This window comes from Lactuca sativa, chromosome 8 (genome assembly GCF_002870075.4).
Source record: "Lactuca sativa cultivar Salinas chromosome 8, Lsat_Salinas_v11, whole genome shotgun sequence".
Lineage (NCBI taxonomy): Eukaryota > Viridiplantae > Streptophyta > Magnoliopsida > Asterales > Asteraceae > Lactuca > Lactuca sativa.
The window spans coordinates 183,021,513-183,165,691 of NC_056630.2; the positions used below are offsets into that span (position 1 = coordinate 183,021,513).

The 144,179-nt window shown below is 37.1% G+C and overlaps 9 protein-coding genes across 10 annotated transcripts; 3 read left to right on the plus strand and 6 right to left on the minus strand.

Annotated features, from left to right (window-relative positions):
- Window positions 1-9,898: 9,898 nt before the first annotated feature.
- On the minus strand, window positions 9,899-15,330 carry LOC111881786 (disease resistance protein RPV1). 2 transcript variants are annotated; one of them, XM_052767105.1, is made up of 7 exons: window positions 14,493-15,330; window positions 13,163-14,294; window positions 12,577-12,978; window positions 11,750-12,502; window positions 11,050-11,659; window positions 10,908-10,962; window positions 9,899-10,211 (listed from the first exon to the last, which is right to left on the minus strand). In XM_052767105.1, exons 1-6 carry the CDS (start codon window positions 15,038-15,040, stop codon window positions 10,946-10,948), a joined length of 3,462 nt encoding a protein of 1,153 aa, XP_052623065.1. In that variant the 5' UTR covers window positions 15,041-15,330; the 3' UTR covers window positions 9,899-10,211; window positions 10,908-10,945. The 2 variants fall into 2 exon arrangements, with proteins under 2 accessions (XP_052623065.1, XP_023733947.3); XM_023878179.3 differs by lacking the exon at window positions 9,899-10,211 and having other exon boundaries at window positions 10,619-10,962.
- Window positions 15,331-38,917: 23,587 nt separating this feature from the next.
- On the minus strand, window positions 38,918-40,123 carry LOC111881774 (uncharacterized). The gene is made up of 4 exons (XM_023878168.3): window positions 39,887-40,123; window positions 39,552-39,743; window positions 39,309-39,410; window positions 38,918-39,130 (listed from the first exon to the last, which is right to left on the minus strand). Exons 1-4 carry the CDS (start codon window positions 40,118-40,120, stop codon window positions 39,056-39,058), a joined length of 603 nt encoding a protein of 200 aa, XP_023733936.2. The 5' UTR covers window positions 40,121-40,123; the 3' UTR covers window positions 38,918-39,055.
- Window positions 40,124-52,668: 12,545 nt separating this feature from the next.
- Window positions 52,669-53,151, minus strand: LOC111881763 (uncharacterized). Its single transcript, XM_023878156.1, has one exon. It carries the CDS (start codon window positions 53,149-53,151, stop codon window positions 52,669-52,671), a length of 483 nt encoding a protein of 160 aa, XP_023733924.1.
- Window positions 53,152-54,431: 1,280 nt separating this feature from the next.
- Window positions 54,432-56,152, minus strand: LOC111881764 (disease resistance protein RPV1). Its single transcript, XM_023878158.1, has 4 exons — window positions 56,051-56,152; window positions 55,539-55,955; window positions 54,632-55,450; window positions 54,432-54,533 (listed from the first exon to the last, which is right to left on the minus strand). The coding sequence occupies exons 1-4, from the start codon at window positions 56,150-56,152 to the stop codon at window positions 54,432-54,434; spliced, it is 1,440 nt and encodes a 479-aa protein (XP_023733926.1).
- LOC111881783 (disease resistance protein Roq1-like) lies at window positions 55,613-58,346 on the minus strand. The gene is made up of 4 exons (XM_023878175.3): window positions 57,702-58,346; window positions 56,051-57,188; window positions 55,840-55,955; window positions 55,613-55,747 (listed from the first exon to the last, which is right to left on the minus strand). The coding sequence occupies exons 1-2, from the start codon at window positions 58,217-58,219 to the stop codon at window positions 56,252-56,254; spliced, it is 1,455 nt and encodes a 484-aa protein (XP_023733943.1). The 5' UTR covers window positions 58,220-58,346; the 3' UTR covers window positions 55,613-55,747; window positions 55,840-55,955; window positions 56,051-56,251.
- Window positions 58,347-64,577: 6,231 nt separating this feature from the next.
- LOC111881775 (uncharacterized) lies at window positions 64,578-69,393 on the minus strand. The gene is made up of 16 exons (XM_023878169.3): window positions 69,073-69,393; window positions 68,857-68,940; window positions 68,455-68,595; window positions 68,121-68,191; window positions 67,901-67,994; window positions 67,387-67,464; window positions 67,039-67,105; window positions 66,537-66,622; window positions 66,396-66,446; window positions 66,181-66,228; window positions 65,858-65,978; window positions 65,605-65,785; window positions 65,369-65,506; window positions 65,160-65,272; window positions 64,979-65,050; window positions 64,578-64,826 (listed from the first exon to the last, which is right to left on the minus strand). The coding sequence occupies exons 1-16, from the start codon at window positions 69,286-69,288 to the stop codon at window positions 64,723-64,725; spliced, it is 1,665 nt and encodes a 554-aa protein (XP_023733937.1). The 5' UTR covers window positions 69,289-69,393; the 3' UTR covers window positions 64,578-64,722.
- Window positions 69,394-83,288: 13,895 nt separating this feature from the next.
- Window positions 83,289-87,840, plus strand: LOC111881752 (transmembrane 9 superfamily member 3). The gene is made up of 7 exons (XM_023878143.3): window positions 83,289-83,712; window positions 84,409-84,449; window positions 84,558-85,134; window positions 85,538-85,675; window positions 85,894-86,050; window positions 86,257-86,741; window positions 87,500-87,840. Exons 1-7 carry the CDS (start codon window positions 83,552-83,554, stop codon window positions 87,717-87,719), a joined length of 1,779 nt encoding a protein of 592 aa, XP_023733911.1. The 5' UTR covers window positions 83,289-83,551; the 3' UTR covers window positions 87,720-87,840.
- Window positions 87,841-91,324: 3,484 nt separating this feature from the next.
- LOC111881769 (disease resistance protein RPV1) lies at window positions 91,325-95,519 on the plus strand. The gene is made up of 5 exons (XM_023878162.3): window positions 91,325-91,997; window positions 92,217-93,351; window positions 93,447-93,863; window positions 93,952-94,770; window positions 94,861-95,519. The coding sequence occupies exons 1-5, from the start codon at window positions 91,480-91,482 to the stop codon at window positions 95,485-95,487; spliced, it is 3,516 nt and encodes a 1,171-aa protein (XP_023733930.1). The 5' UTR covers window positions 91,325-91,479; the 3' UTR covers window positions 95,488-95,519.
- Window positions 95,520-100,414: 4,895 nt separating this feature from the next.
- Window positions 100,415-103,262, plus strand: LOC111881789 (uncharacterized). The gene is made up of 7 exons (XM_023878183.3): window positions 100,415-100,607; window positions 101,222-101,354; window positions 101,650-101,729; window positions 101,848-101,926; window positions 102,342-102,451; window positions 102,743-102,807; window positions 103,050-103,262. Exons 1-7 carry the CDS (start codon window positions 100,494-100,496, stop codon window positions 103,141-103,143), a joined length of 675 nt encoding a protein of 224 aa, XP_023733951.1. The 5' UTR covers window positions 100,415-100,493; the 3' UTR covers window positions 103,144-103,262.
- The last annotated feature ends 40,917 nt before the right edge of the window (window positions 103,263-144,179 follow it).

Here is a 144,179-nt window from a genome sequence, read left to right on the forward strand (position 1 = left end):
AAAGAGCTAGGCAACCCAAGTACTAACACAATTGGGTAGCACAGTTGGCGAGAGCTAAGCAGCGCGATTGCTGGGAGTCAGACAAAGTAGCTGCTGGTGGTTGGGCTTTGCAGCTGTTGAGCTAGGTCATGTCGCTAATGAAGGTCAAGCTGTGCGACTACTAAGAGCTGGGCGGCAAGACTAGCGGGGGTCGGTCAACATGAATGGTTGGAGTTGGTCAGCATAATTGCTAATACTCGGGCAACGCGGTTGCCGAGGGTTATTTCGAAATGTTTCGCGAGTAGTAGGCTACTACTCTTCTCCCTCCCCCTCTTTTATTATTATTATTATTATTATTTTTAGGTCATCGGGTCGATCCGAGCTGTGACGTATCTTATAAAGTCAGTTTCTGTTGGACGAGATCTCAACAAACGGGTACTGCAGTTGTTGACCATTAATATTTGCCTTGTGAGAAATATCCATTTTAGTTGTTGGGCTAGCTCAAGAAACTGATTTGAGTGAGAAACCCAATAAAATTGTTGAGCCCAAAATAAAATCTCAAATCATTCATTCATTTGTGGGCCCACCCTAGTTTATTTTCTCATTTTTGGAAGAAGAAATCCCTAGGTGTCTCATTGTGACGTTCCAGAATGAGAAACGCGACTGGAGATGGTGCCCCCTGCCTAATGATGCTACTTAAGTCCTGACTTTTGAAGACGAGGTCGGATTTGTGAATTTCCCAACTGCGTGGTCCGATGGTGATGATTATAATTGGTGAAAGACGGTTGATTGGGATGGTCGGCGATGCTACATCTTCGGTAAGCGGCTATAGATCCAGAAATGGGGCCCTTCAATTGATACCAATTGTGGTCCGATAGCCGGGGCTGCTGTCACTGGGCGCCGTCGAGCGATCGGCGGCAACCCGACTCCGACTTCCTGCAGCAAATCGGGAAACATAAGGGCCAATGGTGCTTCGTCGGGTGTAGCTGCACGTCATCGGAGTTGGCAGCGACTGGTGGCGCCAATGTTGGTGATGAGGCTTACTCTCCAAAGATCGTCACTTGCGGGGATTCAAGTGGAGTTCCTTAGCAAAGGCAGTTGGTATATAAGCCTTTGTTGGAGATCAGGAAAAGATTATGGGTCACAGCTATCATCACCCGTGTCATGGGTTGGAGGTTGCTGGATGGCTGATGGTGATGAGGCTGCTATGGTCGATTGGCTAAGCGCGGCCAGCGATGGTGTTAGGCAGCGTTTCCGGCGAGGGCTAGTCCGACCAGAGGAAGGAGATGGTACATGGTACAGTGGTGGTTGGCAGTCACGATGGAAATGGAGTAGCAGACGGAAAACTAGCCATCGATGCTGGCGAATTGGCACTGTTAACTGCTCTTAAAACTTTTGTGTACACTGTAGATGGCGGGGCCAACTACCATTCTCCCCCCACCCCCTTTTTTTATGTGAAGGTGAGAGCAACAGTTGGTGGTGCCCAGGTTCCGGCGAGAGAAGCTGGGGTTTCAGGAAGGTCTTTGGCTGCCCAGGAAAATGTGTCGATCGGGTGGGACCCGACACTTTTGTCTTTTCTGTTGACTTTTGATTTTTGTTGACAGCCTGTCATTTGTTCGTACACTATGCACCTTTATCCCCTCTTTTTTTTGTCAGCTATGAAACGACAACAACAACTGTATGTTGTCTTTAGTTTTCTCTTTGTGTTATATCTGCATTTGATATACTTTTCTTCGTTTTTTATTAGTTACCTTCTTGCGTCCATTCATCTCTACATCCCATTTTTTTATTCTTCTTTTTTTGTACCGACTAACCAGTAAATTTAGAAAATAATAGGGTAAAACCTTGAGGTAAAAAGTATGGTTTAAAATATAGTTTAACTGGTTTTGAAACATATAAAAATCACAGCAACATAACTTAAATAAACTTGTAATATAAATCATAAACTAAAAAATGTTTTTTAGAAATGTGTAAAGTATAGGTGGGTTAGAACCTTATCCAAACTTCTCCTCCCTTCTCTTTTTTTTTTTCTCTGAAGGTTTTGTAAAATGTACAAGCCAAATGGTTGTATGTACAAATAATTTTTACAGTGGGTAAGAATGTACAGAGAAATGCACAGCTAGAGGAGGATCTTCAGATAATGCATGAACAAGAGATGTGATAAAACTCATAAAACACTTCTTTTCTTCTCAATTTACTGGGGAAAAACCCCAAAATATAAATAAAAAACGGATTTGACAAAGTTTCTTCTTATAAAAGTTTCTTTTCCTTTCATCTTGCTCAAAGAGCCATTGAAATATGAAAAAGAAACAGATCTCATAAATTTCCGTTTTTCTTTTTTGAAGCCTCCAAAGGAAACACCAACTTAAATGAAGGTAAATGATCACAAAAAATTTCTCTTCTTCTCAAGTTGTTTGATAAAACACCAAAATAAAAAACGAAAATGGGTTAAAAACTCATAAGAGTTTCGTTCTTCATGACTTGTTGAAGAACACATCAAAACATATAGGAAAATAAGATCTGATAAAGTCTTTAAAGACTTGAGAGTTGTTTAGATGAACTAAAACAAAACATATATAGACATCTGAGCAAAAAACAAGGCAGATCTAAAATGTATTTGCAAACTTTGTGAATGCTCATATGAGCTAAAAACTGAACAAATCTTGAGGTCTAAACTTAAAAACGAAATCAGATCTAAAGATCTTGAACTGAAAATGAAGTAGACCTTAAGATCTGAGCAAGAGAAACTCAACAGATCAAAAGATCTGAACGAAAAAGTAAGCAAATCTAAAGATCTGAATGATGGTTAAACAGATCTGAGAAGATCTTGTCAAGAACCAAAGTCGATCCGAACAGATCTTGGCAAAAGCCAAACGGATCTGAAGCAAATGGTGCTAGAAATGAACAGATCTGAGAAAAACCTGATGTGAAGAACCACAGATCTTATCAGATCTAGACAAAAACTAGCTTGAGGCCAACTGAGGCTTTTGCTACTTGCTCGAATCCGGGATGGCGCCAAATGATGGAACATCAGCCTCCGGCAAGTCTTCTGGTCTTCCGCTGCGGCGGAGATCTGACGTCACAATCAGAGAGACGCGTTAGAGCCGTCCCAGGGACTGTGCCCTGGGAGCGGGCTCCGACGGTCAAGTTAGATCAGCTAGAAGATCTGAGATGGTCCTCCATAGCTGGAGAGAACCATCTTGGTGCTAGTGGTGGTGTATGGCGGCGGCGGGTGGCGGCTGAGCCACCCGGCCAGAGTATAGTGGCGGCTGAGCCATGGGGGAAGAGTCTAGGGGAAGCTCCCCCTCCATGGAGGAGGTATTGTTCATTATATAGGGGACAATTAGGTCAGGCCTAGGGCCAAGCCCCATTCAGGCCCAACTAGCAAGGAGTTAGGCAAGGCCGCCTGGAGGCGCCGGCCAGGGCTGGCGGGCGCGCACCAGGAGAGGATGGCAAGGGAGTGCCAGGAGAGGGAGCGCCTGGCCGAGCAGGCAGGAGAGTCCCCAACAAGGTTGGCAAGGGAGTCCCTAGCAAGGCTGGCAAGGGAGCGCCAGGCAAGGCTGGCAAGGGAGCGCCAGGCAAGGTTGGCAGGAGCGCGCCAGGCCAGGCTGGCGCGCTAGAGCGGTCTAGGCCACGCTAGTGGACCATATCTCATCACATCGATATCCGAATTAGGAGCGGTGCTTATGCAGAGGGGGCATGTGATTGCATATGCATCGAGGCAGCTTAAGCCTCATGAGTCGAGATACCCCACTCATGATTTGGAGTTAGGAGCGGTAGTGTTCGCTCTCAAGATCTGGCGGCATTATCTGTATGGGGTTCAGTGTACGATATACACGGACCACAAGAGCTTGAAGTATTTGATGGACCAGCCCAACCTGAATATGCGCCAGAGAAGGTGGTTGGACGTGGTCAAGGATTATGATTGTGAGATCCTGTACCACCCGGGCAAGGCTAATGTTGTAGCCGATGCATTGAGCCGTAGGGCGGAGGGCGCCCCATTTCGAGATGTCTATTTGAGATTGACAGTGATGACCCCGGTGCTGGATGCTATTCTTGGGGCCCAGGTTGAGGCTGTGATACGAGAAAGCCAGAAGAGAGAGCGAGTTGTCAGGTTAGTATCGGAATTGGTTACCGATAGCCGGGGGCTTATGACATTTCAGGGTCGGATTTGGGTAACGTCCATGGGCGACACGCATACCATTTTGATGGAAGAGGCTCATCGATCGAAATTCTCGATCCATCCCGGGGCCACTAAGATGTATTTGGACCTGAAAAAGGATTATTGGTGGCCCTATATGAAGAGGGGTGTCGCATGGTTTGTAGAGAGGTGCTTGACCTGTCGCAGGGGGAAGGCCGAGCACCAGCGTCCACATGGTAAGCTGCAGCCATTAAAGATTCCCGAATGGAAATAGGAACAGATTACCATGGATTTCATCACCAAATTTCCAAGGACCGCGAGGGTGTCGATGCAATTTGGGTGATTGTGGACAGATTGACGAAGAGTGCTCACTTCCTGGCCATCAATGAGAGCTCTTCCGCGGAGAATTTGGCAGAGACGTATGTGAGAGAGGTGGTATCGCGGCATGGAGTGCCGATCTCGATCGTCTCAAATCGAGATATACGTTTCACTTCCAGATTCTGGAAGAAATTTCATGAGGAATTGGGTACGAAACTGCATTTCAGTACCGCATATCACCCACAGACTGATGGGCAGAGTGAGCGGACGATCCAGACGCTCGAGGACATGCTTTGGGCATGTGTGTTGGATTTCGGCGGGAGTTGGGACACGTATTTGCCATTGGCGGAGTTTTCTTATAACAACAGCCATCATTCGAGCATTAGCATGCCGCCCTTTGAGCTATTGTATGGGAGGAGGTGTCGAACCCCTATTTGCTGGGGAGAAGTAGGGCAGCGTGTGATGGGCAGCACTGAGATTGTGCTTCAGACGACAGAGCAGATCCAGCAGGTCAGGCAGAGGTTGTTGACCACTCAGAGTCGTTAGAAGAGTTATGCGGACAGACGTCGGTCCGAGCTTGAGTTTCAGGTCAGCGACTTCGTGCTCCTAAAGGTCTCTCCTTGGAAATGAGTGATCCGATTCAGGAAGAGGGGCAAGTTGGGGCCCCGATATATTGGTCCTTTCAGGACGATCGCGAGGGTAGGTAGGGTAGCCTATCGTTTGGAGTTGCCAGCAGAGTTGGGTCAGATTCATGACACTTTCCACGTGTCGCAGTTGCGAAAGTGTATAGCCGACGAGTCGGCAGTGGTGCCATTAGAAGATATTCAGGTGGATGCGAGCCTGAATTATGCTGAGAGACCGGTGGCGATCAGGGATCGGAAGATCAAGGTTTTGAGGAACAAGGAAGTGCCACTGGTGCAGGTCCAGTGGCAACATCGAAAAGGGTCAGAGTTGACTTGGGAACCGGAGCGTGAGATGCGAGAGCAGCATCCGGAGCTGTTTGCAGAGTGAGACTTCGAGGGCGAAGTCTGATTCTAGTGGGGGAGAATTGTAACACCCGGATTCCCAGGTATGATGTTTTATTCTTTTATTTTTGGGTGTTGGGGGGAGACTCGGCGAGTTGGCGTCTATACTCGCCGAGTATGGTCGCGAATTTGTACGTGAGTTCATAGCTGGACTCGGCGAGTTCATGAGTGGACTCGGCGAGTCCACGCTGTTTAATGAAACCCTAATTTCCAGGGTTTGAGACCTATTTAAAGGGTCTTAGGGCCGTTATTTGCGGCCACTAACCCCCAGAGAGAAACCCTAAAGATATCTAGAGCGTTTGTGAGAAAGGAGAGGCCAATCTTGAACTTTTGTGGGTATTTTTGCAAGAAGGAAGTGTTCAAGGCAAGAGAAGGCTGAAGGAGGTGCGATTTTGGTGGTTTTTGAGCTCATAGAGATTGTATTGAGGTATTATTCTCGGACCTTCTTCAGTTTTTGTTGTTGATTCTTAGTGTTAGGGTTTTCTAACCCTTTTAGAGGTTGATTAAGTGGTGTATTTGGTCCCTTCTCGAGTTGTGTTCTGGATCTGGACCCAATGAGGTCCAGAAACCTTAACCCTTGGAGCTTTATGAGTCATTTTGGGAGTCATGAGCTTGGAATGTCATTTTTGGGGCTAAATCACCATTTTGGACCATTTAGATGGTATATGTGTGTCAAGGTCCGAACTTTACGTGATTATCAGGCTTGGGGAGGCCAGATCTATGATTGTATGGAACAGATCTGACCTCAGAAGTTGTTTTGAGTTTGTGCATGGCATGAACTCGCCGAGTCCAAAGAACAGACTCGGCGAGTAGTATGATGGTTGCCCATTAATCACTCAGTGAGTGGACTTGTCGAGTTGGGGGAATAACTTGGTGAGTCAGGGAGAGTCAGGGGTCTGAGTTCAAGTTGGAACTCGCTGAGTTGTTCTTGAGACTCGGCGAGTTGAGTCGGAGTCAACTGGAGTACTCGACGTGCCAAGAGAGGATCTAAGAGAGTCAGTGGACACGTGCAGACTCGCCGAGTCGCCCTAGTGCACTCGATGAGTCGGGTCAAGTTTGACGGTTGAATTTGTTGACTTTTAGGGTTGAGTATAGTTGTATTTATGAGAGTATTACTTTATGTGATTAGGCGGAGGCTAGATCACACTTCTTCCGATTCAGATATTTACCGAGATGAGGTGAGTCTTCTCACTATACGTTACCTAGAGTGGTACTATGCGATGACTAGAGGGTCTTATGTGTTATGTATGAGATTATGTGCTATGTGATATTTGTATGTTGTATGATGATATAGACCGGACTGGAGGGTCCAACAAGCTATGACCGGACCAGAGGGTCCAACGAGCTACGGGACTGGAGGGTCCCGCTGAGACACATCGACCGGAGGGTCGTATTATAGCCTCAAGTGGCGTATGTGCTGTATGTGGTATTTTGGGGAACTCACTAAGCATTTATGCTTACAGTTGTTGTGTTATGTGTTTCAGGTACTAGTGATGAGCGCGGGAAGGCGCCGACATGATTCGTACACATGCGCACTGGAGTTTTTGTAGAGATTCTGGGGAGATGTTTTGTGACAATAACATTTGATGCAATGTGTTTGACATTATTTTATGAATGAATGAATGTTTTAAAAATGAAAAAAAAAATATTTTGAAAATTTACGTTGTTACACTAGGAACTACACGCGACCCCTGCATGAGTGCAAGCCGCGAACATCCACATTACTATGATCATGTATATCCAATATAACTATCACAAATGTAGAAGTGATTCATTGGTATAGTTAGATCCTGAAAACGTTCCATGCTATAGCACCTTATTATGTTATGTTCCGTCATTGTGTGTTGATATCGTATTTATGTAAATGCATTCCATGTAAGCGTATCCATGTAAAAGTATTTATGTAAATGTATTTCATGTAAGCGTATTGTATTTGTATAGACTTGTGAACTGAACTGACTCTTTGTGTGCTTCATTGTACTAGAAGTAATGAATGGCATTCTCCTAAACTATACCTATAATAGTTTACTAATGTTCTAACTGTACTGTTACTAAAAAGACTCATTTATCTACCAAGTTATGCTTATACTTTAATAATGGAGTTTTGTACAACTATAAAGTAACACAACCTTTAAAAGAGTTTTGAAATGTATTGACAACTTATAAATGACATAAGTAACATTTTGAAAGATGTTTATAACAAACATTTACACAATTATCATTGTGTTCAACTTGTATCCCCCCCCCCCCCCCTTAAAACAGTTAAAATAGTTTAAAAGATTCATTACAGGGTATGAACTCACCGGATGTGGGTGATTCAAACGGGTATGTGCGTACGGATGAGAAGTTCCACGAATGAAGTCCCGAGACACAATAAGTCCTAAATGATATATAAGGACACATATTGACATGAATATAGTGTTTATAAACAACTATATGAAAGATAACACCTTCTGGGACTAGGAAACACCTTGGCTAGGTGTTGGAATCACATGTGATTCAACAAAGGGAAGTGAAATGGCACTAATTGATGTTTACGGTTTTGTAACCAACTCCTCTTGAGTTTACAGTTGTAAACCCATGAGTTTACGGTCGTAAACTCATGGTACTTTGACCATTTGGTGGTTTGAAGTCCTATAAGTCCTTTTGAAGCATCCTAACTTCAAGTCTTAGCCTTAGGAAGTGATTAGGGCAACATATCACCCCTTTATAGGTTTTACGGTTTTTGGACCATTTGTCTTTGGGTTTATGGTCAAATGTTGTTTTCAAGTCCTAAACACTTCTATGTAGAGGTCTAGGCTAGTTTCTAAGCTTAAGGAATGAGTTTGGGGCATCAAAACATGCCTAAGAGGTGTATACAGTTTGGGGAGCTCCCCAAACCGTAAACACATATATATGGGACATATTTGTGGTTTTCATGTGCTAAACACATCAAAGGAAGGTTCTATGTTTGCTTCTAAGGTTTGGCAAGAGTTTAGGGGCACTTTGGCAACCTTTAGCACCCTTTTTAGGGTTTACGGTCCAAGGAGATTCTTGGACTGTAAACACTTGTTCCTTGTGATATTTGGGTGTTTTCTTGATGCTCTTAAGGTTTAAACATGTTAAGGGTTGTTTCTATGCTTGTTTCAAAGGTCTAGAGGGACAAAGGGCACATTTTAGCCACACTTTTAGTGTTCACGGTCCAAGAAGATCTTGGGCCGTGAACACCTTGTTCTTGGGGTATTTTGATGATTTCTTGATGTTTAACACTTGATCTAAACATATTAGAGCTAGAAACACTTACAAGTTGAAGATCTTGAAGAAAAACGGGATGATACTTGAGAGAGAAATAGCTTTAGACTTTGGAAATGTGAAAAAGTGAATAAAATATCTAAGTCTCACTTATATAGCCTTTAGGGTTTACGGTCCCAATTCCCTTTTGGACCGTAAACTCCAAACTCTTGAAGTTTTGGGCACTTATTGCTACATAATAAACCCTAGAGTATCCACTCTCCTGATATCTTCTGAAGCACTAACTTTAAAACACTCAAACTTATTCCAAAAAAGTTTGAAAGTTAGTAGAACTAGTTTTTGACTCATATTGAAGTGGATGGTTGCACAGAATAGAAATTTTTGGGTTGTCACACACACACACACAACAGAAAAGCTGAAGTACGAACAAACACACACAACACCGCCACACTAGTGGTGGTAGGCGGTATTAGGAGAGGATATTGCCAAAACATGGCAGCCGTCGGAGCGGCGGTGGCAACGGACATGAGGAATGACAGAAGAACGAGGGGGTGGAAGGGTTCAGCATTACCGGAGAAGATAGAGTCAATAGTGGCCCCGACGTCGCCATTAAATCACGTCTTCGTCGACAGTAAAACAGCAGCAACAGTGTTCAGCTCGCTTGGTGGCTCACAACGACGGTAAGGACTCGGTGGTTTACGATCTCGACGGTAGAGGGAGCGGCAGCTGGAGATGAGGGGGTATAAGGGTGGCGGCGATCTCACTGCTAGGGTTAGGGTTTAGGGGAGCAGCATGGAAGAAACACGGGAGGAGGGAAAGGCACGGGTTTAAGGCCTGTAACTTTCAAACAACGTTCCATATTGACGCTTTTAGTCCCTCCCCTAGATTTATTTCAGCTTAGGTCCATATTTTACTCTTTAGCCCCTGTTTCCAAAAATTTACTCAATTTAAATCCAACAATTACCAAAAAGCCCGTGCTTCACTAAATTCTTTACATTTCAAGTCCTACTGTTACAATATAAACCCCAAACTCTGGAATTTATATCATTTAACTCCTTATTGCTAACACTGATAAATTACTACCGATTTAGGGTTAAATAAAATAAAATATAAAATACATTTCGGGGTTTTAGGGCTCATTAATTATTTATTTATTTATTATTATTCTCCTTATTTATTTCATTTTTAAACGGAATGTTATATATGAATTAACGTATATGTTTGATATTTATTGTATTTTGTTGTAGTTAAAATAAAGAAAATATTACAAAAAAAGAGCATTCAAACAAAAATTATTAATGTTTATGTTTAAAGAGGTTACAAAAAAAGAGGTATTCAAATAAGAAAAAAAAATTAGGCTAGAAAGATGTTAGAAGAATCTTGTCTACAACTGCACTGGGAGAGGACACACGGACCTTTTCAAATTTGTGGTCTTCTAAAAAACGAATAGTCTGCGAAGGCTAACGTCTACACACGCATGGTCTGTATGGCGCGCAGACAAAAGAGGTCAAGAAGATCTACAGACAAAAAACAAACACCGTCTAACTTAGTAGACCAATAGACGCCAATACACAACACAACATTAGATTGAAAGAAAGTATTGTGCTCACCATTGATGACTATTATTGCTTTTATTGGAAAAAATGTAAGTAGGATGCTATAGCAAACAACTCAAGAAGGTACATTGCTATTTATTGCATTTAGCGATTGTTTCATATCTACGTATTATAGAATTTCTGCTACACCATTGTACTTTGATAATTTACCTAATTATAGCATTGTTCTTCATATTATATTTGGAAAATTCTACCCAATTATAGCAATGAAAATTACATTGTATTTGGATGATATTACTATAATTGGACAGATTTTTCAAAGTACAATATTGAAGCAAGAAAAAAGTAGGATGCTATCAACAAATAAATCAACAAAAGTAGATCGCTATTTGTGCCAAAATGCTTTAAAGCTATTTTTATGCTAGCCATAAGATTGCAAAAGAGCAACAACAATAACAACACACACACACCAAAAAAAAAAAAAAAAAAAACTTCATATCAAGCGTAATGACAATTGACATCCACAACAAATATATACAATCACAACAGCCACAATCTCAATAATAAGGACAAGAACAACAAGAAGAAGCCTATGTCACTTTGCATACTTGAGGAAGAACCAAGATATCATTTAAAGGGGTTCGGAGGAAGACTTGCCTCAGTTGTTGATGTGATGTTTGCCATTGGAGAAATCATTAGTACAAACCCTCATCTGTATCTCATGTTAATTAGCAATGAACTCGTTAGTTTACCTATATCAAATAAGAACTAGAAAAACATATAAGAATTAATGGCATACCTATATATTGGGGAATATAGCCAACGAAATTCTGGATTCTTTTATGTTCAAAGAAATCTTTAAAGCTATGCGGAGGGTAAAAAAACCGATTACGATATAAGAAGTAGTCTCCTGAAGTTAATTGAAAAGCAGACAGATCTCCACCAATGATATGTTTCCACGACTTGTAATAACTCAAAGGATCTTCTTCATTGTCTCCATCATTGTACACTGGACTGACTGCACACTCTCTTACCATTACACCACTATCTTCCTCTTCGTCTAATATGGTAACACTAACTTCATCACCATTTTCAAGCTCATTGTTCCCAAACATCCAATGGCTTAACCATACTATATCTTCATCACCTTCTTGGACAACAACTATATGACCAAAATATACCCACATACGATTTTTTGTCATGTTCTGTACTTTTATTCCTAATGAACTAGCCTTCCCTGTGCCCAGAAATGCATGCACAAAGCATATATTGAGTCCTTGTATTCTTTTATTCATGGAGGACAATGGCATGATGAATGATATTGATGAACCATTGCTTTTATGAGGTAACCAATCTGGCACCACTTTCCCTGAAAAACATGTGCTAAATATTCCAAATTCGTAATACATCTGCAAATGAAACATAAGATTGTATGAATTTTAGGCATATTAGTCGGTGATTGTGAAAGTGATACAAACAGAACTGAAGAAAGAGAATACATGGACTGGAAGTTTCTTTGCAGAGAACCATAGGTCTATATCAAAGATCTGCATCTTCTCATCTTTCAGATGTTGTAAATTTGTCCACCCCAAGCTACAGAATATCGGGTCATCAATTTGTGCCATAGCTTCAATTTTTATTATGCCTTGAACTTCAGTCAATGACTCCGAATACCAGTAACACACAGCTGGTAATGCTGACATTTCTTGAGGAAATGTTATTTCAATAAGTGAGAGACACAGTTGAGCAAACAAAATTTTGATTGTATGTGGGCACAAAACGGACTTCAACAGCTGACATCCTACCATACTGAGTACCTCAAGCCTGCTAAGGCTTCTCACACAAACCGGGAGAGAATCAATTGGATTCTCATCTAGTTCTAATTCCCTCAATGCTGACATGCAGCTGAAATCCATTGGAAAGGATTCGGTAATTAAATTACTGTTTCTAAGTGACAAGGTTACTAGTAAAAAGGCATGTATATTTATGCGAATACTAGCTCTGCAACGGTTTAATGATATAATTCTAACACTTGTTAACTTGCTAATGCTGTTTGGAAGGTTTTTAAGTTTCTCACAGTAGCTCATATCAAGAAGAACAAGGCTCTCACATCCACCAATTGATTCACACACTTGAGTCAAACGTGCACATCCTGCTAATATCAACCTCTCAAGTGCAGGTAGCCCAGAGAAGCCACCAACTCTAACAACCTTGCAATAGCTTACATTAAGAATCTTCAATGACCTAAGAAGCTGTTGCATTCAAGATTATTAGCAAGATATCAATCGATCGGTTAACAAATGAAGAAAAGCTCTGAATCCCATACCTGTGGCCGCTTCCAAAGCTGTGTCAAATTGCTGTACGACAAGTCAAGAGCAACCAAATTTTGCATTGGCAAGTTGGAAGGTATATGATTTAATTGGAATCCATGCATACACAACCCCCTTAAACCTTTAGGAAAATATTTGTAGGATCCTTTGAGTCTTACATGATTGAGTAGGAGTAGATGTAGTTTATCCATCTTACTAAATGCATTTGTTCTTATTTCGATTTTCTTGCAATGAGAAGATGAGATCTTTAGAACAGTGTGGGTTGATGAACCTGTTCCGAATATCGCGTTTGTATCATTCTCTTCAAATTCATGCTCCATGACACTACTCAATCCATGTAACGTATCTTTCTCCAACATTTTCATGTCAAGGACAAGACCTTGAATTTTTGTTGTACCCTAGTCATGACGATAATATATAACAACGATATATTTACAATTAATTTTTAATAGATGAAACAAAATAATGAAAGCATATGTAGAGTACATATATATATATATATATATATATATATATATATATATATATATATATATATATATATATATATATATATATATATATATATATATGGTATGTTACCTTTTCTTGTAACAGCAAGTTGAGGGACTCCTCATGATTCCACACTCGACTGCGTTTCCATGGCTTGTGAGGTGATTCCTTAAAAACTAAATCTCTCCCCATCTCTTGAACGAGTTGATGCATCTTCAACTCATTTCTTTCTCCAATTGTGAGAAGACCTCTATTGATGAGCTTTGTTATCCCATAAGATGTGCGGATACCACATCCCTTTAATATTCTTTCGGTCACTTCTCTATCTCTTCCAACAAAAAAACATGCAATATGCTTAAACAATTCTTTGCAATTTTCAGATGGCAAAGAATCAAAGCTAATCTTCAGGACCTTGTGTACCTCTGTATGAAGTTCTCTAGTCTCTAGCGGTTCAAAGATATCATTCCATATGGCTACATCTTCATTAATTAATGAACTACCCAAAACTTTAAGAGCCAATGGATTTCCTCCACAATACTTTGAAGCTCTTATTGCCTCTTCTTTATAACCTTCCTTGGGTTCATAGCCTCGAAATGCATGCCAACATAAAAGTCTTAAAGATCCGCTATCACTTAAACCATGAAGTGCATGTTTTCTATGTTTTGGAGGAAATCTCATGCAAAATAATGCACATTTTTCTGTTAGGGACACATCTCTAGTTGTAATGATAATCTTGCTTCCAGGATGAAAACCTTTTGCTCCAATCAACTCATCCACTTGCTCAGAGTTATCAACACCATCAAGAACCAAAAACGTTTTTTTATTAAGCAATGCTTTCTCAATCTTAGATGTGTGAGCATCTACATTATGTTCTTCATTCATTCTTTTCTTAAGAATGTCTCCAAGAAGCTGTCTTCGTAAATCAAGCAGTGCACGTTTTTGTCCTGCACATCTTCTTTCAATGTCTTCAAGAAAGCTACTTCTTTCAAATTCATGGCGATGCAACCTATAGATATATTCTGCTAGAGTTGTCTTTCCGATCCCAGCCATTCCCCAAATTGTGAGAATTTCCACAGTTTCTGATGATCCTCCTTTCAACCAGGAACTGATGAAATGAACAGAAATGTCCATCCCAATTAGGTGTGGGATTTTACTCCGCATGTGTAGTTCCAGTTTACTACTAATTTCCTTAACAAGTTCTTCAATGACCACTGTCTCTCGTCTGAAAATTGAATATAATTTGATGAACAAGTCACACAACCCAAGTATATCCAAATAAATGAACGTAATCAAGAATTTTACTTTTCTTTGTTTATTATAATTAACACTCTGGCCTAGGCTCTACTATGATCTGTTTTGTCTATAGTCGATGATACAAAACTGACAAGAATTTTGTGGAAATATAGTATAAAAGTATTACCTGCCAGTTGCATTTTTTCCTTTCAAATCAGCAATTTCTGTAAGTCCTTTCGTCCACATCACCAACTTACAAGCGCCTTGAATTTTCTTCTTCGCATCCTTTTCGGACTCAATCCTCTGTTTGTGTTCAAATAACGCTTCCCCAAAAGTGCTTTCTTGCTTTCTGATATGTGTCGGCTCGACATTGTAAAAAACAGGGAGAACAATATGATCAGAGACCCTTCGTTGCTCAAGGATCATCACCAGCTCATCCAGACACCATGTTGAAGACGCGTAGTTCTTAGACAAAACAATTATCGAAGCACGAGAGCTTTTTATAGCTCTTGCAAGCTCGGGTTTAAGTTCTTCCCCAGTTTCAACCTCTTCCTCATCAAGAAAGGTAGAGATGTTTTCATTCACCAAAGCTTGGTAGAGGTGATCCGTAAAACCTAGACGAGTGTCTTTACCTCTGAAACTCAGGAAAACATCATATGTTGTTGTTGCTTCTTCTTCTTCTTCTTCAGCTTCTTCTTCTTCTTCTTCTTGTATATGATCAGTTATGATGGCCATGCTTGGAAATTGAAAATTTCACGAGTATGTATGAGCTGGGAATATAACTTTCCTTGCTTTTTAAACGATAAAGAGAAATCACAGAAGTGCTTCAATAAAGTAAATATCGTTCTTCGGTGTGAAGAAGATATTAAAGCACAATTTGTGAACAAGTACCGTTACACAAGAAACTGACCTACTAAAGCATCTATGAATTTAACAAAAATCTCTCAAACACTCGAGAACGATTTCAGAGCTCTGTTTAGGGTTTCTAGTAAAACGACGACTAAAATGAAAATTCTGCTATGGCAATAGTTTTATATGTGGAACATACCCCGCGTCTTCTAAATCTTTTGCATGTGACACTTTGGGTTCTTCGAGTTCCGTTTAACACAAAATCAGCAACACTTTAAAATAAATCTGCACAAGACCCTTCTGGTTCCAAAATTTACAGTAAAGACCCTCCTAATAGCAAAATTGACAATGAAGACCCTCCTGATTGTACACTCTTGGAAATAACAAAGCTTCTCATCCGAGAGATGAAACTTGTAGCAGATCTCAGTGCAACATTGAAAAAATGTTCTTGGGAAGAATTATCTGTGTGCCCATTCTGACTCGATTTTTGGTGCTATTGCTGAATTTGTTGACAATTCAAGAGATGCCAAACAATATAAGCCTTTCCTCACCCATTTGGCTATCACATTGTAAAATTGTTTATCTTTATTTTTCTTTTTGATAATTATTGTGTGTGCCCACACAGCTCTTATTTTATAATATGGCTTACTGCATAAAATAGCAATGTACTTCCATTTTTTATAGCATCTATTTTCCATTTCTTTCTATTACAACATTGTACTTAAAAAAAATCTTTTTAAATCATTCTAGTTTGAAATTTCTGCAAAACTATAGTATTGTACTTTTTTTAATGTAGAAATTGTTTGTAGCAGCAACATCTACTCAATTATAGTGGTGAAATTGCTTTGTATTATGTAATAGGAAAAATAAAAAGGGATGTTATAACAAATAAATAAAATGAAAGTATGTTGCTATTTCTGATATAATAAAACTCAATTGCATGTGTTTGTAATTATCAGGTTGGATATTTCAATTGACATGATATATTCAAGCATTGTTGGCAAATAAATTCCAATGCTAGCAGTTATAGATAATGGTAATGGGATGAGTCATGAGGAGATTTGAAAATGGTGTCATTTGGTCAGAAGCAACCTGATACATATGATCCAAATTATATAGGAAGATATGGTGTTGGATTTAAGGTACTTCTTCCTTAATTTAGGAAAACAGTCTAATTTTATTGAGAATGAAAGTGTGTGTGCTGTTTTTTGCATTTTAACCCTTTCACTTATATTATTTTCTTTCAAACTGGAATAATGAGACTTAGAAAGGATGCATTTATTCTTACACAGACGACAAACTCCAGGTCAATTGCTTTTCTTTCACAATCACTAAATGATGGATGTCTTATTTGAGTCTGTGTTGTTACACGGGATTGGACAAGGTTTGAAGGATTGTTTTTCAATGAGCATGAGAAGAGCATTCATGTCTTTTGTATTGTGTAATTTTCAAATATATCCTTATGCACAAGTCGGTGTATAAAGGGAAATAAAACCTAGTTCGAGTAGGATACTAGTGATGGGTTTTATAGGTTATAAAACTATGTGCTTGCGGAATTTCACTTAATACTTAAGGGGACATGCAACCTAACGTATCTATGTCGTAACACTTTGAATGTAACATACAATGAACAAAAAAATTAACATGGAACCCAATGAAACCCTAGTATAATTAAAATACAAGAATTAGGTTAACATATCTTTGATTTGTTATAGTAAACAAATCACTTCAATCCCTTGTGTTTGTTGGTCTTGAAAATCTAGGACCAAAAGGATGATGTCTTTAATGGCTCACATCCAAAACCAGAAACCCTAGAATAAGGATGAGAGAGGATATATGAGGGAAATTTTGTTCATATGCTTATAGGTAATGTCATGAACAAAATTTGCAAGCCAATGGGTCCTATTTATGGTTTAGGTAACTTACAGGCAAAGCAAGATTTGAATGATTTAATAATAGATTTAATCATAATTTAAATTCTTTCCTTTTATGCAACCAGGAGGCTTCCATAAACCCTAGAAGAGCTCCTGAAAACGTTCATGTTTGGATGGTTCTAGAATTGCATCTTTTATTTAACTATCGAACAATTATAATTCACTCATTGCACCTTTAATAAATTTCAATTAATCACGAATTAATTTCAGATTAATTCTGATTAATAATTAATCAATTCTAATTGATTTAACATTAATTTATTAATCATATAAATTAACAAATCAATTATTTAACAATTGATCTCATATTAATTTATTAATCACATAATAAATTAACAAACCAACTATCTATTTCCAATTAATATATTAATCTTATAATATATTAACAAATCATTTTCTTGCAATTTCAGTTAGTTTATTAATCATATAATAATATAATAAATTATCATCTCTATACAAATGTCATTCTAACTAAGTTCTAGTTATTTCTAGTCATGAGGACAACCCAAAAAAGAATTAGATTCTAATTAAAAGAGTATATCAATTTAGTTATGAGGTTAGACACCTTAATCCAACAACTAGGAGTTTAAGTAAGAGTCAAGTTTCCTTGGAGAGCAAGGATTAGGATCTCTGTAAAAGCTATGTATATGTTACGATTAGTCTGATTAAGAAAATTGATAGGCATTGTTTGTAACCCAATTTTTGAGTAATTTTCTTAAGTTATAAGAAGTTGTAGTTTCGGTTTTGTCAATTGTGTTCAACAATTGGTATCAGAGTAGCAACGATAGATGGCTAGAGAAGACGGTAAATTGGGTGGAGATGGCAACAAAGGAAAATGTGAGGTGAGTACCAAGGAAGGTCTGTCTATATCAGTCTAAGTTCCCATGCTCAACTCGACAAACTACATAGTATGGACGATACGCATGAGAGTGATCCTAAATACGCACCAAGTCTGAGATGTCCTTGATCCAGGTACGACGGAGCCTAAAAAGAACAACATCGCGATACTGGTATTCTTTCCAGCAATCCCTAAAGATCGCATATTGCAAGTTGGTTCAATGAAGACGGCAATGGAAATATGGGAAGCGACTAAAACACGACATGTTGGAGCAGACAGGGTAAAAGAAGCTCGACTTCAAACCCTAATGAATAATTTTGAGAATCTGAAGATGAAAGAAACAAGTACCATAGATGACTTTGCAATTCAGTTGTCAAGTATATCATCGAAATCAACATATCTTGGAGAAACGATAAGTGAGACTAAGCTTGTCAAGAAGTTTCTCACAAGTCTACCAAGGAGATTCATACATATCATAGCCTCGATTGAACAGGTCCTTGATCTCAAGACTATTGGATTTGAGGACGTGGTAGGACGTTTATAGGCATATGAAGAATGAATTGGGTAAAATGAGTCAATCATTAAACAAATTATACTCATGTTTAACAAGGATGAACATGTTGGATTGGGTGTCTAAGCATATAACTATAATTGGTATAAACTTGAATTGATAGTAGCACAGTCACTTTGGGTTGCCCTCAAACCTAGCAATTGGATAGGATGACTTTTAGATCGAGAGAGAGAAAGAGAGAGAGAGGGAGAGAGAGAGATATATATATTAATTTATTATTTGTATAATAAATTAAATAAATGGTTTATTAATGCATTACAAAAATAATATATTAATTAATAATTAATCAAAAATTAATTGGAATTAATTTTGGGATTAAATGGATTAATTAAAAGTGCAGGGACTATTTGGTTATTTATTGAAAGTTGAAGAAGGAAAGCCCAAGGACCTCATTGGATAAGGTAGACGAAAATCACTTGGGCAAGCCCAAGAGTTTTCGTCCAAGCCCCTTGAACGAGGGGAGTGGGCTGCTTGGTCGCCAAGCTAAGGAAATTAGGGCTTCCTCCTTAAACCCTAGCTTTGGCACCAAGCTACCTTAGCTATATAAAGGTCATATCCCTTCAGAATTTCGTGTACTCCTTCCCTAAAGAAGCCTTGGACGAATTTGACTATCTCTTCTACTCTTTCTATATTTATCATCTTGCTAACTTGGGTATGATTCCATTAGAGGCGCGACAATTGTGGTGTTTGCTTCCAAGAGATCAAAAAGAAGGTGTTCATTGTTATTTGCTACAATGACAATATAGGTGTGTAATCCGTAACCCTAATTTATTATTTTCGAAAATAGCCTATTGTTCTAAGGGTTTCTTTTTGATGTTCTTAGTTATAGGTTCAATAGAGAAAACATAGTTCCTTATTAGGGTTGCATGAACACTTAAGATTTTAAGTTTATTTGTTTTGCATAAAACCCATCAATGGTATCAGAGATTGGCTTGTTTTCTATTGAATTTGCTATAATGGTTGAATTGATCAAATTAGGGTTTATGGAAATTAAACCCAAAGAGGCCAAAAAATTCGATTTTAGGGTTAGGTTTTTGAAACCCTAATCTTGCCACCTATGTTTCGAAATTAGGGTTAGGGTTTTAAAACCCTAACCCTCCTCCTCAAGATTTCGACTTTTAGGGTAAGGGTTTGAAACCCTTACCTTCCTCCCCAAGCTATTTTCGAAAATTGGTAGGTAATAGGGATAATTTAATTTTGGTAATTATCTTGGATAAATCCTTTACATGATTTTCGAAAATCTAGGGGTATAAGGATTAGGATTAAATTAATTGTTTAATATAATTAGTTTATCCTTATTTGATTTAATATAATTACTCAAATGTTAATTAATAGATAATCATTAAATCATTTGGTTTATTTTTTAAATTTAAATTAATTATTTAATTTTCTAAATTTAAATATAAACATGGTATTTTGAAAAGTTTTAAAATACACCTTATATTATATGTAAAATTAAAAGTTTAATTATTACTATATGTATAAGATTAAGTCAGTCAAACCGCTAGTACGCCTCATTCACGAAGTCATACTATAAAGGGAGTTTAAGGAAGCGACTTATAAAATGACCGACATTGGGTATCTATTCTTACCCACCACTCTCTTGTATGGTGGAGGATCGTTAGCCGAACGGGTTTGATAGGACAATTAATTCTCATTAAAACTATAATGATATTAAAAAAGTACTAGAACCTTCTTTTATTAAAATCCCAAATGTAGTTACTTTAGGAAAAATGTGAAAAGTATGCTAATCCATGAAAACACACATCATGCTTTATATGTCGTTAGTAGAGCGTGTGTGGTTAACCAATACAATAACAGGGACTATAAATAAATATGATGGGCATCTCGAGAATTATCATTATTGATGGAGCGTGTGTGGTTAACTGACACATCAATGTAAGATGATGAATGACATCAAGGTTGCCAAATGAGTTTCATGGTTATTCACATCTCGTTTGTGATCCTCGGCATCCCAGTCACAAAAGTGAGAGCATAATCTGAGATTAAACATGTCATTGAATAGATTCAATGAATCTCAAAAGATCTAGGAGTTTCATAAGATTGAAATTGGTAAGATCCTTACCTACCTAAAATAGATTCGAATTTGATTACGACATCTCTCTTCAAAGTTCGAATAAAAAATATGGATCCTAGCCTTAATTTAAAATTTATGGGTTAATAATTAATGATTAAAATCAACTAAATTGAATTCTCCTTTCTCCTATTATAGATGTCGAGTCAAGACGATAATGGTCTTCCTCGTTCCTATGGAAATGGTTTTCCTCTTCCTTCTCAAGATGATCCTCCACACTTTGATCAAGGTGAAAGTATGTTCCCTTCTTCGAGAAATGGTGGAACCATACATCATGCTTCTTCAACTCTTCCACCTCCTCTAGTGACTCTCCCTACATCATGTTTTCCTCGAGTTGAAAGATACAAAACTACTCAAGCCTTATTGGCATGCAGACATCAAGATGGAAATTCTATGTATGTGCAAGTTCTGGAAATGAAATCGTACATCAACAAATTGGATAGAATGGGTGTCGTTTTCCCAAGGGTGCAAGCCACTGGTTTGGTTTTTCTTTCACTTCCTAAGTCATATGTTTAGTTCATTAAGAACTTTTATATGAGGAACCTCGACGTGACCCTAATTGATCTAACCCAGATGTTGATTGTTTCTGAAGCAGAAATGATTAAGAGCATAAATGATTAAGAGCACAAATGAAGAAAAGGTGATTGAAGGGTCTAATTCCAAAGTTTCCATGGATATTGACAATGGTGACAATGATGGTCCACAAAAGATTTCTTTTCTAAATGGAAAGAGGTCAGCCAAGATCATACCGTTTGATCGTACGCTAAAGAGAAAGGCTAGTTTTGAGATAGTTCCATGTGCTAACCCTAAGGAGTCCATATGTTTATATTTCCACTTGAAGGAACATTGGTTGCGAAGCTGCCCAAACTACCTGAAAGATCTCACAGATAGTGAATTCAAGTTAAATGACTCTACTTCAGGTACATCCATTATTTAACTCCATTATCTTAACAATTTCCTATTCATAGACTCTTAATACATGAATGTGATGATCACATTTTGTAGTTATTGTAGTATCTAAGAGAAAGAATGAAGTTTAAGAATAGTGAACTAAATCTTATCGTGATTGATGGTCTTCGGTTACATGGTTCAATGATCAGAATTTGGAGCTACTGATTGGGAGTTAAGATAATTTAATAGATTGCTTAGGAGATGTCTAGAAACATAGTTTTCATTTTTATGCATTGTAAGGACAAGTTCCAATTTTTCGTTTATTTTCAATAAAAGTAAATTTTGGTTAATCTAGTTGGCTTATTTATATATTTCCATACAATGCAATTTGTGAAAGTGTTGGTTACATTTCTATTATTGGCAATGCTAATTAGATTCTTGTTATATATCGCTTGTGGAAATGTCATAATTGATTTAGTGATAAAGAATTCTCATCACCCAAGTTTCAATTGGATAGAAACTTGGAGTCATGCAATTTGAATTACATGATGTATGGGAATCTTGATCATTGGAAGATTATGACTAATTCATTGATCACATGTTTGTGTGAGTCAAGTGAAGGACCGATGGATCTAATACATGTTAATGTGGACTATTCAGAATGATAACTCTATTCGTCATGATTTCTTGATGTTTCAGTAAATATGGTTGTGCTTATAAGATTACGCATAATTTTGATACTTTGAAAAGATTGAAAGAATAGTAGAATGAATAAGAAGAATCTATTAGGCAGAAAGATAAGAGTTTCTCAAATCTGAAAGGAAATGATAGTACTTTAACATCATGTTTTATGATCATCTTAATGATTGTGGAACTAAATCACTATTGATCCTCGAAGAACGTATTAGTGCAATTGTATGACTAAGAAGATGAATTGGATATGGTTGAGATGGTTCAATTGAGAGATGAGTCATACTTCGTTTCCAATCAAGTTTTAGAGCCATGCTCTAGTTACTACAGATCATATCTTTAAAAATTATTTCATACTAAGTAGGTTTATAACACCTCATAAAATGTGGAGTAACAATTTTTTTCTTACTCTAGTACATTTGGAATTGGAATTTGTGATGTTTTGGTTAAAACAAAGGATAAACTAAGACCAATTCCATGAAGTGTTTCTTGTCGGGAATCTACACTAACTTTTGAATATTTGTTTTAGCTCGCCAATGAATGTTCCTTAAGAGGTAAACTTATATGTCAAGAAGTCAATGGGAGTCTTATTGATCTTGAGAGTTTCAAGAGTCAATCGACAATGAACCTTTTTAGTTATCACTAGCACACAATCTAATGAACCTTTTTAGTTATCACTAGCACACAATCTAAGATTAATAACTTGTCATGTTTAGATTCTTGTTTCTATGCACCTTCTAGTTAAGTTGGCAATGCTTATGAGGATCTATGTTTTTTTATTTGACTACAAAAAGCAAAGCACGTTGGTCAGTGAATGTAAATTGATCAATATGGGTGAGCTACTTAACAACACGGAAGCACTGGTAGGCCCTTGTGCTACCAGAGGATAAGAAATTTAGAATAACAAAGTTCAATCCATGAAGGAAAGCTAAATTTGAATTTGGTTTTATCCCTAACCTTATCTTATGATTGTAGGTCAGAAATGATAGATTCACATGGATGGGAACGTATACACCATAAAATCTAGGTGGTAAAAGGTTTCGCTCTAATTTATGAGAATGATTATGAGGAAACACTTTTCCTAGTAGATTTTGAAAGATCTGATAAATACCATTATAGTGAGTAGTTGTGTTAATTGCATTCTCAAATTCATAATATGATTACGTAATGCATCTTCATATTTCGAATTGTGCGAAATGGCAAGGAGTTTTTTAAACTTTCAGGACATATAGTTCTAAGTTATGAAATGGTTTAAACACATGCATATTCTATCTAGTGAAGGTGTATAATCTTAAGAAGTCTATTTGGAGATTTATCGAAACATCATGTATCAGAAATCTGCACTTTAGTAAGAAAGTCAAGAGTATTGATTTCTAGAAGTCCAGTTGATTTCTGGGTACATGTCAAAGCAAGTTGGAGCATAATTATTATGTTAGTGGGGGCATAATTGTTATGCTGGTATTGCAAGTTGGCAATACTATTCGTAGGGAACAAAGTTTTCAATTTGCAAATTTCAAAGTTTGGGAATTGTTTCTCTATGATAAACGTAAGGGAGAGGGCACTCATACTTCTTTTCGAATCTAAAAGTTTAGATTGCATAGTTTAATATAACTTAGTCATAAACATATATTAATATCATTTTAAGATAATTCAACATAGGAAATTCAATATATAGAAATATTATAGCAAGAGACAGAACAAATATCGGGTCCTTATGTAAGACATAATGAATCAAGTCACATATGATTTGGATATAGGATCGATTACATATGCTATAATATTCACTTGTTCTAATTTTTCCAAATGCCTTGGGCATTGAGAGGGAAAAGGACTAGACCTTTGTGTGACTAAAGTTTTTAGGCAACTGTCAAGAATATTCTAAGGTTATACCAGAAGATTGGTTGTTAGTAGACATTTGGAAATATGGTATTGTTTAGAAGGACTATAGTGACATGTTTTAGATTGGGATGATTCTTGGCCAAAATTGATGGTCATATGAGAATATGGAAATGTTTCCATAGTGGGAGTTGATTATTAAAATCTACATGTGAGTTGGGAACTTTAATCCAAGAAAGGTGTTCAAGGAGTGTACCTTGAAATTTGAGACTTCATTTCCATGGAGTTGTATTTTAAGAGACAAAGTTCCAATGGAACATTTTGTACTATCCTTGGCTAAGTCTCTACGACTTTTAAGCCTCGACATCTCAGAAGGACAATGCATATAAGGTTGTAATTCTAACACATTTTAAGTAGTGACAAAAATTTGGAATTGTGAAATGAGCATCATTGGAATAGTGTCCAGTCGATCTGTTCACAAAAGAATGAGCATATAGAAACATAGTATGCATGTTTATAACATGACATAACTGATGTTTAATTTAAGTGGCTAGTTGATTACTCAAAACATTATACAATGAATAAAGTCTTAATTAATATGGTGATTAAATAATAACAGTTTTATTTATATTTAATAGTGTTGAGACCACAGTTAATTAGGTTATTAGTGTGTTTCACTTTGCATGTTTTACATTCTGAATAATTTGATTATTCGAAATTCCATTCGCTCATACTTTTGGAAGTAAGTAGTGAATTAAGGTTGTCATGAATTGAATTGTAGAATGTCTATGGAGATTAGACATTTCAATGGTTGCTACAATGTTCATGAGTACTTAGAAAATAAGGATTTTGAGTATTGAATAAACTCACGTTGAAAGAATTACTTCAAGGATTTTATCATGAGTAATTATGAGACGATAATATATTATATTCTTAAAACGGATATATATGAGTTGTTGTTTACATGTTAGTTGTTCATTGATAATACGTAAACGTATCAGTAACTTGATGTTATAAAACGTATTGTTGTGCATGATTTGATGAGTAAATGGTGCAAGCATATAAGTTAAAGTTTATTCATTCCTTTTTCCCTAACGGGAAAAGAGATATCTTTGGGCCCCTCAGTGATTTGGTGTTGACTTATAAGTGTTAGGCCTAGCCAAGACTAAATTGATGTGCTTAATTAGAAGTATTATGTCGTTATCACAAATCAGAAATCAGGAAACAAAAATTGGACAATGAGATTGATTATAATCCATGTCTCATGTCCGTATGATAACTTGTAGAACAGAGAAATATTTGATCACTTATCTTAGGACACGTAACTGACTGGGTTAGAGTTCAGCAGTGGCTTTTGGAAGCTACAATTTGCTGATCAGTTTGGAAGTTATACTGGAAATTATAGTTACATATTTATCCAAGTGGGAGACTATTGGAGTGGGTGTCTAAGCCCCTAACTATAATTGGTATAAACTTGAATTGATAGTAGAACAGTCCTTTTGGGTTGCCCTCAAACCTAGTAGTTGGACAGGATGACTTTTAGAGAGAGAGAGAGAGAGAGAGAGAGAGAGATTAATTTATTATGTGAATAATAAATTAAATAAATGGTTTGTTAATGTGTTATGAAAATAGTATATTAATTAGAAATCATGTTATTTAATTAATAATAAATCAGAAATTAATTGGAATTAATTTTGGATTAATTGGATTAATTAGAAGTGCAGGGATTGTTTGGTTATTTATCAAAAGTTGAAAAAGGAAGGCCAAAGGACCTCATTGGATGAGGTGGATGAAAACCACTTAGACAAGCCCAAAAGGCCAAGAGGTTTAGTCCAAGCCCCTTGAATGAGGGGAATGGGCTGCTTGGTCACCAAGCTAAGGAAATTAGGGTTTCCTCCTTAAACCCTACCTTTGGCACCAAGCTACCTTAGCTATATAAAGGTCATAGTGTGACATCCCCAAATTCACGGCCAGAAAAGACTGGTTTCATTTATGCTTTTAAAAATAATTTCAGAGTAAATCCATTGATTTAAAAGAGTTGCGGAATTTGTCCCCAAAACGATACATGATAAAATAAGGTTTATCAAAGCATTTCTTAAAGAAATGTATTTTCATTATATATATCAAAACACGGGACGTCATATTCCGATACAAACACAAAAGCATAAACAATAAAACATAGACCTTACACAGTTACATACAACTACTGGTCTATAAACAAAATATCTTCACAAGTTCAACAACTTATGCTCTCGCGCCACTACTTGTAATACAAAGAAACTGAGTGGGTCAGGCTTGGGATCCTAGTGAGCATATAGGGTTTTCAACCCACAATAAATAATTATATTAAGTTTCACCAACCAACAATAACCCGATTACCCATTCCCGTTATCCTCACTTTTCGTCCCTAAAACAACAACTATCACGAGGGACCTAGTCTAGGAATTTTCATCGAGACGGACACTACTGCAAAGGGGATTCCTCAGCAATGAATGTCCTAAGGCAACCATGAGGGGGATAGAATACAGCAAATGGACATCCAAGTTCACTACACCTACAGGTTATGAGCCTACCAGTGTTCCACTAAACTATCTAGAAAAGTTTGTGGTCGTCATCCAGATTCTGCTGGACAACTAGATCACAATCTATGACAACCCAAGTTTGTTCCATTACATTTCCCCGTTACCGTTAATAGAATATCCCCTTTTGTAAAAAGTTCCGTTAGTTAGAGGTCGCGAATTAAATAAATATTTCATTTATTTATATCTTTATGTCGTTAAGTCGTGATAAGAGAAATAAAAACTCATAATACACATTTCCATTAAATTGGAAAAAGTTAGTTTTTATTTTCACGACCACTAAATCGGGTGCGACCAAAAGCCCCGTTTAACAACAGTATCAGGTAGAATATCACTGAGCTCCAACTTCCACCCATATATAAGGGGGAGTAAACCCCATTTGAGCCTTTTCCACCCTCTCTCTCTATACCCTCTCTCTAGACTCGTTTTCGACCCGAATCCGCAACCAAACGCTTCCAAATCGTAAGTCCACTTATCCTAACTAGTTCTAAACATTATGATTCATTTTTATAGCTTAAAATTCGACCATTTAAGCTGTTGAAAAGGAGTTCACGGCCTAAGATCCTCCTTAGGCCGTAAACACCTTAATTGAGGCCAAAAGGACCCAAACTTGTCCCTAAAAGCTTGGAAATAAATTGAGGATTTAGCCTAGGAGTGTTTGCTCATTTAAAACAATCAATTTAGGGCATAAAATAGAGTTTACAGCCCAAGCACATGCTTAGGCCGTAAACACCTCTAAATCTTGTCAAAATTCCCCAAAAACACTCCCAAAACACCCTTAGGCTTAATACATAACTTAGGGACTTGCTACTTCGGGTTTAGATCATTCAAACACAAAGAATTGAGGGACTAAAAGGAGTTTACGGCCCAGACATATGTCAAGGCCGTAAACACCCCCAAACATGCCAAAATGTTGGTTTTTGTTCCTCAAATGGCCTTAGACTATTATTATAAAATGCTAGGAGGGTATTAGGGACTTGAAACTTCAATGAACTCATGATATAAGAGTTCACGGCCGTGAACTCCCTTAGGGGTGGTTCATGGGCCGTAAACTCCATAATGGTGCCCTTAAAGACCCCAAACTCATTCATACCATTTAGATTTGGACCTAGAAAAATCCCACGAACAAGATTGAACCCTTAAAACACACTAGAACCCCTCACCATGATTTTACGGCCGTAAACTCATGGGGAGTTGTCCCTGGGCCATAAACTAAGTGTAGAGAGTTTACTCTCGGAGAGTAAACTCCATTCCTAAGCCATACACACCCTTAGATGTTACCCGGGACACCCCAAACGCTTAACCAAAGTGTTTTCCGCTCCTTAGAGAGCGTATACTTGTTTAATTAGTATTAAATATACTAATTGTATGTGAACATATGTTATCATATGTTAAATAGGTCATTGAGTGTGTTCGAGTCTTTACTTGACAACCGAACACCCAACCGGCACCTTCTTCGGATCTACTTACACAAGGTGAGTTCATACCCCTGAATGAACCTTTTAAATGTTTTTACATGTTTTGTAGGGGGGGAATACAAGTTAAACATGACAGTTATCATATCAATCACATGTGATTGATAACCCGCATGCACAAGGTTTTACCACACTGTACACTATTTTACCAACTAGGATACTATAAAGGGGTTTTCAAAAAGGTTTTCACTTATTCAATACTCTTACTTATACTGTTTTATCTAAATACATTTTAAACTGGTTTATAAATGTTCCAAATATTTTTAAAGGTTTTCAAACTTATCTTACCAAAGGATACCAAAAGGTGATTTTCCCTGAGTATAAAGGTTTTTCCAAGGTTTTCATCAAAGTTCCCTTCACGTCTTACACTTTTACTTGTTAGTTACCACTGCTTCGCTTTCACTTATTTTAAACTCCTACTTGATAACGCTTTCACTTATTGATACGCTTATACCTGTTATCGCCTCTATTTTTCTTATACTTGTAGTCGCTTATACCTGTTGTTGTCTCTATTTCGCTTATGTTGGTAGTCACTTATACCTGATAGACGCTTTCACTTCACCAGTTGTCGCTTCCACTTCGTGATATACTTATACTTGGTACACTTATACTTCACGATTCGGTTATTCCACACTGTACGATTACACACCACGATGATACGTTTCCACTTGTTACACACTCAGTCGTAGTTAGGTGTATGTCTGTGCTTGTATGGATATATATAAATAATGATTGAAGGACTTAGGAAGGTTCATCCGCCCTATTTCCTTTTCTTCGTTGAGATGTGGTCTGGTGGGATCGGATAGCCGTCCGAAGGTCGTTTGGTTCATTTGTTATATATTATGTATACGAGTATAGATGTATAGGTATGCTCTAGTCAGTTCAGTCATGAGTCTCTACCTCTAGTTCAGCACTTACATTAGAAACCCACTACCCACTGTTTGGAAGTCATTACCCACTATTTGGGATGCATCTTCGGGACACGGCCTTCTTCGTCGTCTAGTTGGTAACTAGAGTCTCCTGTAGGGAGAGCGGATATTGTGTGTATAGATCTATACGGGATTGACACCCCCGCACCCTGACTGCTAGCTACAATCCACGGCCCACCAAGCCAAGGGGTGACAAATGTCATATTTTATAGACGCTTGTAGGGTGTCTGGTACTCTAGTGTCGGTTAGTATGGTTACGAGTATCCCGGGTTACCTTATAATTCATGACCTTAAGGTAACGGTATTTCACCAGCAATTTACATTGTATGCTGGTAACTCATTTTCAGAGTCACACTGTTTTTGACCTTGCAAGTTGTATCTTTCATTTGATACTGTCTGCGGTCTATATTCTCTATTTTTGACCTTGCAAGATGTATCTTTCATTTGATACTATATGTGGTCTGTATTCACTGTTTTAGACCTTACCAGGTGTACCTTTCATTTGGTACCTTCTGGGGTCTGTATCTCCATTTGTTAGACTGAACCAGGCGTGTCGTTCGTTCGATGCTCTCCTGGAGTCTAGGATTCCTTTGCCTTAGTCAGCAGTCCTCACTGCTGAGGCATATGTTATTTCCCTGATTCTTCTTGCTTTCTTTAATAATCAAATTCAGTATTTTGACAATGATAGCGATTAAGGGAAAACTACTTTTACCACACTAACTCCGTCCAGTCTTAGTAGAAGACTGCTTTTATTAAAGAAAATATAGGATTTTCTGGAAAGAACTCTAATACACTGTAAATTCTTAAACTACTACATTATAAATTTATTCGAATAAAATGTCACTAAATACTTATGAACTCACCAGCATTTGTAAAAATGCTGATACTCGCTTTTCAAATAACTTGTATTCTCAGGTCAGCATTAGACAGGTACATCCCCGAAGCTGTTGATGAAGATGGCTTAGTACCATACTGTATTTATTATATTTGCTTGTATTACTTTGATACCCTGTAATGTAAACCATGTAAAATTATTACTATTAATGCAATGTTTTGTTATACTTTGATTACTATAATACATGTGTTGTGATACTTGACATGACGTCATCCACCCCAGAATGTTTCCGCCGTTCCGGTTTTGGGGTGTGACACAATCACATCGAGGCCTCTCATCATTTTTATTTCATCACATATCACTATCTTGTGGGCAGAGCTTTGGCTCGGAAACTCTTTTCTTTTCGGGATCTTCAGCGCATCGGGACTTGCTTCGGGTGTCGGGGTGATACCGGGGCTTCGGGGGTATTTCTTGCACATAAAACGAGGGAATAAGGGTGAGAGAGAAGAATTTTGGCAACCAAACTCGGTTGTCCTTGTGATCTATTTATAGGGTGCTGAACCCCTGATTACGCTGGGCGTAACCCCAGAGTACGTCGGGCGTACTCCCCTATCGACATGTACGCTGGGCGTACGCCTCGTACGCTGCGTGTACTGGGTGGATAAGACCGAAGGCTTTCAAGGCTGCGACGTGGCTCATCCGTGACCAAGAACACGAGTATGCTTGGCATACTCCCTTACACTGGGCGTACTCCGCATTTCCGAACTTCTAAAATTCGTATCTTTCGCATACGAGCTCCGTTTTCAACGTTCTTTATATCCACGCATAGTTGAGACCAAGCTCTACAACTTTCATTTAGACTCCGTCGGCTAATTTTGACTTTATTTTTATTATATTATTTTTAGTAGGTCGGGACAGGAAAACTCCGTTAGAAATTCATAACTTCTTGATCTGACGTCCGTTTTCATCTGTCTTTCTTCCGTTGCACTACTATCGACGAGATCTTCGATTCTCGTTTAGATTGTTTCGGTTAGAAATCACTCGATCTCAAATCCGAACTTCGGGCTGCGTACTGCTAAGCTGAAACTAGAGAAAAATCATAACTTCCTCATACGAAGTCAGATTTGGACCTTCTTTTTATGCACGCTCTCGGTTTAACAAACTCTACGAATTTCATTTACATAACTAAGGCTAAATATCGCTCTATCGTAAATTCACATTTTATGTCATGCAGTGTCGTATTGGTTCTGTCGCGAAACTTCGACAGGTCATAACTTCTTCGTTATAACTCGAATTTCGGTATTCTTTATATATTCGGAAACCTCGTATTGACCACCACAACTTCATGTATTGATATTGGTTTTATCTAACATTTTATTTTTACGCTCATTTTTATTCTTAATTCAATTAAGCCACACAATTAAGCATAAAACACATAATACTCAAATAATACATAGATCCTTATTAGGGTTGCATGCACACTTAAGAGTGTAACTTTATTTGTTTTGCATAAAACCCTTCAGAACCATCCAGTCGTAACATAGATTCAAATATGGGATGAAGAGGAGGTCGCGGAGGTGGACATGGAGGATGTGGGGGACGTCACAATACCTCATACCAGCAGCAGCAAAGGACCACTTCTTCGAGCAATGGGGATTCATCTGATAAATGGAAGGGTAAGTCCAAAGATAGATCCAAAGTTCAGTGTTATATATGTGAAAAATTTGGACACTTTGCTTCTTAATGCCCTAAATGAAAAAACAAGCAAATGGAAGCTAACCTAGCCGAGACAGAAGATCATGACCTACACTTGTTCATGGCCAAAACCCTATATGAAATGGTGTTTTTAATGAAAAGGGTATGATTCCAAGTCACTGCGAATCAAGAGACGATGATAAGAACATATGGTATTTAGATAATGGTGCAAGAAATCACATGACATGTAATCTCTCCCTCTATACTTAGATAAACAAGCGAATAAGAGGTTAAGTAAGATCTGGATATAATTCATGTGTTGAGATTATGGGTAAAGGTTCCATACTCTTTGAGGAAGAAAGTGGTAAACAAAAGCTACTAACATATGTGTTTTACATCCCAAACGTTAAGGCAAACATAATAAGTTTGGGACAAGAAACGGAGGTATGGTGTGAAGTCTCAATGAAAGGAGACTGGTTGTTATTATTTGATAGCGGAAACTCTCTTTTTCAAAGTAAAACATTCACTAAACAGGTTTTACAAAAGTAGAATTGCAATTGGAAAACCTATGTGCTTACACAGTCAACTAAATAACCAAGATTGCATGTGGCATGCTAACTTTGACACAATTGCAATAATGGGAAGAAAGGAGTTAGTCTCAGGCCTACCACTCATCAAAGGGAACAATAAACTATGTTATTCATGCCTAGTTGGAAAACAAACATGAAAACCATTTTCCAAGAGATCACAATTTCGAGCAGGAAACCTCTAAAACTTGTTCATGGTGATCTATGTGGACCCATATCCCTGCCAACCCCCAGTGAAAATAGGTATATTTTTGTATTAATTGGTGATTACTCACAATACATGTGGTGTTTTCTATTGAAGGAAAAAAGTGATGCAATAAAACACTTCAAGATATTCAAAACAAGGACAGAGACTAAAAGTGGAAATATTATGTATGTACTACAAGCAGATAGAGGTGGCGAGTTCACTTCTCATGAATTTAACAACCTATGTGAAGATAATAGAATGATAAGTCACCTCACGGAACCATACACTCCACAACAAAACGACGTGGTGGAAAGAAGAAATCGTACTATTCTTGAGATGACTAGAAGTATGTTGAAAGCAAAGCAAGTTCCTAACAAGTCTTGGGGTGAAGTTGTACTTCATGCAGCTCACATAATAAATAGAATTCCAATTAAGGAAGTAAAATAAAATGACTCCATTTGAAGTTTACGACAAACGAAAGCTAAATATTGGACATTTGCGTGTGTTTGGATGTGTAGCTTAATCGAGATTGTAAGGTTGCATGTGAAGAAACTTGGCGGGCATTCGGTAAAAATAGTACACATTGGAACAGAACCAGGAACCAAAGGATATCGACTCTATGATCTAGAAAAATAGAAGATTATAGTATCAAGAGATGTTGTCTTTGATGAAAAACAAGTTAGAATTAGAATAAAGATGAAAATTCCACACTCAAACCCTAAATGTTTTGAGTTTACTGGTCTAATCTTGTTGATACATGAGATAGTTCAGTAACACATAACCTAAACAATAGCGACGTAGAAGTAGAACCAGAAGTAAGTGAGGATGAGGCATAAGAGGTTGTTAACAATGGAGGTGGTGGCAGAGATACACACGAAAAAAAGAATCATGAAGTCTTCGATCATCATAAGCCAACACAAGCAGCGTATACTCGCCCAAAATCAAGTTAAATTTCACACCTACCAAAGAAATTTAAAGACTTGGAAATGAACTTTCTTATTGAAAACATCAAACTCTTATTGTCTTTAAATGAGGATGAGATATCAACTTACCATGAAGCCAAAGACAATCCAAGGTGGATAAACACTATGAAACAAGAGATAGATTCAACTGAAAGGAATGGAACTTGTAAACTAGTCCCAAGACCAATTAATGCAACCATCATCAGTTTAAAATGGGTCTTTAAGGTCCAACGAGACACAAATGGGTCCATCAGCAAGTACAAGGAAAGGATCGTAGCAAAGGGTTATCTACAACAACAAGGGGTTGACTTTGAAGATATATTTAAACCTATAGCTCAAATAGAGACAGTTTGAGTGCCTATTGGCCTCGTAGCTCTTAAAGGATGGCAGTTACATCACCTTAATGTAAAATATACGTTTTTACATGGTGAGCTACAAGAAGAAGTGTATGTTCATCAACCACAAGGTTTTGTAAAGACGGGGCAAGAAAACTTGGTGTATAAACTAGAAAAGGCATTATATGTCTTAAAGAAAGCACCATGAACATGGAATATGAAACTTGATAAAATCTTGAAAGACATGAAGTTTCTAGGGTGTGTACAAGAATAGGCGATTTACACAAGGCGAATAGAGGCAAATTTAATTATTGTTGGTGTGTATGTTTATAATCTTGTTCTCACATGATCAAACACCAAAATCATATAAAAATTCAAGTAAGCAATGGAAATGAAATTTGACATGATAGACTTGGCTTACTTACTTATTACCTTAGAATTAAAGTACACCAGATGGAGAAGTATATTATTATTACACAAGAAGGGTATGCAAAAAAGGTACTCAAAGATGTGTAACACCTGTTTTTCAGAGTGGATCAGCTAAAGTCGTAATAGGGTCAAAGTTAGGGGTTTCGGAGAAAACCTTGTGCCATGACGTGGGGCATGGGTCATTACAATGTGGCATGGATTTATGAAACAAGCATCAATCTTGCGAGCCACGATGAGGCAATATTATGGTCACAACCTGGCGGCCGCCTGAGTGCTTAACCTTTAATTATGGGGTTTTTGTCCCTATTTAAAGGAAGTGAGGGCTAGGGTTTGCACACGATCAGCCTCCATCACCTCCCTTTCACCCTCCAAGAAACCATAGCCCCCATTTTTGAGTTCTTGAAGCTTTAGGTGGTGTTTTTGGTGTCTTGAAGGAGAAGGAATCATCCTTGGTACATAGATCTAGCTTTCAAGTCTCATCATCATCTTCTAGCACTTATTTTGGACCATTGTGAGTGTTCAAGTTCCAAGCTTTATATTCTATGCTTCTAAATCTTGGATTTTTGTGCATATTATCCATGTTTAGGAGAGTTTGAGTGGATGGATTTCATAAAGTTGGCAACTTTATGGATCATTGAGGTCCCTTTAAGGTTTAATATTCTAGATCTGAGATTTGGTTGGGTTCTAGATCATGCGTGAGAATTTTGACCACATTTCCACCATTGTTATGACCTAGGTTGGAAAAGACATGCATCAGACATGCATGACAATAAAACAAAGATTTTTATGACTCATTGGGTGTAAGGAAGCCTTCTAGAGGAGACGAGTGTGTGGCTTAATATATTAAGAGCTTAATCCATTAAATTTTCCAGGATCAGTTCCGATGACATGGTGAAATGCCCATCACGTCATGGCGTTTGAGGTTCTCGCGACTGTTTTGTTCGGTGTAACGTCCCAAAAATACTAATATAAAAAATTTCTTTTCCAACCATACATTTTTTTTTCAAAACCATTCATAGTAAAATTTATCTCTCAAACATCAGAGTAAAATGATAATTATCAAATGCAAAAAAATCCATTAGGGGATGTTGTGCAGTAAAGTCGGGTCGTTCCATTTGGAACTGGAAGTACCTGGAAATATTCAAACCACAAAACCGTAAGCATAAAGCTTTATGAGTTCCCCAAAATATCATATACCATACATATCAGTGGGCCAAACCCTAGGGGTGAATTTCAACCATATATGATCCAACCATGGTCTTCCATACAAGTCACAAAGAAAAAGAAGTATTGTGATCCAACCATGGTCTTCCATACAAGTCACAAAGAAAAAGAAGTATTGTGATCCAAGCACAATCTTTCATATAAGTGTTGTGATCTAACCAAAGTCTTTCATACATGTGTTGTGATCCAACCATAGTTTTTCATGCAAGTGTCACAAAGACAATCTTGAAACTTACATAGTATAGTTAAAAGACTCACCTCACAGACATAGTCAACAGCTAACAACTCTCACGGACAATGAATCGGGTGCTATAAACCTCCTAATAAACCATAAAAGGTAAAAGTTTAGTCCACCTTCTAAAACTACCCAATTAGAAAAAAATCAACCAAGTCATAAAGTCGATGATCAAACTCAACTCTAAATGGTTGTCATGTTGTGGCCAATCCTTAGCCACGCCATGTAGACTAGTCGACAGAACAGTCGTGAATTATTTGATCCCTATGTCGTATCAACATACTTGCCATGTCGTGGTTTCTGGGTTTGGACAGCCTAATGGATTCAATCCTTAGTCCATTAAGCCATAAACTTATACTTTCCAGAAAGCTTCTAGGGACACCAAAGGCTCATAAAAATCTAAACTTTATGGACATGCATGCCCCATGCATCTCATTTATCCAAGCTAGGTCAAAATGGTCAAAATATGGCCAAAAACTCTTTCAAAGTTCACAAACCACATCCAACTCTTAGATCCATAGAATATAATGCTCATGGAACTTAGAAAGGTCATAAAGTTGCAAAATGTATTCCACCCATTCACTCTAATCAAAACCATGGACCATAATGGGCTAAAACAAACTAGATCGAAGACATTAAACTATAAATATGAAAACTTGAATCTTTATAAATGGTCCAAAAAACTATCTTAAGGATGGGGTGGTGTTGCTTGCTTGATCCTTGCACCAAATCTTCTTCTTCTTCTTCTTCCTTCAAAGTGCACCAAAAAACTAAAGATAAGCTCAAATATGAGAAGGAGAGAAAGTGTTAGGGTTTCTTCAAGGCTCTTAGAGGTGATGGAGGCTGAGGGTGGAGAAAACTCCAGCCATCACTTCCCTTAAATAGGGCCTTAAACCCAAAATTAGGGTTTGCCCAAGACAGATGTCATGTCGTGGACAATATATTGACACCTCGTGGTAGCCAATTTGAGACATGCGATTAAAACGGAAATGCCACATCGTGGGGATACTTTCATCACATCGTGACCAACACTAAAACTCAAAATTACTTTAATTTTCATACCTCGAGGATCCGGATGTTACATTCGGAGATTGCAACATCGTGGAAAAAGTTGGGCCATGATGTGGTGGCCAGTAAAGTTGTCTTTTGGGCTGTTGACTTTGATCGTTAAGTTTTTGACCAATTTGACTTTTGGTTAAACCTTGGTAGAATTGAGTGTTTATCTAAGAGCTAGTCTCAGTTTGGCGCTAGGTAGCTTGAGTTAGCTATTATGATTTTTGAGGGTTACGATTGAGCTTTTGCTAGTTAGCTCAGGTGAGTTTCTCACTATACTTTATACTGCAGTATGCATCCTTGTATGTAGGATGGTGGTATGTGTTGGTGTCAGGTCCATTAACATGGCTCCGGCAGCTCTGGCATGCCAGCCTTGCCTGGAGCTCACCTGTCAGCCATGTCTGGCGCCCGCCCGTCGGCCTTGCCTAGTGCGTGCCTCCAGGCCACATCTGGCACTCGCCTGGCACCCCCGAGTGGCCTTGCCCAGCTCCATAATATATGGGCGTGAACTGTTGGTCCAAGACCATATCCAATTCCCCTTGACCTAATTTGTCCCCTACAAATAGAATGTTTCCTCCTCCATGAGGAGGCAACTTCTAAGGACCTGAAACCCTAGACCTTTCTCTAGGGTCTTGAACCCTAAGGGAATCAACCTCAATTATGGCCAAACTCACACCCTACACACTAAGATGGTTCCCTCCATCCAAGAAGAACCATCTCCTTTCACACACCGATCTGACTTGATCTTCGGAGATTGATCTCGGGACATAGTCCATGGGGAAACTCTAACGAATTCGTTGTGATGGCAGCTAGGTATCTAGCTGTAAACATGCTAGTGGAACCACTTCTAGATCTTTTGTCCTGAGACACTAAGACCTGGCATCCTGAGCACATATCACAACATTTGGTGTCATCCTTAGGAACTCGAGCAAATAGCTACGCTTTTTGATCTCAATCTCATTTTCACCACCAATCTATTCAGATATGTTGTTCTTAGCCTCAGTTTTGCTTAGATTTGTTCATATATACCATTATTTGTTCAGATCCTTTTAGCTCTCACAAAGATCTGTCCAGATCTGCTTCCCAGACGCTCAGATCTCTAGATGTGTTTCATTATTTTCACTTATATCTCTAGATCTGTTTTGTTTTTGCTTATTTGAAAATTTCTCAAGCTTGCAAAGATATTTTCATATCAGATTGGTTATATTTTGATATTTTATCTAACAATTTAAGAAGAACATAAGTTTTCATAAGTTGTTACACTATTTAGGATTCATATTACCAAGAAAATCATTTTTAGTTTATGGTTTTATGTGTACAAATTCATTCTTTGAAAATTTTGCTTCTACATACAACTGTACAACTGCAATGCTTGTACATCCCTCGAAAACCTCAAAAAAATTGTTTATTCTTTCACCAAAATACATTTGAAACCCACCCTCAAAAATTTACCATATCTAATTAAATTTTACTGCTTAATAAAGAAAAGAGAGAGAGAGAGAGAGAGAGAGAGAGAGAGGGAGGGAGGGGGGTTTAAAGAAAAGTGTGCATATGTCTCATCTTGGCCGAACAAGAAAAAAGAAAGCTTAAGACAAAAAAAAAAAGTGAAAGGTGGTTAGCCCACCACCGGTTCACCTCTATCCGTTCCAAAAAAAAGGAGCAGTATTGCAGTAAACTAAAGAAAAAGCAGGCCCCACACAATCAGAACCTGGTTCACCCCCTTGTAATAACGTGATTAACGTCATTGGTATGGCCTGGGTTTTTCGTGTTTTTCTCTCAACCAACAGCAGTTTCAAAACCACCTCATTAAAGGTCGAAACCAGAGCAACACTAGCCACCTCCAACTTTGGAAAAGCAGTCACACCTTGTCGGCAGTTATCGCTGACCGTTTGTTTTCTTGATATGTCGCCACCGGGAACCAAAGCCACAACAATGCAGCATCAACTCTGGCTTCGCCAACCGACACTACTAGAAAAAGGTTAATAGAGTACGGTTGAAATTGTAAATATAGTACGTACATAGAGGGCGTATTAGTAGAGGGGTGTATTAGATTACATTCATAATAGAGTACGACTATTTGACCGTATTATATTATCCTATCTACTTTTTACAACCATCGCATACAATCATCTAATACGGCATATATACACATCTAATACACCAATAAACAATCGTACTTGATGTCTCACATCCCCTTTGCATTCCAGAGCCTTATTAAACAGACAATTCCACTCCAATTCCACTCCAGCCTTATTAAACAGCCAATTCCAGTCCATGGATGTTGTGGAACACATGGATCACCATTCCAACTGAAACAAACTTTTCAATTTCTACGAAGCTACTATATGATTACCATGTGAATTGTAACCGAATGATCAATCTCTACAAAATACAAACCTACTATATGATTCCATTCCAACCATAAGAAGTGGGACATCACTGATCATGTTTTCATTTTCAGAAATAGAAAAAAAAAATTACAATGAACTTAGTTCATTAAACAGAAAAAAATTTGTTAATGTCACATCTCTAATCTCTCTTTCCCCTTTGTCACCTCTAACCTCTCTTTCCCCTTTGTGGTTGATTCATTGTATGCCTACAAAAATTAACAAGAAAACTTAGGATTCAAAATCTCAAATAACTTTCAACGAAGAAAACTCAAATTATAGGACCTTCCTGCCATTAACAACTTCATCTATAGCAATGCAAGGGTGAAAACTTCTCCAGAACATAAAAAATATGAGCAAATACAACATGAAATACAATTTGTGTACCTTACAAAAAGGCTTCACTTTATCACCAAAAGTTCTCATCCATGTTTTAACACGTTCCTCCAATTCCTCACTAGAAAATGGTTTTTTGTCCTTCCAAATGTTCTACAAACAAATTAAGATAAAAAATTTGTTATTTAACAAAGGTGAGCCTTTATTACAATAAACAAAAATGAAAAAAAATATCTAACAATTAGAAATAGTAAAACATAATAATATTATAAATAAGAATAAACTCAAACATACCTCAAATTCTTCTGTGGATTTTAGAACAAGGAAATTTTTCCACATTGCTTTGTCAAGGTACGGGTATTTTTTTACTGGATTGACATCATTGTCCCACAACTTAAGAAGCTCCGACTTGTAGGCCTTCCAATGCATGTTGCAATCTCTATGTACTTGTGCTTTATGATCATCATCTCGTATATGCCAATAATTCTGCTTTTTTAAATAAAAAATGATGATAACAACTTTTAGGTATATGATATGATACAACTTGTATGATAGAAGAGAATAACATGGTAGGAAATTGTGATTGCTAGTATTAAATGATATCAAAAGTGTGCTGAATTGAGTTTTACCTTTATGTTTAACCACAATTGATCTTTGTCACATTGATCCACTAAATCCCAACTATCTATCAGGATAGAAATCATCTTCCTCGTAGTCACTCCACGATAACTGGTGAACTTAAAGCGGTTAGGTCCAATAGCTCTACCAAAGTGACCGAACTCAACTGTTAAATTTGATAGATATTCTTTGGAGTGATCTCTGATCAATGTCACACTTCTCTTTTTCTTTTCTGGACGTTCCATTGTATTCCTACAAAAGCATAAACACTCGTATAATTAACTCTAAGAGTCTCGAACACCAAAAAAACCAAAATTTTATATAAAATTGAAGATACCCAAGGTAAGTTATACCTGGATTCAAGATGTTTCGTTTTGGGTTTACCAACATTTCTTTTTCTGGTTTTTCTTTCTACCATACGGATCCTCCTGCTCTTGGTTGTTTTCACTAGTACCTCATCCATATGTAATGGAAAATTTCCGATGTATAACCTCAGACCTGGTTATAAGAAAATGAGCATAAAAATGATGATAGAAAATGATGAGGGTAAAGATATGTTAAAGATTATGACTTAATCCAACTAATGAGAAGATTATGACACGTTTTTTATAGTAGATCAAAACATTAAAAAAATCATACCAAAAAAATGTGATAGAGACCTTGATGGTTATATAACATAAAAATAAGGACCAAAACTGTAAGAGAAAGCTTTTAAGGACCAAGATAGCTACCATTGGCACTCTCAAAAGAAATATGATGCAATTTATAATCAAATACAGCAAAAAAGAATTACATTTGATGGAAAATACAAATATGATGCAATTTATATTCAGCCCCTATTGATGGGTACTGCAAGAATGGTCAAATAAAGGTAGTTGTCTGCATGGCAAATTTGTGTGAGGTTTTTGGGCATACGGTAAGATGTTTGAATGCTATAAATGTAGGAAAGACAACTAATTTTATATAATATTTGTGTGAGGTTTAGGCTCCCATCAATTCAGCCCATTTGTTTTTATCTATTTTGACAGGTTAATGGTGTAGCACAATTGCACAGTGACATCTTAAAGGCAGAGTTATTTGTAGATTATGTGTCAATATGACCAAACAAGACATTTGGGCATTACTCCTAGACGTTGGCTCAGATTTTGTAGTCCTGAACTTAATCAGATCATAACAAAATGGTTAAAAACAGACGAGTAAAACGCATTAATTCCATCTGCAGAAAATAGGTATCTAGTAACTACTTGTGGGTCTGCAGGAGGTACAAGTAACTAGTTTAAGTGCAATTAGATTATCTCACAACCTGCTCTTCCCTAAGCTTAATCTTTAACCCTAACCAAAAAATTTCAAATAAGAAACTAAGGTTTTTGGAGGTGTGTTGATTTTCACCATGAATGGTGATTTCAAACCTTGTAGATTAAAGAGATAAAGGTATGGAAGCAAAACCACCTACCTTTTGGACTTAATCTAGGAGAACTTGAAGAAGGTTTGAAGTTTTATGATGCTATGGATGGTTTTCCACCAAAGAGGTTAGAGAGAATGAACAAAATAAGATGCTGCCAAACTTCTAATTCCCTTTCATTTACTTTCATTCCTTGTAACGTGTTCATATGCATTGACATTTGTTTGAGAGTGCATTAAAATTGTCGTATCCTTGTAATGTGTTCATATAGGGTCGTTCTCTGTGAATGGCATTTCTGCTATGGTATTATTCGATTCGGGGGCTACCCGATCATTCGTATCGCTTGCGCTTAGCAAGAGATTTAGCAGAGCTCCAGGGGAGCTGGATTGTCCACTAGAGGTTGAGATAGCAGATGACAGGACCGTGAGGGTCGCCAGAGTGCATAGAGGGTGTTCTCTTCAGTTGTTTGGCGAGCAGTTTTCGGTGGACCTGGTTCCTATTCCCCTGCGAGGGAATAAGGTTATTATGGGCATGGATTGGCTAAGCCCCAATGGGGCGGTGATTGATTGTGAGCTTCAGCTAGTGAGGGTTCGCACTCCCAGTGGGGGAGAGTTAGTGATTCAGGGCGAGAGGCCACAGCGCGGACCGACCTTTTGTTCCGCCGCAAGGGCGAGGCGCTATTTTCAACAGGGTTGCACTGGTTATGTAGCTTATGTCTTGGATGCCCGGGAGAAGGGCAAGACGATAGTTGATGATGTTCCGATAGTGCGAGACTTCCCGGATGTATTTCCCGAGGATTTACCGGGGATACCTCCTGAGAGGCAGGTTGAGTTTAGGATCGACCTGATTCCTGGTGCGGCTCCGATAGCCAAGGCACCGTATCGCCTAGCCCCCCCTGAGATGCAGGAGTTGTCTACACAGCTGCAGGAGCTGCTAGACAAGGGTTTCATTCGGCCGAGCAGTTCGCCTTGGGGAGCGCCGATCCTGTTTGTGAGGAAGAAGGATGGGTCGCATTGTATGTGTATAGATTACCGGGAGTTGAATAAGGTAACGGTGAAGAACCGTTACCCACTTCCGAGGATAGATGATTTGTTTGACCAGCTTCAGGGAGCGTCTTGGTTCTCCAAGATCGATCTACGCTCCGGGTATCATCAGATGCGGGTTAGGGATGAGGATGTGCAGAAGACTGCTTTCAGGACCAGGTATGGTCATTATGAGTTTGTGGTGATGCCATTTGGGCTCACCAATGCCCCAGCCGCGTTCATGGATCTCATGAATCGCGTGTATAGGCCGATGCTGGATCGTTCAGTGATAGTATTCATAGATGATATCTTGGTATATTCCAAGACGCAGGAGCAGCACGAGGAGCACCTGAGGGAGGTGCTAGAAGTTTTGAGGAGGGAGAAACTTTTCGCAAAGTTCTCCAAGTGTGAGTTCTGGTTGCGCGAGGTGCAGTTCCTTGGTCACCTCGTCAACCAGAAGGGTATTTTGGTAGATCCGGCCAAGATAGAGGCCGTGATGCAGTGGGAGGTCCCGAAGTCTCCATCTGAGATTTGGAGCTTCCTAGGGTTGGCAGGGTATTACCGGAGATTCATTCAGGATTTCTCCAAGATAGCAGTGCCGCTCACCCGACTGACCAAGAAGTCGGTGGTATTTCGTTGGGGGCCCAAGCAACAGGCAGCGTTCGAGACCCTCAGGCAGAGATTGTGAGAGGCTCCGATCCTTACCTTGCCAGAAGGAGTAGGGGACTTTGTAGTCTACTGTGATGCCTCAATCACAGGTATGGGAGCAGTGTTGATGCAGCGAGGCCATGTGATAGCTTACGCCTCGAGGCAGTTGAAGCCTCACGAGGCTAACTATCCTACCCATGATTTAGAGTTGTGGGCGGTTGTGTTTGCCCTCAAGATTTGGAGGCATTACCTTTATGGGGTCCGTTGTACCATCTACACGGATCACAAGAGCTTGAGGTACCTTATGGATCAGCCGAGTCTGAACATGAGGCAGAGGAGGTGGTTGGATGTGCTGAATGATTACGATTGTGAGATCCTTTACCATCCAGGGAAGGCCAACGTGGTGGCCGACGCCCTAAGCCGAAAAGTGTCGGCAGCCCCTATCAGAGATTTGTGTTTGAGGATGACAGTGATTACTCCATTGTTGGAGCGGATCAAGGAGGCTCAGGGCGAGGGCCTCAAGGAGGAGAGGCAAAATTGTGAAAGGATAGTGGGCCGAGTAGCTTCGTTTGATTATGACAGTCGGGGATTGCTGACACTTCATGGGAGAGTGTGGGTACCGTACTGGGGAGGAGTACGGCAGGTGTTGATGGACGAGGCTCATAAGTCTCGATTTTCTATCCACCCAGGGGCGACGAAGATGTATAGAGATCTTCGACCCGATTATTGGTGGCCCTGCATGAAGCGGGATGTCGCTTGGTATGTTGAGAGGTGCCTGACCTGCAGGAAGGTCAAGGCGGAGCACCAGAGGCCTCACGGCAAGATGCAGTCGTTAGACATTCCCGTGTGGAAATGGGAGGACATCACCATGGATTTTGTCACCAAGCTTCCCAGGACCGCACGAGGAGTAGATTCGATATGGGTAGTAGTGGATCGGTTGACGAAGAGTGCTCATTTTATCCCGATCTAGGAGAGTATATCAGCATAAAAGTTAGCCGATATCTATGTGCGTGAGATCGTGGCACGTCATGGAGTGCCGGTATCGGTGGTGTCAGACCGAGATGTCCGTTTTACATCCAGATTCTGGAAGCGGTTTCACGACGAGATGGGTACTCGTCTTCATTTCAGCACCGCTTTCCACCCTCAGACGGACGGGCAGAGCGAGAGGACGATTCAGACTCTCGAGGACATGCTCAGGGCATGTGTTCTAGACTTCGGTGGCAGTTGGGATACGTATCTTCCGTTAGCGGAATTTTCGTATAACAATAGTTATCATGCGAGCATTGATCGACCTCCCTTTGAGATGCTTTATGGGAGGAAGTGTAGGACCCCGATTTGTTGGGGCGAGGTCGGTCAGCGAGTCGTTGGGAGCACAAAGGTGGTGCTCAAGACGACCGAGTTGATTCAGCAGGTCCATAGTAGACTGCAGACTGCACAGCGTCGGCAGAAGAGCTACACCGACAGGAGGCGTTCAGACTTGGAGTTCGGGTGGGCGATATGGTCCTCCTGAAGGTCTCACCCTGGAAGGGTGTCATCAGGTTTCGGAAGAGGGGCAAGCTGGGCCCCCGGTTCATTGGTTCTTTCAGGGTTTTGGCCCGAGTGGGTCGGGTTGCTTATCGGTTGGATCTTCCTGTAGAGCTTAGCCAGATCCACAACACTTTCCATGTGTCTCAGTTGAGGAAGTGTTTGGTGGATGAGTCAGCAGTTGTTCCCCTAGAGGATATTCAGGTTGATAGCAGCCTGAATTATATCGAGAGGTCGGTCGCGATTCTGGACCGGAAGACAAAGACCTTGAGGAACAAGGCAATTCAGCTAGTGAAGGTGCAGTGGCAGCACCGGAAGGGGTCTGAGTGGACGTGGGAGGCTGAGGAAGAAATGAGAGAGCACTACCCGGAGTTATTTGCAGATTCAGCCGTAGCAGACTTCGAGGACGAAGTCTGAGACAAGTGGGGGAGAATTGTAACGCCCCATCTCTGGTATGTTGTTCCTGTGGCATTTATTTAAAAGTTTTATTGAGGGACTCGGCGAGTCTATAGCATGACTCGTCGAGTAGGGTCGAGTTTTTGTGCACGTGTTAGTCGGCGACTCGGCGAGTCCATATTCAGGACTCGGCGAGTCTGCCTGCCTGGAAGAAACCCTAAATCCCCGGGTTGCTCACTATTTAAGCAATGCTATGTGCCCCAAACTCGCCTCCTTCACCCTCAGAGAGCTGTGAGAAAACCCTAATCCATCCCTTATTGTTTTAAGTGCTTTTGTGTGTGGTTTTTGAAGGCTTGAAGAAGAAGAAGAAGAAGAAAGGAGCAAAGAGAAGAGGTGTAGAGCAAAGATCCAAGGGCAAAATCAGAGTTCATTGAGGTAATTCTCGGATTCCTTCTGTTTTATGCTTTAGACCTCCATTAGAACTCTTCTAGGGCTAGTTTGATGCATTTTCCAAGCCTTATAGTTGTATGGATGCCTTAATAGGTCGAGATATCCCTAGATCTGTTCATTTAGGAGTTGTAGAGCCCGGATCTATTGCCTTTTTGAAGATGCTTTGCATAAGAACCCTAGATCTAGCCTTTATTATGCTTTTTGAGCCTTATTATCTTCTTGGTCACTTATGGGCACGTAAAGATAGAATCTTTACGTGCTAATCGAGTTAAGGAAGCCCAGATCTATAAGTTTCAGACGTTGGATTCAAGCAGAATCGAGTTTAGAGTAGCTGCATGGATGAGACTCGGCGAGTCGGAAGAACGACTCAGTGAGTCAAGTCGCGAGTCCCGTTTTTCCCCTTTTTGAGTGATGTCGAGTGGAAGCCTGTGAGTAGTAGAGTGGACTCAGTGAGTTGGAGGGCAGACTCAGTAATGGAGGGACTCGACGAGTTGTTCATACAACTCGGCGAGTCCAAGGCAATCTTCTTAGCTCAAGAACAACTCGTCGAGTTGTTCATATGACTCGGCGAGTCGGATAAAGATTGTCTGGGTTCTTGGATCGAGAGGGTACTCGTCGAGTCGATGCCATACTCGACGAGTAGCCACGAGTAGGGTTGAGAAGTGAGACTAGAGACTCGGTGAGTTGGCGACCCAACTCAGCGAGTCAGGTCAACTGTGGGTTGACTTTGACCGAGGGAGTTGACTTTGACCAAGGGTAAAAGAGTCATTTTACCCCAGTGCAGTGTTTAGCATTTGATTGAGTGTGTTTATGGACTTGTAGCCGGGGAGATACCGGAGCAGCAGCAGTTAGCTTCCAGAGCCATTCACTCAGCAGCCAGTTCACGAGGTGAGTTTCCTTTCAGTAGGGACGAGTCTACGGCCACAATGTCGGCCCGTTTAGTTAGAAGTAGTCCCGGACTTTAGTCCGATGCAGTAGTTAGGGTGCTTGATGTCTTTGTGATTCAAGCATGTTTGTGTTATGTGTTCCGGACTCTGTTCCGATGCAGTCTGCAGTATATGTGTTCATATTAGTTTATATGTGTTATGCTATGCCATGATCAGCCAGTTCCAGACTTCGGTCCGATGCAGGGGACAAGGTCCCAGTCAGTTCCGGACTTCAGTCCGATGCAGCTAGTTCCGGACTTCGGTCCGATGCAGTCAGTTCCGGACTTCGGTCCGATGCAGTTAGTTCCGGACTCCGGTCCGATGCAGGGGACAAGGTCCCAGTCAGTTCCGGACTTCGGTCCGATGCAGCTAGTTCCAGACTTCGGTCTGATGCAGTGGGCAAGGCCCAGTATGTGCTTATTATGTATTGTATGGTATGTGGTAGTTTGGGGGAGCTCACTAAGCTTCGTGCTTACAGTTTCAGTTTTGGTTTCAGGTACTTCCGCAAGCAAGGGGAAGAGCTCGGGATGATGGCATCGCACACACCACAGCTTCAGTTTTTGTCCTGGGAGTTGATTCCGTTAGTTGATATGTTTGGATACAGTTGTGATACAGTTTTCTTTCTCTCAGTACTTTATCATGGTTTTTGAAACACGCGACGTATGATGTTGTTATGTGATACTTGGTTTCATGTTTTTGTTATGATAAAAAAAATTGAAATTTTTGGGTTGTTTCATATTATCATGAAAATATTATGGGATTGAAATCCCTATGTATCTCACCTGATTTCCCAACCTGGCCCACTCAGTTTATATGCATCACATGTATCAAGACTTAAGCTACTGGAATTTGATTAGGATGCTGAGTGATTAAGAGACAACCTGCAATAGAGTTCAAGGCCAGTAGATCTTTACGCTGTAACCTATGTTTATGTATCGATTATGACATCTTTAGGATTTTATTTAAGACAATCACTTGTACTCAAAATGTTTCAAATGTACTGGAAATCGCATCAATGATAATATAATTTAAGAAGCATAAAGAAAGGTTTTAATTGATTTTGAAAATTAGAGGATGTCACACAAGGTGCGCTAGGAGTAGGATTTCAAGGACGAAATCTCTTTAAGTGAGGGAGAGTTGTAACACCCTAATTTCGACTTAAAGTATAAACGACCAGTTACGTAAATAGACGTTTTGATAGAACTATTTAGGATAAATAATCTTGACGAAAGTCATAGTAAACGTAAAAGTAAGAGTGTGCATATAGAGAACATCCAAATCTGACTTCATTAAATGAAGTTATGATTTTTAAAAGTTGCAGCACAACAGTGTGCGACACAAAAATCTAAATAGAAATCAGTTGATTGTTATCCGAAACAATCTAAATGAGAGTTAAAGATCTCGTAGATATAATTTCGTCAATATAGATACAGTCCAGAACGGATGTCGTATGAAAGAGTTATGATTTTTTTACGGGCTTTAACAATCTAAGTTTGTTGAAAATATAACTTTAAAAATAAAGTGAGAATTAGCTGACGGGGTCTAAATAAAACTTGTAGATCTCGTCGATAGCTACACATAGATATAAAGAACGTTGAAAATGAAGCTCGTATGAAGAAGTTACGAAATTTACAGAATTCACATTTGCATCACGTGCGCATACGCGTGGCGCGCGCTTCTAGAAGGTGGCTACACTGATCATCAGGAAATCGACACATGCCAACATTTCGGAGGAGAAACATAGATGATATTGTTCAACACACCCTTCCTAAATTTCTACTATAAATAGATTGCAGGCCCCTTACTTAATTCTACACCACCAGAAACCTTTTCTATGGATTTCCTCTATAAATCTCGAATATATCTAGCTAATAGGAAGTTTTAGCGAAGTCTTGGAGTATCTGAGATCCCGAAAATTAGAAGTTATCAGGTCGGAGTTATGCCAGTACAATTTCCAACTTTTCGCTAGAAACTCTCTGTAAGTTAAGCTGCACTTATCGTAGTGTAATTGTAATTTATATTTACATTCGTAATCGTTGTTATGCATGGGAGGATCTATAATAGATCCCGGGGTATCCCGGGATACCCCTGAAAAAAAATTCGATAGTGTAAATTTTTTAGAAAAAATTCGTTTTATGTAGTGTATTTATACATAATATTAATATTTAGCGAGATAATAACACAAGTTGTAATTGGTTTAGATGGTTAAGGTGTTAGGCAATCCTATTGGAGGTTGCAAGTTCAAATCTTCTTTCAAACATTTTTCTTCATTTATTTCTCAGCTCTTTTTATATAGTTTTATACAGATTATACCTATTATATCATGTTGTTGTGAAAATTAACCTCAAATATTGAGTTGTCTAAGTGGTAAAGTGCTAAACTTTTAACTTTGAGGATCTAATTTGGAATCTTGACGCTTACATTGGTTTACTTATTTTTGTTTGTTACTTTTTCAATTTGTTTTTTAAAATTCTAAAAATGTCCCACATCGGCAATAAATGAAACATAACTCCTATACATCTGTTATATAAGCAACATAAGCTTCTTAATTCTCAACCAATTAAACTTCCGAATGGATTTGGGTTTAAACCCGAAACCGAGTTTGAAAAACCGAGAAACCGAATCCATCGGTTTGGGATACCACTTTGTTTTCACCCTGGCTCCGCCACTGTTGTTATGAATGTATAAATAAGATTTATTAATAGTTCCAGTTATAATTCTGATCAATCTACTTACAGGAGAGGTGTCTAGAATGGTCATGTAGGCTTGGTTGTTGGATTTTAGAAAGGCTATATGCCAAAATGGTCCTCCTCCCAACTTTCTTGCCTAGGTGATCCTTATTTGATAGAACTCTCAGTATTCACTGGGGTTAGTGAAATATCTAGCTTTCAATACCAAATTTCCATAGGAATTAATAAGTTACAGTATTATAGGTTAATACTTGTTATGCATGTTACCCACCAGTGATCACCCATATAGTTGTCAATCGTTTGAATAATTTTTCATGTGAGTTATCTCACTATACTATATATTACAATATATATCCATGTATGTTAGGATAGAGGACGGATAGAGTTGAGCTAGTAGTATGATCTCTATGTGCTTAAGTGTAAATATACCTAAAATTGGTAGAGTATGAAGTGTAGATATGCCTACACTAGTAGAGTCTAAAGTGCAATCTCTATGTGTGTAATTGTTCTGATGTTAGGTTTAGTTAGAGGATAATGGTGGAACGACAAAGAGGCCGGGAATCTATAGACCCACGTGTTAACGAAATGGCATATAGTATATGGTATTTTGGGGGATAGTGTGTCATTGTTTGTATGCATGTATATGTATTGTGGTATATGGTATTTTGGGGAACTCACTAGTCACTAAGTTTCATGCTTACCTAGTTGAATATAAATGTTTTTCAGGTACTTCATTGATCCATGCGAAAGGCAATGTTCATCTGTACACACGTGCATGCACAACATTTTCCCGCATAATGTAATTATACTATGATATATTGAATAAATACAAATGAAAAAATTGGGTTGAAAATCGGGACGTTACACCGACGCTGCCATTATTTCGGTTTCCTCCGCCACTGATGCGTCTTCTTCTTCACGTCAGATGCTTCTCTAAAATCGATTTTTATGTGTCTCAAAATTTGATTTGCAACAATGCTTTTGATAGAACATGAAATCGATTTTTATTCAGCCATGGAATTTCTACTAAGTCCTCTGCATCCTCCGTTTCTCATAATAGATTCACCTTCATCTTCGATAATGTTCTCAAACAGGTAAAAAAATTCATCACTCGTTTCTCCATTCTATCCAATTTCACTATCTATTATTAATTCCATCAATACTTATAGGGAAATTTATGTCAATCATTGGACTTTAAAGCAAAGGGAGGAGGGGAGAAGCTTCAATGGCTACTTCACAGTAATAAGAAGAAACGTAATTCATTCACATGTTTTGTAAATAAATTACATCTTCCTAAGTTAATTATGTACCTCGTGAGGTAAGAGCTTTGCAAAGTTATGTTATGACTCTTGTGGCAATTAACTAAGAAAATGAAACTTTTGATGAAAATTTTGTGTTCCTGAGCAAAAGGTACAGAGAAATGGATTTTATAGAACTTAAAAGGATCAATTACCGAAATGAATTGAATGAAGAGGTTTGTATGGTTATCTTTGGTCTATTTTATATGAAATTTATGTATGAATTTCTTGATTTTTGATCCCACGTTGGTTATTAGTCTGGTCCTACATTGGGTTTTGTAAAACAATTCTTTGCTTTTTGTTTTAAGATTACCGGTTACATGAGGTTTTTTGCAGGCTTGTTAGGAAAATATGCATTTTTGTTTTAGGTGGTATATACTAGGAGTAATGAAAGAGACACGGAAAAGACGAGAGATATAATAAAGGCCTTGTTTGGAGAATAGAACCCGTGATTCAAGACGAGATATTGACATTCTTTATATGTTCAACGACATGGAGGTCACATAAGCAACCATTTGGAAATTGCTTTTTTTATCAGTTTTTCACTACCATCCAAAAACATATGATATAAGCAACCATTTCGTTTGTAGTGAAACCGGGGGACAGTGTAAAGAACACATAAAAAAAAAATCTTATATTTTATATATAGTTATGTTCTTTTGAGTTATATGTTTATATTGTTTCTCATATTCTATATATAGTTATGTGCTTTTGAGTTGTATGTTTAATTTTAGTATAAATGGTGAATTAGATACAATTTCAAAGTACAATTTCAACTTTCAATGTCATTGATGGTCGGTTTCATTTATGTAGAAAATATGAATTTGTATCGTTTGAGTTGCAAATATAATAGAAGGGTAAAATGGTCATTTTCATCATTGAGCACAATTAATCAAACAGTTTTAGTCAAATGTAAATTTGACTCCATATGTAGATTTGACTCCTGACCCATCTGGGTGCTTCTGACTCAATCTGCAACTATCAAACGACCCATTTGTTTATTTAATCATTAATTAATGGGTAACGATCCAACTAAGTTGTTTCTATTTTGTGTTGGATCGACCAAAACGTCTCAAATGAGTTCTAACATACGAGGTGTGTTTAAATGTGATGAAATTGTAGACAAATAATGATGATACGTAATGAAAGGAAATTTAGACTAAACTACTAATCAAATATTAGTTTACACCAAAAGCTTGCTATTTACCAATATACACACTTTTTACTCCAAAATGATAAGTCGATTCATTAAGAATGTAACTTGTTTTAACCATGAAATGAGCGCTTGTCTTGTATTCCCCAACCAATACAACAACCGCAATACCCCTGAAAAAGACTAATCCAGAGAAGCATCGTCTATCTTTTTATTTAACAATTGGAAATAAGAAATAGAGACGTCCCCTCATTTATTCTATACCAGCTTATTAATCTATTTAGCCTCAACAGAAAACACACAGCCCTTTTTTTTGGAACGAAAACTTTTATAAAACAAAGGAAAAGCCGCAAATAGGTTGAGAGAGACTTGCCTCAAAAGGGCTGATTCAATACCAGAAATATTAAATAAAGGAGTCCTATTAAAAGAGTCCTACTCTACTCATACAGAAAAACTGGAAGAAAAACTATTAAATAAAAAAACTTCCGAAAATACCCCTGCGTCTTATTTTCTGAATTAACCCAACAGTTAATACAAACACTCATGATCTGCAAGTTCATCAATATTCAATGTTAAGGAGCAATAATTAATCTCATTAGTTTGCCTATTAAAATTTGGAAATGGAAAAATATTTTTAAATTAAGTGTGTACCTTTAGAAAATTGGTTTATAATAGCAGAGGTCTTTTAAATACAAGGGTATGATAAATAAAACGATAATTGCTTAGAGCATTGGGTGTGGGCAACAAGGTGCAACGCCAAGTTGTGCCACCTCGCATGCCACATAAGCAAATGGTATTATAACACCAAGTGAAGAAATGAGCAACAAGATGCAACACCAACTTTTTGAAAATAAATATTTTTATTTTTCTATTTCTTTTTACTATTTCGCTTTTTTTACCATTTTTTTTGTTTTCGTTTTTTTTCTTTTTGCGTTTTTTTAATAACTAATATATTTTTTATAAAACATATAATTTTAAAAACAAAAAAAAGACATAATATTTAAAATCTAAAATCCGATTACAATTAAAAAAACATAATTTTAAACCTAAATTAGTAACTAAAATACCATTGAAATTACTACTAAAACCACACACAAATCCTAATTAACCCAAATATTTTTTTCCTAATTTGTTCCTTCATCGCTTGTAGCACCGCTAGATCAGCAGGCGCTAAACCCTCCTCGCTTGTTCGAAAAATTGACAACTGTTGTGTCATTAGTTCCCTCTCTTTTTGCTCCTGCTTCTTCCGTGCCTGCCTTTCCAGGAATTCCAAATGACGACATTTCAAGTCATTTTGTCTTTTATTAATAAATTGTGCTCGTCGAGTTTCGCTCTTATTTCTGCCGCATCTTTTGCTCTCGTCTCCACCTCCTTCGAATGTCTTGTAGCGCGCCTTGCTTTGTCGCGTCCGGACGGTCGTCGTGGTGGGGATATCTCTTGGATATCATCTGGGATCTCATCGTCATCGGCGTTTAGGTCGATGTTAATCCGTGCGTCCAACATGTCGACCGAGGTAGAATTGCAAGACCTTTTGGATTGAACCTCCGACGATGTAGGCGTTTTATTCCACTTTGGATCCACTCGCAACAATTCCCATGATTTTTCAAAGTCGAAAACATGACCCATTTCGATCCGATATTGTTCTTTAGCAGCTTTGAACAAATCGAAGTTGTTGGTTCCACTTTGTTGTTGCGCCGCAATCCGGTTGTAAATACCATTGAATTTGCTGCACCGCTTACTTATCATACCCCATTTGCTGCTCAACATGTCATTGTTGCGATACGGATTTTTCTTTAAAAAAGCGTGAAACTTGTCGAGCACCGCCCCCTAATAAGCTCCTTTTTTCATTCCATTTCTGCGAAGTTCGTTTTTTGAAGTAGCACACCAAGCCGTCGTCAAAGCGTATTCCTCCTCCGGTGTCCACCATTGTGGAACGTCTGCATTTTCTGTTTTTACCGCTATTGATTTCCCTTTCGATTTTCCTTTCCCTTTCCCTTTCTTACTACTTCCCGCTTCCACTTGAACCGATGGTTGTGTTGTAGGCGATGGTTGGTTTGTTGTTTGTTGCATCGAACCAAAAGTAGAGAAAAGATTTTGTTGTAAATTTGGGTTTTGACCAAATTGAGTTTGTTGAACGTAAGGTGAGTTGGGAAATTGCAGTGGCGGTGAAGCGGGATTGAAAGTGGCGTCTTGGTATGGGATTTGCGATGAACCTTGAGACGATAAAATGTTGAAATAATTTTCATACCCCGCAAATCCGAAAGGCGAGGTTGTGTTTGGGTTTGATGATGGAAGGGGGGGTGTTTGGGTTTTGCTCCATTTTTCGATTAACAAAGTGTAGAAAATATAGAGAGGATTTTAAAAAGATATGTAAAGTTTAAATTAAAAAGAGTATATATATATATATATATATAAATTTTTTTTTTAAATGAATTTCAAACGTTTGCAAACGGTCATAAAAAACGGTAAAAATAATGTCCGTTTCACTTCGTCATAACGCCCACGAGAACTGCTCGACGAGATGCAACGAGTTGGGGGGGGGGGGGGGGGGGGGGGGCGGTGTTCCCCCCGTCACGACGGCGTTGTCGTGTGCCACGTCACCCCGTTGATTCTCATTCCTGGCCCATACCGTGCACTCTTAGAAAGAAAAGCGGACAGATCACCACCAATAATATGTTCCCATAACTTGTAATAACTCAAAAGATCCTCTTCATTGTCCTTATGAGTATTATTCACATACACAGGACTGATTGCACACTCTCTTACCATTACTCCATTATTTCTCAAAGGATTTTCTAATATTGTAACACAAACTTGATCACCATTTTTAATCTTATTGTCCCCAAACATCCAATGACTTAACCATACTATATCTTCATTAGTTTCTCCCACAGCATATATACGACCATAATATATCCAGGTGCAATTTGTTGTCACATTCTCTACTTTTATTCTTAAATGACTTAAATTTTTTGTGTCTCGAAATGTATACACAAAGCTTATATTTATTCCTTGTATTGTTTTATTCATTGAAGACGATGTCATGGCTATCGATATTGATATTGATGAACCCTTGCTTTTATGAGGTAGCCAATCTGGAACTGCTTTCCCAGGAAAACATATGCTAATATTCCAAATTCGTAAAGCACCTTCAATTAAAACATTAGATTGTATGAATTTTAAGCATATTAGTGTATGTGTGTGTGTCTGTGAGATCCATAGAAACAGAGCAGAAGAAAGAGGATACCTGGACTGGGTCTTTCTTTGGAGGAGAAAATCTGTATGAATCCTGTATCCGTATCTTCTGATGTTTCAAATGTTGTAAATTTGTCCACCCCAAGCTGCATAAGATCTGCTCATCAATTTCCGCTATATCTTGAAATTTTATTCTGCCTTCAATTTCGCTCAATGACTCCGCACCATAATGATACAGAACTGATGGTGATGACATTTCTTGAGGGAATGTTATTTTAATAAGTGACAAACAATTTTCAGTAGACAAATATTTGATTGTAGGTGGAGGGCACAATACCGACTTCAACATCCAACATTCTCCAACATCGAGTTCCTCAAGCCTGCTAAGGCTTCTCACACAATCAGGCAGGGAATCAATCGGATTCTTATTTAGATATAATTTCTTCAACATCGACATGCTACTGAAGTCCTTTGGAAATGATTCATTAGACAAATTATTGCCATTAAGCGACAAGGCTACTAGTGAAGTTAGCCAAAATGATTTTGGAGTTTTCGGTATAATAGAGGAAGATGCGTATGACTCCATATCCTTCATCCGCATTAGAAACTCACTAGCACCTAAGCATCCGTCTAATGATAGTCTTCTAACATTCTTTAACTTGCTAATGCTAATTGGAACATTACTAAGCTTACTGCAGTAGCTCAAGTCAAGAATAACAAGGCCATCACATCCGCCAATTGACTCACACACATGAATCAAGCTTTCACAGTTCGTAAGAATCAACCTCTCAAGTACAGGTAGCCAAGAGAAGCCTTCAACTCTAACAATCTTGCAATAACTCAGATTAAGAATCTTCAATGACCCAAGAAGCTGTTGCATTGGATATCCTCTAATCAGGAATATTATAACGAAGATATTAATTGTCTAAAAATTGAAGTAAAAGCTTTTAATTTCATACCTTTGGCTTCTTCCAAAGCTGTGTGAGATTACTGTAAGACATGTCAAGAGCAACCAAATTTTCCATTGGTAAGCCCGAAGGTATGAATTTTGAATGGAATCCATGCATGCATAACCACCTTAAACCTTCTGGAAAATTCTTGTAAGATCCGTCGATTTTGACATGATTGAGTTGGAGCAGCTTTAGCTTATCCATCTTTCTTAATGCATCTGCTCTCAATTCGACGTTTTTGCAATGAGAAGACGAAAGCATTAGGAGAAGCCGAGAAAAAAACAACCAAATCCTTAAAAAGAACTCATACACAATCTGGATTGGTTGATCAGCTCTAAAACTCTTGTTCACGTCATCATCTTTGAAGTTATGCTCCTTTCTCAATAAGTTCGTGTCAAGGATAAGACCTCGAATTCTTTGGGTACCCTATCAAAAAGAAAATCAAAACAAACATTAATCATTTTGTTATAAGGATGATAAAGCTAACGAATACTCATGATGACTATATATGTTGTATTTACCTTGTCCTTTTTCAACAAATCGAGGGACTCCTCATGTTTCCATACTCGACTACGCTTCCATGGCTTTTCAGGTGATTCTTTGCGGACTAAATCTCTCCCCATCTCTTGAAGCAATTGATGCATCCTCAACTCATTTCTTCCTCCAATCGTGAGAAGACATCTATCAATGAGCTCAGTGATCCCATATGATGTTGGAAACCCTCATTCCCTTAATATTGTTTCTGTAACTTCTCTTTCTTTTCCAACAAAAAAGCAAGCAATGTGCTTAAAAAGTTCTTTGCAGTCCCCTGATAAAGAATCAAAGCTAATTTGCAGAGCCTTTTGTACACTCTCTTGTACATCAGTTAAATATACTTTTGCCTCCAACATTTGAAGGACATCACTCCATATGGATGCATCTTTATTAATTAATGAACTACCCAAAACTTTAAGAGCCAATGGATGTCCTCCACAATACTCTGCAAGCTGTTGTGCTTCTTTCTCATAACCTTTCTTGGGATCATTGTTTCCAAATGCTTGCCAACATAAAAGTCTCATAGATGCAGTGTCACTTAAGCCATGAAGTGCAAGCTTTGTATGTTTTGGAGGAAATTTCATACGAAACAATGAACACTTTTCTGTTAAGGAGCCATCTTTGGTTGTTACTATAATCTTGCTTCCTGGATGAAAACCTTTTGTTCCAATCAACACATCCAGTTGCTCAAAGTTATCAACATCATCAAGAACTAAAAGTGTCTTTTTCCTAGATAATGCCTTTTCAACCTTAGATGTGCACAGATCTGCATTATTTTCTTCAACATTTTTTTTCTTGAGAATGTCTCCAAGAAGCTGTTTTTGTAAATCTAGTAGCAAACATGTCTGTTGTTCACATCTTCTTCCAATGCCTTCAACAAAGCTACTTGTTTCAAATTCATGGCACTGCAACATATACATATGTTTTGCCAATGCTGTTTTTCCGATCCCTGGCATTCCACAAATTGTGAGAATTTCAGAAGATCCTCTTTTTAACCAGGAACTGATGGTATAAATAGAATCCCCCATCCCAATTAGGTGTGGGATTCTCATTCTCCTTTGCAAGTGTAGTTCCAGTCTAGTACTAATTTCTTTCACGACTTCTTCAATCACCACCGTTTCTCTTCTGAAAAAGGAATCAAATTCGATCAACAAGACACAGCAGCCCATATATCAAATTAATACAACTGATCAATAACTAGTCTTTTGCATCCTTTTAATTAATATGAAATTAAGGGACTGAAATAAAAATATGCACACGGTTTAACCATAATGGTGAGCCACTTTGTATCTGTTTCGACAGCTTAGTCCCCACAAAGCTTGTCATCCCAACAATGGTAAAAAGCTAAATCTCACAATGGTATGCAAAAGGGACAGAAAACTGGGGAGAGGAAAGGAAGAACAGATAACCAAAAAACTTTGGGAAAATTTACTTGTTCACCAAGCCTTTCAAGCGTAAATAAACACATATGCAAGAATAGAACAAGTGCAGGTCTTTGTTCTAGAAACCTTCAAAAAAGAAACGTGATCAGGTGATGAAAATACCCCCTGGATTATTTTTGTCCCAGAGTTTGAATTACTCCAACACTAAACCCCATGGATTGTGGGATTTTTAATGGACTTGGTATGAATGTTTTACCTTCCAGTTGCATCTTTTCCTTTCAAATCAGCAATCTCTGTAAGTCCTTTCGTCCACATCTCCAACTTGCGAGCACCTTGAGTTTTCTTCTCCACATCCTTTTCGGACTCAATCCTCTGTTTGTGTTCAAATAACGCTTCTCCAAAAGTGCTTTCTTGCTTCCTGATATTTGTCGGCTCGACGCTGTAAAAAATGGGGAGAACAAAATGGTCAGAGACCCTTCGTTGCTCAAGGATCATCACCAGCTCATCCAGACACCATGTTGAAGATGCGTAGTTCTTAGACAAGACGATTATCGAAGCACGAGAGCTTTTTATAGCTCTTGCAAGCTCGGGTTTAAGTTCTTCCCCAATTTCAACCTCTTCCTCATCAAGAAAGGTAGAGATGTTTTCGTTCACCAAAGCTTGGTAGAGATGATCCATAAAACCTAGTCGAGTGTCTTTCCCTCTGAAACTCAGGAAAACATCATATGTTACTGCCGCTTCTTGTTCTTCTGGTAATTCAGTGAGGATGGCCATGGAAGTTGAGAAGAAATACAAGAGTGTATATGACCTGGGATTATCAGTTTCGCTGCTTCTGATTTTGGTTGTCTTATTTCCCCTGTTTCTTTCCTCCCTGCGGTCTTCTCTATCAAACCTTAATTGATTAAGGTAATCTTTTTCTCATTACGTTGAATAAAGATATAGATATATACAGGAAACATATTTGCAAACTAACCCCTTAACTATAAACTATTGTTAAACATTGGTTTAATATGCCCCCACAGGGCGGGACACGAGTAAGAGATGGCAACGGGGGTGGGGAACACTGGGGACCCCAATCCTTATCTTCATCCCCGAATCCTCATTCTAATCCTCATCCACATCCCCATCCCCATCGGGGAATATAAATAAACCCACATCCCCACCCCCAACGGGGACCGGGGATCCCCAACGAGGAAACAGAGAATTCTTTTTCTCTTTTAGCATGCAAACTTTTACATAAGAACAAACTCTATATTTCAATTTTACCAGCATAAGTTTAAAGATTTCATAAAATATATAAATACCCATAAATTGCATAAAAAATATAAATAAATTTCCTACCAAATTTAAATATATACATGAAAAATCAAGTAGAAAAAAATTATCAAATTGATATTTAAAGTAAAATAGATCAACCAAAGAGAATATATATATATATATATATATATATATATATATATATATATATATATATATATATATATATATATATATATATATATATATATACACACACACACAAGTTTAAATTAGATAAAAGAAAAAGCAAAAATTATAATTTCAACCAAGTAATTACTAATGAGTTAGGTTACTTAGATCAAATTTTATGTATTATAAACTATACTATAAATATATGTTTTGTATTATTTTTATATATTAATATATGTCGGGGGTGGGTCCAAGGTCGGGGATTAAGGGTATCCCCATCCCCATCCCCATCCCCACTTTTTTTATTCGGGTATTCCCCATCCCTGTCCCCATCCCTGATCAACCTGGGGATTCCCCAGTCAAAACAAGTGCGGGTTTCGGGTTTCCCATTTGGTATGGGGCTTTTTGCCATCCCTAGACACGACCTGAAGCTTGGACCAAAGAAATTGAAACCTGGGTGTTGGTAGTGGCTTGGTGAAGACATCAGCCACTTGATCATTAGTGGAAATAAACTGAACCCATAGCTCACCTCTGAAGACCTTTTCCCTAACAAAGTGAAAATCAATTTCAATGTGTTTTGTACGAGCGTGAAACACTGGATTGGCGGAGAGGTAGGTAGCGAAAAGATTGTCACACCAAAGTGTTGGAGATGCATGTGTACTAACACCTAGTTCTGAAGCCAAGTAAGTTTAGCCGCTGTGTCGGCCATGGCATTATATTCCGCCTTAGTGGAAGAGCGGGAGACCATTCGTTGCTTCCGTGGACACCAGGAAGTGAGATTTGTGCCAAGAAATATAGCAAAGCCTTCTATCGATCTCTGATCATCCAGACACCCGGCTGTAACATCCCATTTAAAATATAATAATTAAATAATAAACCCGGAACCCCGAGAAGCAATTTTTATTATTATTATACATTATTATAGTCCAAAATCAAATAATAATTATCGGAATGTTAGTTTCGGGGGTTAAAGAATAAATATCGGACTTAATTTGAAAGGAGTTTAGATGGTTGGGGCTAAAAGGGTAAATTATGTGCCTAAGTTGAAAATAATTGGTCATGGAGGGGCCATATGGTAAGTATTCGGACTTGATATGTAATGATTTTCAGAAGGGAGGGTTTAGATTGTAAATTAAGGACTTAATTTGAAAGAAGAAGGGAAGGAAGGACTGGAAGCGTATTTATGGCAAAAGGGTTTGAATGTAGACGGGGTTTATAACCCTTTCATTCCCGTAACCCTAACCCAAACGGTGACACTCACTTCAGTCGTCACCTCTCTTTCTCCATTGCCAAGCCGACCTTCTTCTTCCTATTCCAATCAACCAAAGGCCACCAAGACTATTGCTACGGACGAAGACGCTGTGAACGAGCCCCACTCGATTGTGCCGCTGCCAACCTCCATCGTTCTCCTCTTCTTCTTCTCTTTTCTATCACTGTACGCAGCCACACTCGGTTGTTGTCGGTACCATTCCGACCACCACTCGCTTTGGAGCTCGTCCCACAGCAGCTAGTCGCCACTTTTCCGTTCTAGTATCATCGCAAATCACCGTCGTCGACACCGCCGTTAGTTGGCACCTCCTTACTCTTCTGTACCGCCACCAGCCATAGTTGTGGATACTAGAGTTGCTGCTGACATCACCGTGAACCACTAGGTGGGTGGTGGTGTAGTTGTTCCGGTGTTTGTGTGTGTACCTTTGGGTGATCCAGTCAAGGTCGTGTACGGGGTTTATTTTGGCCGGAAAACGTTTAGAGCTTTATGAACCCATATTTATAAGTTGTATGGAGCCATTTTGCATGAAAGCCCTAGATCTACTCCTTTATGTGTCTTTTGAGCCTTTAAATCCCTTTTCATGCATATGTACATGTAAAGTTGGAAACTTTACGTGGTAACCAAGCTTTATGAACCCATATTTATAAGTTGTATGCATTGGATTTGAGCAGAATCATCGGAGTAGTGTTGCATGCAACCGACTCGGCGAGTTGTTCTTCAGACTCAGCGAGTCGAGTCGCGAGTCCCCGATTTCTTCCCCTTTTATGTGTTATGCCGAGTGGAACCAGTGAATTATAAGTAGACTCAGTGAGTCGGAGATCGGACTCATTCATGGAGGGACTCGGCGAGTCCAAGGAAATCTTCATACCTCAAGAACAGACTCGACGAGTTGTTCATACAACTCGGCGAGTCACAGCCAGAGTGTTCATGTGTTGAAGGAGGACTCGACGAGTCGGATACAGATTGACTGAGTGTTAGTATCGAAGAGGAACTCGTCGAGTCTATGCCAAAATCGACAAGTAATAGTGAGCAGAAGCGAGAAAGTGAAAGTAAGGACTCGACGAGTTAGTGGCCCAACTCGACGAGTCAGGTCAACTGTATGCTGACTTTGACCAAGAGGTTGACTTTGACCAGGGGTAAAATAGTTATTTTACCCTCACTACAGTTATCAGTGATTGATTGAGTGTACTTATGGAAATTGTAGCCGGGGAGATACCGGAGCAACAGCAGGCAGTTTCCCGAGCAGTTCATTCAGCAGCCAAATTACAAGGTGAGTTTCCTTCTAGTAGGAACGGGTCTACGGCCACAATGTCGGCCCGTTTAGTTAGCAGCAGTTTCCGGACTTCGATCCGATGCAGTAGTTAGTATGTTTGATGCCTTCGTGGCTCAGATAGGATTTATGTGTTATGTGTTCCGGGCTACGGCCCGATGCAGTATACAATATATGTGTTTATGCTAGTTGATATATTTATGCTATGCTATGTTCAGTTAGTTCTGGACTTCGGTCTGATGCAGTTTCCGGACTTCGGTCTGATGCAGGGGGCAAGGCCCCAGACAGTTCCGAACTTCGGTCCGATGCAGTTTCCGGACTTCGGTCCGATGCAGAGGGCAAGGCCCTGGTTAGTTCCAGACTCCGGTCTGATGCAGTTTCTGGACTTCGGTCCGATGCAGTGGGCAAGGCCCAGTAGTTGATAATATGTTTGTATGGTATGTGGTAGTTTGGGGGAGCTCACTAAGCTTCGTGCTTACAATTTTCAGTTTTGGTTTCAGGTACTTCCGCAAACAAGGGGAAGAGCTCGGGATGATGGCATCGCACACACCACAGCTTCCATTTTTATTTCCTGGGGGATTGTTCAGTTTTTCTTTAGATGTGACTTGATACAGTTCGATACATTTTTTATCATGATACTTGTTTCTAGGTTGAGATATTGATGCATGATTTTTATGAAATAACTTGCAGTAGTATTAAAACAAAAAATTTTGGGTCGTATTTTGGGATGTTACACAAAGCTACCAACATGGAGCACCACCCACTACCAATCTAGCATAGTGGCTAATGGTGGTCGACGATGATGGCCATGGCATCCATGGTGATGATGATTCTTGATGAAAGTTCACAAGAAAAGAAGAAGGAAAATTGAATGAATTTGGATGCTTGCTTGAACCAAGATTAACACCACCAAGAAACCTCTATTCTCCTCATTATCGACCAACTCCAACGACCCTTCCCTTCTTGATCTCTGTCACAATATCAACCTCTCTCTTTATCTCTTTTATTTGCTTGGATCCCTGATCACTAACAACATAGGGTTTTGTTGTTGTCCCGACCTTCCTATCTTTGATTTCTCCTCCCTAGATAAGAGGGATTACTTCTACAATTTTTGAAGAGTTTAGATACGGGACCATTTTTGCTATTTTGTCTTTTTATATATATAGTTAGGTATGTTTTTAAAGCCTTCTAAGATTAAATTTGATTGAAAAAACAAGTCTTCTATTTCATTTCGAAAATATGCGGACAAAACAACTCATAAAAACACCCAAATGATGTTTGAGAGACAAAACTGTAAAATTTGTCTCTGTGGTTTTCTAAAAACTTTGGATAGGGTCCAAAAGGTTTTCAAGTTGTATGGAAGATCCAAAATCAAAAACTTTCTTTGGTTTTAGTCCCTAAAAGACTTGAAATGACTTTTATGCCCTTTTAATTTCTTTTTAAAATTTCCTTTATTTATTTTAATTGTTTTATAATTAAAAAAAGGAAATGGGCCCTACAAGCTACAACACCCCGACTCATTTCTTTCTCCCTCTCTCACTCATCAAAAAGTCATCAGCGTCAAAATTGCTATCCATTCTCACTCGCCTTTCTCGTCGAGAAGCCCTAACGCCGCCGCCCTAATGTCGTCGTCGATCACCCAGATTTCTTGCCGCCCTTCATTGTCGGTAAGTATCTTACTTCTCATCACCTCTATTCCCCCTCTCCTTCTTGAACCAATGGATTCACGTCTTGAAGATTGAAACCTGCCATCACGTAACCTCGATGGTAAAACCCCATTGTCAGACATCTACACGTTTTCTGTCATTTCATCTTCAAGAATCTACCTCCCAACCCCATTGTCGGTATCCTCCTGTCAATTATGCACCCTCATGATGATGAGTGAACCCCACTACAGGTTTCCTAAACACAGCTCCGATGAAACCACATTCCCCTTCAGGAGGTCAAATTAAACTTTGAACTATGTATCGCCTTTCTGGAGAAGTTTTTCAAGTTCGGTGAAAATCTAATTTGCATAGAGAACTGAGATGATCACACTGGATTAAAAGAAAAAGAAATTTGATGTGTGTAATAGAGAAAAAGAGGTAAGTTTGAATTTGAAATCAGATGCAATGTGTTTTGGGTTTTGTGGATTCCAATTTTGGAACTAGAAAATAGATTCCAGATAGGGTGATTGAACAGTGAGGAGAGAGGGAAGCAAAGATTAGGTCGGTCAATGGTGCTCGAGTTTTGAGGAGTTACCAACGGTGGGTTACTGATACCACACAAGTCAACCGAGTAGAGGTTATGGAGTTAATGTTTCGTCGTTCTTTTCCTGATGAGGGAAGGATAAATTATGATGAGACTGGATGCAAGCTTATTGGAGAAACCTCAAGTTTTGAGGAGTTACCATTGTGGGTTTTGAAGAGAAAGGGAGGGGTGAATGATAACATACATCGGAGGATGGGATACGTCGAAGATGTTCTAGCCTTTTGGGTTTGATCGTCTGTGAGTATGTGTTTGTGTGTGTGTGTGTGAGAGAGAGAGAGAGAGAGAGGAGAGTTTTACCTATTTTCTCATTATTATTATTATTATTATTATTATTATTATTATTATTATTATTGACATGTTAATAAAATGTAAAAAAATGTAAAAGTAAATAAATAAGGATATAACTGTCTTTTCAAGTTTTTTTGGACTAAAATCGCATGAATTTCTTGATTTTAGACCTTCTGTGGAGGTTAAAAGCTTTTTGGACCCTATCCATGGTTTGTAACACAAACCACAAGGACCAATTTTACAATTTTGTCATGTTTGAGAGGAATCCTCTTCGGTGGCTTTTGAGACCTTTTAAATTTTTTTATTCATTTTTCTCCTAACCGGCTCATCATATATTCAAATCGGAGCAAAGCTAAAGAAGGTTTATGTAACCAAGACACCCAATATATCATAGCTTCCTCACACCTGTTAAAAAAAAAAACTTGAAATTATAAAAATTCCAATGACCATGGCAGCAAACGCCTTCTGTTGGCCACCAACCATCTGAATCGAATCTGCCTAAATGATGATCCAACTAAATTGGAATTTATGTTCTGTTCATTTTATCATTAATTAATCGGTAGTTAATCAGTAACGATCCAACTATGTTGTTTCTATTTTGTGTGGATCCACCAAAAACTCTCAAATGAGCTCTAACATACGAGGTGTGTTTAAATGTGATGAAATTGTAGACAAATAATAATGATACGTAATGAAAAGAAATTTAGACTAAACTACCAATCAAATATTAGTTTACACCAAAAGCTTGCTATTTACCAATATAGACACTTTTTACTCCAAAATGATAAGTCGATTCATTAAGAACGTAACTTGTTTTAACCATGACATGAGCGCTTGTCTTGTATCCCCCAGCCAATACAACAACCGCAATACCCCTGAAAAAGACTGAATTTTTATGGACATGTTTTTGGTGCAATTTGCTCTATTTATAATTACAAAACACTATATCCCTACAATATAATATTATTTTCTCAGTAAAGGAATTTATGTTATTGTAAGCATTTTATCACATAAATTTGTGGTTTACCGAGTAAGAGCCTGAGTTGAAGATGATTAATTCTTGACATGATTCTGGTCCATACACCTTTCAATACAAAATCTGTAATGATAGAGAAAAAAAAAATTGACAAAATCCAAATTAAAAATGAAGTGAAAGCAGGTTGCTATATATTTAATTATTTCAGTTGCTGATAAAAAAAGGATAATACCAGAATGAAGATTCGGCTTTGAGGATAGACCGTCTAATGCAAAGTTGGCATACACTAGTAGCCGTACACGTGGAGGAGAACCAAGCTTGCTAGTTAATGACCTGATAAGTGCACTGATATGATATCATGCATAAAAATAAAATTAGAAGATATTGCAGGTTAAGGGATAGAAATTGGAATTTCAAGGATGTAAAATTTGTAGTGATTACTCTGTACGCAATACTGTTAGAAATTGTGAGGGTAAAGATTCCATAAATTCTGATATATTGCCAGCTGTAAGCGATTTCACTTCCTGTTTCAGATTTGTTTTTTCTTCAACCGACATTCCGTTCCCAAAACCAGCTTTACTGTCCTTCACAAAAGTAAAACCATTAAGTGGCTAAATGGTGAGATGTTTTTTCTGTATTTTGCGCTAAAATAAAAGGTAAAAGGTAAAACGAAGCACCTGTTGATAGTTCTTCCTGTGAAAATGAGGGGAAGATATTTAGCGTATTTCCCGATACCAAAGTGTTGGCCTACTTGTTGGATTTTATGCGAGTCCAAAAGAATCAATGCTTTCCAAAGTTGGCAGTAGTTTACTCTAAATTCTTCATCTAGACTTGTATAGATCCCATGATCAAGAACAACTGCATAAAAATGCATTTCTCTCTAAATTCTAAAATACAAAAGAAAGTAGTTAGGATGTGAAATTTAGTTACCTAAACAAAAGCCTTGTTTTTCATCTGGGGAAACCAGTATATTGCCAGGATGTGGATCTCCATGCACAAAACCATGGACAAATATCATTTCAGCAAATGCTTCCACCAACACTTTTGCAACCTTCAAACAAAACAGTTGTTACTGCTATGATTGGGTAGATTTTTCATAGTACAATGATGAGTAGAGAAGTATAAGTACAATGATATTGCTATTTCCATGTTGACAGGTTATTACATTACAGAATGCAAATAAATGGAGAAAATGAAAGCATGTAAACACAATGAGCAGAGTCGGGAGTTCAAACTATAAAAAAAGTTATAACCTTTTTTGGATCAATTCCCATGTCCCGAATAAATTCCAAATCATCTACCTGAAAGGAAATGAATGTATAAAATTATTTAATTCTTTTTAAATTATGCACACATGAAAATCTAGTTTCCTTTTAACCCCAAATTCAGTTACAACAATGTTTGATCCATTTAAGGGCCAGGTGGCAATAGATAACAATGCTATAAATCATGAGATACTATTACTAACCCTTCGTCCCTTGCAATATTGCATTGTCAAAACCTGGCTAGTGGTTAGCTCCTGTTTGTATGAATATGATGATTAGTCTACATAAGATAAGATAATATAATATTTATAGCTTTGTTATGTACCCATAAAATGATGAAATACCTGAAAAACCTTGGGGATTCTGATTCTGCTACTATGCTTAAAGTTCATGCCAGTTTTGACTGAATTTCTTGCCTCCTGAATGAAATCTGTAAAGCGGCTCATTTTAGCATATGCCCGGATCAAGGAAAAGAGAAAATCGATTGCCACAATATTTGTATCCTTTTTACTCAATGGATACAAGGAAGTTGTGGACCCTGTTTCTTTTTTCCTATACAGTTGACTTGTCTGGATAAAGTGGTGTCTTTAACAGATATTCAAGAGAACAACAACACATTTGGGGAAATGGAAGAAAAAAATAAACGAGGGCAATTTTGTAAAAAACTAGGACTTAGAAGGGGGAAAGTCTTATTTCCTAAACTTTCTCTATTAAGTCGTCCTTTTTGCGTTCACTCAAAAAAACACTCATTATATATCACGGAAAAGAGGCTTTCTCCATTAAATCCAACTTTTTACAAATTTGCCCTCTATCCAGAAAGCCTTATCAAGAATTATTGTAGCTCACCAAGTTCCAAAGCAATCACCTCTGAAAATTCTGATACCATCCATTGAAACCGATATTCAGGAAAAAACTGTAGAAAAAAGACAAGCATGGATCTTTAAAAAAGATAGGAGACTACAAAAGGTATATCATTTTGTAATTATGAAAGTATAATAATGTTTTATCAAGTGTTAAGGTCACCCAACTTTTTTCTGTGCATAGTAAGCCATGTGGACTCCACATGGCGTCTTAGTTGCCACCTCATCAATGAATAATCATCAAATGAAGTCGCCTTTTGTCCAAAAAAAGATGAAGTTTGACCCTTTAGTTTACAAGAAAAAAAAAAATCTAAAATATGAACATGAGTCATACCCATGTGACACATTTGGAGAGTAGAGACATAGTTGCAATGTCCATTCTCATCCGATCTTTCAAACCAGGATATTGGACCTGTATTCAGAACATAAAATTTTCAATTCTTAGCAGATTAAAATAAGATTGCACTTTGACTCCAAATAAAAAATCATAATCATAATCAGTTTTTTTCAAACACTCCAAATAACAACATACTTATATTTATCTGTTTACCATAGCATTCTACTTTCATTGTACTTTGTAAAAGCTACCCAATTATAACAATATCATCCGAAATTCAAATACAAAGCAATTCCCACTACTCTAACTGGATAGATGTTTATAAGTACAATGTCTCAAATAACTTGGTAGATTTTCAAATGCCTTAATAAGAAAAAAGTTGAAAGTACAATGCTTTAAAGTAGGATGCTATAACAAACAAATAAACAAAAGTACACTTTTATGATAAATGAAAGTACATGCTATTTCTTGCATTAGAGAAATACTGAGATGATAAATGTTTGTGACCAACCTTAAGCACTACTTCTTGATGGTTTTTCAACAATGCACGATGCACTTGAGCTATGGATGCAGCAGCAATAGGCTTTTCATCAATAGACAAAAAACTGATACACCATACATGGAATCAGTTATTAAAAATTTTGTATATACTTAAAGATAATCTTTATCTTTAAAAAGATAATCAAGAATATACAAATTAACCCATCTATTAGGGAATAGGAATAACTTACATCTCTTTTAAGTCTGACCCAAGATTGCTGATTAGTACTTCTTTTATAGCTTCAAAAGAACATGGAACTGCCTAAAGTCATAAGAATCACATATTAAGTGAAAACTAAAACCAATGATGCTGAAAACAACGCATAACAACATGAATGACTTACTGACTGTGTTAATTCGGGTTTATTGTAGGTTAAATTCATAGTACACTTCAAGAACATATTAAATTGTGCAAAGTAATTTTATTATCTTTAAGATTATGTTATTGAATAAACTCAACAGGCCTCTGTTTTTAGTTTTTACACAATAGAGGATTGTTTTCGCACAATAACAGGTAATGAGGACCTGATCCTGCAATGATGCAAGAGTAGATGAGTATTCTTTGGGAACTTGTCGCATGGATGCTACAAATTGACCAGCTTTGATGTAGAACCCTTGGTTGATTTCACATAATTTTAATATCCTCTTGGCTGAGCGTAGATGAACCTGAATTGAAAAATATGGATGATATTGATATATCAGACATCGTTCTATTGTCAATGATGGCATTGCTACTGTTACGTTGTGTTTTCAAAGTGTGATTGGAAGAAATGAAAGTAGGATCCACAATAAACAGATCAATGGAAGTACAATGATAATTTTCCATTTACTCCGTGATGAAATGTAACAAAGGTAATAGGGCAACGGACTTCAAAGTTATTAAAAATTGCCGATAGAAAAGAAGTAAATAGTACGAAAAGCAAGAACCTCGGATAAAATTCTTCTATATTCATCTGTATCCGGCGATAACCCTTGTAACGAGTACTTGTAGTCGACAACATTCGCAGTAATCTGCAAATCCCCATACGCAATTAATTAAACTATTTTGTAGACCTGATATAAACAATTGTCGCTACTAGATTCGAAAATTAAATTATGGGATTGTTATACGCAATATGTTAGAGTGTGGTGAAGGAAACAAACAGTATAGAGAGAGCGAGAGGACCGAACGGCACCGTTCAATGAGGTAGCGATGTAGTAGAGAGGAGAGCGTCGATCAGAGTGCGAGGGGAGCAGGTGAGGGTTTAGAGTATGGTGGTAAGTAAGAGCAGCGGCGCCGGTGGCGGAGATGATGAGAAGGTAGAACGGTTTTTTCCTTGGTGAGGTGCCGAAAACTCTGGAGACGAAGGTTGTCCTCATAGAAAGCGGAACGGGCTTCCGGTGCTATTGCCGCCGGTGGTCTGTCCGGAGGTCAGCGGTTCTAATTGAAGTCAAACTGTGTAGTAATTTTTAGGCTTATATATCATTTTGGACACTCAACTTATAGTATTGTTTCTCATTAGATCACCAAGGTATCTCCCATCGTACAATTGTCCCTTACCACACACATCCACATATCTTAGTGTTTAGTTGATATAATTAACAACTATTATATTGTTTTATATTGATATTGATTCTAATGTTATTAAAATAAATTGCAAAAATTATTGTATTAAATTAATTAGTAACAAAAAGGTTTTCTATTATTTTAGGTTTATAGTTTGTGGCAAACCGGTTAAACAATAAGTTGAAGCATTTATATTATGTATTAGGTGTGAGACTCATGTATTACATGAGTTTATTTAAAAGAAAAACTACATATAAAATTCTAAACAATTGAGAGGTTTGAATTTATAAGAAAAGTGAGAAAATATTGAATTATAAAAATTAAAGTGTTTTTTTCTTTTAAATTTAAACAAATAATTTAGATAAATAAATAAATAAAATTAATGAATTTTTAATTTAATAATTTTGAAATTAGAATGAAAGTTCATTAACGAAATTGATATGCATTTATTATTGCATTTAAATTTAAATACTATTTGGAATTTAATAAAATGAAAAAAACCATAAAATGACATGTGAAATAAAAATTAATGTAAAATAACCACAAAATTACATGTGGCAAAATAAATGAGAATGTGAAAGAGAAAGAGAAAGGGCCTTTGTGATATCTTTATTTTTTCTAAATTTTGGATAAACCTATAGTCAAGTTCTAACTATTTCTTTTATCCTCCAATTTTACAACATTTCTTGCATCAAGATTTACAATATTGAAGCTATTGAAGCTTTGTGATATCTCATTTCAAATTGTATCAACATCTACCCCTTTTAAAAGAAATCATTTGATTAACTTTCTTGTCCCTTCCCATGACATGCTCAAAGCATGCATGTTTGTTTTTTGATTTCATATATATATTTCATGAATTAACCTTTCACCCAAATTTTATCTAATTAGGTATTGATAATATTCAAATTGATATTTTAATTGAACTGTTACATATATTGTAAGGAATATAGTCTTTTAATACTTTAAAATAAATATTCTATTAATAAGAATATTAAAGTAATATATATATATATATATATATATATATATATATATATATATATATATATATATATATATACACGATAAAGGTGTGTTTAAAAGTAAACCCTTATCATGATGGATAAGAAATTAAGAATTCTCGTGTACGTACCTTAGTGGCATGCCTGTGGCGTTACATGAAGAATTACGTACACCACGTCATAATAATGATAACCATGAAAAGTAGTATAAATAGAAGCAATCCTCTATACATTTCGATTTTGGCTTATTTTCTCCTAACAGAAATTAAATATCTTTCTGTCTTTTGTTCCTACCAATCCTCCTACCCATTTAAATGATGACATGTGTCATATTACTATCCTAAAATATCATTAAATTTCATTAAATGAACGTTAAATGTTACATATGTCACCATTTTATTGGGTATGATGATATGTAGGAACAAAAAGTATGAGGATATTTAATTTCTCTTCTCACAAAGTATTCACCGAACCTTCTCTATTTCTTGGAGTTATTTCCTCACCTCAAGGTCTTCACCCCCCCCCCCCCCCCAAAGCTCCGATCACTTTCACACGGTGTTTATCGCCAAATAAAAACACGCTACGAGGGTGAGGTTCACGGCCCCATTTTTAACTTTTTATCATTTGTCGGGGAAGGATACATGTTTTTATATTATTTATTTATATAAATTGTAAATTGTTTATATCCTTATATAATCTAGTTACATAATCGTTATAACCATTTACCGCTAAAATAATTGTTTAAGTTTAGTAAACACTGGTGTTACACTACCCACATAATATAAAAACACGCTATGAGAGTGAGTTTCACGACCCCATTTTAAACTTTTTATCATTTTTCGGGGAATGATACATGTTTTTATATTATTTATGTAACGTCCTAAATTTCAAGTCCAAAAATTTCAATTTTTAATATAACGTTTTGGAAAACATTTAACAAGAAACATCATTAAGTCATATCTTTTGTAACCATAATCTCGTGTCTGAAAATCATATCATAAAAGTAGTAACATTGTCAGAGTACAATCCCAATAAATCTCGTAATGCGGAAATCCAATGTGTGTGTATATGATGTGCAGCTACCGCGCCGACTCCTTCCCCTTCGTTGAAGAGGTACCTAAAACAAAACTGAAAATTGTAAGCACAAAGCTTAGTGAGTTCCCCCCATCATACCACATACCATACAATCACATAGCATACATGCCGTCGAGCAATTTTGGGTGCCCGACCTACCCGGTACGGCCATTATGGGGTGCCGACCTACCCGTGTCAAGCCATTTTGGGGTGCTGATCTACCCGTGTCAGGTCGTTTTGGGGTGTTGATCTACCCTTCGGTCCTAACAACCGAACCTCGAGGACTATTCCATCTCCTACTACTACTATCACATATATCATAACATAACATATTGTCAGGCATATCTTCACTTCTAAGATCAATCTAGCACGTAAAGTTATGAACTTTACGTGCATGCATGGGAGTATAAGCTTAATGGACCCAAAAATGAGGTCTATAAGTGCATGTGGCTCTCAAAGGCTACAAAGTTGGCCACTTTAGGCCATGTAGTCCCCTAAGGACCCTGGATCTGGACTCTTAACCCCCAACCACGCTTGCCCTCATGATTAGTCACCAAAAATGGTTCCTAAAAGCCCTAATTCACTCCAAAAGGGGATCTAGAACATGAATGAACAAGGTATAAGCTTTATACCTCTAAGGAACTATAGATGCTGCACAAACTCGAAATCTCCCGGTTTCCCCTTGGCTTCTTAAGCTTTTCCTTCTTTCTTGTGATCACAAACTACCAAAATCACCAAAAAGGGCCTTAGATCTTCACAAAACGATTAGGGTTTTAGTATGGGGTGTTCTGGGAACATAAGGGACGATGGAGGCTGCATTAAGACGTTTAAATAGGGTACAATCCCTCGTATTTAGGGTTTTGTCCAAACAACGCCTACTCGTCGAGTCGGTTTGCCGACTCGTCAAGTAGGTCACTAAACTCCCGTGTCTAAAGTCGATTCTACTCGACGAGTTGGACCTTCAACTCACCGAGTCCCAGGCCAAAAATGTTATAATTACTTGAATGAAAATACGTACCAGGAACCAGGTGCTACAATTTATTTATATAAATCGTAAATTGTTTATATCGTTTATATAATTTAGTTGCATAATCGTTATAACAATTTGCCATTAAAATAGTTGTTTAAGTTTAGTAAACATTGTCGTTATGCTACCCATATAATATAAAATTATATATGTATTTCCGTTATTCTACCCACATAATATGAATTATATTATGCATTGTCGTTACTCTGCCCACATAATATAAAATTATATTATGCATTGTCATTAATCTATGAATAAATTATTACACACTATTGTTACTCTATCTATTTAAGTTTTACAAAATTATTTAACGATATAATTATAAAAATCTTTTTATAATTATATAATATAAACCGGTAAACATAAACATGAAAAGTTAAAATACTACAACTTTTAGTGTTACTCATTCAAGGGTTTACATGAGACACATTCATCACCTACGTGTAGTACTTAGCAAAGTCCCCTACCTATAATCGTTAAATATTAAGTGAGCGGGAGAATTATGTATAGATCTATACGGGTTGACAGCCCACCTGCGGTTGCTAACTACAACCATCGACGGTCAAGTCACAGGTAATAACTGTCTAAACACTACAACGTTCGATGAAGCGTCGTGAGGGGCAACAACTTGTCGGTAGCTCAATTATGGGAACTCATGGAACATTAATAGTCACGCCTAAAGCAAATAAAAATATAAGTTTGAAAATACTTATAAATGATAAAACAAGTACTTTTCTAGAAATAAATTACACATATAATATAAGTTTGAAAATACTTATATATGATAAATTATCTATAATTTTTGGAATAAAAAGTACGTTAATACAAATATAAAAAACCTATGAACTAACCAACTTTATGTTGACATTTTTAAATCACATGTATTCTCAGGAAAATAGGAGTCAGTCGTTTTAATCTTTTGGGAAACATTCATGGGATCGCCAAAGCACTCTTTATCTCTATTATACTTACCTGATTATGCACTACTTGTAATTTTTGGTTTCTTATATTCTAAAAGCTTAGTATGATATGTAATATATTTTGTAATATAAAAATAACATTTGTGTTATAATTTTGTATTGTTCAATGTAAACAACACTTGTAGATCATGATGACGTCGCACAAGCTCGGCATTTCCGCCACGGTCGGGGGTGTGACATAATCCGTTCAACATTCAATTTCAATTCTTATAGAAGCTTAAGGGGACCCTAATGGTCCATACAACTTCTTGCTTTATGGACATGCATGCACTATGCATGTCCCTACACCATTTAAGGTCAAAAGTAGAAATATGGCCTCAAGTTCTCACGCAAGCTTCTAATACTCTACCAACTTCCAGATCTGAATGATATAAGACTCAAAATACCAATTGAATCCATAAAAGTTGCTAACTTTATGGATCTTCTTCACTCCAACAAGCTATAACATAAGGAAATGAGACCAAAAACCTAGATCTAGCCATGAAATGAAATAAAGCTTGAGTCTTGATACTTACAATGGTTCAAATAAGAGAAGAGTTGATGACAATGATGCTTCCTTGCAACTCCTTTCACAATGGTGCTTCTTCTCTTTCTTTATTCTCCTTTAAACTAGCAAAACACCAAGGATCTCAAAGAGGGTCGAATTTAGGGTTTTAAGAAGGCATAGAGGGTGAAAGAGGCTGCGGATGTGCAAACCTAGCCTCATTACTTTAAATACCCAGAATATCAGAGTTTTGAGCCATCAGATTGTCCTTACATCGTGATACAATGTCTCACGTTGTGAGACTCAAAAATACGGTCAAGTTAGTCAACTAATACTCATGACGTGACCATCATATCTCACATCGTGACCCCCCCCCCTCCAAAAGCTATAAATTAAAGAAATTATGTACCTCATGGATCTTGATGTTACACATGAGGACTATCAGTGGGCCTATGGGCTCACAGTCAGTAGCAGAGGCAATGGATGGGCTAGCCGGTGTTTTGACCCCCTAATACCATCTGTTTTTCATGCTATATAATGACCCAATTAAATAAACCCACATTGACTAAACCCACATTGACTGCATATATAAAGTCCACTAGCCCCATTTATCTATTTAATTAGCATATCTATTTAAATCGGATGATTACTAAAACCCCTTCCTCTAATAATTTAAAAAATATATTTTTAGTTAAATAATATCCGCAATACTCATCGAAGGCAAACGGTTAAGAAATTTTGGTTTGGTTGCTACAAAGCTACGATCTCCAAATTAGTGCTATGGTCTCCAACATTGAAAGTTTAACTCTAAATTCAATAACAGGTACTTTTAATCCTTGTTACATATTTAGTTCTTCTTGTTTTGTTAATTTCTGTAATTTGTAATTTAAATTAATGATATTATTATAATTGAAAATTTTGGGTTTTTATAACTTTAGGGTAAATCATGAATAAGAAAAGAATAATCAATTTTTTTAAATGAAAAGAAGATGTGGATGACCCATATTACATCCCTTTAGTGATAATATTAGGCAAGATGTTCACAATACATACTCACAACCTGAAAGAGCATTCTCAACAATGAAAATTGTGAAAACACGGCTTTGAAATACCATAGGTGATGATTTTCTTAAAGATTATATGTTAGCTAACATTCATAGAGAAAGATTTGCGATACATTTTACACAGATAAATTATAGATGATTTTTATTCTGTGAAACAAAGACGAGCCCAACTTAAAGTGAGCAAGTGACTACTTCTTATACTTTTACAAATTCTATATAATTGAGTTCTTATGAAATGAAGCATAATACAATATGTATCTATGTTCTAACTAATTTTAATTCTAAAAGTTTAATGGATGAGAATCGAGGCTTATAATCGTTTGAAAATATTTGAAGATTGATTCATTCATTTGGTCGATGTAGCTCACATCTGGACGTTTTTTCTTTATCAATTTCTTTTTGAATCTTATAGACTCTATTATGTTGTCTGGATATAAAAAATATTTTAATATTTTATTCCGATATAAGCCCCCTTATCATAAAATCCTGGCTCCGCCCCTGCTCACAGTAGCCCTATGGGTTATCGGCAACCCTGTGGACTATCACCACTCCTGTAGTTATGAGCAACTCAATAAATACACATAACAACAACCAGCAAATAAGACTCAACTAGTCTAGCATGCACACCACTATGACATAGGTAATATAATGAGAAGAATCACATTGTGGATAACAATTTGATACAACAACTCTCAAATAGTGAAGATCGATACTACGAGACGCCTAAATACAATTTGGAAGTACCCTCTCAAATTACACCCTAAAACCCTTAAATTGACCGAAAGTTAACAATGGCAAAAAAAAAGTCAAAGATCAAAGTCAACCCCAGCTAACCCCCACATCATGACCACTAATTGACCATGTCGTGATAGCATAAGGACAAAACAATCACAAAGATTGTCTATCGCCACGACATGGTGACTGTAACGCTTGTGTTTCTGGACTAAGCATTGGTATAGTGATGTAAGAGTCAAGGTCAACCATTATACCCTATTGTTAAGTAATAAAAATGAATTATTTGAGTATTATGTGAATTTATGTGTTTTATACTTGTTTATAATGATATAATAAATAAAGGATGAAAATAAGCGTCAAAAATAAAATGTTAGATAAACCCGATATTGATGAAGGAAGTTGTAGTGGTCGTGACAAGGATTCCGGAGATATAAAGAACACCGAAATCCGAGTTATAAAGAATAAGTTATGGTCTGTTGAAGTTTCGTGTAAATAGTGAATTTACGATAGAGTGTCTTTTAGCCTTAGCAATTTAATTGAAAGTCGTAGCATACGTTAAACTGAGAGTGTGCATAAAAAGAACGTCCAAATCTAACTTCGTATGAGGAGGTTATGATTTTTCTAAGATTTGGCATAGCAGTGCACAACCCGGAATTCGAATTTTAGATCGATCGATTTTTAGCCAACACGACCTAAATGAGAATCGAAGATCTCATTATTATTAGCACAACGGTAAAAAGACAAATGAAAACGGATGTCGGACGAATAAGTTATGAATTTTTAACGGACATTTCCTGTCCCGACCTGTTAAAAATATAACTTTAAAAGTAAAGTCAATGGAGTCTAAACGAAAGTTGTAGAGTACGGTCCTACCTATACATGGATATAAAGAACATCGAAAACAGAGCTCGTACGCGAAAGTTACGATTTTTAGAAGTCAAAAGTGAGTTGTGCGATAATGGGTGATGTGGCACAATCCTAACCCTTGCTTTATCCCCACGACTTGCCACCAGATAGTGACACGTGGCATCAATTCGTTGAGTAGAAGGCTCAGACTCAACGAGTAGGTCGAAATCTTAGCCTATAAATATAGGTGCAAACCCCCTCCATTCCTCACACCTCAACCTTTCTTTCTCTCTCAACTCTCCCAACCCCTCCCTTCCATTCCCCAGTAACTTTTAAGTGTTTGAGGCGAGTCCTGGAGCACCAGAAGGCTTCGAGAAAAAGAGATTTTGGCTCGGAAGTTCTGCCCCTGCAGAGCATGGTTTTTAGCAAACACCGCTATAAGTGAGATACGTCTACCCTACTTTAAATATAGTTTTTTTAAAATATAGTAATGTTATTAGGATCTTATAATAAATATTGGGCTATTATTATGAGTTATATAAGTGTCGTTATAATATATTTTTAACTACTCGCGGTACGGGGAATCTGGTTTGAAGGGCCACTTGGGTTGTTGGATTTCAAAAGTGCTATATGTCAAAATGGTCATACCCTCCGGTTGTCACAACTACCATTTTAGCTAGGAAATTCTATTCATTGTAACAATTCAACAATTGTAAAACATATACTCTAAGTAAATCTCACTCAATGTTCATTTAAATTCACCATTTATGTTCATCAAAGAGTCTGAAGCCCTAAGAACCATAGGTTAAGTCCATATTGGACTAGGATGTCTTTATTGGGCCTAATGGACCAATAAGCATCAAATTCAACCATTTTGGGCTTAGAAACCTTATTTGGAGTCTAATTGGACCCACTTCCATAAAACTTATCATTTTGGGTCATTTTGGGTCCAAAACAAATTAGTTTACCCTTAATGGGCCTTATGGGCCATTAATGAATTAATTTGCCCTAATGGGCCATAAACTCCCTTTTTCTTTCAAAATAGGCCATGAGCTATCTAATGAGCTTAATGGGCCGAAAATTTTATGTTTAGGTTCCAAAAATCCTAACTATATGTTAATGGGCTCAAACTATTCCATTCCCACTCCTTAGCCCAAAGATCTCGACCCAACATCAAATAAAAAAAAAAGAAATGAAATGGGGTGGGGGGAGTTAAATTAGGAGGTGCCACCTCCATAATGTTCAACATATATCAATGCAATGACTCTTATATTCCCATGCAAGCCACTTCACTATCTCTCTCTCCCCTCTCCTCTTCTACTCTCGGCCGAGAGCTAAAAACACACACACACACACACTATTTCAAACACTTCCTCAATCACTCTCAAGCATCTTTCTTATTCTTTCTCCAAAATCTCGATATTTTGCTTGTGTTCAAGAGGATTCTCACAAGAATATCATCATTTCTTGGTAAGTTTTTACATATCCAAGCTATATAACTCCTTTCTCATGTTAGATCATTTCTCCTAAACATTTTGGTGATCATACTCTTAGAAAATCTCCATAAGCTCGAGATCTACAACAAATGTGTGTTAGGACCAAAAATCTCTTCCACTTCTTCTTCAAAACCGAAACATCAAGCAAATATGAGTTGATACCCCCTTGTTTTCGGTTTTCATATGATTTTTAGGGGAGAATTCAAGTAAAATGTGTAGACCTATGTGTCATATGCATGTCTTGTGTGATTTCTTAGCTTATTTGGTAAAAATGTGTTAGATCTTAGCAAATCTCAAAATTTTAAGTAATATTGAGCAAAGATCTATGAATTATGACATTATATACATCAAATTACCAAGCCAAAAGTGATTACATGTTTAAGATACAAAGATTTCAACAAAAACCTTGTTAAAGGTCAAAAATTGTCAAGAAAACAAAAGATAAGGGCAAAAAGTGACATTTATGTTTTTATAGGGACCAAACAGGTCCTACTTTTATAAAAAGGTATTTTTATGATAAACATACTTTTCAAAGGGCCAAAAATGTAAATTGTAGCTTAATGGGCCAAAATTTTGGGCTCTATGGTTTTGAGCCCAAAATTGCGAAAAATGAGGTTTTGGGGATCAAAATTGTAAATTGGCCAAAGTTTGAATCATAAATGTAAATAAACCAAATTTTGGGGTAAAAATAACAATTTATTCCTAAATTGGACCAAAAATGTAACTTTTATCAAACATTGGGCCGAAAGTGACAACTTTTACAAACAAGAGGCTGAAAATGTAATTTTCTGCAAAACTAGGCCATAAATGTCAAAATATAAAATTTTGGATTAAATTTGTGAATTTCTAAACATTTGGGAGAAAATTGCAAATTTTTATAAATTATGGACTAAAGTGTCATTTTTACAAAACTTTGGTCCTTAATTAAAAATTGGAAGATTATTGGCCAAAAATGTCATTTTTACAAAAAGAAAGCTTCTTATCATCAATCTAGCAAACCTCGAGCTAAAACAAACAACGGAACAAAACAAATGAATGAAATACGTCGATAACTATTTATTGGGCCTAATATTCACGTTACTTGGTCATTGGGCCCTAAGGGCCCATTTAAGTGTATATTGAGCCCAATGTTTTTCCATGACGTATTTATTGGGCCTTGCGACCCACTTACATGTTAATTTGGGCCTAAGTTATGAATTACATGTTTATTGGGCTTTTATGGCCCATTTACATGCCTATTGGGCCTAAATTACCCTCTTACGTGTTATTGGGCCTTTGTGGTCTATTCACATGCTAATTGGGCTTGGAATGGAAATTCACATGCTAGTAAACCGTAACTATACGTTTGAGAAATCATTAAACTTCGTATACTTATATATGTATCTTTCGGATACGAAAACATACCACACATACGTAAACCTTAAACATAATACAAAAGGGGTTGAGAATCTAGTGAGACATGTCGGTTGGCACCTCTTAGTGTACAATCGTAGCCTGTAGTTATAATCAAAGTTTCCTGAAAGGAAAGCGGAAGTTTGTGTATAGATCTATACGGGGTGACCCCCAACGCCTTAGTTGTTTGCTACAGCTAGACTAGGTCAGTCTAGGACGACAAAATCTTGAGCAATACCGACATTTGGAAAAATGCCAAGACGGTCAACCTAGTCATTATCATGCATGGTTATAACAGCTCATATAGGGATTCAATACAAAATTTAACCTTTCGAAGATAAACTCTTCGATTGTGTCAATGCAAAACGACTTATTTAATGATATAAGAATCTAGACGTTGTTATAAAACAGAAAATATCGGATTTTTTTGGGAAATTATTCATATACATTTATCACTTATTCATAATACAATGAATCTAAACTATACTCATACAAATTATAACTATGAAATTCACACATGCATTTATACTTGATTTGCACATCATTTTCAGACAATTTACAGAAAAATATCGGATTTTCTGGGTTTTTTTTACGAAAGATACAAAGGCTTTTATTCAACCATACTTATGAACTCACCAACATTATATATGTTGACCGTTTTCAAAATAATTTGTATTCTCAGGTAATCGTTAAGCAGGAAGAATTTGCAAGAATGTATAGATGTATTTTGTGTAACATCATTTATCGTACTTTAAAAACTTGAAACTATGTAACTTATAACAATGTACTTGATGTGACAATGTTAGTTGTTATATGTAATGTTGGTAATGAATGTGTTATGTTTCATGTATATTCATTGTGATGATAATTCAATTGTTAGTCACACGAGCCCCCAAACGTTTTTGCCGTCTGGTTCGGGGGTGTGACACCGGTGTTTCGTGTCTGGCCCCTGTATGTACATAGTAGTTGAGAAGTATTGTTTTAACGTTTATATAATAATAATAATAATAGTAATATTAAGCCTATTAATTAGTTATGATGAACATTAGACTAAAATAGTGGTAATGATACTAGGTTTTGTCGAAGGAAAATAAATTAATAGAAGCGAAGTGCTGTCTGAATTCGAGATCACCACCTTTACAGGTGAGTGCATAGTTAATTTCATTTTACACATAGATATGAAATATTTTATATAAATTACGTGTTATGTGTGCATATTATCTGAATACTTGTTGTCTATGTTGGATGAATGATTTTATACATGTTTTAAATGATTTAAACTGTATATGTATTTTATATATACAAAATGTGTTGGATAAAACACGGGTAAATGTAATAGTTGGTGTATGATGAAATAAAATGATGAGAGGCCTAGATGTTGATGTTGATCCTGTCATCTAGCGGAGTATAGATGACGACCACAAACTCTTATAGACAATTCAGTGGAACGCTAACCTGTAGGTGTTTGTGAACGATATGTTCACCATTGTACTCCATCCCCCTCATGGTTGCCTTAAGGACATTTATTACTGATGAACCCCCTTAGCAGTAGTGTCCATCCTGATGATGATCATTAGGCTAGGTCCCTTACGATAGGTGTTTTTAGGGATGTAAAGTAAGGATAACAGGAATGGCTAATCGGGTTATTGTTAGTTGATGAAATTAATAAACTTATTTATTGTGGGTTGAAAATCATATGTGCTCACCAGACTCCCAAGTCCGGTCCACTCAGTTTCTTGTATTACAGGTAGTGGCACACGAGCATATATGTGATGTTTAGATGAGAGATTACAGATTATAGGCCAGTAGATAAATGTTGTAAGGCTTAAAATGTTCTCTTATGCTTTTGATATGTATCGAACATGACATCCCGTGGTTTTAATATAATGAAATACATTTATTAGGAAATGCTTTGATAAATCTTTATCATATTTTATTTTAGGAACAAATTCCGCAATGCTTTTCTTTAAAATGTTACTTTGATTTTTAAACAAAGCATAAACAAATCGGTCTTTTCTGGCCGTGAAAATGGGGATGTCACAGTGACCAACTCGCCACGTTGTGGAAGCTGTTGAGATCATCTTAATGCATTAAGCTCTTAATCCTTCAAGTCACTCATTCATACTTTCCATAAGGCTTTCTTACTCTTAATACTCCATAAAAATCATTGTTTTATAGACATGCATGTCCAATGCATGTCTTGAGCTTAAGTTAGGTCAAAATGGTAAAAATGAGATCAAGATCTCATGCATGAAGCCCAAAGCTCAATGACTCTCTAGATCTGGGACAAGAGACCACAAAGAAACCTCAATGACCCATAAAGTTGCCAACTTTATGGAATCAAAACACTCAAACCCCCTCAAACATGGGGGATAATGGACAAAAACCTAGATCTATCATGCTTAAACACAAAAGGTAGAAGCTTGAGGACTTACAAGGGACCATAAACAACATAAGATGATGAGGAAGAGATTTGCTTGCTGGAACAATGCACCAAAACACCTTCTTCTTTTTATTCAAGGGACTAAAACCACCACAAAATGCTCACAAGGTCAATAATGGATGTTAGGGCTTTCTTTTAGGTTAAAAGGGAGGTGATCGAGGCTGAGGATGTGAAAACCCTACCTATCACATCCTTTAAATAAGGCATAAAACATGGAAAAATAGGGTTTACACACTGGCAGCCACCACGTCGTGGTCAGATACACGTCATGGTACGCACAGATGATGCGCGTTTCCTTTGGCCATGCCCACGTCGTGGTGTACTCTCCACCACGTCGTGGCCATCATAAAATCCACATTTTACTTCTTTAATTGCCAATAAAACATAAATGAATTATTTACATGGAATAAGTATTACATTTTCATTAATTGAGTACCTCTTGAAGGAAGGAACCTACATTTTAGTAACGAGGGTTAAATGAGAATGGTGCCCTAATTACCATATGTGCAATAAAGATGGGTAATCTACCCCCCCCCCCCCCCCCCCTAAGTTTAGTAAATAGCTATTTAATCTCCACATAATACCAATTACTTTTTATGTATGTTACAATATCTGATCATAATGATAATTTTTTAAAAGTTAAGGAGTTTAATAGTAAATCACAGTGTTGTAAAAATTTCGACTAGGTTCCGATTAATCACTAAGTGCTACTCGATTGATTAGAGGACAACTAATGATTAATCCATGCATACACACTAAGTGAAACAATAAAAAACTAAGAAATTTTAATATTTTGAGAAGTTCTATCTCGATAGAAGTTATTTGATGAATAATTAGTATTGTATTAATCATATTAACCTATTTTGTTATGACACTAGTGATATTTACAAACTTTGTTACGATGTTAGTCATAGTAAATTTTTTAAAATTCAACAAATTAGCAATTAATGGTCATTAGTTAATCTCTGCTCAGTCGATTAATTCCTTAACCTCAGTCCACCTACTAGATAACGTCTAACATTTTTTACAACCTTAGTAAATCGTATAAAAACAATTCTCTGAGCATACTGTTGAAACTCAACCTTCATTCCATTTTTTAAAAGATATTTAGAAAAATGGTTATTTTAATCACCATCATTCAAAATATCAACAAATACATTTAATATGTCAAATTTTTATCATATTTGTGAATGAATAATGGTGAATAGTGATAGATACGTCCCATCTTGATTATTTTAGTGAATTACACTTTCTTTATTTTAAAATTTTGTTTTTCAGATCTGGGATTTAGATCGGGGGGAAATCAACCAAGACATGGTTAGGCAGTCGGCATAGACTACTTTGAGTCATTTTATACGTAAACATCATTTTTAAGCAAACACAAAATGCTTTAAATGTAAGTCCTCCTTTTGGGGATCGAGTTTCTTCTCGCATTACCATCATAGAGAAGAGAGTGTGAGATCTAGATCTATACATCTCCCTCTCTCCGATCTTGTTCATATCCCATACATACTTCTTCATATATGTGAAGATGATGGTGAAACCACAGATTTACAAATGGCTGGTGCTAGCATTGTTCGTGATTTGCAGTGTAATGGGAGCAGTCACATCCGATGCTTCAAATCACAAATACAAAAATGGAGACGTTGTTCCTCTCTACGCCAACAAGGTTGGCCCTTTCCAGAATCCAAGGTACTATCAGATCTCTTTTGTGAACGTAATTGCTGGTTTTCTTGGGGGTTTCTTTCCGATAAGGTGAACAGAATTGCGTCATTTTGGGCTCGATGTTATGGTTGAATTAGGTTTCTTGGTCTGGGAACTTTTGTTTTTCTTTTAGTGCTTCTTTAGCGATAATTGGCGCAACTCTGTTTGTCCAGGCGGTTGAACTTTGTGGTGTTTGGATATGTGTTTAGAGTATGTCACAGCAATCAGTTGAATGTTCTTAAAACCTGATAGATTGAAATAGCAATCAAAGAATTGCTAAAAGAAAACTCTAATGATGTCGATTCTGATCTACCTAAAACTGAAGCTCATCGTTCAGCTTTCATACAAAGTAGAATCTCTTATTCAAATTTTTACACTTCAGATCTACCTAAAACTGAAGCTCATCGTTCAGCTTTCTATCCAATACTTTTTTCATTTAATCGTTTTGTTTGATGGAAAACCAATGTCTATAGGGCTTAGAAGACATGAAAGGTACATATAGACCCTCTTGAAATAGGATAGGTTGACTTCCTTTTTAGTTGCCCATTTAGAAAAGCGAACCTTTAATCTTTATCTCTTCCTTTTTTAAAGATTCATCCCTTTGCATATGTGTTACATACGCTTTATATCTATGCTACTGTTTCCAAAACTACAGCTAATGAATGTATCTATTTTCAATTTCAGTGAAACATACCGCTATTTTGATCTACCCTTCTGCTTACCAGGTTAGATTTGTTCTTTCTCCTTTAATCCCTATCCCATAACCCATCTTTTTGGGTGGGAAAAAAGATTTCAGTTTTGTCCCATTAACCATATGGTGTACACATGAACAGGTGATTTGAAAGAGAAAAAGGAAGCACTTGGAGAAGTCTTAAATGGAGACCGATTAGTTAGTGCTCCATACAAACTCGATTTCTTAGTTGACAAAGACTCTGAATTCATTTGCACTAAAAAACTAACAAAACAAGAAGTCAACAAATTCCGTAAAGCCATTTCAAAAGACTACTACTTCCAAATGTACTTTGATGACTTGCCATTATGGGGTTTCATTGGGAAATATGAAAAAACCGAGTTAAATGAGCTAAAATACTACCTCTTTAAGCATCTACAGTTTGAGGTGCTTTACAACAAGGATCATGTTATTGAGGTTAATGTCAGAACTGACCCTAGTGCTCTTGTGGATGTTACTGAAGACAAAGAAGTCAATGTTGACTTTATGTATACAGTTCGATGGAAGGAAACTAATATTCCTTTTGATAAGAGAATGGAGAAGTACTCACAAAATTCTTCATTGCCACATCATTTGGAAATTCATTGGTTTTCAATCATTAATTCTTGTGTCACAGTGCTTCTTTTAACCGGTTTTCTTGCCACTATTCTCATGCGGGTTCTCAAGAATGATTTTGTCAAGTAAGCCTTTTTTTTGGAATTAGAGAAAATGACCATTTTACCCTTTTGTGTATGAGCAATTACTGAATGTATAAAGATGTATGTCTAGAGTAAAAGCTTGTTCAAGCAAAGACTTTTTTCTTTTTTGGACTGAACGAACCATCTGAATGCGAGTGAATGACCATTATGCCCTTTTGTGTAGGAGTAATATCTGAATCTGAATGTGTAAATGTTAATCATGTTTGTCTTGAGTAAAAGCTTATATAAGCGAAGACTTTCTTTTTTGGACTGAATGAACTGTCTGAATGAGAGTAAATGGCCAATTTACCCTCTTGTCTTGAGAACAATCGATTAAACACAATATTTGAATGTAATTATATTTAATTCTTGTATTATGACAATTTGTTTTTTGTACACATGAAAGGTATGCTCATGATGAGGAAACAGCTGAGGATCAAGAAGAAACTGGATGGAAATACATACATGGTGATGTCTTCAGATACCCAAAATTCAAATCTTTATTTGCTGCTGCCCTTGGTTCTGGCACCCAACTATTTGCACTGTAAGTCCGATGAGGAGGGCATTTAAGTCTTTTCCAGTATGAGAGATCTAGGAGAAAGTCTTTGTCCTACTTGTATTCCACCTTTTGGGTGTACAAAAGTTTTCAAATTTGTCACATTGACATCAGGCAAACAACCAATACAAGCTTTCTAGGGATATGTTTGATGACGAGGCTGAGAAGGGCATTTATGTCTTTTTTGTTGTTGAATGTTTTTGCAGTACAATCTTTATCTTCATACTTGCACTAGTTGGTGTGTTTTATCCATACAACAGAGGAGCTCTTTTCACTGCATTGGTTGTCATATATGCCCTCACATCTGGAATTGCTGGCTATACAGCTTCCTCTTTCTATTGTCAGCTTGAAGGAACAAATTGGGTGGGTATCTCCTTTTCTTTCTTAATTCCATAAATACCCTTTACCATTTTCAGAAAGATTGATTAATCTTCCAATAACTGTCCAGTTTTTTATTTTTTTTTAGCATAATAATTCCCATTCTTGAATCTTGAAAAATGGCTGTATGTCAAAGTGACAATCTTGACCTTTTTTATTTCTAATTTCATAATTACTTTTTATGTTTTTAGGTACGAAACTTGCTGTTGACTGGAAGTCTGTTTTGTGGGCCCCTTTTCCTAACCTTCTGCTTCCTGAACACGGTTGCAATTGCATACTCTGCCACTGCCGCCTTACCTTTCGGGACAATTGTCGTAATTGCCCTTATATGGGCCTTAGTGACATCACCATTGTTGGTGTTGGGGGGTATCGCCGGAAAAAACAGCAAGGCGGAGTTCCAAGCACCTTGCCGGACCACCAAATATCCGAGAGAGATTCCGCCACTGCCATGGTATCGTGGCAGCCTCCCGCAAATGGCAATGGCCGGATTTCTTCCATTCAGTGCCATTTATATTGAGCTTTATTACATTTTTGCCAGTGTTTGGGGTCATAGAATTTACACAATTTACAGTATTTTGTTTATTGTGTTTATCATTCTCGTGATTGTCACCGCGTTTATCACCATCGCGCTCACATATTTTCAACTGGCGGCCGAGGATCATGAATGGTGGTGGAGGTATTTTTTCTTTTTCTTTTTCTTTTTTTGTATGCCAGAAATAACAACTTAGGCTATGTTAGCTGAAAAGTTAGCTGTTTGCTGAAAAGCTAGCTGATAGCTAAAAAGCTAGATGAGAGCTAAAAAACTAGCTGATAAAAAATAACGTTTGGTAAAACTAGCTGAAAAGCTAACTGATAGCTACAAAGCTAGCTGTTAAATAGAAAGCTAGCTGATAGCTAAAAAGCTAGTTGAGAGCTAAAAACTAGCTGATAAAAATAACGTTTGGTAAAACTAACTGAAAAACTAACTGATAGCTACAAAGCCAACTGTTAAATAAAAAGCTAGCTGATAGCTAAAAACTATCTAATAAAAAATAACGCTTGGTAAAACTAGCTGAAAAGCTAGCTGATAGCTAAAAAACTAGTTGTTAAAAAATGATGTTTGGTAAAACTAGCTGAAAAGCTAACTGAAAGATATAAAATGACATAAAAGGACATTTAAAAGAATGTGTTTCTATAATTAAAGGGTATATTTAGAAAATTTTAAAAAGGCTTATAAAAAGCTAGTCTAAGTAGCTTTAAAAAAATAGCTTATAAGTTATTTTTTGGCTTGCCAAACATGACAACTTAAAAAAGCTCGAAAAATAAGCTAGCTGTGGCTCGCCAGATACAACCTTACTTTTGTTGATCTGTTAATTATTGTGTTATGCTTTCATTTTTTTAAGATAAAAGTTGAAAGTACATTGCAATTTCATGCATTTGACCGATGGTGTGTAGGTCTTTTGTTTGTGGTGGATCAACGGGGCTTTTTATCTACGGGTATTGCTTGTATTACTACTACGGGCGTTCTGATATGACCGGGTTCATGCAAACATCGTTTTTCTTTGGGTACATGGCATGCATTTGCTACGGGTTCTTTTTGATGCTTGGGATGATAGGTTTTCGTGCTTCACTCTTCTTTGTTCGACATATATACCGTTCCATTAAGTGTGAGTAAGAAAAGTAAAAAAAATATGTTAAAATTTGTAAGGATACAAAAGCTTATGTTGTAGGAGAGCGTTGTATGGAGTTCAATTTTTCCTATATTTCTAATGATGAAAAGGCGACATGTTTGACAATTTTCAATTTATAGCGATATTTTCGTTGTAGATTGTTTCTTGTGATTCGGATATATGTTGTAGTGTATGTGTTTGTTATACTCGTGCATTAGTGTCCTACCGGTAAGGATTTGATGGAGTTAGACTAGATTGCACAAATGGTCCCTGTGGTTTGTTCAAAATTGCCACTTTGGTCCAAAAAGGTTTGGACTAGCACCAATGGTCCAAAGTTTTTATTTTGTTGCTTGTTTGGTCTGATCCGTTTTGATTTTTTTTCAAAATGACGAATTTGCCCTTGTTAATATGATTTTCTTTTTTTCTTATTTTTTATCTGATTTTCAGATTTAAAATAAAAAATAAAAAATAAAATAAATCTCTCTCTCTCTCTCATTTATTTTTCTAGTTTTCAGATTTAAAAATAAAAAATAAAAATAAATCTCTCTCTCTCTCTCTCTCTCTTTATACAAATCCCAAGAACACATAACACCGTCATCTTCTTTAATCTCAGATCTTCAGGTCACACCCTTTCTTGCCCGCATCTTTATATTCTCTTTACAAACTTAATGAAACTAATTTCTCTCAGGATCTTCTCTTTTCTCTTTGTTTTGAGTTGGGTAAAAAACCAAATCGGGTTCATCCAGAAACGTAAGGAGAAAAGTCCATATCTTCGATTTCCATAAAAAAGAGCTGGAAACACACGAGCAAACCTATTTGCTAAATTTGTTCACTTGATGCATCTGATGTGTTCCTCCACTCTCAAAGAGAAGTGATTTGAAGAGACGAAAACAACCCTAATTTGAAGAGCAAGAGAAGTGATTCCCAGAAGATTACCACCAAAATACATAGAGAGAGAGAGATTGTACTCTTCGTTTTTACCTGATTAGGTTTGTTTTTGTGCTGTATCACATCTTCAATTTGGGGATTCTTGAAGAGCCAATGCTTTTCAGTTGGTTATTGGTGTTTGGGTACCAACAACAGGAGAGTGGAGGAGGGAATAAAGGAGGTAGAGATGTGAATAAGTTGGGGGAAGGAGAAGAACGAAGCAACAAAGGCTCTTGTTGACTGATGCAGTTAAGGGGCTGCTCCAGCGACCTCTTGACTGTTCCTATTCTGATCCGGAAGAAAACGCGAAGGGAAAGGGTAAGGCAAATCGGAGATAGAACAACAATAGGTGGGGGCATTTGGGTTGCTATGAAGCCGATGATAAGCATAAGGAAAACGGGAGGGGTTTGTTACCCTCTTGACAACCGAAAAACCCCACTTTCGGTGGAGGTTTTCTCGATGAAAACTGAAGAAGAAGAAGGGAGGCAGTAACAATAAGTATGGGGGTGTTTGGGTTGCTTGTCATCGAGAAAGAAGAAGAAAACATGGTTAGAACGGAGGGTAGCAGCCTCCTTTTTGTGCTTGGGTTTTCCAGAGAGAGAGAGAGAGAGAGAGAGAGAGAGAGAGAGAGAGAGAGAGAGAGAGAGAGAGAGAGAGAGAGAGAGAGAGAGAGAGAGAGAGAGAGAGAGAGAGAGAGAGAGAGAGATTTATTTTATTTTTATTTTTATTTTTTATTTTTTATTTTAAATCTGAAAATCAGATAAAAAAATAAGAAAAAAAGAAAATCATATTAACAGGGGCAAATTCGTCATTTTGAAAAAATCAAAACAGATTGGACTAAACAAGCAACAAAATGAAAACTTTGAATCTCTGGTGCTAGTCCAAACCTTTTTAGACCAAAATGACAATTTTGAGCAAACCACAGAGACCATTTGTGCAGTTTAGTCTGGATGTTACAATAGTTGTCTTTTACATAATTTGGCTTAGGCTGATATTGATCCTGACATCAATGAGACAAAAACTGTAATTTTTTTTGATGTAACAAGATGGGATATAGTCTATATAAAAGACATGATTTTTTTATTATTATAAAAATAACGATAGAAAGCTTACATGGTTCCATCGAGTTTAAGAAGACTACCGGATAAACTTTTTAAGACTATTTTTTTGAAGATGAGAGAATGAGATTATGTCTTTTGGAGGGCAAGTCGATGCTTTATTTTTTGTGAAACAAAAAAATTGCATGTTTTAATCTATTGCCACAAGTCTTAGCCTAAAGGCAAGCTCTATTTATACATGGTTGTATTTTCATGTGTTTTTCATTTTAGAACATTATATTTTAAAAAATTATGTAGTTTTAGGCTTTTAGCAATGAAAATTGTTTTCTTATGGATGTTTTTTCAAAAGAAAGTGTTGTAATAGAGAAATGAAAGTAAAATGTTACATAGATAAATTAATGAAATTCCGTTGCTAGTTTTTGATGATATTAATGAAGGTTTCATTAGTTTCTTTAGATTGAAAAAAGATTTGGTATTATTTGTGTTCGGGTGCTTGAGATGAATAAAATTATAGTTCCTATGCTTCATCAAATTACATGTCCTAGTTTTCTCTAAAACTTTTCTATTTCCTTTAAGATTTTATTGTATATCTACTTTGGTAAACAATGCTAAATAGCTATAAAATTCATCATTTTCATAAACATATATTTAAAACTTGAACTTCACGTATTAACCGGATTCGATTTTGTTTTTTCTAAAAATGATCATAATTGTAAAATCTGAAAGCTAGGACTGCTATGGTGTAATTGTGAGTTAAGAAAAATATTTTGGGTCTATGAAAATAAACTAATAAAAGTCCGAGGGTAAAAATTATATAATAGAGTATTTGTGAGTTCAGAAGTAAATAAAACAAAAAACAAATAATTGGGAATCGAACTTGGGTATTCCATAAAATATTGAGATCTCCAAACCACTAAGTTAAAAAGAACTTGGTTATTCCATAAAACATTGAGACCTCCAAACCACTGTTAGAAAATATCGCATAAACATGATTGTATATTGTGCATAGAGTATGCGCTTTTAGCTATTTCCTCACAAATACAAACTTATATTTTAAAAAAATTACATAAATAGTCTTTATGGTTTACTAAAAATCATAAACTCAACCCTTGTTAATTTTTTTTATGTAGATGGTCTCTGTGGTTTCTAAAACTTGCATGAATTGTCCTTTTTGCTAACAAGTTAGTTTTTATGTGTTAGTTCAAAAATTTAGAAAAATAGATGGTTGAAAATAACATTTTACAAGTTCAAAGTGAAGGGGTCCAAATAACATTTTAAAAAGTAAATGGATGAAAAGTTATAAACTCATAAACATAAAATATGATAAAATTACATAAATGGTCCCTATGGTTTACACATTGTCCCAAACTCAGTCTCTGCTATATGAAAAGACCAAATTATCCTCGAACTAACGGTGTTAACAAAAAAGACCATTCATGTAAGTTTTGGAAACCACATGGACCATTTACGTCATAAAAATTAGCAAAGACTAAGTTTCTGACATTTGATAAACCATGGGAACCATTTATGTAATTTTGTCTTATATTTATAATTATTAACTATTTATAATACTCATGGCCAAAAATGAATATTTTCTAAAAGTTAAACATTATACGTTATGATCGCGTTTTCGAAAAGCCAAGAAGAATCTATTGAACTGGAGACCAACAAGTCAGGGAAACAAGACAACAAACATTGACTTTGGTACATGCATCTCGAGTTTAGATCTAAGAGACTAAGACAACCAAAATCAGAAGCACTCATGTAATTTGAAACTTCCATGGCGATCGTCACTGAATTACCAGAAGAACAAGAAGCGGCAATAACATATGATGTTTTCCTGAGTTTCAGAGGGAAAGACACTCGTCTCGGTTTTAGCGATCACCTCTACCAAGCTTTGGTGAATGAAAACATCTCTACCTTTCTTGATGAGGAAGAGGTTGAAACTGGGGAAGAACTTAAACCCGAACTTGCAAGAGCTATAAAAAGCTCTCGTGCTTCCATAATCGTGTTATCTAAGAACTACGCATCTTCAACATGGTGTCTGGACGAGCTCGTGATGATCCTTGAGCAACGAAGGGTCTCTGATCATATTGTTCTCCCTGTTTTTTACAACGTCGAGCCGACACATATCAGGAAGCAAGAAAACACTTTTAGAGAAGCGTTATTTGAACACAAACAGAGGATTGAGTCCGAAAAGGATGTGGAGAAGAAACTTCAGGGTGCTCGTAAGTTGGAGTTATGGACGAAAGGACTTACAGAAGTTGCTGATCTTAAAGGAAAGGATGCAAATGGCCGGTAAACCTTTTTATACTGTATTTATCACTTTCGGCAATCTGATTTTTCTGTTTCAATCAAATTAACATTTTAAGTCCTGTAACATTCAGAAATTCATTGGCGTCTTAGCGAAATCTTGAAATAAATGAGAAGGAATCAAAAGAAGAATTATCGATTACTTACGTTTATTGATTTTCATTTACATGGGTCGTGACTTATCAGATTTAATTCAATTTTCAGACGAGAGACTGTGTTCATCGACGAAATCGTTAAGGAAATTAGTAGTAGATTGGAGCTACACACCCGGACTAAAATCCCCCATCTAATTGGGATGGACATGTCTATTCTTACCATAAGTTCCTGGTTGAAAGGAGGATCATCATCAAAATCTGCTGAAATTCTCACAATTTGGGGAATGGCAGGGATTGGAAAGACAACCTTGGCAAAATATATCTATAGGTTGCATCGCCATGAATTTGAAAGAAGTAGCTTTGTTGAAGAGATTGAAAGAAAATGTGCAGAACAAACATATGCACTACTTGATTTACAAAAACAGCTTCTTAGAGATATTCTTAGGAAAAGAATTATTGAAGAACATGATGTAGATGTGTGCACATCTAAGATTGAGAAAGCATTACTTAATAAACCAACACTTGTGGTTCTTGATGGTGTTGATAACTTTGAGCAGATAGATGTGTTGATTGGAACAAAAGGTTTTCATCCAGGAAGCAAGATTATAGTAACAACCAAAGATGGGTCCCTAACAGAAAAGTGTTCATTGTTTCGTATGAAATTTCCTCCAAAGCATACAGAGCATGCACTTTATGGTTTAAGTGCTACAGAATCTCTAAGACTTTTATGTTGGCATGCATTTGGAGGTTATGATCCTAAGGAAGGTTATGAAGAAGAGGCAATAAGAGCTTCAAAGTATTGTGGAGGACATCCACTCGCTCTAAAGGTTTTGGGTAGTTCTCTAAATAACGAAGATGTTGCCACATGGAGTGATACCTTTGAAATGCTAGAGACAGGAGAATTCCATAATCATGTACACAAGGTCCTCAAAATTAGCTTTGATTCTTTGCCATCTCAAGATTGCAAAGAATTGTTTAAGCATATTGCATGTTTTTTTGTTGGGAAAGATAGAGAAGCTACGGAAATAATATTAAAGGAATGTGGCATTCGCACATCATATGGGATGAAAAAGCTCTTCGATAGATGTTTTCTCACAATTGGAGGAGATAATATGATCACAATGCATCAGTTGCTTCAAGATATGGGGAGAGATTTAGTCCACAAAGAATCACCTGATAAGCCATGGAAGCGTAGTCGAGTATGGAAACATGAGGAGTCCCTCGATTTGTTAAAAAATGACAAGGTAAATACAACATATATAGTCATCATGAGTATTCGTTAGCTTTATCATCCTTATAACAAAATGATTAATGTTTGTTTTGATTTTCTTTTTGATAGGGTACCCAAAGAGTTCAAGGTCTTATCCTTGACACGAACTTATTGAGAAAGGAGCATAACTTCCAAAATGATGATGTGAACAAGAGTTTTAGAGCTGATCAACCAATCCAGATGATCTATGAGTTCTTTTTAAGGATCTGGTTGTTTTTTGCTCGGCTTCTCCTAATGCTTTCATCTTCTCATTGCAAAAAAGTGGAATTGAGAACAGATGCATTAAGAAAGATGGATAAGCTAAAGCTGCTCCAACTCAATCATGTCAAAATCGACGGATCTTACAAGTATTTTCCAAAAGGTTTAAGATGGTTGTGCATGCATGGATTCCATTCAAAATTCATACCTTCGGATTTACCAATGGAAAATTTGGTTGCTCTTGACATGTCTTACAGTAATCTCACACAGCTTTGGAAGAAGCCAAAGGTATGAAATTAAAACCTTTTACTTCAATTTCTAGACAATTAATATCTTCGTTATAATATTCTTGATTAGAGGATATCCAATGCAACAGCTTCTTGGGTCATTGAAGATTCTTAATCTGAGTTATTGCGAGATTGTTAGAGTTGAAGGCTTCTCTTGGCTACCTGCACTTGAGAGGTTGATTCTTATAAACTGTAAAAGCTTGGTTCATGTGTGTGAGTCAATTGGCGGATGTGATGGCCTTGTTATTCTTGACTTGAGCTACTGCAATAATCTTAGTAATGTTCCAATTAGCATCAGCAAGTTAAAGAAGATTAAAAGTCTATCACTAAACGGTTGCTTAGGTGCTAGTGAGTTTCTAATGCGGATGAAGGATATGGAGTCATATGCATCTTCCTCTATTATACCGAAAACTCCAAAATCAATTTTGCTACCTTCACTAATAACCTTGTCGCTTAAGGGCAATAATTTATCTAATGAATCATTTCCAAAGGACTTCAGTAGCATGCCGATGTTGAAGATGTTATATCTAAATGGGAATCCAATTGAGTCCCTGCCTGATTGTGTGGGAAGCCTTAGCAGGCTTGAGTTTCTCTGTGTTGGAGAATGTTCGATGTTGAAGTCAGTATTATGCCTTCCACGTACAATCAAATATTTGTCTACTTCAATGTGTTCGTCACTTATTAAAATAACATTCCCTCAAGAAATGTCGGCCCCACCATTTGTGCATTACGATAATTCGGAGTCATTGACCGAAATTGAAGGCATAATAAAATTTCAAGCTATAGCACAAATTGATGAGCAGATATTATGTAGCTTGGGGTGGACAGATTTACAACATGTGAAAGATCAGAAGATGCGGATATGGGATTCACACAGATGGTTTCATTTAAACAGTCTCCCAATCCAGGTATTCTCTTTCTTCTGCTCTGTTTCTATTGATCTCACAAACACACACTAATATGCGTAAAATTCATACAATGTGATATTTTAATTGCAGATGAATTACGAATTTGGAATATTTAGCACATGTTTTCCGGGGAAAACAGTTCCAGATTGGTTACCTCATAAAAGCAAGGGTTCATCAATATCAATATCAATAGCCATGCCATCGTCTTCAATGAATAAAAAGCTACAAGGAATAAATATAAGCTTTGTGCAAACAGGAAAGATAGGTCATTTAAGCATAAAAGTAGAGAACGTGACAACAAATCGCACCTGGATATATTATGGTCATATATTTGCTGTTCCAGAAACTGATGAAGATATAGTATGGTTAAGTCATTGGATGTTTGGGGATAATGAGATTAAAAATGGTGATGAAGTTTGTGTTACAATGTTAAAAGGAAGGGGAGGTGATAGAGTAATGGTAAGAGAGTGTGCAATCAGTCCAGTGTATAATAATACTGATAAGGACAATAATGAAGAAGATCCTTTGAGTTATTACAAGTCATGGAAATATATTATTGGTGGTGATCTGTCCGCTTTTCAATTATCCTCAGGAGATTACTTATTAGACCAACGTCCTTTTGGTTATCATTCCCATGTATTTGAAGACCACTTATATAAACTATTTTTCGAAAGTAAGAATGCCATAACAAATACCCAAATGGAAGAATGTATTTGACAAATAACACCATACATTCATTGTTTTGTTTATTACAACATCCTACTTTTGTTTCTTCCTATTACAGATTTACAACATTGTACTTTGAAAACTCTACCCAACTATAGCAACGTGCAATCTTCACTGCTATAAATCAATAGATATTTTAAAAATATAATATGCTAAAGTAGAATGCCATAACAAATAGTCAAATACCCAAATGGAAGTATGGTGCTATAATTGGGTGGATCATGTACCTTTATTTGGTGATTTTTTGAGCTTATTGTTTTCTTGTGTGTGAGGATATTGTGATAACTGACAAATGATTATCCATGGAAGATGTTTGCACAAATGTAAATCCCTATAAAGATCAATATTTATGTATTTGCAGGCACTTTTGTTCGTCTATTTTTCAAGTAAAAAACAAATTCTAAGCTATGTTTGAAGAAGAGGGCATTCACATTTTTTACACAAACAAGTAATTAATATTTTTTAAGTAAATTACATTTTTGATCCCTGAGGATAGCTGATTTTTTTTCTCAATTTTGGTATTAAAAAGTTTTCTTTTTCAATTTGGTCCTTATTTAAGGTTTTATAATTTTTTCTCAATTTTGGTATTAAAAAGTTTTCTTTTTCAATTTGGTCCTTATTTAAGGTTTTATAATTTTTTTGTCTATCTTCCAAGTAAAATGACTATCTATTGGACCAAAATTTCAAAATACCAGATTTATTGATCGACCAAAAATAATCATTTTACTTTTCAAAGGGACCAAAAAGAACCTAAAATAAGGCAAATATTGCAAGAGAACATAATGGGATCAAAATTGCAAAATCTAGCTATACTCAAGGACCAAACATGTTGTCAGGGCCGGTCCAGACAGTGGGCAACCCGGATGACCGCCCAGGGCCCACGACTCCAGGGGACCCAAAATTTATGAGTTACGTAGTTTATATATATAAAAAAATTATTATCTAAATAATTTTTAGGACCTAAAGTTGGTTGAAACTCAAATTAGCTCAAAAGATAAACAATTTTGTTTGCTTATTAGTGCTAATTGAACATGTCTATATTGAATAGTAAATGATATATTTTTTTTTAATCTTTATTATATTTGTTTTTAAGAGCCATTTTTTTTCTTTTTGCCCCGGGCCCGGTATATGTTTGGACCGGCCCTGCATGTTGTTATTGTGCTGCTGCTGCAGCATAACAACCAATTTGTATTTTTTTCTACTAGAGTTTATATAACATGTAACCACTTGGACAAGTTAGTAGTCGATTTTGTTTCACATGACATCCTTTCTTTTTAAAAGCTTAATTAACGTTTTAATTTAAATTGATGATATTTATTTACTTATGCAATCATCTCTAGCCACTGTCCCAAAACCATAACCGAACGCTATAATCAATGATTTAATATGAGTTGATATAGTTAGTGGAAACTCTTTTTTTAGCTTTATACAAAAAAAATATGTTAAATATGATTACAAAAAATATATTACTACAATGATAATATAATTTAGGATGTCATATGTGTGGTTTCCATCCATTTAACCTATTTGAGACATTTTTCTTTATAACTTATTGGTTAATATAAATAAAACCAACTATTTTAAGCAAATTAATCCTAATGAAAACAACCAACAAAGAATAAATGCCAAAAGGTAAATCTATGGCGGTTAATTTGACAAGCTTCAACAACCAGAAGGGCCGATCCTGTAAACATACAAATAGAAGGGTCTATAGCTAAAATTTGAACGGAAAGCAACGGAAAACAACACCCAAACTATTCGTTAAGAAAAAAAATCGACGAACTGTATAACCGAAATTGAATGATCAAAATCGGAAATCAGATTTGAGAGAACGATGATGGAAGAAACCCTAGACGATTGTGCCAAATCATTTACAGCTATATACATATTCTTCATCGCCACCGCTTTTCAGTTATGTGACAAGTTCTTAGCACAGAAGAAGAGGGTAAAATTCCATCCAAACTTTCAAATTTTATATGCGATTCCATTTCGTTGTTTCAGTCGGATTATGCTAATGTGCGGGTTGTTTCTTCATTTATAGATTTCGATATATGGATTTGTTATAATGGAATTGTTTTCCTGTTGAAGTCGCTAAATTTAGTGAAAAATCTTTGCTTCATAATTTTCCTCTCATAATAATACTTTTAGATAACCATATAATTCCCTTTCTCGAAATGCATTCCTGTTGAATCTTATGTCATGATACCCTTTTAACGCTTGATGACAAAATTGATTTTCAGTTCAGTTATATATTTATAGTGATCTTGGGGAGTTGTCAATTGAAGCAAAAGATTCTTCTAGCTTTTACACGTGGAAAAAAAGGAAACATAGTTTTAAACATTTGATTATTATAACATCATACTTACAATTTTCTTTTTTCATATCAAGGCATTGTACTTTGAAACATCTACACAGTTATATCATTGTTCTTTCAAAAAAATTCTTATTAGGACATTATAACAACAAAAGTAGGTTGCTATAAAAAAATAAATAAATGCAAGTACATTGCTATTTCTTGTATTTAACCCTTTAAACTTTGAGTTAGCAGAAAGCTTCAATGAGTCAAAAGGATTTGCAGTTGCGTATTGAGATCAAAAGACTGTTGAAAGAGGCAGCCGCTTTGTCACAGTTAGTAATCTCAACAATTTTACCGTTTTCAAGGCCTCATTTGTTACACAGGACAAAAGATGACAAAAACAGATGTTTATGTCAATAGGACAAAATTTGCAGCTTTTTGTCGGGACAAAGCGAGTCCCAGTCCAATGCAGGACAAACATAGTATTGTCCTGCAAACAATAAATGAAGTTTGATAGTCCGCGCAAGAAAAAAATACTTAATATACTTGACACAACTTTTAGTGTTCCATATATGCATATAATAATACGATAATTAGATGGAAAATATGTTTATCACCTTTTAATCCAGGCCTTCAACATTTGCTCAAGCTGCAAAACTTAGAAGAACAGCAGCAGCTAAGGAGAAAGAACTTGCAAAAAGTATGATAGTTACTCACTTACTCTCCAATTTCTTGATTTTAACATCTAATTTTTCTTTTTTCCTTTTATAGCATTGTACTTCAAATAGAAAGGCAAAATTTCACATGCAAGTGAATTTTCCGATTATGTAGGTCAAGAGTCATTGAACAAGGATATGAAAACATCATTTGGGTCATATGAGAGAATTCTAATGATTTCAAAGGTGATAAAATATATTTTCATATTATTTATAATTATGATATTGTATTTGCAAGATAATTTACAACTTCTTGTAAATAGATTGTTGTATATACTTTACTTTCCATGTGGCATTGGCGTGTTCCTGTGGCTTCCATATCCAAAGAACTTGTGCAACCGTTCGGTAATCCATTCTTTTCCATTTTAAAAAAATTATAAATCGTCCTTTTTGTTATACATAAAATTTTTTACTGTGTTTGACATGCATTGGACGCAGATGTTAATGATATACAATTTGCAATTTTTTCTTTTTAATGCAGGGTGGTTTTTATCTTGGACGGCTATAGGTTCTTTTAGTGACAAAGTTATGGTAAATTACTTTTTTTTTTTTAACATATGAAAGTAACAAAATTATATTTATTTAAAGTTTAAAGTTTTATTTATAATTTATTGTAACTTTGATTGTAGATTGGCATTGTACCTTGGTTGATATTATCCAACAAGGTTGGAAGATATTTTGTTAAGAAAGTATTCAAGATGGCTTAACAAAAGATTTTTTGCTCACTCCCTTCATTAAATTAATTTCTTTTATTCTTTGGTGTGCTTTTCATTTGTAGTTTTTTTATAAACATTCAAGTTTTTGGTCAAATTGATATGATAATAAGAAAAAGTTTGTACACACATTTTTTTATTATTTTTTTGTTTATTTGTAACTATTCAAGTATTTCATTTGTAAATTTATTATGATTAATACAAATAATGTATTTTGTAATTTTTATAATTTTTATAATTCTTGTAATCTTGTTTGTTTATAAATTTTTATAAATACGGCAGTAATAAATTAAGTCTTTTTTTCTTCAATAAATTTGTATTGCTTAAGATTTAATAAAATTAAAAGTGATAATTTAAGTATTCCATTTGTTTCTTAACATCATCTTTAGGTTATCAGTTTTCTATTTGGGACTTGCACTTGATATACAGTTTAATCATGTCTCATAACTCATTTTAATCGGTATATTGATTTCAAAGTGTATTTAGAATAGTGCAAACTGTAGGAAATAACCACATATTTTACTTTTTTTGTTTACTATAATCTGTAAAAAAGCAATGTATTTACATTTCTTTATCTATGATAGTAACCTACTTATATCTTTTTAACGATAATAGTAATATGCAACACATAATAGTAATATACTTACTTTTCATCACTCATAATATCAATGTACTTACTTACAATTCATTAATCATAATTACAATGTACTTATATGTATCTAGTGTAACAAAATGTAGGTACGTTGCTATCATGGGTAAAAAAGGTTATAAACATTTGATATTAGCGATAAAAAATAAAGTATATTACTACTATCTATAGATTAATATAACCATATTGTTATTCCTTATTATTAATAAAAAAATATAAGTACATTGCTATTATGTATACAAATAAAAATGTGTGTAACACATATTAAAAGTGAACTTAAGTTATGCTACTATTCTCCCCAAAATTGCACATAGGGGAAAACATGAAACATAAAAACCAAAATTACCAACATTTAGGCATTGTGGATTTAATTGGCTAGAAGATCGTAGTCACCAAAAAAGTATTTATTTAGTTTTGCTTGTCTATTTGAATGATTTGAAAACCCAAAGGGCCACTTTATCGAACTTTAAAAATCAAAGGGGTCAAATTGAAACTTCAATCCACAGTAATCATCTAGAAATCGAGTAAAATCAAGGAATAAAGATCAGAACCGAATAATATTTCGGGTCCGCGCCGGTAACTTGTTGCTGCCGATATCTACTAACACCGTCCACCGGTGAATTATGAGCGACGAGAAGAGTAAATCCGGCACCGGAGATGAAAATATGGTACGGATAACTCTCAGAATGATTGGTCCTTCTCGTCCATCTTCCATGGATGTCCATTCTCCGATCAAAGTATGATTCTCTGCCTCTTCTTATTTCACATTCATATCTTAATTCCGGTTGACTTGAAACCTATAATTCACTAATTGTAAAACTATACTTGATGAATTCGACCGGATTTATTTGACGATTGCGTGATTGCACTTGAATGATCTTGATTGCGAACAATAGCAAATTGTAACAATGATGCATGAGATCATGTCTTACACAGATGATAATACCGATCAATCTAGTGCTGTTCTTATTTTAGGTTAATTAATTTATGTATTTTGGACTTTCCATTTCGGAGCCTTTTAATCCTTCATCACAAATTGATATGATTATGTTCTGAATTTAGATAAAATTGCTATTCGAAGTCTTTGTTATGCTATTAAATTTCACTCAGAAGTTCAATTTCATGAATTTTGAAGTTATCCCTTTGATATTCTTGTAGAACTATGTGGAACAAACTTGTTTACCCTAAAATAAGGGAAATGAAACTATAATAAGCTTTCAAATTTCTACATTTAGAGGACTGTTGCTGTTTGGAAGTAATCTTATTTTGAAGGAGATTAAACAATCAATAATTTAGAAGCTAATATTTTAGGTGATTGTTTTGATTTCTTCCTTCACTTATTATCAATTAGGTGCGTGATTTGAGAGCTCTGATTGCTGGAAATGCTCGATTGCCTCTTGAAAACTTGAGGCTTATTTTGCAAGGAAATGTGTTACATGACAGCAAATATGGTGATGATATATCTGTTCATTTCAACAATGGAGGTATTACTTTATTTCACTTTTGTAGTAATGATAATCATTTACTGTCATTCAGACACTTTATTCAGTCCAAAAAAGAAACCACCTTTTGCTTACACAACAAGTTATCCATACAATAAAACAACTTCCAAGTTTCATAGTTCTACTGATTTGCTCCTGCCCCGTATTTTTTTTATTGTTTCTAATACATAAGAACCTTTTAGTTTGATATCTGGGTGTGGTAATTGCAATTAAAATGACTCTTTATTTTTTCATGTACAACATCTAAATTGTTGGAGAGTTGTATTATATCATCCAGATACTCTTATAGTTGCTGTTAAACCAAAGCCTCCTGCCAAACACATTCAGAATGGATTTGAGGATGAGGAAGAGGAACTGGTAAGAACTGATCAATTTGTGTTACATGATTATTTCTCTCTCTATGCATGGCATGACATGACTATATATAACAAGGCAGAAGATGACATGACTTTTTTTTTTTTCTTTCAAAAAATAGAAGTTTCAGCTCCCAGAATTAAATAGCGGATGGAAGAAGAGGCTTTTCATTATTCTACATGAAAAGTTGAAGATACCTGGTACACACATGGTTTATGAAATTTATGGCTTATAAGTTACAAAAACAGGCTTAAATGCAAGAAATAGCAACATACATTCCTTCATTTAATTGTTTATCATTTCTTTGTTCTTTCAAATGTTTTTGTATGAACACATTGCACTTTAAAAAATCTATCTGGTTAGCGCTTTCCTTTCAATTTTTTTTTCTTATTTAGACATTGTACTATGAAAAACCTACTCAATTATAGCAATGAAAATTTCTTTATATTGATTTTTCAAAGTAGAATGTTGTAATAGGATTAAATGAAAGTAGGATGCTTTAATAAAGAAATAAATAAAAGTACATCGCTATTTCTTGCGTTTAACCCTTACAACAATGGTTGGTCCTAATTTTTTTTTTTTTTTTTTTTTTTTTTTTTTTTTAATCTTCATTAGATATGGTTCTGATGGCAATCTTCTCTCTCAGTCTGAAGGTGTGGGCCCTAATCATTATGTGGTTTATCTTAGCACCTATTGCTCATAGATGGGATATTGGACCTTTATACGTAAGTAAATCTTCTATGAAAGATTCACAAATTTGATCTCTTCATAAAAAGTGGGATAGGAACTTTTGCTCTTGATTCTCGTATATGCAAAAGACATGAATGCCCTCCATAGCTCTAGTTTCAATAACGAGGACAAGGAGGGCATTCACGTCTTTTATACAAACAAAAGATATAGAGAGCAAGTCTCTGGGTGGAAAAAAATATTTGCAGTTTCTGTCCCATTGACATCAGTCTCAGTCTAAACTTGCAGTGCATCTCTAATTGGTTTTTTTATACTCTCCATTTATTTAGATACTCGGAACTGGCTTTGCCATCATCTTTTTGAATCTTGGCCACCGGCAACAGGGTGATATGAGGTAACTTTATGGCTATTTTCGCTGATGAGGAGGAGGAGGGTATTTATGTCTTTTGAACACATGAGATCGAGAACAAATCCCTATCCCACCTTCCTCCATCTTTGTGGGCAGGACAAAAAATTGTAATTTTTGTCCATTGACATGAGTCCAGGTCCTAGTCCAATGCATGACAAACACAGTACAACATGTTTTGTTCTGTTCTGCTATGATAAATGGTAATCCTCTTTGTTGAATTTGTGTAGTGCTTATTCGATATTCAACGAAGATTTTAGAGAACTTCCCGGGACATTTAATGCAGAACGAGTCGATAGAGATATTCGGGCGGGCCAATTTTAATTATTTGTGTTTTAAATTTAAAAATCTAAATCATGTTGATTATTGTTTTGTATCATACTCATGTACAAAAGGTATAGATATAGCTAATCCAAAAAAGTTGGTACTGGATTTTTGTTTTATTTGTATATTGGTTGTGGGACTGGTTGGTTGGTGGGGCCATGGGTGAAGATGGACAAAACAGTACAAAACTAAAAACCTTCAACCGACCCAAAACATGTTCTAAAAAAAGACTATTGATTAGGATTGACCCGTCTTTAAAAAATCCCAATTCTGTTCTCATATAAGTCATAAAGTGTTGAAACCGAAATCGGTCTAAAACCGAAACCCTAAACTAGTTTTTATTAATCTATAATAGATTTTTCTATGAAAAACAATCAATAGTAAAGTTTTTGTTAATCTTTTTTTGCCATATTGCCACCAACCCAACAAACATACAAAAAACTAAAAGGTATCTTACTATGTAGTAAAAAAAATTCCACAAAACTTATCCATGAATTATGAGTTCTATCAACTATGTAAATGAACAAAACATTATTAGAATTATGAAAGGACTTTATGTGAAGAAAGTAAAAACACTATGGGGGTCGGTGAATAGACTTTTGCAGTAGCTGGATTGATTTTGACCAACTTATTTGTTAATTACATATGTTATCATTACATCATTTTCGTCTCTTTAATTAGAATAAAAACGAAAAAAAAAATGACATTTAGGATTTCATTATGTGTTGTTTCTAGGGTTAATGACTTCAGAGGGTAATACGGTTTTAACTTTGGCTACATTAGGTCCTTAAGTTTTTTTTTTTATTTTTTTATTTTTTTATTTTTTTTATTTTCTTTTTTATTTTTTTTAATATTACACCAATATGGTTGTTATAATCGTTTAATAATGTTTTAATTTGTCCATATTAGGTCCTTAAGATTTTTTTTTTTTTTTGTACATATCACACTAACATGATTGTTAAAACGGTTTAAAGAGAGAGTAATAAAGTTTTAATTTTGTCCACATTAGGTCCTTATTTTTAATATTTTTATCATTTCATGTAACTCTTTTACAATTTATATTAGTATCTTGTTAGATGGTTTCATCATTTCATCTTCTCATTTTAGCCGCCCATTCACAACCACCATGATTTCAATTGAAAGATTACATAACAATTTCTGTCATTTTTACAAAAAAAATAAAAAATAAATAAATAAATAGTAAAAAAATAATGTTTTAATTATTAAGGCTATGTTTGACGCGCCACAGCTAGTTGATAAGCTAGTTTATTTTTCAATCTTTTTTAAGTTGTCATGTTTGAAAAACCAAAAAGTGGCTTATAAGCTACCGTTTTAAAAATCTACTTAGACTAGTTTTTTAAAAGTTTTTTTAAGTTTCCAAATATACCCCATAATAAATTAAAAAAATATATTTTTTTAAATGCCCCTTTATGTCGTTATATAAATTTCCAACAGATTATAAGCTAGTGGCGGAGCTAGGGTCAAAGTAAAAGAGTATTCCCGACAAGTAATGGGGTATCCCCGATAAGTAATGGTGTATCGAGGCTATCCCATTGGTGGAGCCATTACTTATCGGAGATACCCCATTACTTTTTGGGACCTTTTTACTTTAAACCTGGCTCCGCCACTAACTTATAAGCCTTCTGAAATTTATATAATAACATATAATGACATTTAAAAAATATGTTTTCTTAATTAATTAAGGGGTATATTTGGAAAATAAAAAAAAAGCTTTTAAAAAACTAGTTTAAATAGTTTTTTAAAACGTCAGCTTATAAACTACTTTTTGGCTTGCCAAACATGACAACTTAAAAAAGATCGTAAAATAAACTAGATTATCAGTTAGCTGTGGCGCACCAAATATAACCTTAATCATTAAGACTTTTTTTTTTTTTTTTTTTTTTTTTTTTTTTTTTTTTTTTGTAAAAATGACAAAAAATTGTTATGTAACCTTTCAATTGAACCATGGTTGTGGTGAATAAGCGACTAAAATGAGAAGATGAAATGATGAAACCATCTAACTAGATACTAATATAAATTGTAAAAGAGTTAGATGAAATGATAAAAATATTAAAAATAATGACCTAATGTGGACAAAATTAAAAGTTCATTACTCTTTTTTAAACGGTTACAACAACCATGTTGGTGTAATATGTACAAAAAAGACCTTAAGGACCTAATGTGGACAAAATTAAAATCTTATTACCTTTTTTAAACGGTTATAACAACCATGTTGGTGTAATATTCAAAAAAAAAAAAACCTTAAGGACCTAATATGGACAAAATCAAAACCTTATTACCCTCCTAGTTCATTAACCATTGTTTCTAAAGTGCAAGTATTTAATGGCTCAAATCAATGTTGTCAAGATCGGGATCTCACCTAGGATCGTTTTTGGGTTTGCAAGATCGGGATCGAGATCCTAAGATCCTACAAAATAAAATATAATTTTAATTTATAATATTTAATCATGAAAATTATTTCAAACATTTAATTTTTCGTTCAAATGTTATAAAAACTTCAAAATATTAATTACAGGCCACAATAAAAAATGATAAATTGTAGATTGGTAAAAGGTAAAGGACATAAAGTGGTAAAAAAATTCATTTGCAAAAAAAAAAAAGAAAAAAAAATCAAGGAAATGTAGGATCGTATCGGATCTCGATCTTACGATCCTAACTGCGATCCTACCCAAAATACGATCCTTTTACGATCTGGATTGTTTTTCATACCTAGGATCGTACAATACTACGATCAGGATCGCGATTTTGACAATCATGGCTCAAATTACGTCTCCTAAAAGGCTAAAACCGATTTGTTCAAAGAAATATAGAAATATTGTAATAATATAATTCGTAATCACATTTAACCATCAACTATTTAGAAAAAAAAGACAAAATTTTATCGGGTAAAAAATGATTTTGCCATTGTAACGAAAATTATAATGTCTAACGCGAGACAAATTTAGTATAAAATACAGGGTTTGCTATTCAAGATATAAATCATCTCTTTAGCAAACATATACAAATAATAATTTGAAAACACATTTGAACCGCCGGTTAGTTGTTAGATGTTAAATTCACCAAATTAATAAATTCGTCTATGCCTGGATTTGAACCCAAGACCTTTACCAAGTGGGCTAGTCTCACATTGACAATTTTCAATCCCACATTGGCAATTTTCAAAGATTTAAGGTCACGCTTTTATGTATGTTCTCACGCAGTTCTATTCCCTTTACCAATCAAAGTCAAACCAATACTCACGATACATGTCAAAGTCTACCAAATAGCTACATTAAAAACAATTCTTTTTTTTTTTTTTTTAATAGAGAATATATTAGATTTTCATCTAAATTGGTATTACCCTTAAGCACATCCAATGTTAGTTTGAAAGTGTTAGTCTTCATTTAATAACTTAAAAGTATATTGTAACATTATCCAAATTTGATATGTATACCTATTTCTTTCTTTAGTTGATGATTTTGATAAAAACTTTTAGAGAGAAATGTGAGGTGTTAAACATTATACATTATACATCATACATATGCATTTTGACATGATATATATATCATAAGTAATTCGTAGTAGAGTTTTTTTTTTTGTTTTTGTATATTTTTAGTAGCTCAAATGTATTTAATCGTTATTTTCACATTAGGTTCATATTTGAATTGCTGCCATCATTCTTGAGAGTCTAATGTCATATTATTTTTCCATTTCATTCTTAGACATTTGTGTATATAGCAGTTTGGTTCGTTTATTGGTCAAAACCGAACCATAACAATTACAACTGGTTAACATATTTCGATAGCCATCAGGTAGCGGTCAGTATTAGTTTTGGTCAAAGGTTTTAGTCGATTAATAGTTATGGTTAATGGTTAATATCGGTTAACCATAATGGTCTAAATAACTAAGTTTTAAATTTTTTATTCTCAATATTATTACAGACCATATATATAAGTTGTATTGTAACATCCGAAATTTCAGATATTATATTTATTCGTTGAATTTCAAGTTTTGTGGAAGAACTCGGCGAGTTGATGCGTAGACTCGCCGAGTAGAGACGCGAATCATTATCCGGGTGGATGGCTGGACTCGGTGAGTCGCCCCAAGGACTCGGCGAGTCCATGCTAATGAAACCCTAATTCCTCGGGTTTGGGGCCTATTTAAGGGGCCTTATGGCCGTTATTTGCAGCTACCAGACCCCAGAGAGAAACCCTAAGTGAGCTAGAGCGTTTGTGAGAGGAAAGGAGTCATTTCTTGATCACTGTTAGTGTTTTTGCAAATAGAAGAGGACCAAGACAAGAGGAGGCTGAAGAGGGTGCTAATCCAGTGATTCCAGGGCTCAAAGACTTCATTTTGAGGTATTCATTCGACCCTTCTTCAGTTTATGGTGTAATTCTTAGAGTTAGGGCTTTTTAGCCCCTTTAGAGGATGGTTATATGGAGTAATTGGTCCCCTCTCGTGTTGGTGCTGTAGATCTGGACCCAAAGAGGTCCAGAGACCCTTTTCCCTTTAGCTTTATGAGTGTTAATGGGGGTTATGAGCTTTGGATGTCATTTTAGAGGTCATATCTTCAAATAAGGCCTTTGAGCCTTTGCATGAGCACCAAGATGTTAGCTTTACGTGATTATAATGCTTTGGGAAGCTAGATCTACGGTTTAGAGGAGCGGATCTGACCTCAGGAGGTCAGTTCAGCTTGAGCATGGCATGAACTCGCCGAGTCCAATAGCCGACTCGGCGAGTAGGACGAGGGTTTTCCCGATAATCACACAGTTGGCGACTCACTGAGTTGGGGAAGTGACTCGGTGAGTCAGAGGGAATCTAGAGGACAGAATGCACGATGGTACTTGCCGACTCAGGAGCCGGACTCGGCGAGTTGGGTCGGGACATTTCACAGATGGTGATCTGTGATGATTTGCAGAGTTGAAGATTGACTCAGTAAGTCGAAGGAGGACTAGGAGAGTGAAGTCAACGTGTGGACTTGCTGAGTCACAGTTGTGCGCTCGGCGAGTTTGGTCAAGGTTGACTGTTGACTTCATTGACTTTTAGGGTTAGTCAATGTTTGGACCTTAGAGTCATCGGAAGGGTAGGATAGTCTTTTACCCTTCCTAGAAGATGTATAGAGAGAGAGAGAGGGAGAGAGAGAGAGAGAGATTAGCCTAGCCCTGAGGGTCATATTAATTAGAGTATTTATTTCATGTGATTTGGCAGGGGCTAGACCAGAGTTATCGAGTCAGAGATTTACTGAGATATCCGAGGTGAGTCTTCTCACTATACTTTACCTTGAGTAGGTAATCGGAGTTATGCGATACAGTGTTTGTATGCTATATATGTGTTATGTGTTGCATTGTATTATTCTATGTGATTTATGTTGTGCATGTTTACAGAGTTAGAACCTGAAGGTTCACAGAGACAGAACCTGAGGGTTCACAAAGTTTGGGTGCACGGACCCACAGAGTTATAGCCTCGAGTGGCTAATATGTGTTGTATATGGTATTTTGGGGAACTCACTAAGCTTTGTGCTTACAGTGTTTCGTGTTATGTGTTTCAGGTACTAGTGAGGATCGCGGAAAGGCGCCGACTTGATCAGTACACACACGGGATTTTTATGTTATGAGATCTTGGGATTGATATATGTTATGAATTGAGTTTTAAACAATGATGCTTTTATAAATAATGAGTGAATTATGTTTTTATAAAATGCGAAAAATTGTTATGAAATTTACGGTGTTACAAGTTGGTATTAGAGCCTTGGTTTGAGGGATTCGAGTACACCTTCGGGCGTATTTGAACACAAACTGAGGATTTGAGAAATATTTTCAAAAGAGAACCAAGTTTTCTAAAAAGAGTAAAAGATTTTTGGAAAATGCAGAGCAGAGTCGTGTGTACGATCAGTCAGCGCCCAAACGGTGATTTCCCAAAATACCCTTATGTTATATGATTATGAGATTGATATGATGTATTCTCGTGCTAGAGTGGGCTAGGTATTCCTATTAGGACTAGAGTGGCCTGATTTGTGATGCCTTAGCCTAGGGGGAGGTGAGCTGCTATGAGATGCTTGAGAGTGAGTAGGTAGCAGTGAGGAGCTTATGAGAGATCTGTTAGAGAATGGATTATGCATAATAGAGTACCGGGGACTTGGGATCCTAGGAGGAGAACTTGGGGTGTATACTGACGCGGTGTGGACGGTAGTATTGGGCCCGTACTACTGAAAACACCGGGACGGTGTACAGTTCAAGTAAGAATTTTCGGGATGCCAGGGATCAAGGAGGGATGAGTTATCGAGTGCGAGTATGCTCGAGTGAGTTTCTAATATATCGTATGTTGTATTTCAGAGGTAGATCATGGTGATGACACGTCATGCGCTAGAGAGCAGTGAGACTAGTGATGAGGAGATCCGCCGGATCATCCATGAGGAGGTGGCTGCGGCCCTCAGGGTAGAGATACCAGAGATGTTCGGGTCTATTAAGACCATGCTGATTGAGACTTTTGACGAGCGTTATGCCGCTCTTTCTGAGGCTGCTGTTGCAGCGGCCACCACAGCCGTCGCTGCTGCTAGTCCGTAAGGGGGTGACTTGTTGTTCAGGGAGTTCAGCAACACGAAGCCACCAGAGTTTGATGGATGCAGGATCCGATTGCAGCGATGAGATGGGTATCTGACATTGAGGGGTGTTTCTATACATGCTCGTGCCCGGAGCACTTGAGGGTTCGGTTTGCGCTGAACCAGCTTCGCCTGGGGGTGAAGGACTGGTGGAAGTTCATGACAACACACTATTCTCCAGCAGAGCTTGCTGCGGTGACCTGGGAGAAGTTCACCGCCATGTTTCGTGATGAGTACGTTCCCTCGGTGGAACGAGATCGGTTGGCACAAGAGTTTTTGACCCTCAAGCAGGGTACAGAGTCTGTTACGGTTATTACCAGGATGTTTCATGAGAGGGCGATGTTCTGCCCTGAGCACGTGTCTACTGAGCAGGCACGTATGAGCCGTTATTTGAGTATTTTGAGGAGAGATATTCGGGAGTTCGTGGCGAACTCCTCGTACCAGACATTTGCCAAGCTTCAGGCAAATGCCCGGAAGAGGGAGATCGAGCTAGAGACTCAGGCTAGGGAGGAGGCGGAGTCTCAATAGAGGGATCGGCGATCGGCACAGTCCCAGCCGACAGCCAAGCGGGCTAAGCTCGCTGATTCCAGAGCAGGGAGCCATAAGGGCCACACTTGTGGAAAGTGCGGCAAGGGTCATGATGGAGTTTGTAGAGCTGGATCTTGCTACAAGTGTGGCAAGGAGCGGCATATGGCCAAGGACTGCCCCAAGGGGTTTGCAGTGTGTTTTCACTGCATCCAGACCGGACACCGGAAGGCCGAGTGTCCGCTACTGCGAGGGTCAACACATGGAGCTTCTCAGGGGTTTGCCCCTGCTGCTGTTAGAGCTTCTGATAGTCGGCCGGTGAAGACCGAGACGCCGAAGGCTCGGGGGAGAGCCTTCCAGTTGACTGCGGAAGAGGTCCGCGCAGCGCCCGATGTCGTGGCTAGTATGTATTCCTTCATGTATTTATTTTAATGTTTGAGATTTTGTGCTTATATTATGATATGCATAGGTACTTTTCTTGTGAGTTCTGTACCTACTTTGTTGTTATTTGACTCGGGTGCGAGTCAATCTTTTATATCGTTGGCTTTTAGTCAGCACATCAGTATTAGTCGAGAGGCGTTGAGTTGACCTCTGAGAGTCTCCATCGCCGACGAGAGAGCAGTGTATGCCACGGAGGTGATTCAAGGATGTGTACTCGATATTTTCGGTGTAGAGTTTTCTATTGATTTGGTCCCGATTGCGATGGGGGACGCCTGTGTCATCATAGGCATGGATTGGTTGAGCAGATTTGGAGCAGTTATCGATTGCGAGCGGTAGCTGGTGACTATATGAGACCCAAGTGGGGGAGTTCTTACGGTGTACAGCAAGGGTACCCGTCCCTATTCAGTGTTTTGTTCGGCTGCTAGAGCGAGGCAGAGTCTACAGCAGGGCTGTAGTGGTTTTGTAGCGTATGTGATGGATACGAGAGTTGGTGCAGAGAGACCGAGTACGGTTGAGGAGGTTCCGATAGTACGTGAATCCCTGGATGTCTTTCCTGAGGAGTTACCGGGTGTGCCTCCCGAGAGGCAGGTTGAGTTCCGCATTGATTTGATTCCAGGGGCAGCACCTATTGCCAAGGCGCTCTATCGCCTTGCACCTCCAGAGATGCAGGAGTTATCCTCGCAGCTTCAGGAGCTGCTAGGGAAGGGGTTTATACGGCCGAGCAGCTCGCCGTGGGGAGCACCAATCCTTTTTGTGAAGAAAAAGGATGGTTCGCACCGAATGTGTATAGATTATCGAGAGCTGAACAAGTTAATGGTCAAGAACCGTTATCCTTTGCCGAGGATCGACGATTTGTTCGATCAGCTGCAGGGAGCGTCTTGGTTTTCCAAGATTGATCAGATATCTGGATATCATCAAATGAGGGTGCGTGAGGAGGATATCCAGAAGACCGCATTCAGGACTCGTTATGGGCATTACGAGTTCATGGTGATGCCATTCGGGCTCACCAATGCGCCTGCAGCGTTCATGGATCTCATGAATAGGGTATGCAGACTGATGCTCGATCGATCAGTGATTGTGTTCATTGAAGACATTTTGGTGTATTCGAGATCCAGGGAGCAGCATGAGGAGCATTTGCGAGAAATCCTCAGTATGCTGAGATCGGAGAGGCTTTACGCCAAATTCTCCAAGTGCGATTTTTGGTTACGGGAGGTGCAGTTCCTTGGTCACCTCGTTAACCAAAAGGGGATTTTGGTCGATCCGGCCAAGATCGAGGCGGTGATGAGATGGGAGGTGCCGAAATCTCCTTCTGAGATCAGGAGTTTTCTAGGGTTGGCCGGCTATTATCGGAGGTTCATCAGGGATTTCTCCAAGATTGATGTTCCTCTCACCAGGTTGACCCGGAAGAGTGTGGTGTTCAGCTGGGGCCCAGAGCAGCATGCCTCATTTGAGACTCTTCGCCAGAGATTGTGCGAAGCCCCGGTGTTGGCTCTTCCAGAGGGAATGGAGGACTTCGTGGTGTATTGTGATGCATCGATATCTAGGATGGGCGCGGTGTTGATGCAGATGGGGCATGTGATCGCGTACGCATCAAGGCAACTGAAGCCCCATGAGGCAAGGTATCCCACCCACGATCTAGATTTGGGGGCTGTGGTGTTCGCCCTCAAGATTTGGCGCCATTATCTGTATGGGGTTCGGTGTACGATATACACGGACCACAAGAGTTTGAAGTATTTAATGGATCAGCCAAACCTGAACATGCGTCAGAGGAGATGGTTGGATGTAGTAAAGGATTATGATTGCGAGATCCTGTACCACCCGGGCAAGGCTAATATGGTAGCCGACGCCCTGAGTCGTAGGGGCAGAGAGCACCCCGATTCGGGATATTTGTATGAGATTGAAGGTGATGACTCCGGTGTTGGACACCATCAGAGGGGCTCAGGCTGAGGCAGTGAGACCGGAGAACCGTAAGAGAGAGCGAGTTATCGGACAGGTGTCAGAGTTCGTGACCGATAACAGAGGGCTTATGACCTTCCAGGGTCGGATTTGGGTATCGTTTGTTAGAGGAACGCATACCATCTTGATGGAGGAGGCGCATAGATCGAGATTCTCGCTCCATCCCGGGGCCACTAAGATGTTTCTGGATCTTAAAAGGGAGTATTGGTGGCCCTATATGAAGAGAGATGTAGCGTGGTTTGTTGAGAGGTGCCTAACCTGTCGTAGGGTTAAAGCTGAACATCAGCGACCGCATGGTAAGTTGCAGCCACTGGAAGTCCCAAAGTGGAAATGGGAACAGATATCCATGGATTTTATCACCAAATTGCCGAGAACGGCGAGGGGTGTCGATGTGATTTGGGTGATAGTAGACCGCTTGAAAAAGAGCGCTCACTTTCTCGCCATTAGTGAGAGTTCTTTTGGGGAGAAGTTAGCAGATATATATGTGAGAGAGGTGGTATCGCGGCATGGGGTGCCGATCTCGATTGTGTCAGATCGAGATGTGCGTTTCACTTCTAGATTTTGGAAGAAATTCCATGAGGAGTTGGGTACGAGGCTGCATTTTAGTACCACATACCACCCACAGACTGACGGTCAGAGTGAGCGGACGATTCAGACGCTCGAGGACATGCTCCGAGCATGTGTGTTGGATTTTGGCGGAAGTTGGGACACATATTTGCCCTTAGCGGAGTTTTCCTACAACAACAGCCATCATTCGAGCATTGGAATGCCGCCCTTTGAGCTGTTGTATGGGAGGAGGTGTCGGACTCCCATTTATTGGGGAGAGGTGGGGCAATGAGTGATGGGTAGCACGGAGATTGTGCTTCAGACGACAGAGCAGATACAACAGGTCAGGCAGAGATTGTTGACCGCTCAGAGTCGCCAGAAGAGTTATGCGGATAGGCGACGATCCGAGCTTGAGTTCCAGGTCGGTGATTATGTTCTCCTGAAGGTATCTCCTTGGAAAGGAGTGATTCGATTCAGGAAGAGGGGCAAGCTAGGGCCCCGGTATATTGGGCCATTCAGAGTAATCGCGAGGGTGGGCAGGGTAGCATATCGCTTGGAGCTACCTACGGAGTTGGAGCGGATTCATAATACCTTCCACGTGTCTCAGTTGAGGAAGTGTATAGCCGACGAGTCGGCGATAGTACCGTTAGAGGATATTCAGGTGGATGCGAGCCTGAACTACGCGGAGAGACCAGTTGCGATTTTGGAACGGAAGATCAAGGTTCTGAGGAACAAGGAGGTGCCTCTGGTGCAGGTTCAGTGGCAACATCAGAGAGGATCCGAGTTGACTTGGGAGCCAGAGCGGGAGATGCGTGAGCAGCATCCGGAGCTATTTCAGGGATGAGTCTTCGAGGGCGAAGATTGTTTCAAGTGGGGGAGAATTGTAACATCCGAAATTTCAGGTATTATATTTATTCGTTGAATTTCAAGTTTTGTGGAAGAACTCGACGAGTTGATGCGTAGACTCGCCGAGTAGAGACACAAATCATTATCCGGGTGGATGGTTGGACTCAGCGAGTCGCCCCAAGGACTCGGCGAGTCCATGCTGTTTAATGGGGCCTATTTAAGGGGACTTATGGCCGTCATTTGCGGCTACCAGACCCCAGAGAGAAACCCTAAGTGAGCTAGAGCGTTTGAGAGAGGAAAGGAGTCATTTCTTGATCATTGTTAGTGTTTTTGCAAATAGAAGAGGACCAAGATGAGATGAGGCTGAAGAGGGTGCTAATCCAGTGATTCCAGGGATCAGAGACTTCATTTTGAGGTATTCATTCGACCCTTCTTCAGTTTATGGTGTAATTCTTAGAGTTAGGGCTTTTTAGCCCCTTTAGAGGATGGTTATATGGTGTAATTGGTCCCCTCTCATGTTGGTGCTGTAGATTTGGACCCAAAGAGGTCCAGAGACCCTTTTCCCTTGAGCTTTATGAGTGTTAATGGGGGTTATGAGCTTTGGATGTCATTTTAGAGGTCATATCTTCAAATAAGGCCTTTGAGCCTTTGCATGAGCACCAAGATGTTAGCTTTACGTGATTATAATGCTTTGGGAAGCTAGATCTACGATTTAGAGGAGCGGATCTGACCTCAGGAGGTCAGTTCAGCTTGAGTATGGCATGAACTCGCCGAGTCCAATAGCTGACTCGGCGAGTAGGACGAGGGTTTTCCCGATAATCACACAGTTGGCGACTCACTGAGTTGGGGAAGTGACTCGGTGAGTCAGAGGGAATCTAGAGGACAGAATGCACGATGGTACTCGCCGAGTCAGGAGCCGGACTCGGCGAGTTGGGTCGGGACATTTCACAGATCGTGATCTGTGATGATTTGCAGAGTTGAGGATTGACTCAATAAGTCGAAGGAGGACTAGGAGAGTGAAGAAAACGTGTGGACTCGCCGAGTCACAGTTGTGCACTCGGCGAGTTTGGTCAAGGTTGACCGTTGACTTCGTTGACTTTTAGGGTTAGTCAATGTTTGGACCTTAGAGTCATTGGAAGGGTAGGATAGTCTTTTACCCTTCCTAGAGGATGTATAGAGAGAGAGAGATTAGCCTAGCCCTGAGGGTCATATTAATTAGAGTATTTATTTCATGTGATTAGGCAGGGGCTAGACCAGAGTTACCGAGTCAGAGATTTACTGAGATATCTGAGGTGAGTCTTCTCACTATACTTTACCTTGAGTAGGTAATCGGAGTTATGCGATACAGTGTTTGTATGCTATATATGTGTTATGTGTTGCATTGTATTATTCTATGTGATTTATGTTGTGCATGTTTACAGAGTTAGAACCTGAAGGTTCACAGAGACAGAACCTGAGGGTTCACAAAGTTTGGGTGCACGGACCCACAGAGTTGTAGCCTCGAGTGGCTAATATGTGTTGTATATGGTATTTTGGGGAACTCACTAAGCTTTGTGCTTACAATGTTTCGTGTTATGTGTTTCAGGTACTAGTGAGGATCGCGGAAAGGCGCCGACTTGATCAGTACACACACGGGATTTTTATGTTATGAGATCTTGGGATTGATATATGTTATGAATTGAGTTTTAAACAATGATGCTTTTATAAATAATGAGTGAATTATGTTTTTATAAATTGCGAAAAATTGTTATGAAATTTACGGTGTTACATGTATTCATAGAAAATTACTTATCATATCTAATTCCAAATGACTACATTTTAAATTTTTGATTCCCAATTTAATTACATACCATATATTAAATAAAACATTATATTAAAAATATTTATTAATGTTATTGGTTCGGTTCGGTTTCTAGTGGTTTGGTTTTAGATGAAAACCATAACCGAACCATATGTATTCGATTAGTCAAAATTCGAAACCCCGCCATATCTTTTAGTAATGATTCAGTTATATCGGTTAATTTTGTTTTGGTTCAGTTTTTTGGGTCTCATCATATGTGCATTGACTACCGGGAGCTGAATAAGGTAACGGTGGAGAACCGTTATCCACTCCCGATGATTGATGATCTTTTTGACCAACTTCAGGGTACATCTAGGTTCTCCAAGATTGATTTGCGATTGGGTTATCATCAGATGAGAGTTAGAGATGAGGATGTGCAGAAGACAACTTTTCGGACTCGTTATGGTCATTACGAGTTCGTGGTGATGTTTTTTAGGCAGACTAATGCTCCAACCGCGTTCGTGGATCGCATGAACTACGTGTGCAGACCCATGCTGGATCGGTCTGTCATTGTGTTCATTGATGATATCTTGGCTTATATTTATATCTATCTGCATCTATATCCATATCTATCTATATAACTTATAAAACTTGCATTTTTCCTTGAACCTCATGCATTTGAAACTCCCAAGACCATTCAACTTATATAATTTAATTTATGATTAATTGAAATGTTGTGATTTTGTAACTTCCAAAACTCTTCAAATCAAGCTATTTAATTGAATGGTTAAATGAAATATTTAGCTTACATAAAAACATTGTAGCTTACATATTGCATGTATGTCAAACACAAAATGATAGATTGTATTGGTAGAGTTTGAAGAGCTATGCGAGTGGTTCCATGGATGTAAGAAAGCAATTTCAACTTTTTCAAATGTAAATGCAAGTAAATGCAAATTTGTTGCATTTAAAATTTTATATATTAACCAAGCTTCGAATTTGGGTATGCGTATAAAGGTATAATTGAGACAATTTTTTTAATTTTATGTGTTATGTATCTTTTTATAATTACAAGATGATGAAGTGAGACTGATAATTACTTCTTATGAGCTTTTGGTAATTCAATATTTAAGCTATTTACCAGTTAGAACAATTAACTTTGTTAACATGTATGTTTTTTTATGTCGTCTTTCTGTTTTATTTTAAGACAATCTATTTTTCTGTTCAAAAGAACATTATTCAACATGTATTTTATGTTGTTAGTCATATAATATGCTAATTTCTATTGTTTATTTTGTTGTAAATAACATCGATGGAACTTTTGATAATTGATTTTGATAAATGAGTTTACAATTAGTATTCCAAATTGTTAGTGATAATGATGAATTAGAACAAATGATTTTCAATATGATATGTCTTTATTATTGAAAATCAAGGATTATTTGCATGTTATAAAAATACATTCATTATGTTCTCGCAAAATTTATATGCATGTATTCATTTTTTTAAAAAAAAATTTATAGTAATAAAAATAAGTATTCTATTATATCTTATTACATTAGTCAGTTTCGCTTTTCCTATTCATTCTTTACCGTAAAGTTAAAGCAAAAATAAAGAAAATATTAATACTTTTATAAGAAAATATAAGTGATAAAAATATATTTCACGTGTAACGCTCCCCACTCCCTAACCCACTATTAACGTGTTTTTTTAAAGACTGGTCTTAGTATTTAATAATTACTATAACTTTGAATTTCAAATAACTATTTTACTTGGATCATTTATTTCTTTCCAATATTTTGTAACTTTAAGGACAAAAATGAAAATACAATAACGAAGTACGATTACTTTTTTTTGAATATAATAATGAATTTTTTTTCAAACAAGTAGTTTTTAATTAAGTAAAAATAATAATAGTTTAAAATAAAATAAAACTACAAAATAGATTATGTTATATTAAAAGATGATTGTTATTTGAAATAATAATAATAATAATAATAATTAGATAAGAAACCCCGCTTTGCGAGACATGGTTTTATTAATAGTATAGAAAATTAATGAATTATTGATCAATTGTTTTGGTCATTTGTATTACTCTTTTTAGATTGAAACTGTAATGTTGTAATGCTGTAAAAGCCCAACTATATGAAAGTACATTAATAAATCTTTAACTTGGAACAAAGGTTAGCTAAAAATTAATCTGTTTAATCTTATCTGAATTAAACAAAAATGTAAACTAAAAAGTCAGCATACGTAATTATACAATTACAAAAAACATGAAAATAAATAAGGTAGTTAAGAAATCACATCCGATTAGGAAAACCACCACATAGTTTATGGAAAGTGATTTGTACACAACAATTTTTTGCCATACACAACAATTAATGCATTATATAGTTGTATAATACAACACTTTAAAACACTAATTGTTGTGTATGGAGAAAAATTGTTGTGTATGGATCAGCTCCCGTAATTTATTGATCTATTTACTGTTACGGTCCGTAAAAAATCATAGGCATACAACCCCTATAAATAGTAACTATAGTAACTAGAGACAATTTCTAACTTGTGGACGATTTGTCCACTATGCCACTATGGTCTTTGGGTCCACAACGCAGAGACCATTAATTTGTCTAGCATATGGGTAAATGGACCATTTCTTAAATTTATGAGACAACTTAGTCAATGTCCTAAATATTAACTTCATTACATATTTTGCTGATAGAGTTATGGATACTTGACATAACATGTTAGAATAAGTTTAGTCAAAAGAAGTAAATGTTAGAATAAGTTTAGTCAAAAGCAGTAAGACTGTGTTAAAACATTCTACACTTATTATTATTATTATTATTCTATAAATAACTACCTAGTGTATTAAATATTACAAAAACTTTATTACTACTATAATAATATAACTTTTGCTTTCTACTTTGAATTCTGTGAAAAAATAAAAATAAAAAATGGCATCAATAAAAGAAAGTAAGTAACTCAGTAAAAATATGAGTACTGAATAATCACAAACCTTATGTTTTTAGCCACATCATTATCTTGAACCTCTTCAACAAATGGAACTAAACCTAAAACCAACAATCAAATTAAAAGACAATTTTAATTTAATTAGTGTTTATATATTACGAAATGAAACTAAAAAAAAGAAAAAAAAATTGACACTGACTTTTTGATTTATTCTTTTTGCTGATAATATAATGTTTGTCTTCATTATTTTCTGCTAGTGTACACACTTCAGTTTCCTTCAATTGAATCATCTTATTGTTCTACAAGTGAAAACATAAATGTTCACCTTATTTTGATGATATGAGACACAATTTTGAGCATATTATTAAAAAAAATAGGATTAATGTTCATGTACTTACATCACCATCATTTGTTTGACAAGCTCTGTTTTCCAATTCCAACTTCATTACACTAATCAAACCATTTTTGCATCCAAGATCATGATTCAGAGCTTTGTTCTAAAACCAAACAAAACAAAGGGGTATGAATGTAACTATGGATGTAAGTCAAATATAAGATGGAAAAACCTAATAGTAATTACCCTGTCCTTGATTGAATTTAGTTCCTACAAAAATAGAGCAATATATTATAGCGTGTTTACATGTATCTCACAAGGAAATGTTAAAAAAAGGTTTAAGAAACTATGTCAAGAAAACAGACCATTAACATCTGAGTGTTTGATTGAGCAAGTAGCGAATTCTGCTCCTGGACCTTTTGTGTCACACCCCAAAACCAAGAACGGCGGAAACGTTCTGAGGAGGAGGACGTCATGTACAGTATCAGAACACAGTATAATAGTAAACAAGTAAGCAACATCTTCCATTGCATTAAATAAATAATTTTAATACAAGTGTGTTCTGTAGTATATAAGACACTAAAACATATATCAAAATGTAAGATGAGTCTTGATAGCGCTCCATCTTCTCAAAAGTTGGCATCGGTACCTGTCTACTGATGACCTGATAATACAAGTTATTTTGAAAGAGTTTATCAGCATTAAAGCTGGTGAGTTCATAAGTATTTAGTGTCTATGTTTGTATCAAAGTGTTTGAAACGGTGTTTGATGTACGAATTTGTAAACGTTTGTAGTAAAAGTATGTGAATGTTTGTAAGTGTTTGTAACTCCTAGAAAATCCTATATTTTCTACTAAAAGTAGCCTTCTACCAAGGCACAACTGTTTTGTATGTTTGTTTCTTGTAAAAGGGAGTAATTTTCCCAAGTGTAACTATCATTATCAAAATATAGTTTGTACATTAATGTTTAAGTGAAGTAATCACCAAATAAATGTAAAGGGTAAATTAATGTAGTATTGTAGTGTTGTATTATCGGAACTACTGATGTACTAACTTCCTTAAACCGGATTTATATCAAGGTATTATGTGACAAATTGTACCATACTATCGGCTATGAAACACGACAATGTAAGTCGTCGAAAGGTATGACATTTGGCACTCGTAGACCTGCAGGTCCCACTGTAGCTAGCAGCAAGGTGTAGGATAGTCAATCTAGTATAGATCTATACGCAAACTCACGCTCTCCCTCCAAGAGATTCTGGTCACAATTCGGGCCATGACAATGAAGGCATGCTCCGATACAGTGGATCACATTTAGGTTAAAGTGTACTTGTATATGTAATGTATTGTTTCTCATCATAGTATCGTTGTATATGTTCTTATCATAGTATAGTTGTATATGTTCTCATCCTAGTATAGTTGTATATGTTCTCATCCTAGTATAGTTGTATATGTTCTCATAGTAATAAGTAATGACTCATGAATGAACTGACTCTTGTATGCTTCATTGGATTAGAAGTAGTAAGTAGTATAACCCTAAACTATACCTATTATAGTTTATTAGTAGACTTGTTTGTATGACTGAATGTACTGAACTGGGATAAAAGTCTTTATATTTAACATATAAGTAAGGATTCAACGACATTCGGACAAATAACCGGGTACTTTAAGTCCACAACCAAACAAGGACAAGAAATAAAGTGGGTTATCTCTCCTAAGTCCTTCAAACCTTATTTATATAACTATATATGTAGTAAACATGGTTTTAACAATATATAAGTTGGAAAACTGTAAAAGAAAGGTTTATTATACAAAAGTGAATTTGATAAAGAGTTTGACATGTAAAAGAGTTTGATAAGCAGTTGAAACCATTTGTTTAGAAAAGCAGTTTGAAAGTATAGTAAATCCATATGCTTGATAGTTATTAATCACATATGATTGATATAATAAATATGATATTCAACTTGTATTCCCCCCCCTATAAAAGCATTTTAAATCATTTAAAAGGTTGATTAAGGGGTATGAACTCACCTGTAGTGAGTGGTTTGGATGAACGGATGGTATAGGATGCTAAGTGTCAAGTGAAGACTTGAGCACACACATGGATCCTATTTATCATATAATAACACATATATGCATCCAATTAGTCATTTAACAACTAATTAACTAAGTTAAGGCACCCTAGGATATGGAAAAACACTTTGATTCAAGTGCTAGAAGTACCAAGGGTTGCATCTAAGGGTTGTATAGTCACTTAAGGGATTTTTCGGTCTAAGTGGTATGTTTCTTGTGGTTTTCGGTCCATATGGCTTTCGGTCCAAGAGGTTTTCAGTCCAAAGTGTTGGCCGAAAACTCTTGTTCTTTGATGCATAAGGTGATTTCCAAGGGCTTTCAACAAGTAAAGAAGTGTTCTAGACTCAATACTAAGCATTAGGAAAGGCTTAAGGTCTTAAAGAGACCTCTCTTTAGGGTTTTCGGTTTAAGGAGATGCACTAACCGAAAACCCCTTTTGTTCTTGGAAAAATGACGATTTCAAGTCTCTAAAACAAGTATACTTACTAGGTAACAAGTATAACCGTATAAGAGATAGATATTTACAATATGGAAGCAAAGAAGGGTGTTTTCGGCCCAAAACACTAGTGTGTGTTCTTGGTGTAACTAAGAACACTTGAAGATCTACATAAATGGAATGATTTCATGGATGAAATCATGTAAAAACACTTGAATATGGGAGGAATCAACTAGATAGGGTAAGAAACACTTACATTTTAAAGATCTAGAAGGAAAAATCGGATGATACTTGAGAGGATTTCGGTTCTTGTTCTTGAAAGAGTGAAAAAGTGAAAAATATGGCTAAGTGTCATATATATACTCATGGGGGTTTTCGGTCCAAACACTATTTGGACCGAAAACTACTAACTCTTGGAGTTTTTGCGAAAATGATGCCCAATGAACCTAGAGCATCCTCTCTCCTGTTATTCGTTGAAGTACTAAGCTTTAAAACACTTAAACTGACTCCAAAATGCTTAACAGATAGCAGGAACAATTCTGATTTCTATTGAAATGAATGATTGTTCAGAATAGAAATTTTGGGTTGTCACATTTTGCAAAGTAACCTTCATTTTCTATCCCTCAACTCTACTTTCTTCAATGATTTTAGTACAAAAATGTTAAGGAAGATGACAGAAAGAAAGATTTCGGAACTCCCATGGTGACATGAAATGGAAAAAGAGATTTAATTGGATACTTTTTCTCTGGTAAGAGTTTCATTAGTGCTGCTTTTTTCTGGATGACATAAAAGAGTAAGTTTAATCACTAGTTGAACATATACATAAAGTAATAAACTGATAATGTATAATTTTTGAGTCACATTAACAAAACCATCATTGCAAAAAAATGTACCTTTTGGAGCTGCTTGTTGTGCTCTCTTATAGTATGAGAACTTCAATGTGGATTGACAGATTGCTTTGGAGTGCTAGGTTGTTGTGGAAAGTTGCTGATGTCATCAAGTATTCTTCTCCCTAAACTTCTCATATTACCCTTTTCCATTTCTTCTACTTTTGGCTTATCTATTTCAGTAGAAGACATTGTCAATAGCACAACAGTAAACCCTAAATTTAAAATAATAGCCGTGTAAGGATACCTACACATTTTTAAAAAATCAAGTAAAAAATGTTAGTAAATAATTCTTTATGGTTTATAATCCATTTGGAATCACAAATTGTGAAATCTTACCTTACTCACAACCCAATTTGAATTCACCTTCATAATATAAATCAAAGGCTTCAAGAATCACAGCTAGATCAGCTGTAAAGGCTTTTATGATCATCTGTTAAAGAAGGAAGAAATATGTGTTATGTTCATCATCAACAAGAAATAGCAATAAAAAAGAGATTTTTTTGTTCATGTGGAAACTTACATACTGTACAATTCCAATTTTGATGATCTGATGGGGAAAAATCTACAACAAAAGTAGAAAAATATATATCTATAGAAAAAATATAAAAAAAATGTAATTTCTATGAAATCAGATAAGCTTCAAATAAAAAACTTAAGTCTTACAACAAATTTCGTGCTTGTTACCTCTAAAGATGTGGCTGAAGCTTTAGCTACACTGATTCCTGTGATGAAACCGAAAGCAGCAGTAGCAGTGGCAGGCACTACAAATTGAAATCACTTGGGAGAACCAGATAAATAACAAATCGAAATAAGACATACAACAAATGGAAACCACATAAATCAAAATCAAAGCCAGATTTTGCTTATAAATCGAAATCATTGTACAGTGCAAATGATGAACTTACTTAAGGATTTGCTAACTTTTGAAATCAAACCCACGAAATAAGAGAATCGTATCTACCAATGTGTTTTGAATGTTTCTGTTGGTGAGCTAACCTCTGAAATGGTCAGAGAATCAAACAGTCGTTACTGTTATCTCCTTTGGCGAGCACAAGATACAATCGGTAAGACTCACTACATGATAGTTGTCTCTGGTATAACTGAAGACATCTCCAGTGAAACTAAGGGCATCTCGGGTACGACCGGAGGTGTCGACGTAGCGAAAGGAACCATAAAGTCCTAATAAAAAAGCAAGAAGATATTAAAATCCTAAATATGGGAAACACATGGGAATAGGATAAAGAGAAACATTGGTGGGTTTAGGGTTCATTGTTGATGCTTGACACTGGCGTAATCACCTCTATTGCACACATGCCACACGGGACTGGTGGAAGCAACACTGTTGATTTTCGTTCAGACTCCTTATAATAACTTCATAACTAACAAAATACTAACTCAATACCATGGAGAAGGAGGATGAATGGAGCACTGGTTCTTCTTGGATGTCGATGCGTTTTGAGAGAGACGGTCGGTTTTGGAAAGGCTGTAACATGATATGATCGGTATACGAAAGAAATCGAGGCAGTGATGAAAAAACTTGGTGGTATGCTATTGGATATCAGAAGTGGATTATAAATGGAAGACACATGTGTATGTCACACCGAGTTTTTGTGTCATGTGTCCACAAAAAATATATATAATGACATAAAATGCCTCCTATAAAAACCAAAAACAGTTGTAAACACATCCAAAAGGACCAAAACTACCAAAAACCAAAGAACTTCACTGTTTCTAAGCATGATCTTTTTTTAATATATATATATATATATATATATATATACACACACTAGAAAAGTTTAGGGCCTGTACTAAGCACGGTCCATGAAGGGTGATTTGGGAATTTTTAAATTGTTATCAAAGTATATTTTTCTAATATCGAAAAAGTGCAAGTATATTGTATTTTAGTAATACACTTTCATTTATTCCTAGTACATCTTTGTACTTAAAGAAATTTCTATCAAGTTAGGGTATTTCCAAAAACCCACACATACAAACAATTAAAAGTAATAGACAAATTAATGGGCATATTCTCTCTGGATATTGTTTCGTGCACAAAGACATGTTTGGTAGTACAATGCTATAACTAAGAATATCTTTTTAAGGCACCATGCATAAAATAAACTAACTTAAATATAACAACTGGCCAAAGCTTTAAATTTCCTTAACCGTGTCCTCTATGAAATGGAAGCCCAACAACAACTCACATGCGTAGTAAGATACCATTTTTTATATTGACATGCCAATTTAGAGAGAAATCTTTCCACAAAGTGTAATAGTTCTACATGAGCTGTTTCAAATCATAAAATAAAATCCAAAATGCACATGATATATATACATAAATAATATTATGTATATTAGCATCCGATATGAGTATAGAAAAACTAATTGTTTTGCCTTTATGAGAGATAGCCTTGATTTGCGCAAGGGGAGTCGTGTTAATTGTGGAACTTGTTTTAGTTCTTAATGCCACAACATACATAACTTTCATGGCTTTTAGTGAAAACCTGAATTATTAAGGCATAAATATAATGTTATTAACAAATATCGAATCCAAATAATACTCAATTATGGAACTTGATTTGGTTCTAAAACACTTACTGCTAATATATAATGAATGTCTATACATCCTTATGTTATCCTTCAATACAAATATGATCATGAGTTGACTTTGATGAGAGTGTCACTGGAGTCATCAGATGAACTTGATTTTTACATATAAGGTTTGATATTATGTTTTGTCCAGAAAATGACTATTTCACCCCTACCACTACCACATAATATCCTAGCATAAACACATAAATCACATACTGCCTAGTATATCTAGGAGCTAGCCTCCCCTTCGCTATCTTTCAACCGGTTGCCTACGGTATCTTTCAATCGGTAACCGGGGACTATTTCACCCCTACCACTACCACATAGTAAGATTTCATACAAACACATAAACATAACTGATAGTGGCATGCTAGAAAATTATCACAAAGACAATCATCTAACAAACATCTCCTACTAGTGGGTCGGCATTATGGCCTTATACCCACTTCTACTGGAAGGTAACTCACCTTGCATTGTTGAAGTCCACTGCAAGAAATCCTTAGCTGTTGTCCTGGCAACTTCTCGTGCTATCAATACCAAATAATCACCCAATTAGCAATTGGGTTCTAAACCATGATCCAAAACCTATACTTAGGTTAAAATGACAATTTTACCCATGGCCTAACAAGATACATAACTAAGGCGCAAACCCAAAACTAATAAGATCCATAAGAATCCATTAATGGCCCAATTTTCCAAATTGGGCCCAACCATATTCGGGCTTTACCCAAAAGCCCAATGATTCCTGGTCCAATAATAATTTTCCATTGACCCAAAGGTCTAAGCCTATTAGGCCCACTAAACCCCGAAACCATTTGGCCCACCATGGCCCAATACAAAACCTTGGCCCAACTAGGCATGCCCAAGCAAAAGTGCCAACTCTCAACTCCTTTGACCAGAAAGCCCAACACACACCAAAACCTAGCCCAAATTTGAAACGCAAACATAAAACAAGTCCAAATGCCCACTGAATGTTGAACGCGGGGCGTACGCTCAACTTACGCTGGGCGTACTCGAGGGAATCTAGGTCGCAACCAAAGAGTAGGTATGTTGGGCATACCCTTAGTTACGCGGGGCGTAACCGTTGATTTTCCAAAATCGAGTTTGGCTTAAACATTGATTTTCCAGGGAACCTCCAAATGAAGCTCTTAATGCATAAAGTCGGTACCTTTATGCATTTACATGACTCAAAGGGACCCAATGACCAACTTAACCCCATAATACCCATCTAGAACATGCATGAATGGTTTCTAATCTCAAAGATGACAATTTTATGGACTTATAACCTCTGAAACGCCAAGAGTAGCAACTCAAAGCTTCTGAAGTGGTATCTAACAACTAGATCTTGCTCATGAGGCTAAAAAGGGACCAAAAACCCACATATTCACGAACAACATCTAGTGATCAAGCTCATAACTTTTTACCTTCTTTGAGCTGAAAATGTAGCAAGAAGTCCAGATCCACAAGTCCTCCCTTGAACCCCCACCTTGTAATGAGCTTCCACTTCTTGAAATGCACCAAAACCCACCAAAGTGCACCCATAAAGCCCACAACACTCTTAGATGAAGCTACCACTTGAAATTAGGGTTTAAGGCTCTGAGAATGAAAGACAGACGTAGCCCCTTGGACTTAAGATGCTTTAAATAGTGAGCAAACACATGAAAATTAGGGTAAAGATCCTGGACGTACGTTGGGCGTACTCCTTGTACGTTGGGCGTACGTCTCCTATCCCACGTATCACTTATCCAGCACTATGCTAGGCGTACCCCAGCCTATGTTGAGCATACCCACACATTGCCATCTTGCATGCAAGTGCTGAAATGCAAGCTTTCCATCCAGGGGCCAAAACTGCGAAATCCTTCAAACTATCATTACTCCCTCATTCGAGGTCCGTTTCCAACGAACCTTATATCCACAAAAAGGCGGCGAGCAGTCCTATGCTCCTAACCACATACCTAAGCCTCAAAACCTTCAAAATAAGACCTAAAATGTGAGATATGAATTTACAGTCATACCCTTGGCTCTTGAAGACACAATCGAATATTTGAATCATAGCATCAACATACGAATGGCTAAATCCACTACTAGAAAAAAGGCCTTTTACGACGCTCATTGCGCGTCGTAAAATGCTCAGATGACGCGCAAATGCGTGTCAAGGAAGGCCCTGTCATAAAGAGAGACGACGCGCTTTTACGCGTCGTCTATAGACGACGCGCATTTACGACGCGCGGTTACGACACGCAATGCGTATCAAGGAAGGCCCTGTCATAAAGGAAGACGACACGCATTCGCGTGTCGTAACCTTACGACGCGCGTGTTAATGACACGCAATGCGTATCAAGAAAGCCCCTGTCAAGAAAGGCCATGTCATAAATGAAGATGACACACATTTTTGCGTATCGTAATTTTAAATTTTAAAAAAAAAATTATTTATTGATTTACTTATTTTCATATTAAATTTGCATTTTATGTCACATAATGGAAAATAAAATACCATATACAAATAATACAATACATTGCACAAAAGTTAATGTCATACAAATAAGCATTCTAATAGTAGACAAATGTAATACATCAAATAATCTTTCCAATAGTAGACAAATGTAACATTTCAACATTTTTTTATATAATTAACTAAATTATTAGCCAAATTTCCTAAAATACCAACATACTTTTCTATGAAGAGCATTAACACTATTTTTTTCCATCAAAAACTTCAAAACCTACATAATTAAATTAATGTGTAATCAGCTACAGGTAAATAAGATAGGTTTAAGCAAAAGAGTTTCATAATAGTAAGATTTTACTTACCACTGTTGTTAATGACATTGAAAGAAGCAGCCCAACAAACACCCCCTAAGAAGGATTACTACCACATAACTGTTGATATTTGATACTTTATTACTAAATGAAACCAAAAACAAAGTTAAAAAGTCAACAAAATCAGAAGGTTTTAGTCAAACATAAAGAGGCTGTAATTCCAAATACTAATTTCAGAATTTGTAGACAAGTTGCTGAATTGACATACAAAAGGCACCATTAGCTTTGAGAAATAAGAATCCGACTTTTAACTTGAAAAGAAATTACCGGTGGATCATGTCCTGCAGATGGACCAGTACTCAGCAACAAGCTTTGAGAAATAAGAATCCGACTCCATTAGCTTGGAAGGCGCATCATATTCCATCATTTCACCTATTATACATGAAATTTTACTATTTTGTAGAGGGTAATTGTGTCATTTTATTAGATATATGGGTTTGTGAAGAATAAGATACATACCAAAGGAGAGGACCATGACCATGTCACTGTCTATAACAGTTGAAATCCTATGAGCATCTGTTCCAAGTAAAAAATATATAAACCATGAGTTTCTTCTTCAAGAAAAGTAATATTAATGTACTAAACCCAATTAGATATTACAAATAGTCAACTGAAGTAAAATCCAACATGAAAATGAAGTCACCTAAAAGAATTTCACACACAATACCTGCTATGACATTGAATACGGTTGACTCGGTAGGTCGTTTAGGGATCACAATATGTATTGGAATCCAAAATGGTGGATTTGCATTAGAACTGCAAGAAGGAAAATAAATCTTAGAATGAAATGTATTAAGTATTAACCACAAAGAAATTTTTTCAAATTGTGGAAGGTTAACATGAAATTGTGTGCACATCTTAATATGCCTCCTGAAACTGAACAAGATGATAAAACTTGAAACTTTACCAATAGTCCAATACACAAAGTATGTCTGCCAATGTCACATGGTTGGAATACAAATAATATTTCATTACCTTGGTATACGTGCACAGCTCTCAGATGCACATGCTATGGCATTCAGATTTCCACTCCAAGCAACAGGACTGTTAAAGCACTAAACCCATTTAGATATTACTAATAGTCAACTGAAGTAAAAGAAATCGACACACATCAGTCATTTATGAATGGTCAAGAACTACAGTGGATACATTTGATTACATCAAGATTAGGGGGTATTTAGGATTGCTAAAAAAGAAACAACGCCTTACCTTGCTGCAGGCTGATACTTTTTCAGGCTTTCTTGCTGAATTTTGAACCACATTTTCAATCCTTTCACTAATAAACCTAAATCCAATAAAAGAAATAAATAAAGAACACTACAAGAAAAATGATTAATAAAAAAAAGTAAAAAATTAACCGAATTTATAAAAACCTGGGATTTGCTAAATTTATAACTGGTCGTATTACTGCACAAGCAAGCATTTCCCTTACTATGTAACGAAATAAAGAACAATTCAGATCCTCATGTCTGATTGTTAAAGATATGCACCCATCCATAAGATGTTGTAGAACTTACAAGAAGTAATGAGCACTAGTTCATCTGGACCTTATTTGTCAGGGGTAATACATGAATACCAAAGATCAGTGACCCATTCTGAAACTATGTTTTTGTGACTTGATCTACTGCATCTTCAACAACTGGAGAGTTGACTTTTTTTTTTCTCCAGTCTGACTTTCCTGAGATGGATGTAGGGTCTAAGGGTGGTTTTTTGACAGAAAAAACATGGGTTGCTGGTGGGTTTTTGTTATATGATGCAGCTATCACTAAAATAAATTTAAAACTGCCAAGTGTATTTGTCAGCTGTCACACCCTTGTTTCTCAAATGCAAAAAGATATGTTGCAACAAACTCTTTGCAAAAACTGGCCAAAATACCCCTTAACCACCTTGAACCACCTGATGCTATCTTGGCACTAATGTATTTCCTATTTTACCCTTTTTATAGCATACATGTATTGTAAATGTAGTCTAGTAGCGTGATGGTTAATTTTATTGGGCTGTCATTGCTATTTTATGGTTTATTTACATTTTACTTTGCAATAATCTAATCATTTTTAATAAGAAACTTAAAAAGAAGATTTTCTATCTTGAAGAAGGAAAAGTGGTTGGACAATACCATAGATGGTGTTCGACAGGACAATAGAAGGCATGACTAGCACCTATAAAGCTAGAAGACCATTGTTATCTTTTTACTGCTTTTATATTCAATAAAATACAATAAAGATTTTGTTCTTATTCTTCTTTTGAATATCATTTGATTATCAGGTCGTAGCAGGTCTTGACACTTCCTAATAAACATATTAACATAATCTGATAAACATATAAACATATTTTTAAATTCTAATACCTAATAAACATAAACTGGTATGTACAATTTCGGATTTCTGGAACAAATTGGAAAAACCCAATTCCTATTCAAGGCTTTAAACAAAAAGAAAAGTAGAAATCAGTCTTTTACCAGAAAATCACGCTTTGGCTATTGATTCCGATTTCTGAATCGTTAAGCCCGAACTTAAATCACAGAGATGGTCGTTATTCGTCAGATTTTTCTTTGTGTGTCTTCTCACTTCTGGCGGTGCGTCTTGTGTGTGGTCTACAAGTTTTCATTCCTTCACCCTTGGGCTAACCTGTAGGATGTAAGTGTATAGTATAAAAAAAATTAAAAGAACGGGCCCCTAAAATTTTTGGGCCCTGTGCAGCTGCACAGGGTGCCCCTGCTCTAAACCGACAATGGTGATCAATGATCATGTCATTAATCAAAAAGATACAAAAATTATCTAAGAGCTTCCAATTAGAAGTTTGACCGTGCTTCCCAGTTAGCTATCCTTTATTAGGAAAAATTCAACCACACTGACACCAGGTTTCAATTGAATTAACGAAAGACAAACATTTAACCCTGAATTATTTGGGTATGCTAAATAACTTAATGAAATTACATATGAAACTAGGTTACATGCTCTATAGGTTTCTTCTTTTTTCTCTCACAATCAGAAATTATAAAAGTAACATCTCATATGCATTAATTCAAACAGGTTACCTGCTCTCATGGTTCACGAGTGAACAGATAAAAAATTTCCAAATTCACTTTTTTTATGCTCAAATCATTTGTCTATGGAGAGTGATTTCAATCAGGTAAATCAAGTAATTCTCATGAACATTAATAATAAACTTTTATAATTTCTTCAGATACAACACAAAGGGATGAACTCACATGGAGTCGTGAGCTTTGGCGAATCAGATCTGATTAGCGAACCATGGGAAGGCAAGAAGTAGGCGATATGGAGAACATTGGTCAGCAGAGTAAGTCAACGATTGAGAATGAGTTGTAGTGGTGTTGTTGAGGTGTGTCGAGATCATGATAAACGTACCTTAATCAACCCTAGGGCTTGGAAACTTGAGCAGTCGTTCCAGTCTCCGGTGAGGTGAGGTGAGCCTAAGGTCTCCGGTGGAAAGAGGTGAGCTAAGGTTGCTTGCAGGTGAGAAGAGCCGAGGTAGAGAACGTTTCAGGGAGCACTCCTTGAAAAAAGCCCTAGATAATGGTCCCATTAATCTTTTGATAAGATAAATAGTGTTCAATGAAGAGTAGGGTTAGAAGACGATGTTGAATGAATTTTTCAATAGTGAGGGCAAGAACGTTCATCGAACAAACCATACCGTTTCATCCTCCTCATGAGAGCTTTGCATTTGAATATTCTTCGTGGATCTTTGTCCTCAGGAGTTAGAAGCATTATCGCAGCATTACGAATTTTGTTGAGTCGTTCCTTTTCAACTTTGCATCGTAGATTGTATTCTCCGTTCAATTTCAACTTTGCGTCTAGTCTTTCCTTTTCATTTGAGCGTCGATAATTAGGGCAAGAGGGAAAGGAGAAAAAAAGGAAGGCGGGGTTTTTAATTTTTTAGGATTTCATTTTCCCGCTGGTTATTAAGGGATGGAACGCGCGTTCCATTAAAATTTATAAAGCGACATCTATAGACGACGCACATTTTATTATAGGTGCCTTCCGTGTTTTTTTTTTTTGGATTAGACACTAATTTAAGGGCACTCAGTAATGCGCGACCTAAATTCTTAAATTTTTTGAAGAGATGACTCTTTTTTAATGTCGCTCTCTAATGCGTATCATAAATCAAAGAGCGTCGTGGTTTGCGCGTCGTAAAAGGCTGTGTTTCTAGTAGTGATCCTTCCTTTCCCGAAGCTCTAATCCCATGACAGCTGATGATTGAGCCGCAGCCCCAACTAATAAGACAAATTTGAAACTAGGTGTTACATTAGGATTACTCATGAAATAGGGTCTTTGATTTCTGATTTAAGGCTTTAGCCACTTGTTCCTTGGTTTCCCATTGATCTTTATTGCAACATCTACTGCTTCTTTATTCGATGCAACCTAATAACTTAAGCATGAATTAGAAGGATTTGGGACTTTAATTTTTTTTAAAGATCTCACAATTGTCACAAATAAAATACACAAAATAATTCAAGTGTACCTTTTAAGGAGGCGGGAAAACGAAATTGGAAAGACCAAAAGAAGATGATAAAATGTGATAACCTTGTGCATGGTTTGAACCCGAACAAGTGGTGCGTGATCTGTTCCTACTTTCCTATTGAGACATAATGAACAAAAATTGAGCAAAGTTAGGCTAGTTGAAATGCTAAATTCCATCAAAAGTAACTAAATAAGGGTAAGGTGACGTTTGTTTTTTCATTAGAAGTGCTTTTAATGTCTTATGGCTCGCAAACTTTTTTTTTGAAGACTATAAATGTCAAAACGTCAGCGGGCCTTCTGTCACACCCCAAAACCGAGAACGGCAGAAACGTTCTGGGGCGGAGGACGTCATGCAATGTATCACAACACAGTAATAGTAAAAAAACAAACAACATCACCCATTGCATAAAATATATAATTTTTAATACAAGTGTTCTGTACAGTTATAGACACCAAAAATAATGTAAATCAAAATAAAGAGATGAGTCCTGAATGCTCTCCATCTTCTCAAAAGCTGGTCTCGGTACCTGTCTACAGATGACCTGAGGATACAAGTTATTTTGAAAGCGAGTATCAGCATTAAGCTGGTGAGTTCATAAGTATTTTAGTGTCGTTGTTTGTTATCAAAACGTTTGAACATGTCTCAAGTGTAAGTTTGTAAAATGTATGTAAATGTTTGTAAAAGTTTGAATCTCTTAGAAAAACCTATATTTTCTATTAAAGTAGCCTCCTACCAAGGCTTAACTGTTTTGTATGTTCGTTTGTTGTAAACGTGTGTAATTTCCCAAGTGTAACTATCATTAACAAAATATAGTTTGTACATTAATGTTTAAGTGAAATAATCACTAAATGTATGTAATGGGTAAATTAATGTAGTACTGTAGTGTTGTATTATAGGAACTACTGCTGTACTAACTACCTTAAACCGGATTTATATTAAGGTATTATGTGATTAATGGTACCATACTATCGACTGAGTAACAACGACAAATGTAGGTCATAAAAAGGTATGACGTTTGGCACCCGCAGACCTGCAGGTCCGGCTGTAGCTAGCAGCAAGGTGTAGGATAGTCAATCCAGTACAGATCTATACGCAAACTCACGCTCTCCCTCCAAGAGATTCTGGTTACAACTCGGGCCATGACATTTAAGGCATGCCCGATACAGTGGATCACAATTGTAAATGTATTCATGTATAGGTAATGTAATGTTACTTGTTCTAGTATCGTTGTATATGTTTTCTTCCTAGTATAGCTGTATATGTTCTTCTCTAGTATAGTTGTGTATGTTCCCTTTCTAGTATAGTTGTAATTGTTCTCATAGTAATGTAATGTATATGTTCTCATAGTTAATAAGTATTGACTCATGAATGAACTGACTCATTGATCTAGAATTTGTAGTAGTATGATCCTGTGTTACCCCGATGGTAACTTACTAATGATGTAACTGATACGCATAAATATGGAAGTACTTTTATGTCTATATATGCACATATGATATATAATTAATATTGAAACGACCCTCGGAAGGCTACCCGACATCCCACCAGACCACATCCAAATCGAGGAAAAGGAAATAGGGCGGATGGCCTTCCTAAGTCTTTTAAACATTTCTTATATATCTATACATATATGGACATGCAATTTATAAGAAGTATAATAAAGTTTAAATAAAATTATTTGATAAGTAAAAGAGTTTGTAAAACATTTTGAAGTAAAGCAGTTTGATAAACAGTTTGAACAATGATAAAATCATTGGTTTTCTAGTTATTAATCACATGTGATTGATGTAATAACTATAAGTATTTAGCTTGTATTCCGCCCTATAAAAGTATTTAAAACATTTAAATGTATTTCATAGGTTAATTAAAGGGGTATGATCTCACCTGTAGTGAGTGGTTCTGATGACAATGTTGGATTAGACGCTAGGTGCCAAGTGGTAACTTGAGTACACGCGCGAATCCTATTTAGCATATATTGGCACATAAATGGATTTAATTAGTGTTATGAACAACTAATTGATGATTTTGGGACCACCTTAGGGACTAGTAAACACTTATAATGAAGTGTTATAATTATATATGATTGTATGAGGGTTTATAAGGCTATACAAGAGGGTGTATGGTCAAAATACACACTATATGTGTGTGTGCGGCCTAGTTTGCTGCCAGAACATGTGTGCGGCCCTGTGTGCGGCCATGTGTGCTGCCAGGTGGTGTGTGCTGCCATGTGTGCGGCCAGATGATGATCTTGGTGTTCTTGGTAGCTTTTATGAAGATCTTCAAGGAGAATGGATGATACTTGAGAGGATTTTCGAGTTCTATGCTTGAAGAAGTGAAGGAAGTGTTCAAGAATGATCTAAGTGCGGCATATATAGGTGGAGTGTGCGGTTGGGAAGGTATGAGGCCGTAAACAAGAGTGTGTGGCTGCACACTCAAGTGTATGGCCGCACACTCCATGTGTTGGAGTGTTTGGCCCAGTTTTGATTCCTACACTTCGAGTTAACCCTTCTTAACACTCCTACCTTGATTATATCACATTTAGAACACTTCATTAGACTCTAAAGGGTATTACCATATAGTAAAATAAGTCTAATATTGGAAAGAATTGAAGAGTGCACGCGAGAAGTTTTTCGGGTTGTCACATCATCCCTCTGTTAAGGGAATTTCGTCCCAAAATTTGAGTTTAAGTTACTATATTATTACAAATAACTAAGTAAAAAGATGAGGATATTTCAGTTTCATCTGATCCTCGCGTTCCCAAGTGAATTCCGGCCCGCGCTTGGCGTTCCAGCGAACCTTCACAATCGGGATACGGCTTTGCTTCATCTGTTTGACCTCACGGTCCATGACTTCTACGGGTTCTTCCACGAAGTTGAAGCTGTCGTTGATCTCGATCTCGTCGAGTGGGATTACAAGAGTCTCATCGGATAGACACTTTTTCAAATTGGAAACATGGAAGGTAGAATGTACGTTACGAAGTTCGTTCGGTAGATTGAGTTTGTAAGCCACTGGGCCGATTCTTGCGAGAATCTCGAAAGGCCCAATGTACCTTGGATTTAGCTTTCCACGCTTTCCGAAGCGTATCAAGCCCTTCCAGGGTGAGACCTTCAATAAAACGCGGTCGCCCACCTGGAATTCCAACGGTTTTCTACGTTTATCGGCGTAGCTTTTCTGTCGGTCTCTGGAGGCTTTCAATTGTTCACGGATCTGAACGATCTTCTCCTTCGTTTCCCGAATGATTTCCGGGCCTGTGAGAGTACTATCAGAAGTTTGCCCCCTAGCTAATTGGGTATCACCCACCTCAGCCCAGCACAGAGGGGATCTGCACTTTCGGCCATAGAGGGCTTCAAATGGGGTAGCCTTGATGCTCGTGTGATAACTGTTGTTGTAGGAAAACTCGACAAGGGGTAAATGAGTATCCCATGCCTTTCCAAAGTCAATCACACAGGCTCTCAACATATCTTCCAGTGTTTGGATGGTCCTCTCACTTTGTCCGTCGGTCTGTGGATGGTAGGCTGTGCTCATGTCCAGCCTTGTTCCCAGGGAATGTTGTAGTGATTGCCAGAATCTTGAGGTGAACCTACTATCTCTATCGGAGATAATGGATATAGGAACACCATGTAGTCGCACGATTTCCCTAATGTATGTTCTCGTAAGTTTCTCCATCTTATCGGTTTCGTTGATAGGTAGGAAGTGTGCAGACTTGGTCAATCTATCGACGATGACCCATATGGTATCAAGTCCACCCGTTGTCTTGGGCAACTTGGTTATGAAATCCATAGTGATCCGTTCCCACTTCCATTCTGGGATCTCTGGTTGTTGCAGTAAACCAGAGGGTTTCTGGTACTCGACCTTGACCTTTGCGCAAGTAAGGCATTTACTTACGAAGGTAGCAATCTCTGCTTTCATATTAGGCCACCAACATAGCTTTTTAAGATCCAGATACATCGTATCTGAACCTGGGTGGACGGAATACCGAGTGTTGTGCGCCTCGGTCATGATCAAGTCTCAGAAACCACCGTGCTTCGGGGTTTAGATCCGGTCCATGAAATATAGGGCTCCGCCACCCTTGGCTTCTAAATTCTTATCCATTCCTCTGAGGGATTCACTCGCCACATGTTCAGGTTTCATGGCTTCAAGTTGAGCTGCCTGAATTTGTTTAGACAAGTGCGAATGGATAGTCATTGTCAACGACTTGACTCTTCGACCAGAATATTCCTTCCGACTTAGGGCGTGCGCTACTACGTTGGCTTTACCCGGATGATAACGAATGTCACATTCGTAGTCATTGAGTAGCTCAACCCACCGTCGTTGTCTCATGTTGAGCTCTTTCTGATCGAATATGTGTTGTAAACTCTTGTGGTCGGTAAAAATAGTGCTTTTTGTGCCATACAAGTAATGTCTCCAGATCTTCAGGGCAAACACAACTGCCCCCAGCTCAAGATCGTGTGTGGTGTAGTTGACTTCGTGTGTCTTCAGCTGTCTCGAGGCGTAGGCGATGACCTTACCCCGTTGCATTAGGACACAACCGAGCCCTTGGTTTGACGCATCGCAATAGACCACGAAGTCTTCTATCCCTTCGGGTAGGGATAGTATTGGTGCGGTGCACAAGGCTCGCTTGAGCGTTTGAAATGATCTCTCCTGTTTCTCTTCCCAGTCGAAGACCACGCCCTTCTGGGTTAGTGTTGTAAGAGGTTTCACAATACTGGAGAAATTCTGTATGAATCTGCGGTAGTAGCCAGTAAGACCTAAAAATTGACGAATTTCTGTAGGCGTCTTTGGTGCTGACCAGTTCTCAATAGCCTTAATTTTGGATGGATCCACATGGATTCCCTCTTCGCTTACCACATGTCCTAAGAATTCGACTCTTCGGATCCAAAATTCACACTTCGAGAACTTCGCATAGAGTTTCTCTGTTCGTAACGTTCTTAAAACTTGTCTTAGGTTATTGCCATGCTCTTCCTTACTCCGGGAGTAGATCAGAATGTCATCGATGAAGACAATTACGAACTGATCCTAGTAAGGTCGGCATACTCGATTCATCAGATCCATGAAAACTGCGGGCGCATTGGACAGTCCGAATGGCATCACTACGAACTCGTAGTGTCCATAACGAGTCCAGAAGGCTGTCTTCGGAACATCTTCCTCTAGTACTCGTAACTGGTGATATCTGGATCTCAGATCAATTTTGGAAAAATAATCCGCCCCTTGCACCTGGTCAAATAGATCGTCTATGCGATGCAGAGGGTAACGATTTTTGACCGTCAGTTTGTTGAGTTCCCTGTAGTCGATACACATACAGAATGATCTGTCTTTCTTCTTAACAAACAAGACTGGTGCTCCCCAAGGCGAGAAGCTTGGTCTTATGAAGCCCTTGCTGAGCAGTTCGTTAAGTTGACCAGATAATTCCTGCATCTCAGCTGGTGCTAATCGGTAGGGCGACTTGGCTACTGGGGTAGCTCCTGGAACTAAGTCGATTCTGAACTTGACCTGTCATTGCCGAGGTAAACCTGGTAGCTCTTCTGGGAAAATGTCGGGGAAGTCGCTCACTACTGGAATGTTCTTTAGTTCTTTCGTTTCGAGGCTTGTATCAACAACGTGAGCAAGGAATGTGCGATATTCCTTACGTAGGTATTTCTGTGCTTGGATATTGGAGATAATATGAAGACTTGTACTGGGTTTGTCGCCGTAGATTATAAGAGTTTCGTTAGACGGGAGGTTTAGACGGATTGCTTTCTCGAAGCACATGATGTCGGCGCGATGAAGACTCAACCAATCCATGCCGATGATAACGTCGAAACTTTTAATGGAAACCGGCATGAGGTTGATTGGAAATGAATGGTTATCTAGAGTTAGGTTGCATCCTAAGTATATGCTCCTGGTGCTTTCAGTTTTCCCATTTGCCATTTCTACCGTGAATTGTTCTTTAAGTGCGTGTGGTTGATGTTTAAGTATGTGAGCAAATTTATGGTTCATGAAGCTTCGCTCTGCTCCACTATCGAACAGAATACATGCATAGGAGTTATCGAGAAGGAACGTACCAGTCACCACCGTCGGGTCAGCAACTGCTTCCCCATGGCTTATTGCCATTACTCTCCCCGATCCACCTGCATTCTTTGCTTTGGGGCAGTCCCTCTTGTAGTGGCCCGCTTGACCACATCCATAGCAGGTTGGGGCTTGCGCCTGAGCTAGGGACTTGAGTGATCGGTCTTGACGGAGACCTATAGAAACGGACAGTGTGTCCTTTCTTGTCGCAGTTAGAACACTGCATTTCACAGCAGGGGCCGTTGTGGTGGAGGTTGCATCTGTTGCACTTCGGCAAACTTCCTGCATACTGCTTCACCGGAGTAGTAGTAGTAGGGGTTATTGCAGCATGTACAGCCACAATTTGCTGCTTTTTGGCAGTTCGCTGCTTCTTCTTGTCATCCCAGAACTTCCGCTTAGATTCAGCGGGTTTGAAGGGTTCTGAGACGGCTTGAGTTGTTGTCGCTGTTGGGGATTGGATTCCATGGTCGATGAGTCGTTGTGCCAGCCGCTTGGCACTGTCGAAAGTAGTGGGGTTTGATGATAGACATTTCCTTGATACGGAGGCACCAGCCCCCAGATGTACCTCTCGATCTTCTTCCCTTCAGTGGGAACCATATTGGGGTAGAGAGCCACCAGTTCACTGAACCTAACAGTATAAGCGACTATGTTGGAGCCCTTCATGGTTAGGCCCCACAGCTCTTGCTCTAATTTCTGGATTTCGCCCCTCGGGCAGTACTCCTCAATCATGAGGTCTTTCATTGTTTCCCAGCCCATTTCGTTGGCTTCGACGAGAGTTAGAGCTTTAACGTGGCTGTTCCACCACGTCAGGGCTTTTCCTTCAAAGGTGCAGGCGACATATTTAACCTTGCTCGCCGCAGGGCATGAACAAATTTCGAAGACCGATTCAGTCTTCTCGAACCATTGCGAGAGGGAAATGACTCCGCCGGTTCCATAGAAGGACTTCGGCTTACAGTTGGTGAAATCCTTGTAGGAGCGTTCTGTCGGACGCACATGGATCTCAGCATGAGTAGATTCAACAGGGGTTCCACCTTGGCTGTTGTTAGTTGAGTGATATTGAGCCATGGCAGTTGCTATTGCCGTAGCCACTGGAGCATTCAGAGCCATAGTATCGATGACCGGAGGAGGTGGAGGTGGAGGAGGTGCAGGGTTACGTCTTGTTGACTTACGAGGAGGCATCTTTCAGCTATAAGTTTATAAAGACAGATACAATGGTAAGAATCAATTGTAAGCAAGTTGAGAGTGACACATGGACTAAGTAGCCATAGTCCAACAGTTGAATGAGTGTACGAATTGAAGTCATAATAGGGAAGAATAGTAGGAAAATGCAAGTGTAAAGATTTTCTCACAGGTTAGTTAGCTGTCAATATTACTGGTATTATTGATGTAATGTGTTCAGGGAAAAATTGACCTAACAGTAGGTCTTACATCATACCATACGGAAAAGTTTGACAGTTACTAAATTCCCAGTTAGCGTACTGAAAGTTAGGAATATTTTACAGACAAGCGTTACCAAAAGCCCGGATACTAAAGGCTATTCCTTAATCAAAAGAGAAAGATGTACTAGACATCTTCTAACGACGACGGGAACTCCTAGGGCGAATCCTCATATCTGCTAGTTGCTGAACCACTCCTCTGAGGTGTCGTTCGTGAGCTCTTTGGCGAACTCGAAGTTCTGCGATTTCGGTGGTCAATTGATGTCGCAGTGCGTCATTGGATCTCCTCGTCCTTTCGAGTGCTTCTTCCAGATGTCGAATGTGGACGGTATTAACGCCTGAGTTGGCATCAATTTCCATGACTCGGTCGATGGCTGCTCGACCTTGTTTGACGTTTCGAGCAATTCTACGGACCATGACGGGCAGAGCTCTATCCGCAGAACCACCTTCGCTAACGTTGTAAAAGCTTCGGTCCCCAAAGTAAGGTAAGGGTTGACCCTGTTCGTCGCTCCAGCGATTCAAGTTGTTTACCCACAAGGGAGTGGGACCTGGAAAAGCTTGTTGGGCATCGTTGTTTGGGGCTTGACCTACTAGCGGTAGGTTGTTGACTTCAGGCTCAGATTCGGATCCATCAGAAAAGCCTTCTGCAAGGTGATCATCCAAAGGGATTGGATGCTCATCTTCGGGCTCTTCTTCTTCGATCCACCCTGCATTGCCTTCATCTGGAAAGTACGGGTCGCCGTGATGGAATCCAGCCATGATATCTATGCGAGAAGAGAGGTATGAGAATATAGTATATGCGTAGCTAGTAGTACAAAATACACCTATAGTATTTTAAGTTTTAGGTTCTACTGATCTTCTTGTGGTATTGTTGGTAAGTTTTTAGACTTGTTAACACATCACAACTATTCTAGGGCATATGCTAATCACTCCTCGGACCAGCATAGTTGATCAGGCTATGCCATTCCCAAGACTAACCAAACATCCCCGAGCTCACCTGTGATATTTAACAATCGTAATACTTTTGTTCTTGTCGTTGTGACACTGATTTTAGTATGAATGCAGCCTAGTATACTTAATTAAATATTTTAGTATTTAATGTATAGACTCTTGGTCAGAGTATTTTTAATCCCTTATGTATTTATAGTTAGTATATCTTTTATGGGTTGATATACTTAATTCAATATAAACAATGCTCTGATACCAATCTGTCACACCCCAAAACCGAGAACGGCAGAAACGTTCTGGGGCGGAGGACGTCATGCAATGTATCACAACACAGTAATAATAAACAAGCAAACAACATCATCTATTGCATTAAATATATAATTTTTAATACAAGTGTTCTGTACAATTATAGACACCAAAAATAATGTAAATCAAAATAAAGAGATGAGTCCTGAATGCGCTCCATCTTCTCAAAAGCTGGTCTCGGTACCTGTCTACTGATGACCTGAGGATACAAGTTATTTTGAAAGCGAGTATCAGCATTAAGCTGGTAAGTTCATAAGTATTTTAGTGTCGGTGTTTGTTATCAAAACGTTTGAACATGTCTCAAGTGTAAGTTTGTAAAATGTATGTAAATGTTTGTAAGTGTTTGTAAAAGTTTGAATCTCTTAGAAAAACCTATATTTTCTATTAAAGTAGCCTCCTACCAAGCCTTAACTGTTTTGTATGTTCATTTGTTGTAAACGTGTGTAATTTCCCAAGTGTAACTATCATCAACAAAATATAGTTTGTACATTAATGTTTAAGTGAAATAATCACTAAATGTATGTAATGGGTAAATTAATGTAGTACTGTAGTGTTGTATTATAGGAACTACTGCTATACTAACTACCTTAAACCGGATTTATATTAAGGTATTATGTGATTAATTGTACCATACTATCGACTGAGTAACAACGACAAATGTAGGTCGTAAAAAGGTATGATGTTTGGCACCCGCAGACCTGCAGGTCCGGCTGTAGCTAGCAGCAAGGTGTAGGATAGTCAATCCAGTATAGATCTATACGCAAACTCATGCTCTCCTTCCAAGAGATTCTGGTTACAACTCGGGCCATGAAATTTAAGGCATGCCCGATACAGTGGATCACAATTGTAAACGTATTCATGTATAGGTAATGTAATGTTACTTGTTCTAGTATCGTTGTATATGTTCTCTTTCTAGTATAGCTGTATATGTTCTTCTCTAGTATAGTTGTGTATGTTCCCTTTCTAGTATAGTTGTAAATGTTCTCATAGTAATGTAATGTATATGTTCTCATAGTTAATAAGTATTGACTCATGAATGAACTGACTCATTGATCTAGAATTTGTAGTAGTATGATCCTGTGTTACCCCGATGGTAACTTACTAATGATGTAACTGATACGCATAAATATGGAAGTACTTTTATGTCTATATATGCACATATGATATATAATTAATATTGAAACAACCCTCGGAAGGCTACCCGACATCCCACCATACGACATCCAAATCGAGGAAAAGGAAATAGGGCGGATGGCCTTCCTAAGTCTTTTAAACATTTCTTATATATCTATACATATATGGACATGCAATTTATAAGAAGTATAATAAAGTTTAAATAAAATTATTTGATAAGTAAAAGAGTTTGTAAAACATTTTGAAGTAAAGCAGTTTGATAAACAGTTTGAACAGTGATAAAATCATTGGTTTTGTAGTTATTAATCACATGTGATTGATGTAAAAACTATAAGTATTTAGCTTGTATTCCCCCCTATAAAAGTATTTAAAACATTTAAAAGTCTTTCAAAGGTTAATTAAAGGGGTATGAACTCACCTGTAGTGAGTGGTTCTGATGACAATGTTGGATTAGATGCTAGGTGCCAAGTGGTGACTTGAGTACATGCGCGAATCCTATTTAGCATATATTGGCACATATATGGATTTAATTAGTGTTATGAACAACTAATTGATGATTTTGGGACCACCTTAGGGACAAGTAAACACTTATAATGAAGTGTTGTAATCATATATGATTGTATGAGGGTTTATAAGGCTATACAAGAGGGTGTATGGTCAAAATACACACTATATGTGTGTGTGCGGCCTAGTGTGCTGCCAGCACATGTGTGCGGCCCTATGTGCAGCCATGTGTGCTGCCAGGTGGTGTGTGCTGCCATGTGTGCGGCCAGATGATGATCTTGGTGTTCTTGGTACCTTTTATGAAGATCTTCAAGGATAATGGATGATACTTGAGAGGATTTTCGAGTTCTATGCTTGAAGAAGTTAAGGAAGTGTTCAAGAATGATCTAAGTGCGACATATATAGGTGGAGTGTGCGGTTGGGAAGGTATGAGGCCGCAAACAAGAGTGTGTGGCCGCACACTCCATGTGTTGGAGTGTTTGGCCCGATTTTGATTTCTACACTTCGAGTTAACCCTTCTTAACACTCCTACCTTGATTATATCACATTTAGAACGCTTCATTAGACTCTAAAGGGTATTACCATATAGTAAAATAAGTCTAATATTGGAAAGAATTGAAGAGTGCAGGCGAGAAGTTTTTCGGGTTGTCACACCTTCTTATCCTAGAAGACATGGAACCAAATCTTCTGATCTATGCAGATGTAAAACACGTGTGAAACATTTGATAACCTTAAATAGCAAGACTTTGTTCTTGTACACTCTTCCCTATGTTCACCTTCAACTTTCTCCCTCACTTTGTCTCCATCATCCTTCTCCCTAGCTCCCTCTCTACGAATTTGTTGGACCACCTGAAGTGTATCACACCCAACCACCCACCAATTGATCATCACAGTCGCACCAGACTATCGCCGCTGCTGTTATGGTTTGAATTTAGTAGGATCCGCCTTTGGTGATTGCCTTCTGATTGTAAAGTAATCAGACGACTAAAAAACCACATCTGATGCCTTCTTAAGGTTCTTATAGGATCAACAAAATTTTCGTTTAGGACCCTGTCTGTGGATGAAGATTTTGAGATTTTCCTTGTCATTTGGAAAAATTTAATAACACTCATGAATCATATATGTTGAGAAATACCTTAGGTGTATCCGGATCAAGACCCTGCTAGACAAGAGTAAGAATATCAAACTTGTTCATGAATGTGTATTTGATATGATTGTAACACATTGCAAATTTCACCTGTCATCTTGAATATCAATCCTTTAGTTGGATAATTATCATCTAAAACATACAAAAAAGTTGGTAGAAGGGAGCAATTACCAGATTTGAACTCTTTGTAGAAGTTAGATCTTTCTGTAAAAACGAAAAACA

Coding starts and splice junctions, on each gene's coding strand:
- LOC111881786 (XM_052767105.1), bottom strand. CDS start 15,040: ATGGCCATCATAACTGATCATATACAAGAAGAAGAAGAAGAAGAAGCT. Junction 12,979..13,162: donor ACTTGCTGTTACAAGAAAAG/GTAACATACCAT, acceptor CGTCATGACTAG/GGTACAACAAAAATTCAAGG. Junction 12,503..12,576: donor AGCTTTGGAAGCGGCCACAG/GTATGGGATTCA, acceptor TGAATGCAACAG/CTTCTTAGGTCATTGAAGAT.
- LOC111881789 (XM_023878183.3), top strand. CDS start 100,494: ATGAGCGACGAGAAGAGTAAATCCGGCACCGGAGATGAAAATATGGTA. Junction 102,452..102,742: donor GGGATATTGGACCTTTATAC/GTAAGTAAATCT, acceptor CCATTTATTTAG/ATACTCGGAACTGGCTTTGC. Junction 102,808..103,049: donor CGGCAACAGGGTGATATGAG/GTAACTTTATGG, acceptor GAATTTGTGTAG/TGCTTATTCGATATTCAACG.
- LOC111881763 (XM_023878156.1), bottom strand. CDS start 53,151: ATGTTGAGCAGCAAATGGGGTATGATAAGTAAGCGGTGCAGCAAATTC.
- LOC111881769 (XM_023878162.3), top strand. CDS start 91,480: ATGGCGATCGTCACTGAATTACCAGAAGAACAAGAAGCGGCAATAACA. Junction 91,998..92,216: donor GGAAAGGATGCAAATGGCCG/GTAAACCTTTTT, acceptor TTCAATTTTCAG/ACGAGAGACTGTGTTCATCG. Junction 93,864..93,951: donor AGCTTTGGAAGAAGCCAAAG/GTATGAAATTAA, acceptor CCAATGCAACAG/CTTCTTGGGTCATTGAAGAT.
- LOC111881783 (XM_023878175.3), bottom strand. CDS start 58,219: ATGGCCATCCTCACTGAATTACCAGAAGAACAAGAAGCGGCAGTAACA. Junction 57,189..57,701: donor GGAAAAGATGCAACTGGAAG/GTAAAACATTCA, acceptor TTCCTTTTTCAG/AAGAGAAACGGTGGTGATTG.
- LOC111881774 (XM_023878168.3), bottom strand. CDS start 40,120: ATGGAACGTCCAGAAAAGAAAAAGAGAAGTGTGACATTGATCAGAGAT. Junction 39,744..39,886: donor AATTGTGGTTAAACATAAAG/GTAAAACTCAAT, acceptor TTAAAAAAGCAG/AATTATTGGCATATACGAGA. Junction 39,131..39,308: donor AAGTGAAGCCTTTTTGTAAG/GTACACAAATTG, acceptor TAATTTTTGTAG/GCATACAATGAATCAACCAC.
- LOC111881752 (XM_023878143.3), top strand. CDS start 83,552: ATGATGGTGAAACCACAGATTTACAAATGGCTGGTGCTAGCATTGTTC. Junction 83,713..84,408: donor GGCCCTTTCCAGAATCCAAG/GTACTATCAGAT, acceptor TTTCAATTTCAG/TGAAACATACCGCTATTTTG. Junction 86,742..87,499: donor GATCATGAATGGTGGTGGAG/GTATTTTTTCTT, acceptor GATGGTGTGTAG/GTCTTTTGTTTGTGGTGGAT.
- LOC111881775 (XM_023878169.3), bottom strand. CDS start 69,288: ATGAGGACAACCTTCGTCTCCAGAGTTTTCGGCACCTCACCAAGGAAA. Junction 66,623..67,038: donor GGTGATTGCTTTGGAACTTG/GTGAGCTACAAT, acceptor GCCGCTTTACAG/ATTTCATTCAGGAGGCAAGA. Junction 66,447..66,536: donor GAATCCCCAAGGTTTTTCAG/GTATTTCATCAT, acceptor TCATACAAACAG/GAGCTAACCACTAGCCAGGT.
- LOC111881764 (XM_023878158.1), bottom strand. CDS start 56,152: ATGGGGAGAGATTTAGTCCGCAAAGAATCACCTGAAAAGCCATGGAAG. Junction 55,451..55,538: donor AGCTTTGGAAGAAGCCAAAG/GTATGAAATTAA, acceptor CCAATGCAACAG/CTTCTTGGGTCATTGAAGAT. Junction 54,534..54,631: donor CAAAGAAAGACCCAGTCCAG/GTATCCTCTTTC, acceptor TTTTAATTGAAG/GTGCTTTACGAATTTGGAAT.